Source organism: Crotalus tigris, unplaced genomic scaffold (genome assembly GCF_016545835.1).
Source record: "Crotalus tigris isolate CLP2741 ecotype Arizona unplaced genomic scaffold, ASM1654583v1 scf7180000017604.1628558, whole genome shotgun sequence".
Classification (NCBI taxonomy): domain Eukaryota; kingdom Metazoa; phylum Chordata; class Lepidosauria; order Squamata; family Viperidae; genus Crotalus; species Crotalus tigris.
This window is the reverse complement of record NW_024096507.1, coordinates 443523-587701: the sequence shown is the minus strand read 5'-3', so window position 1 is coordinate 587701 and position 144179 is coordinate 443523. Positions and strand designations below refer to the sequence as shown.

Genomic DNA, 144179 nt, shown 5'->3' with positions numbered 1-144179 from the left:
AAAAGATAGTGATGCTTTGACTGATTTGATTGAAGTGTTTCCATCTCAGAGGTGCTCATTACCCTGAGATGACACAACCAAGTTTTTTCCCTACAGAGAAACCAGAGAATCAAATGAAGCACAGCTGTTTTTATAGCAAAGGAAACTTTTTTTAGATTCTTAGAATTTTATTCCACAAAGCTGGTTCAATTAGATAAGAAGACACTGCTTGTAGATCCTTTTGCTAGGATGGATGACTTATTAACATTTCGAACTTTTTGTACTTGAGTTAAACTGGACAGAGTTCTGGGTTCAGTATAAAACACAGAACAAGCTCTGCCACTCTGTTCCATGCTAGGCTAGTTTGCCAGAGTGAGACTATTTTTCGAATAATCTTTGATGTAAAAAATAAACAGAAAAGGTAAATGCTATTGGCAAATGTAGCTAACAATGCCTGCAGCATGGGTGGCATCTTTTTTGTCTTGGCTAACCTCGGCAAACTTTTGCGCCTGTTCTGCCTGAAAGCTAAAACAGAACAGCTGGACAAATCATCATGTCCTCTTCCTTGTAAGATGGATTCAAGGCAGATAATGAACTGATTGTGTGCCATTTCTTTGCCTTTGTCTCATTTTCATAAGACAAAGCAAGACAAGGACTCCCCGCATCCATGCAAGAGTGCATCCATGTAAAGAGTGCAAGAATTTTGGACTCAATAATAAACAGATTGCCTTTTCTTCCTCACATCCTCTTAATCCACCAGTGCCCAAGTAGTAACAAATGAGGATTTATAGACAAATGACTACATTTACATGCTTTATTTATTTATTTATTTATTTAATACATTTATTTATTTAATACATTTATTTATTTTATGGGTCAGTCAAATTCATCACAACTCTGAGCACACTGCATTTATTCCAGTTTTTTAAAATTTCAAAACCATTCTGTATCTGATGATCAAACTATTGCTCTGATGAAATCCACAACCATTTTTTTAGTTGCAGGAAGCAATGTAAAGTTTACCAGGAGATGATATCACAACTGTGATCTGAGGATACCTACATCTGACGTTTGACTCTTTTGCTACTATCTCACAAATTTTCAAGATAGTCCATAGTCTATCCATAATCCATGGACCATAGTCATGAATTGACTTGCCAGTTCACCCTATTGGATGCTGCCTTGTTTTGTTTCCCTATCTAGATACTAAAAGTAGGATTCTTGTAACCTTTAACTGGGCAAAACCTTTTGAATCAACATACCTTAAATGGGCTAACTTACAAAATGCCTCCAAAATCCAGGACTATGATTCCATGGAATTGAAATCTGCAAATTTTATAAAACATTTTATGGCATAAACATTATCATAAAGCAGTTTATGACATAATACAAAAGTGTCATCAAATATCTCCTGTGCTGACGTGTGACTCTGCTATATGGCTCAATATGGACTATTTTCAAGGCAGATACAACTCTGAATGTATCCCATTTTTTTCAGTGAAGGCAGTATATTAGAAATCTGTCATTGTAGAAATAAGGAAATACCTCTAAAACAATGACTCAGCAGGGCACAAGTTGTCTAGTTGCCAATAAATCCATTTAGTTAAAATTAGAGGATCAGAGGATTAGAAAATGAGTAAATTATGCTATACAAAGAACTGTAAATCTATCTTAACCTTTTGTTTTAGAATAGAAAGCAAAAAACACTATTATTAATCTCAATATGATATAATGTATAATCAGCCTTTCCTGCTAATAGTTTATTAACCCAGAGTGTCATCTTTGTTTTATTCAGAGATGGCATCTGGATTCTAGAATGCTCTCTCCCAAAAATCAATAAAGAGCTTGTTGTTGATGTCCTTTTGGTGTCCTCTGAAAGCTTCACTACCCATCCAGGCTGGTTTTTGTTTAAATTAGAGTTCCACATTACCCAAGGGCAAGAGAAAATTATTATTTAGATGCTCTTCACAGGAGAAATACATGAACAATTATTTTCAGAGAGCTAGTGATATGTAGGGGTTAAGTCAGGGTTTACCAACCTTGGCAACTTTAAGACTTGTGGATTTCAACTCCCAGGATTCTCCAACCATTTTGGCTAGGGAATTCTGGAAATTGAAATGCACAGGTCTTAACCCAAGGTTTCCCAACCTTGATGACTTTAAGGTCTCAGATTGGCACTGGAAAGTTTTAGGTTCAAGTTCACTCTCATCCATGGAGGCACACTGAGTGATTATGACCCAGTCATTATTTATGAATTCAGTCCTACCTACCTCACAGAATGGTGGTTGGAAAAATGGAAAGAGGGAGCACTATGCTTGCCGTCTTCAAGTCCCAAAGGAAAAGTAGGATATAAATCTGACAAACAACCTGTTTCCTGATGTTTCCTTTTCACCCAGTCGCCAGACTTTTTAAAAATATTTTTTGTAGGTAAGTGAATTGTGTTATTGCATGGAGCCAGTTAGAAGCAGATGCTTGATTATTATTTGTAGTTGTTTTGTTTATCCTTACATTGAGTGATTTATCAGGAAGCGAAAGCAGAGCTGGAGGAGACTCTCATGATTAGCAAAATAAAAGAAGAATGAAGAAAACCTGAAATAATAATTGTAGTAGTAAAGTTGGAAGGGGCCTTGGAGGTCATCTAGTCCAACCCCCTGCTCAGGCAGGAAACCCTACACCATTTTGGACAAATGGCTGTCCAGTCTCTTCTTAAAAACTTCCAGTGTTGGAGCATTTACTGCTTCTGGAGGCAGGCTGTTCCACTGATTAATTGTTCTCACTGTCAGGAAGTTTCTCCTTAGTTCTAGGTTGCTTCTCTCCTTGATTAGTTTCCACCCGTTGCTTCTTGTCCTGCCTTCAGGTGCTTTGGAAAATAGCTTAATTCCCTCTTCTTTATGGCAGCCCCTGAGATATTGGAATACTGCTATCATGTCCCCCCTTGTCCTTCTCTTCGTTAAACTAGACATACCCAATTCTAGCAACCGTTCCTTATATGTTTTAGCCTCCAGTCCCCTAATCATCTTTGTTGCTCTTCTCTGTACTCTTTCTAGAGTCTCAACATCTTTTTTACATCGTGGTGACCAAAACTGGATGCAGTATTCCAAGTGTGGCCTTACCAAGGCATTGTAGAGTGGTATTAACTGAAATATAGCCAGGGCCACAAGGAATGCACATTACTATCTAACTACAGATGTTGAATCTGGATCAAATCATAATACTTAATAGTACTGTTTTGCAATCTGTTGATACTTGGTTTTTATAGTAGTGACATATTTTTAGCTATTTATTTAGCAACATTCAAAAGGTTGGTACAGGTTAATTAGCTCCTCTTGATTTCAGTTAGAAAAAAGAAAATTGCTAATTTGAGTCTGAACCCAGACTCGTTGTATTTTGTATTCTTTGATTTGTATTTATTTAATAGTATTACAATTAATAGCTTCAGCTTGCCAAATAGTAATATATTGTGTATTTAATATATAATATACTTCCCTTACTCAGTTATACATCTTTATGTTGCTATATGAGCCCTTGAAAATTAATTGTAGATTTAAATTTGCAATTAGTTGTCAACTTTTTAACTAAGCTGTTCTGATCAGTTCCCAATTATATATAGCTGTTGTTCATGTCCTGCACCACAGAGCCAAAAACACAAAATACACTCAATAAATATCTACTGGGGAAGTTCTACCAATTCGAAAATGCTAAATCGGTTTAGAATTATTGCATGAAATATTTTCAGTTTTAAATAAAACATGAAATCATGTATGAGAGATGTATGTATATCAGGACAGTGTATATTACCTTGATATGTGATCCATAATTAGAAAAAAAATGTTGAAAGAGGCACGATACCTGTCAATTATCAGCTAGTAGAAAATTCAACTAAAATACATAATTCATCAACATGCTGTCCTTTGTTGTTAAGTTGATTGATACCCCTCTAATATAACATGCTTTATTCAAAAGAAAGTGAATCTGGGTAAAATCTGATACACTGTATTGATTTTAAAATATGCACGAGATGTAAAATTTTAGCTATTAAAACACAGTAAAGTCCATATATCTGTTGCATAAAGCAAGAAATAACACTTCTAGTGTTAGATAGTCAATATAGTCACTAGATAAAGGTATTGCAGGTTAGTCAACTGTAACATTTTAATGGGGATATGACATTATTTTATTTTCAACTAGTGTACTAGTTTTTGTAATTTTTATCTTTATGCTATATAAACTACATTATACTAATTAGTAAGACAGCCAATGTGACTAATCTCAAACAGAAAAATAATTGAAGTTAAATATTAATTTAAAAAAAATAATTCAATGTAAATAAAAAAGGAAACCAGGAAGCTTTCAAATAAAAACTACACAAATAATATACCAGCAATGAAAGGCTCAAACTACCACTCTGCTTTTCCTTCCTCTCTTTGTTACTGGCTCTTTCCTTAATGTTCCTTTTGTTTTACTAAGTTTCTTTCCTGCAGCACAGAATGTCATCTTACAAAACGAGCAAACCTTTCAGATTCTGGGACTCTTCCTCGTGGCTGATTATCCAGTAGTCCTTGAGCCAGAAGAAAACTATGCTGGCATAAGAATACTACAGCCTCTAGCACAGTGGTTCTCAACCTTTCTAATGCCGCGACCCCATAATACAGTTCCCCATGTTGTGGTGACCCCCAACCACTTATACATCACCAGGTGCCAGGGGCGTGGACAAAGAAAAGGGGAAAAAATGGCAGACAGCCTTGTTTGGCGACCCCCATGAAATAGTCGTTCGACCCCAAATGGGGTCCCGACCCACAGGTTGAGAACTACTGCTCTAGCAAATCCCTATTACTTGCAGGCACAATACTGGCAAATGTCCTTCTTTATGGTATGCAGGCAGGGACAGAGGTTCGATTGTTCCATATTGATTGTTCCATACTGGTTTCCTTACCTTCCAACTCAACCTCACCACTGATGGAAAAGCATCCATCAGTCACTCTCCTTAATATGTGATGCACAGAATAGTGCTATCACTAGTTCTCCTTTTGCATCTTGGTTTACTGCTTTTCCAGAAGAGAGGGCTAAACCCAGGTTCAAAATCAGCCTAACAGCTGTGGAGATAGCTGTGCAGTGAAGTGGGAGAAAGAAAGGATTTTCTGCCTTGCATTACCATGTAGTCCTTCCAATACTATTATTGGTCAGTGTTTCCAACTAGGGGATTGATTCAGAGATTGGATGATCAGAGAGGCAGGGCCCAGTCTGAAAGATCTATTCTAGACACTACCTGCCATCTAAAGCAGGATGCTCTGGAAGATGGTGATAGGAACTGGAGTGAAGGAGCATGTCCAGGCAAGAATAGCCAACTAATGCTGGGCTTTTCAACCACCTAGGGCAGTGATGGTGAACCTTTTAGAGACTGAGTGCCCAAAACTTGGCCCTGCCCCCGCTCCGCCCTCCACTTTGCCTCCCGCCCCCCCACCCCCACCCCCCACCCGCAAGGCCCCCCACCTCCACAGCCTTCCAATCACCTAGGCAGCCCAGCAGCATCAGGGCAGCCACACCATCTGCCCATGCCCTGCAGCATCAACTGTGTGATGGGGCGCAACAGCGGAGTCTTGGCCCCACTGCCGGGCTATCATTCCTTGGCTGCACTGCTCCACATGGGCCACGGTCGAGGGCAACTCTGGGGGGAATGGTGGTGAGGAGGGGGCTGCGGGGGGATGCAGGGCTGGGGTGATGGCGCACGTGCCCACAGAGAGGGCTCTGAGTGCCACCTCTGGCACGCGTGCCATAGGTTTGCCACCACTGACCTAGGGGGCCACCTGATTGTATCACGTGGTTGGTAAAACATATCACATTGCTATGTGCAGAGGAAAACAGTTGTCACCAGTAGAATTTAAGGTTGACTTAGGAATTGGCTAGGGATAAGATGAAGGTATCATGAGGATCCTGCAAAATAAAAAGTGAAACTTGCTAAGATATATTTCTGTTGCAGTTAGATGCAAATGAGGAATGATTCTTAATTTGCTAGTCATCCAACTTCTCAGTGATTCATTTTGCTCCGCAATACCTCTCTGGTCAGATTTCTTTGTCAGCAATCTTCTTTTGATTAGTCAAGAGTAAGAAGCTTTACTGATCTATACTCATCCCTGTTGCAATGTTGGATTTTCTCTATAATGGATGTATACCCTTTTGCATTCTCAGAAGCTGATTCATTTGAGCATCAGTATCTTACCACAAAGAAGCATGGATAATTAAGTGCAGGCTAAGCAGGAAGTCTCCTATACAGTATGTAAAAACAGCAGTGTAGAAGGAACTACACTGGATTTGGCTTCCTGAAGTTTTGCTGTGCTGCCTCATCATGATTGGGAGATGTTCCTGGAAAGGATGAATCAAGAATACAGCGGATCTATCCACATCCAGTATGCTGAATGCATATTGAAGAAAGCTGGACTGGAAGAAGATGGGCATAATTTAAAAACTGGAGGGAGAAAGATATAGCTGAAAATAATTTGCAGGCTCTAGTAATGAAAGTGAAAAAATGGCACTAAGGTAAAATATAAAGATCAAACTCATGATAACAGGTAAAGCCACCAACCTTATAATTGAAATGAAAATACTGAAGTGATGGACAGGTTCTGCCTATTAGAATCAACTATCAATAATAAAGGAAACAATCATCAAGAAATATGTCACTTGGGAGAGGAGTCATGAAGACCTTGGAAAAGAGATTCAAATGCTGTGTATGTGTCTGTACCTACAAACAGCAATGACTTTTGCTATTACTGTCTATGGAAGTGAAAATTGGACTTTCAAGAAGCAGCACAGAAAAAGTATTGGCACTTTTGAAGTTTATTGCTGGAAAAGACTCCTGAGAATACCATAGATAGCCAACAAACCAACCCAGATTTCTCACTCAAGGCAGGAATGACCACACTCAAATTATCATAATTTGGACACATTATGTGACAACCTAGCTCTCTGGAGAAGTCTATAATGCTGGGAAAGGTGGAAGGAAAAAGAATGAGCAGCAAGGTACAGTAAGTGGTGTTAATTCAAATGGTGATGGATGCACAGCTGGAAGACCTAAAGGTTGGGGACAGATTGACAAGGAAAAAGACATTGTCTCTTAAGGGTTGACACTAACTTAATGGCACACAAACTAGTTTAATAAACATGCAAATGAATTGTATTGGCTTATGTGATAGTGGTCTTCAAATATGTGAAGGGCTATCATTTATAAGACAGAACAGGAGAAAGGACAAGAAACAATAGATTTAAAATATAAGAAAGCTGATTTTAGTTGAGCATCAGAAAAAAAAATCCTAACAGGAAGAGCGGTTCAACAGTAGAACATATAGTCTTGGAAGGTACTAAAGAGGGGCTGGATGGTTATCTATCATAGATGGTGTAATAATTGATTCCTGCACTTAACAGGGAGTTGTACCAGATGATCTCCAAAGCCCCTTTAAACCCTTACATCCTATAATCTTAGGATTTTATGAAATGAATTTCTGCTTGAACAAGGTAAAGCAGCCAAAATAATATGAATCAAGCTGAATAACAAAGATATGTGAATAATACAATATGTAATCATGTTGCATAAAAGCACTCATTCTCATCTCTCTTTAAACATTTCACAAATATTTTTGTACCCCATTTTTAAATTGCTTATGCTATTGCTTTTCTCCAACATATATATGGGTTTACCACTCTTTTGAAAAAGTGCTAGATTAATTTTTTTAGACAACAGTATAATCAGATTCTAGATTTACTTTCTTTGTCAGGATTTTAAGATAACTATTTTTAAGTCTGCATTATTTATTAATTACAGTTACATTTAGTTTACTTTGCTTTCAGTTCATCTGTCAAACTAAAAGGCAATCTGACTCACCAATGCATGCTTGTAACACAGATTAATCGCCTTAGAAATTAACTAAAATGACTTATTAGAAATGAAAGCAAACATTTTGCCTGTAACACAGCCTGAATGGTCTCCACCCTTTGTAGACAGTAATTGAATTGAACGTGGGGTATGATAGCAAAATTAAAGAAAACTGGCACAGCAAGTTTTAGGAGTCTTGCAAGGTGTGATAAAGGCTTCAAAAATGCCTGTAAGAAAAATAAGCAAAAAATAGAGGGAAAAAAACCCCTCTGTGTTTATAATATGTATAAAGTTGTTTTAGCAATATATTGACATAGCTACAAAAATATGGCTGTTACGTATAAGCTGGGTTGACAAGATCAGAAATGAGAAGGTGAGAAGCCGCCTGGGAAAGCCAAGGGAAATCATCAAAACAATTAAAAAATGAAAATTAGAATATTTCGGACATGTGATGCGACACCCAGAAAAATACGGCATACTCCATTTAATCCTCCAGGGAAAGATTGAAGGCAAACGAGGTTCAGGCAGAAGAAGAACATCGTGGCTTCAAAATCTAAGGGACTGGTTTGGACAAAACTCAGCAGCACTTTTTCATGCGGCTGCTGATAAAAAGAGGATCGCCAACATGATCGCCAATGTCCGATAATGGATATGGCACAAGAAGAAGCAGCAGCTACAAAAATAATTGGTGTATCTCTTCTAGGTAAGAAGGTAACATTGTCACTAGAAATGATGTCTGTATCACTTCAGATAAATGACAGCCTGGAGTTATAATGAAATAGTACAAAAGACACACTGGTTAGTCTTTCTTTAAAATAAATGTGCTATAAAATTACTGTATGTGCATAGCTTGGATTTAACAAGACACTGTAGATTGATTATATTACTACAATGTTATATTTCTCAATAATATTAGGGGCATTGGGTAAAATGCCCTCTAGTGGCCTCAACAACTTCCCCCACTAACCTCTCATTTCTCTTGATTTTTCTTTCTTCCTTGACACTTCATTTTGTGATTTCACTGCAAAGCTATGGACTTGTATACAGAAATTTTGCCCCAGAGGAATCACTACTAATTGCCTTCCCAGTATTGCATTTATACAGTTCAGAAAATTGTTTATAAAATCAAATTTGCTCAGAACATACTGGAGCAATAATTTCAAGTACTGGAGAATAAAGAGAACCAAAAATAAAGTGGGTAATTATACTCCTCCCTCCAGACTATTTTGGATAGAAAGAAAGAAGTAATAGTAAAATGAACAGGGTGAGCTTCGGTCTATCCTTGTCTATGATACATCAGAGATAAATAAAATACTATTGTATGAATTCATGAAGGCAAGTAATCTTAACCCATGGCATGAATTTAATTTGTTCCACCAAAAGTGGTTTATTCCCAATCTGTTACATTGAATGAAGAACAAACTGCAGTAAATCAATTTACTTAAAATAGAATTTCACTTTCTACAATGGAGAAGAGGGGAAAATGCATAAATTCTTAAGTTTGAGATAAACATGGTTTATATGTAAGATAAGCTTTATTGTCATTTTTATACTGTGGGCACAATGGCACACATAAAAAACGAAATTTAGTTGCCTGCTTTCAAAAGTGAAACATACATGACACACACCTAAACATACTATGAACAACATATGAATAGACCTACATCCCTACATATACGTAGCAAATAAATATTAAATATTGTCCATCTTGAATATATAACGGAAGGAGGAAGCTTGAGAGTTCGCAAGGTTAATGCTGTATGGAATGAAACTATGGCTGAATCTGGATGTTCTGCTTCGGATACCACGAAGCCTCCTCCCAGAAAGTAACAAGGAAAACAGATTGTGAAGAGGATGTGTAGTGTCCCAGATAATCTTACAGACCCTGCTCAAGCAGCGCTTCTGTGCTATGTCCTGGATGGGAGGGAGGGAACTGCCAATGATCTTTTCGGCCATTCTCACCAAATGCATTTTTCCAGAGTTGTGATATTAACCATGCATTCTTATTTTTTTTTAAAGTAAAGTGAAGCATAAAAAATATCTTATGGAAGAGAAAATCTTGGTTATCATTTCCCCAATAATGAATAGGATGCTATTCCAAAAATCAATAACAGAAACAGTGAAATTAAATATAAGGTATTAGAACTTTGAAGTTTAGTTGCAAACACACTACTTGGAATGTAGTTTCCAAATTCTGCATAGTTGCTGCAGAGCAATTCCTTTATTTATGTTACACTGCAGAACAGGCAGGAGAGTAAACTATAAAGTACACAGCAACCAGGTAGAAGCATCAGGATCCTTTTTTTTCTAGCTGTCCTAAGGCTCACGTCTGTCCAGTTTCTCTCAGAGCAACAGTGTAGAAAAAACAAAGTCCTGGGGTGGTAACAGGTATACAAAATACAAATTATAGATGAGTAAGAGGCATTCTCACTGAGCTGACTGCATTCATTCTCATCACAAACCAAACAAGTAATTATCTCTTGGATACACATATTGTGAAGATCATATGTACTGTACCTTTGTTTCCCAACCATTTTTTTTGCTTGTCTAAACCGAATGTGATATCAGTATAAATATATTGTATAATTAGTGTGGGAATGCATCAAAAGTGATGCATGGCTGATATTTATTAATGTTGGGAAATGGCACTAGTATACAGCTCAAGTCCTACAGGCAAGTTGCATAAGATTTAAACAGATTTAAAATGAATGTTTAACTAGGACAGAATTGCCACCAAGGAAAATTACAGTAATGTGATACACACTTTTTACAATTTTATTTCAAGTAAAACACAATCATAATTCTCTAAAGAAAAGAACTTTATCTGTTGATATCATCTTGACCATTTACCATGTTCTGATCATGCAAATACAACACTCACAAACAGTTGACAACTTTACTTTTGAAATAGAACCATTCAATATCACACAATCAGCAATATGCAACAAATAGTTATGGATGCCTGTTCCAAGCTTTTAGAGGTTCTTGCAGTTCTACAGTACTTAATAATGTGTAGTATATAAATCCAAATACAGCATATCTGCATGGATCTGTATTCATCTTGCATGGGAAATGACAGAAATCTGCTAGAATACTACTACTGCTGCTACTACTACTACTACTACTACTACTACTACTTACTACTACTATTACTACCACTACTACCACATTATAACATTTGTGTTAGCTTCTCCTATAAAAAAGCCAGAGGCTTCACCAGCAGCGATGCCATTGAAAAACCAGATTGCATATGTCTCTATTCTCACTCGAGCTGAAATGTCAGTTCCCTATAGAAGCTCTTACAGATAAAAAGCATTTTTCTTGTTGGCATTTTCCAATGTTCAGTGATGCTAGAATCTGAACATAGTAAGGAGTGTATGGAAAGCACCTTGGACTGTAATGACATAATTTCATTTGATTTACAGGTTTACTGTAAAAAGTTTAGAATCCAGAATGGAACTCTCCACATTTGCCATAGAATCTCTTTTCAATTCGAGGATAGATTCATTTGCCAGATAAGGAGCAAAAACATTTTCAGACTCTCTTTATTTTTTAAAATGCTGTCTTTTCAATTATTCTCTTTAGAGAGAAATAGGAAAATAATTTGGTTTAAATGATTAACATCTGAGGCTGAAAGAAGAAATAATAATGATGATGATGATGATGATGATGATGATGATGATGTTGGAAGGGACCTTGGAGGTCTTCTAGACCAACCCTCTGCTCAGGCAGGAAACTCTATACCATTTCAGACAAATGGTTGTCCATTCTCTTCTTAAAAACTTCCAGTGTTGGAGCATTCACAACTTCTAGAGACAGGTTGTTCCACTGACTAATTGTTCTGTCAGGAAATTTCCCTTTAGTTCTAGGTTGCTTCTCTCTTTGACTAGTTTCCATATGTTGTTTCTTGTCCTTCAGGCGCTTTGGAGAATAGCTTGACTCCCTCCTCTTTGTGGCAACCCCTGAGATATTAGACGACTACTATCACGTCACTCCTAGTCCTTTTCTTCATTAAATTAGACATACCCAATTCCAGCAACTGTTCATTATGTTTTAGCCTCCAGTCCCGATCATCTTTGTTGCTTTTCTCTGTACTCTTTCTAGAGTCTCAACATTTTTTTTACATCATGGTGACTAAAACTGGATTCAGTAGTCCAAGTGTGGCCTTACCAAGGTGTTATAAAGTGGTATTAACGTGATAATATGTTTTGCACATCCACACAGTACACTGCTTTTAGTGGAAAAAATATCAGCCCTGGGCTACCATTTTTCCTTTATTTCTCCTCTTCCTGAGCTTGCAAAAACAACTACCAGGTTATGCCACAATGATAAAGAGATGAAGCATCAAAGCAATTCAGACAATAAACACATCCTTTTGGAAAAAAAGATCAAAAACTGAGGCTGAACCAGCAGGAAGCTCCCTCACTCTACATATTGCTTTCAGGTAGAGTTTAAGGGAGGCATTTAGGCCACCAGATTTAATCCCTGGCTCATTACAGAAACCCAAATGAAGACATAGCTAAAAGATGTTTGTCCAGCCTCTGCTTGAACACATCCAGTGCAGAGGAACTCAAAACAAGACTCCATCCAGAACTTCCTTTTAATAGTTTCCAATTTCAATTGGAAAAAATGAAAGGGAGATTAATAGGTTGAAACCATTTGTGAATCTTGAATTTGAAGACCATGTGACTCATGCCACCAATAAGCTACATGATCATTTGTACATAGGTGGAAAAAGATTCCCATGCTCCTGATCAGCTGTACATAGGATGGGTGGAATCTGCCCAATAAATCTTAATGTTTGAAATGCTGCAGTAAAGTGTTTTTCCATACCCAGGAAAACCAAGGCTATCCTTAAAAGGGCTGGCAGAGCAGCTAAAACTAAAAATGGTAACTTTCCAGTAATGGAACTGAAGATCCTTAGAGCAGCATGGCACCTAGCCATATTAAAATACAGTATCTTGCAAATTTGGGTAGGAATGCCAATGCCTGCAGTGTAACTTGTTATTATTCAGCTGAGAAGCAGCAGTGCTGCAGCTGAACTTAGCAAAACCTATGAGTATGTTGGTCATGCAGGGAATAAGGCATGTAGTCAATCTGTCTTGTCTAGAATTTGATTATTTAGGGAGTCAACTGTTGGGCAAGCGAATCAATTCCTGAAGCTGTTGCATCATATTCTTCCTCAGGGTGTTCTGGAGTGTGGCAAATAGGAAAAAATTCTGTGACTCTTTGCTACTGACTCAAGTATTTCATAGGTTCTCTTAGAAAAAGCTGCTCGCCCTTGCCTTGGTGTACCTAAACATCCGCTATTTTTCGAAATGTGATTTCAATGGCATTGACTCTTCAACCTGTCATAATCTACTGACCACAAGGGGGCAGTGGGTGTAAATAGTTAAGAATTTACTGTGTCCTCTTTGTCACTCTGCTTGCTCTTTGTCTAAGGTATTGTTAATTTCATGTCACTTCCTTCTGCCTTTGTTCTCAAGCATGCATGCATGAAGTATAGGCACTGTGGCTCTTCTCCTGGGAGGCTTTACCTCTCTCAAGAAGGTATTTCCTTAAATAAATTCAATACTGTAGTTAGAAAATCTGCTTCACTAATTGGTGCTCAGATTCCACGTTTCAGGAGTTCTCATATGCAATTTCCAGCAACTGTACCATAAATTGACCATTAACCTTTTTGTAATGGAATAAAGGTAGATTAATTGAACATAAACTGATCTTGGTTGATTGGAGGGATGGAGTACAATATTAAGAGATAATTTGGATGGAAGTTACCTAGGCCACTTCAGATACATAAATTCAAGCAAATACCGCAAATTATCTGTGTACATTCATATGCACGCACATACATATACACAAATTGCCACCATTTCCAGAGAGACTGATTTAGAGAAAAAGTTGAAGGAAGAATCTTCAGGTCCGTTCAATTTAGCTTAATGACTCAGTGTCTAAAATCCAGAGCTCCAGGACAAAACATAGGTACGTACTTTGCTATTTTACTTGTTAACAAGGCAGTTCAGCTTTCTTAGAGGCAAAACAAACTTCCTAGATTTTCTAAGTGGGTAGTCTGTTGCAGAAGACATAATCATTTTATTATTATTAAAATAAATACTCTTAGGTTTCTATAAGTTTTTACTTTGATTGTATTAATCTATGATGTAATACTTCTAATCAGTGACCTGGAAATAGTTGTTTAATACTAATGCTTGCCATTAAATAATACAGTGGAATTGAGCACAACACTGTCCATCAGTAGCAAGAACTTTATGGCCTCCTTAGTGTTTCACATAAACTTTTGGATCCAAGCTGGAACTGCAGTCTCAGTTTTTCATTAAACCGAGCATTATACAGCAGGCTGTGCCATTCTGGTGAATAGGCAGAAAACAAGCATTTAAATTTGCTCTCATCACATTAGTATAATTCACAAATTAAGCAAAGAAAATGTATTTTACTTTCAGCTTATGCTTGCCTTTCTTCTTTTAAAGAAAACACTTTGTCATTATTCCCTTAATTTCCAATGTTAGGCTATCATTGCCTTTACCATTGTGGCCAAGTCACCTCATGAATGCACAAGGAAGGCAGTTTGAGGCATAAAGGCAGCTGGAGATTTTGCAGAAGTAAAAAGGAAATTTAAAGAAGAAAAACTAGTGGAGAAAATTGTAAAAACCAGCACAAAACCATGGTTTCAATAAACATGGAACAATTATTGGAAAGGACCAATGGGATCTTTGGAAACTATTGGAAAGGGCCAACCCTAATCCTAACCTAAACTTTGGGTTCTCACAAATTATTTAATTTTTTAAGAAATGTTATCAGAAAAGAGAGGAGGAAATAAATACAAGATAAAAAAACCCTAATTAATACCATATTTATAACCTGAAGGAATTTTAAATATTCCAAATATATTTAGTTTTAATATCTCCTTTACTACATGGATCATAGAAATAGTTTTTCATTAAAACTGGTTATATAATCACAAATGAGTTGTGAATTGCCAATCACAGCCAAAATGTATTGCCAAGTATAAATAATACGGTGGGGTCTATTAAACACTTTTTAAAATGCAGTTATTTATAAAAAGCCCCAAAGGGTAACAAACTGGAACAGGCATGATGTGATAAAACTAATCTACAGAGAGCTATTTAATTATAGGTTACATAATTAAATTATGTTAAAACTAAGAATAAAAATTGCTAGGAATAGAAGATACCGAGTATCAGGCCTATCTTGTAACATGAATCAACAAGACCAATTTAAAGAAGCATATTCAAAGCCAAGAGACAAACTTGTGTGATGTTATACAGCAGGTTTTTTTAAGCACAGTTGGAACCTTAGATTTCCAAATCAAGTTCTCAATCAATATAGGGGTTTAGAAGTAAATCATACAAGGCTTGGGCCGGGGAGAAAAATAGAGCAGAAGGCACCAAATATTTTACATCCTGATATGAATATTAGATTGCAGATGCAAGCATATCTAACTGAAGGCAAAAGAATACTTTTGGTAGTTGATGCATTAGAATTTCAATATAATCAATATACCTTATGTAAAAAGAATGAAAAAAGTGGAATCATGTTGAAAAATGTATAAAAGTGTGCAATATATTTTGTGGATGTTTGTATTGTTTTAATGCTTTTGTAAATTTTTAAATTGTTTTATAATTTTAGAATTGTAAGCCACCCAGTCATTTGGTTGAGTAGGGGGCTACACAAATTAAATAAATAATAAGCAGCCAAATCATGAATTCAAAAACTTAATATTAAAGTTAGGAAATTTACTTGTGGATATAAGGACAAGCAATTTTTCCTGCTGGGTAACATGTCTCAGTCAATACAATTGTATTTAATTGCAGCAATATCTTGTGACTTCAAAAAGACCCTACAAACATGGGAGAGTGCATCTTGTGGGCTTGTCCATTTTCTGCTAAATGCATGGTTCATAATCAGCTATATCAGTGGTGGCAAACCTTTTAGAGACTGAGTGCCCAAACTGCAACCCAAAACCCATTTATGCATCGCTGGGTACCAGGTGGGCGTGGCCACTGAGTGGGCACGGCCGAGTGTCGGCTTGTGCTCGCTTGCTGTCCGCTCCGACTTGTGCTCTCTCTTTTGCTGTCTGCAGCAAATGCTGCTTCCGCCGAAAGTTGCTTCTTTTATAGCCTCTTGCCTATTCCCAGACTGCGCATGCGCGGAAAGCTGCGCGTGTGCAGAGAGGAGGAGGGAACACCTCGGCCCAGCAATGGCTCACGTGCCACCAGAGACGGCTCCATGTGCCGCCTGTGGCATGCGTGCCATAGGTTTGCTGCCACGGAGCTAAACTATCATGGTATCCATTTACCATAGCCATCTACCAGAGCAATTACTTTATAAGTTTACCTGCCATGTTCTGGTAATTGCAGCAGGATAAAACTTCAAATAAGCCACCGGCCAAAAGATGTTATTATCCCCTGTGCTAAAATAATTTTTACCTTCTATACAAACGAATTACTTTGGTATACAAAATATTTTTTCCTAAATATTTTTGCAATATAGAAACAATACCTCATTACCTAGTAAAAAAGAACTAATGAGTAACAAAAATATTTTTTATTATCTTTGCTTTCAGGATGTGCTCTTCTGTGTGTCAAGAATTGTTTAAGATCCAATGGGTCTGTTGTCTTGAATTGAATAGAACTGCCATACACATGCAGTGCATCTTTTGTTAATAAAGGAAATCAATTTGTGTGCTTTTCTGTGTGCAAGTATGTGCATATAAATGTATTCTACAATCTTCCCATTTACTATTTTATTTTAGATTTACTTTACTTTAGATTTCCCTTTCTGTTCATTCTGTAACAGATTAAGTCAAACTCATTTTCTTCAAATTAACAGGAAATTACAAAGGACAAATTCCAGACAGATTATAATTTAAATGAATGCCAATGTCAAAGCCAAGAGATAAATTGATGGTAAAATGATGGAGTCCAGAGATTCATTACTTTGCTATTCTTTACTTTTACATGTCATATGCTATTAGTTTAGTTTGCAAGTTATTTTCCAGAATACAAGTCTGTTCTAAAAACATGACACAAGAAAACAAGTGATACATATTTCATCATTTTCTAAACTGAAGGATAAGGACCAGATGGATTACACCCCAAGGTTCTTAAGGAACTGGCAGATGTGATCTCAGAACCACTGAAATATATTTTTCAAAGATCCTGGAGCACTGGGGAACTACCAGAGGACTGGAAAAAAGTTTCCACAAAGAAGAGGGAGTCAAGCTATTTTCCAAAGCACCTGAAGGCAGGACAAGAAGAAACGGATGGAAACTAATCAAGGAGAGAAGCAACCTAGAACTAAGGAGGAACTTCCTGACAGAACAATTAACCAGTGGAACAACCTGCCTCCAGAAGCAGTGAATGCTCCAACACTGGAAGTTTTTAAGAAGAGACTGGACAGCCATTTGTCTGAAATGGTATAGGGTTTCCTGCCTGAGCAGGGGGTTGGACTAGATGACCTCCAAGGTCCCTTCCAACTTTATTATTATTATTATTAGGATCATCGCACAGTCAGCCAGATGTTCAGACTGGATTTGGCATTTTGTCTACCTATCGAGTCCTTACCCAGGACCTGGGATAGGCAGATGTGGATGTTTGATGGTATTACAGATATCGTCGCAGGATGGAAGCAGTTCCTAGTAAGGCCGCCTTTTGCAATTGACTAATAGCGAATTTGTCAATGCCAATGGTGTTCAAGTGGTGCTCCAGTTGTTTTGGGATTGCACCCAAGGAGCCTATTACTATTGGTACTACCCTTGCTTGCTTTTGCCACAGTCTTTCTCTTTCTATTTGTAGGTCTTTGTATTTTGTTATCTTCTCCAGTTCTTTCTCGTCTATTCTTCTGTCTCCAGGCACTGCCACGTCCACTATCCAGACTATCCAGAGTCAAGCTATTTTCCAAAGCGCCTGAAGGCAGGACAAGAAGCAGCAGATGGAAACTAATCAAGGAGAAAAGCAACCTAGAACTAAGGAGAAACTTCCTGACAGTTAGAACAATTAATCAGTGGAACAACCTGCCTCCAGAAGCGGTGAATGCTCCAACACTGGAAGTTTTTAAGAAGAGACTGGACAGCCATTTGTCCGAAATGGTGTAGGGTTTCCTGCCTGAGCAGGGGGTTGGACTAGATGACCTCCAAGGTCCCTTCCAACTTTACTATTATTATTATTATTATTATTATTATTATTATTATTATTATTATTATTATTATTATTATTATGGATCATCACACAGTCAGCCAGATGTTCAGACTGGATTTGGCATTTTGTCTACCTATCGAGTCCTTACCCAGGACCTGGGATAGGCAGATGTGGATGTTTGATGGTATTACAGATATCGTCGCAGGATGGAAGCAGTTCCTAATAAGGCCGCCTTTTGCAGTTGACTAATAGCGAATTTGTCAATGCCAATGGTGTTCAAGTGGTGCTCCAGTTGTTTTGGGATTGCACCCAAGGAGCCTATGACTATTGGTACTACCCTTGCTTGCTTTTGCCACAGTCTTTCTATTTCTATTTGTAGGTCTTTGTATTTTGTTATCTTCTCCAGTTCTTTCTCGTCTATTCTGCGGTCTCCAGGCACTGCCACGTCCACTATCCAGACTTTTTTGTCTTTCTTATCGACAATTGTTAAGTCTGGGGTGTTATGTTGCAGGTGCTTGTCTGTTTGAATTCTGAAGTCCCAGAGCAGTTTAATTTTATCATTTTCTATGACTTTCTCTATTTTATGATCCCACCAGTTTTTGCTTACAGGCAAATGATATTTTTTGCAGATCTTCCAATGCACCATTGTTGCTACTTTGTCATGCCGCTGCTTGTAATCAGTTTTGTGCAATCTTCTTGCAACAGCTTACCAAGTGGTCCACTGTTTCTTCAGCTTCTTTGCATAGGCGGCACTTACTGTCTGTTGCTGTCTTCTCAATTTTGACTTTGTATGCATTTGTCCTTAAGGCTTGGTCTTGTGCAGCCAGAATTAGTCCCTCGGTCTCTTTCTTCAATTTTCCTGCTCTTAGCCATTGCCAGGTTTTATTATTATCTGCTTTCCCAGCTATTTTTTTCATGTATTGGCCATGTAGTGCTTTGTCTTCCCATGCCTCTATTCTGTTCTTCATTTGGTCTTTCTTGTAGGCCAGTTTGGTCTCTCCAGTAGTTAGTAAGCCTTCCTGATATACTAATTTCAGGGCATCTTCATCATTGTTCTTCAGATATTCTTCCAAAGCCATTTTTTCTTCTTCAACCATCTGATGTACTTGTAGCATTCCACGCCCACCTATTTGCCTTGGTAGATAAAGTCTATCAATGTCACTGCGTGGATGAAGGGCATGATTCATTGTCATTATTTTTCTGGTCTGCCTATCCATTGCTTTTAGTTCTGCTTGAGTCCAGTCCACTATTCCAGCTGTGTACCTAATAACTGGGATTGCCCAGGTGTTGATTGCCTTTATGGTATTTCCTCCATTGAGTTTGGATTTTAAGATCTTCTTCACTCTCTTGATGTATTCACCTCTAATCTTTTTCTTGACTTCAGTGTGCTTGAGTCAGCTTGAAGGATACCCAAGTATTTGTAGTACTCTTCCTCATCCAGACTCTTAATGTTATTTTTGTGGGGCATCTTGATTCCTTCAATTCATCATCATTATTATTATTATTATTATTATTATTATTATTATTATTATTATTATTATTTATAGAATGTGCTTCTTTGTCTCAAGATATCTTCACATAGTGGAAACTTTATGAAAATCTTTTTAAACTTAACATAAAAACATTTATGCATGTGTACATTTACCAAGGAAGCTGCTTCTTGACTATTTCACCTTATGTACGTTCAGAGCATCGTTCAGGTGGTAGCATTTTTACTGTCCTTCTTATAAATATTTTTTCCTCAAATAAGAAAAACCCCAAAGATTAAAATCAACAAACCATCTGCTTCATCATAATTGCTTCTTACATATTTTCTTGTAGTAGTTATGTCATATAATAGTTGTGTTAAAGTCTAAGCATGTTTTTGATAATTTATTAGTACTTTTCATTTCATGTCAGTATATTAGAAACATGCAATTTGATTTGCAAGATGCAAATCAGTGCTACTGTTAAATTTCCTGATTTATCCTGCCACTGATATTAATATAATCTACTAAGATACCTGCAATAATTAATTTAAATTGCAGATTTCAATCCCTTATAAACTCTGACCTTTTCCCGGGAAAAACAGATCATTCCACTTAACTCCAATCTTCTCTGGAGGAGCCCGGTACGCCTTTCAACACCCATTTGTATGATTGGCAATTTGGGATATTAGAACTACAAATAACTTCCTTTAATGATTTTTGTAATCTCTGTATCAGGTGAAGTAGACTTTAATATTGTGCTACAAAACCTTTTAAAGTGGAGCTGGGATATGAATATTCCATATCCAATACAGTATTATATCTCATATCATTGTAATTTGTATAATTTGAGAGGTTCCATAAAATATACTTTCCAATTACATAAAACAAGGCAGGTGTAATGAGAAAAAATAAAAGTGCAAGAATCTTGAAGCTACTTTGTCAATTGACTAATGAAATGAAAAGCTAGTGAAAATCAGATTATAGAAGAGGAATTCGGGTATTTTTCTCATCTGGACCATGTAGAGCTAAATGAGACTCTTCAGTAAATATAGTATATATAGGATGAAGGATTATGTATCATTTTAAAAAATGCAAAAGGAAACTGCAATTTTAGCCCAAATTCAGGAGCTGCTTTTTCCCAAATAAGTTATAAAGGAAATATATGCCAGCTGCTCATTTCTAAAATAACCCTCATGAAAACATAGTGTTTCCCCCCCAAAAAAGTTCTTGTCATAAAGAACGATGCAATATATTTCACTTTTTTTATTCTTGATTATTAACTCCATCTTATGTTCTATGACAGACATGTCAAACACAAGGCCTGGGGGCCGGATGCGGCCCCCAAAGTGGTTTCATGTGGCCCGCAAAGCCATCCTGGAAACAGTGAGGGAACGGCCCCCTTTCCCTGGCCCTGGCTGGCAGGGAGCCAATGTACAATTTTTTGGTGGTCATCTATGTTGAAACGCATTCAGTCTTAGCTCCACAAGGCTGTCTGGAAACAGCGAGGAACCAGCCCCTGCTGTGTTGGTCCCGCCCCCTTGGTGCATGCTGGGGAGGTGTCACCCTTTGTGAGGAATGAAGAAATGCACCATCGCCTGGAAGTGGCCAGCAAATGGCCCTCGCCTACTTCACTTATCCATCTTGATGGGCTCTGGGGGAGGGGTTTCGGCAGGCAGTGGGGCGCTTTCCTCACAGCGCCGAGAGGCTGATCTGCGCAATGCGAATCCAAAAAGAAGCGCAAGGCCGCCCAGCTCCCAGCCTGTCCGGTTTCGGCAGGCAGTGGAACGCTCTCCTCACAGCACCAAGAGCTGAGCCAGGTGGTGCAAATCGGATGAGAAGTGCAATGCTGCCTAGCCCCCAGTCTGCCAGTTTCAGCAGGCAGCAAGGTGCAAAGCTGATGAGCTTCGCACTGCCCGGCTCAACCTCTCGGCGCTGTGAGGAGAGCGCCCCGTTGCCTGCCGAAATCAGGCAGGCTGGGGGCTGGGCGGCATTGCGCAGGTAATGTTTACTCTCACGCTGCTCATGGCATCCCCTCTCCCAACCAAGCCAGATATGTGAAATAGGTGAGGGCCATGTGCTGGCTACTTCCAGATGATTGTGCATTTCTTCATTCCTCACAAAAGGTGACACCTCTCCAGCTGCGTTTCTTGCCTGTTTTTCTTCCTCCTTCATCTCAAATATTTTCCCACCTCTCTGTACTTAGGAAGGAAAGAAGGAGAGGGAGGGTCTGAGAGAACTCCTGCCTTAGTCCTGCCTTGCTGCCCTTTCACCATCCCCTTGCCCCCTCTTCCTGGCCTATCCTGGGGTCTCCCATCCTATTGCTAAGGAAGCTTTGGATACAAAGCCAGGTCTACTCCCATGGAGAGGGAATGGGCCTCCCTCTGACTTTGCCCTCGTACCCATCATGAGCAACCTGGCTAAGAAGAGCAAGCACAGCAGCAGCAGCAGCCTTGAGCAGCCATAAATTTATATTCTCAAATATATATTTAATTTGGCTAAAATTCTCACCAACTGCATGACTACAGCAGGAAATTATTTAAACAAGTGAGTAATTTAAACTTGTTCTGATTTGAATCCATACTTGCATTCTATGGAGTTCTTCTCATACTGGATGAAGATGTTAAAATGGCAAGTTTTCCTTCTCTCTGCGTCCATCTCCAAAAAAAGCTGATGTGGATAGTGTCAGACCCACTATAACTGTATGAAAAGTGGTACCAGATAAAGAAAGCAAAATGTGATCTTAATGGATTAATCTCTAAGTTAACTTAGGTTTCAATTCAAAGAATTTCATGAAATGTAGACTTCAAACCCTCAGTCAAGACTAAAAGTACTTTTGAAATCACAATTTATTTTGATTGAAAAAGGATTTCGTTATTCCAGCTTGAATCTACTGAAAGGCAACTGTCAGCAACAGGATCCATTGCTTTCGTAAAGAAAAACTCTATTGCACAGAAGAGGCTGTCTGGATACCACTTAATGTTACCTATGAGAAGTATACATTAAGTTGAAATTGTTCACTAATCATTAACCAGAGCAGATGGTTAATACCAATATAGTTTTCTTTAAACACTAAATGCTTTAATTTCATCCAGTTTATTAGCATTGTGGAATTAAGCTTTTCATCATAGGTTGCCCATATTTATTTAAGTTGGCCCATATGTTAAACGAACTTATGCTACTTTCTTCACCTAAATTTATGTGGTATCTGTTTGTAGAAATAATGTTCCTTTGGCAATCTATAGCTACCTAAGAACTGCTTGATACATAGGTGTCACCTAAAATGTTTCCTTGTACCATACATATTCCCATACTAATATTGGAATGATAGGGTGTGCTTAGCATGAATCAAAGACTGTGGGGAGACGTAATAGCTCTGTTCAAATACTTGAAAGCTTGTCAGGTACGGTAGGAGAAAGGGCAGAATTGTTGAGAGTTCTTTCAGAAGACAGCATAAAATGGGTTTATATTACAAAGTAGATTTTGATTGCACATCAAAAAGTATTTCTGAATAGTAAGAATTATTTAGTAATGGAAGAAATTGGTGTTTGCTGTAGATGTTGGGTTGTTGTCTGCTGGAGATGCTGTAGCAGTGGATTCTACACTGGCAATAGGGTTAGATTAGATGATCTCCAAGATCTCTTCCAGTTCTTTTACTGAAGTATGTACAAACTTTGCTACCTCTAAAAGATTGGCAGGCAATAAACTAAAAGATTATTGTACCTAGTTTTGCAAACAGAAGTGCAGCCCTTACATTGAAGAATTATTTTTATCTACCAAATAATAGATGAAAATATGAACCCTCAAGTCATAAAAGCACAAATCTGTTACAACACATACATTTAAGTATGTCTTATTCACCCATCTCAGATCTAGATGGGAATCTATTTTATCTATTGATGATCATGCTCTATTTTATAAAAAACAGATTTGAGTGTTTAATAACTCCTTTGTCATACTTTTAAAAAAATATTTTCTAACAATTTAAATATGGAATATAATATTTAAATAATATGCTCTTTTTAACCCATGTAGTTTTTCTTTTCATATAAGCATGAGCTTAGAGTTTTGAATCAAATGTCTACTTTACTTTGTACAAGATAGGAAAATGAACAGTAAATAATGTGGGGTTCAAGATAGATTTAAAAAGATGGGAAGTAAACTAGATTTAGTTATCAATTCTAATATGTTTCTTTTCTAACAGGATTGTCTTTGACTCCTTTTTGTTTCACTAATCGTAATCACCAGCCAATCCTAATTAGGACTTAGTACACTTTTCTACAATTATTTGATAAATCATTCAGGGAAGGTCATCTAGGAGCAGAGAAATCTGGGAGGAAATACACTTCAATCTATTTTCCATGTATATGCCGTTTCAAACATAAAGAAAACTCCAAAGAAGAAAAAATCCATTGAGGCAGAGAAAAGTCGTGAGTGGATTGTAAACACTAAAGTGACTTTCATAGCTCTTCTGTTCTACTGTATGTCAAAAAGAGTTTTTAAAATTAAGGCAATATGCATTTATGAAGAAAAGGTAAATCATCCCAATATTTTCAGATCTATTCATACCAGCTTAATTTGGGTAATTATAAAATAAATGTCTAAGTTAGTCTTAGTAAGGAAACAACTTATTTTTCTACAAAAATGATTTACTTTTAATATTTTAATAACTTGTCCATCTACATATTGTGTATAAAAACAAGCTTTACTACTAAAATAAATCCTAAGTATCCTAAAAACGTTATTGTTGTTGTTGTTAATTGCTAGGTCATGTCCGACCCATCGCGACCCCATGGACAATGTTCCTCCAGGTCTTCCTGTCCTCTACCATCTTCTGGAGTCCATTTAAGTTCACACCTACTGCTTCAGTGACTCCATCCAGCCATCTCATTCTCTATCGTCCCCTTCTTCTATTGCCCTCAATCTTTCCCAGCATTAGGCCCTTCTCCAGTGAGTCCTTCCTTCTCATTAGGTGGCCAAAATACTTGAGTTTCAACTTCAGGATCTGGCCTTCTAAAGAGCAGTCGGGGTTGATCTCTTCTAGGACTGACCGGTTTGAACGCCTTGCAGTCCAAGGCACTCGCAGGAGTCTTCTCCAGCACCATAGTTCAAAGGCCTCAATTCTTTTGCGCTCAGCCTTTCTTATGGTCCAACTTTCACAGCCATACATTGCAAGTGGGAAAACCATGGCCTGGACTATACGCACTTTTGTTGGCAGGGTGATGTCTCTGCTTTTTAGTATGCTGTCTAGATTTGCCATAGCTTTCCTCCCCAGGAGCAAGCGTCTTTTAATTTCTTGGCTGCAGTCCCCATCTGAGGTGATCTTGGAGCCCAGAAAAATAAAATCTGTCACTACCTCCATTTCTTCCCCATCTATTTGCCAGGAATTGAGAGGGCCGGATGCCATGATTTTGGTTTTCTTAATGTTGAGTTTCAAGCCAACTTTTGCACTCTCCTTCTTCACCCGCATCAAGAGGCTCTTTAGTTCCTCTTCACTTTCTGCCATTAGCGTGGTATCATCTGCATATCTTAGGTTGTTGATATTTCTCCCGGCAATCTTAATTCCAACTTTTGTTTCATCTAGCCCTGCCTTTCTCATGATGTGCTCTATATATAAGTTAAAAAAACGTTATTACAGCTAACAAAAGAAAGAACTGGGTTTATACCAAAAGAAGCCATAATGAAGTTAACCACACTGAGACCAGAGTATGGAAGGTTATGATCATATTAGACAACATTCCTAAATGTGTTTGGAAATCTTGTAGCTTCAGAAAGATTTCCTTAAGCAGTTATAAAAAAAAATTGAATAATTGTTCTTAGTACAACTTTAATGTTAAAGATTGGACTTTTGCATTCTCTTCATCTGATGCAGTTTATTTTCTTGAATTCCACAATGTATTTTTAATATTGAGACAATACTAATTTTAATCAAAGGTATCTTAAATTTAAGAACAGGAAACTACTAAAACACATACTTTTCAGCAGATAAACACTTATATTTGCTTTGAAATAAATCATTAACCTTTTAAGTAATTCATCTTCAGGATATTCAAGTGAAGATAAACAAAGGGGTAAGATAATCTCACAGAAATACAACTAGCAGAGATAATCAGGCTGTCTCAGACAATTAGGTGGGAAAGACAGCATAATGTTGTTTGTAAAACAAAGAAGAATGTAGGTGAAAAGCATGCATCATTTATTTCTGACTATTTAAATCTCCACTTTATGTATAATTATTTTTAAAATTTGAGAAATTAAATACTAATAATTTTGTGACAACTTATTTATACTTAACCTTATACAAAATTACCATTTACTGAGCAACCTAATTTTAAATAACAATAACAACAATAACAATAATAATAAAAGTTGGAAGAGACCTTGGAGGTCATCTAATCCAACCCCCTGCTCAGGCAGGAAACCCTATACCATTTCAGACAAATGGCTGTCCAGTCTCTTCTTAAAAATGTCTAGTGTTGGAGCATTCACCGCTTCTGGAGGCAGGTTGTTCCACTGGTTAATTGTTCTAACTGTCAGAAAGTTTCTCCTTAGTTCTAGGTTGCTTTTCTCCTTGATTAGTTTCCATCCGTTGCTTCTTGTCCTGCCTTCAGGTGCCTTGGAAAATAGCTTGACTCCCTTTTCTTTGTGGTAGCCCCTGAGATATTGGAATAATGCTATCATGTCCCCCCTCATCCTTCTCTTCATTAAACTAGACATACCCAATTCCAGCAGCCTTTCCTTATATGCTTTAGCCTCCAGTCCCCTAATCATCTTTGTTACTCTTCTCTGTACTCTTTCTAGAGTCTCAACATCTTTTTTACATCATGGTGACCAAAACTGGATGCAGTATTCCAAGTGTGACCTTACCAAGGCATTGTAAAGTGGTATTAATACTTCATGTGATCTTGATTCTATCCCTCTGTTAATGCAGCCCAGCACTGTGTTGGCCTTTTTGGCAGCTGCAGCACACCGTTGGCTCATATTTAAGTGATTGTCCACTAGGACTCCGAGGTCCCTCTCACAGTTACTATTATTGAGCAAGGTACCCCCTATACTATACCTGTACATTTGGTTTTTCTTGCCTAAATGTAGAACCTTACTTTTTTCACCACTGAATTTCATTTTGTTAGATAGCGCCCAGTGTTCAAGTCTGTCCAGATCCTCCTGTATCCTAAGCCTGTCTTCTGGAGTGCTGGTTATTCCTGCCAGCTTGGTGTCATCTGCAAATTTGATGATTTCCCCATCTTTCCCCTCGTCCAAATTGTTGATGATGTTGAAGAGCACTGGGCCCAGATAATAGTTCTCTATAGCGTTAAATAGCATTTTGCTCAGATGAGTTCAGCCTCCATGATGCTTTTTGCCTATCCTCTTTTCAGTATCTTATTTGTCTATAATATGGAAAAATTATATTAACTATATAACTGCTGCTACTCTAATTTCTCCCTGAGAGCATATTACAGACATGTGTAAGACTTATTGTACATCTATAAGGAGCTGTGGGTACTTTCTAACGTTTTCTTTTCGTAAGTTAATTGTACTAAATCACCTTACCCAGCCCCAAAACAAATATTACACATTTGCTTCTGATTTTTAATCCAGATTTATTTCTAAGATTAGGAAATATTGGAAAGTTTACTTGGTTTTTCAAGCTCAAGCAAAAAATGAGTTAAGTTTTACCTTTCAGAGCTTGTTGTCTTATCTTTTTTTTATTGAAAAGTTTTGTAAAAGTTACAATATAAACCCCCAATCCAACCCAACCCAACCCCTTCCACCCTCCCCCACTTCCCAGAGCTGAATACAGGGTTACAATTCTAATAATCATAATCTAACTAACATTAACCAACTATAACAATAACCAAATCCATAATGCACTTTAACTCCCCTTTAACATAAATATAAACAAGTTAAAAGTAAACATAAACATAAAACATATTAAACATAATAAAAAGTAAACATAAAACATAAACATATTAAACATAATAAAAACATAAACAAATATAATATCCTAATTATTAAACTAATTATTAAAATAATATTACACTATAATAAACTATTAAAAATATTTTAAGATTTATTCATAAGCTAAGTGGAACTTTTCAGTCCCATATTTATACTGAATATAATCTATCCATCTTCTCCAAACTGAAATGTATCTTTCTTGTGAATGATCCTTCAAATAAGCAGAAATCTTAGCCATTTCTGCTAAATTTGACACTTTAAGCATCCATTGTTCTATAGTAGGCAGTTGTCTTGTCTTTTTTAAATGATTGACAAACTTAACTGTAGATTTTCAGTCTAATGGTATACTTGAAATACATATGCATGCATTGCATTAAAAATTCTTTTCTGCCTTCATGCTATCATGCCATTTGTCTGAAATGGTATAGAGTTTCCTGCCTGAGCAGGGGGTTGGACTAGATGACCTCCAAGGTCCCTTCCAACTTTATTATTATTATAAGCTTGAAGGAAGATAAAATATATTGGCAATGACCTGGAATACCTTATATCAGCCAACTTTACTGATATAATAAATATTCTGTCCAGTACTGTAAACATATATGCTGCTTTTTTCAGTGTACAAATGGATTTCTTGTATAATGCAAACCCAGTATCAATAGTATGTCTCTTTATTACATCTTTTTAGCAATGTATATACTAATAACTAAATGAAAAGCTAACAGGTTTATCAAAATACCTGCTGTTAGAATGCTTGTCTTAAAATAATTTGCCAGTGATAGACATGGATCATTATTCATCATATCTGAAAAAGACAAAAAAATAGGCATACAGTATTTCAGTTTAATTTTTTAAGCCTATATCATCTAAAAAGCTAACTGGAGAGAAAATGAGGAAATGGGAAGATAATATTGAATAAACAAACAGCCTTTATAAATGATTTCTGAGAAAAAAAACCTTGGTTATTTCTATTGCACTAATAAGAAATTCCAATGCAGTATGACTAGTAAGTTTATATTGGGCATCATTGCAACCTTATTGTATACTTGACAAACTACTAGTATGCAGAAATTATTTAAAACAGCATTTAAAACAACATTTTATACTGTACAGATAAGAATTCTTTAAAGGCCAAACAGATTTTCATACTTAGTTTTTATTTAACAAAATATATTAGCTATAGATCTCTTACACTCTCCCTGGTACAAGAACACTAAAAAGGCAGAAACTGAATAAGAAATATATTACTTCCTTTATTAATGTATTTATGATGAATACCTATTTTACTACTCCAATTCCTAGGCTGCCTACTCCACAATGATGCTGGGTGGCTGAAAACTTAAAAATGTAAAAGAAAACAACATATATAGGTACACCTCAAGTTACAACCACAATTGAGATCAGAATTTTGTTTGCTAAGTAAGGTGGTTGTTAAGGGAGTTACACCCAATTTTACAACCTTTTTTTGCCTTGGTTAAGGGAATCACTGCAGTTAAATAAATCATGTGGTGGTTAAGCAAATTGGCTTTGCTTGTCGGAAGCCAGCTGGGAAGGTCACAAATAACAATCACATGCCTCTAGGATGCTGCAACCATCATAAATACATGCTGGTTGCCAAGTCCAAATTTTGATCACATGATTATGGAGATGCTGTGATAGTGTAAGTTACTTTGAGTGCTGTTACAACTTTGAACAGTCACTATGACTGTGAGTCAAAGACTACTGTATCAAAGAAAAAGAATGCAGCTGACGAGAAAACTAAAAGGCAAAATGGATCAATGACCATCCTAGCCCAAAGCCTTGGAAAAATCTTCAGAAATTAAAAAAAAAAAATTAAATAAATAAAAAATAACAGCAGTACCTATCTATGATGTAGTTAGAGTAACTGTTGTCTATCAAACACTTAAAGATTAAGCCTTGACTGAAATTTATTTATAAGATCCATAAAGTACAACATCAAATATGAATACATCAACATCTGTCAATAATGACCTGGTATATTTTATATTAGTCAATCTCTATACAAAAGAAGAAAACACAGATCCAATTATTAGAATTAATTGTATACCAAATAGTGACTTTTTTATTTGGTCATTTCAAAGCAAGCTTTCCTCATTTTTCCTTCTTCTGAACTGATGATTTTATTGTATAGACCCAGAAGAAAATAAACCACCATACTCTTATCTTTTTCCACATCTGAACTTCTAAATATTTTTGCTTATTCTCAATCACTTTTTTTTTTAAAAAAATATCCTTTTCCTTCCTTGCATAACCTAACAAGTTAAAGTACTATCAAGAAAAGCCTGATTTTTAGAGCCATGAAGGTTTGATGGTCCTTGGCCACATTCTAGAAGTGATTTTGCCCTTTTCTTCCCTTCAGTATTCTATATCAGCCCAAAAGACATGAAATTTCCAATGCTCTATCTATCCAAACACTATCCAGGATCAATCAAGAGCAGCCAGATGCTGCCACTCACTGAGATTATAAAATTCTCTCACAGAAATTTACACCCTCTAATGAGCCACAGAAACTTGCATTATAACAAGTTCTGCTAGTCTTTGTGCACGACAAATTTCTTTGGGCTAACTCGCCTACCTCCTTTGGAAACGCCACGCCACAACCGAATCGGGTTTCGTGAAGTTTTCCTTCACATTTCAGGCCCAATTTCAGATACTTCTATGGCCCCATCCGTTCCCCTGAACCCTCCCCTTTTTTCGAGATGAGGCTTCTAACTGTTGGGGGAACAAGGCAAACACACAAGAACGTCGGAACCACCAGAAACCGCCACCTCTATAAAGCTCAAACCCCTCGAAATCCACAAAACGAAAAGCGAGTTCCTTCAACTAATAGCGTCCATGCCTGGGAGGAACGTCCTCATCATTCGAGTTTCCGTGCCCAAGAAATAAAAAGACTGGAAAGCGACTGGATAATGCCCGCAGTCTCCCTCAGCATGGCGGGCCATTCGCTTGACCTCCCCTTTCCGCTCAGGTGCAGCGCCGCAGACTAACGGATAGCAGCCGGACGCCGAGCCGCGCACTGGGGACAGCGCGGCTACCCTTATTTCCTTGGCACGCGGACAAGAGGTTTTCGCCTAGGGCGGGTTCCGCCTTCCCGGCCGCGACTTTCTCCCCGGCCGTGGGAAGAGGCGAATAGTACCCGACGGGGTAAGAGTAACGCGCTGGGCCCGCCCAACGCCGCCTTTCACATTCCTTTCCGTAAACGGTGCCACAAGAGGAAGCCACGGAGACCCGCCCCCTCCGCCCACCAAGGACAGCGCGCGGGAGGCGGCGTCCCCCTGGGAAGGTAGTCTTGGGCGAGGTCGCTGCGTAACGCTCGCGCGCCCCTGGCGTGTCTCCTTTTACCTCCCTATCAACTCGGTACGTGCTTTAGAGAGCCACGTTCGGAACCCCGCCCCCTCGCCCATTTGGGATCGGCCGAACACAGGCCTCCGGCTCCGAGCTCCACCCTACCATGTTTGAACACAGCCGCCGCCAGCCCGTCACGGCTGACGCGGCGAGCACACGGCCGCAGGGCGCGTTCTATTTATGTTTGTGGCCGCTAATTTTTGCATATGCCCGCCCCTTGCTCCTCCCCTCCTTTTGTGGCCCAGGCGGAAGGGTCCCTCCCCTTTTGCCCGTATATAGCTCTGGTAGGCGGGACCTGCGGCTCCGGCAGTCTCTCGCTGCCTTCCTGGTGCCGTTTATAGAGTAAAATCACTTCCGCTGTCTGCTTAGAAGCGGCGCGATCATGGCGGAGCGCGGACAGCTCCCTATCCCCGCCAAGCGCCTTTGCTGCAGACCTGGGTCTGGTGCTGGTTGCAGGCCGGGGCAGCGGGCGGGCGGTGGCGGCAGCGGCGGCGGCGTGGATGTCGGCCTCGGCGGCGGCGGGGCACTTTGCGTCGCGGGACCCTCGTCGGCCGCCGCTGCCGCTTCCTCCGCCGCCGTCGCTTTCCCCTCTGCCCTCGCCGCGGCTTATGCCGCGTTCGGAGTGCTTCCATTGGGCAAGACGCAGAGCCCGGAGTCCCTGCTGGACATCGCGGCGCGGCGGGTAGCGGAGAAGTGGCCCTTCCAACGGGTGGAGGAACGGTTCGAGCGCATCCCGGAGCCCGTGCAGCGCCGCATCGTGTACTGGTCCTTCCCCCGCAGCGAGAGAGAGATCTGCATGTATTCTTCCTTCAACACCGGCGCCGCCGCCGAGGATTCCTCCGCCAGCAGCGTTTCAGCTGCTTCCTCGGGCGGGGGAGCCGCCTCCGTGGCTTCCACGGGTACCGCCGGCGGTGGCGCCTCTCTCGCCAGCGCCGTCTCCAACAACAGCGGCGGAAGCGGGGGGACCAACAACGCCGCGCCCGGTGGCGGCGGCGGCGGGACAGATCCCGCTGCCGACGAGAACCGCCTGCCCTTCCGCAGGGGCATTGCTTTGCTCGACGGCGGCTGCGTCGACAACGTTCTGCAAGTTGGTGAGTCATTCGGGCTTCGGTGGGTGGAAGCGGCGGCGGGAGGGTGATGCCATCGTTTAGGTCTCCCCGATCCGCTTTGCTTCCCGTCCCACGGTCTTGGCTTCGGGTCACGGTGTCGTCGGAGTCCTCCCTCCCGCACGCATTCTTCAAGCTGACTCTCTTGCCTCATTCACCTGTACGCTCGGGCGCTCTCCTCTTGCTCCAGCCGCCCGAAACACCCCCCCCCCGAACCGTTTTCTCTCTTAAGTTTTCTTTATTCTCATTTCCTCCGTCAGTTCCCTAAGAATGCAGACTGCCCGGGCACCTTCCTTTTCCCCACACCCGCCCTCTCCCTCCCGGTAGCTTCTTTAAATCTCCTGTCTTGAGGCTCCTCCACCTAATTCCAATTTATCTCTTTGCACTCAGTCAAGCAACCGCCCTCATATTTCTTGGGATTACTTTATATATTTGTTAAAAAGACATTACTGATCCTAGAACATTTTAATCTTATACCAGTAGCTTATTTTTGCTGTCCCAGCACCTTCCAGAACCTCACATTTCCCATCTTTTATCCTATACAAAATCACCATTCACACAAAATACATAACAGTTACTTTTATTTTTCTCTTTATTCTCCTCATTTTCCTCTCCCAAATAAATATCCAGGAGTATGAATGGCAATGAATCAGCAAGAGAATCCTCTGGGAAGCTTCGCAGGGAGGGATGGAGGAAGGGAGAGGGAAGAGTATCTTTGGGATTTGCCAAGAGAGACTGTGAGCCTTTAAACAAAGACATTTCTAGGACAACAGCACTTGAGAAGGAAATAACATCTAGTCTTGGTTTGGCACAGAGTCCTAGAGTGCTTTTGTGTCCAGCCTGCATCTCCAGGTTTTTGTTATCGATGACAGTGAGGGTAGGTCATTGGGTCATAAAGCTGTCAGATTGCTGATGAAACAAGGAAGGTCTGTCTGCGATGCGAGATGCAGGGGCGGGGAAAATGGGCTGCCAAGGAGGAACTGTTGTGCAGGAAGGCAAAGCCTGCCTCAAGTGCTGCCAAATAGATTGAGGATGTAGTTGGTTTCTTTATTTCTCATTCTACCTTGCTGCAGAGCAGGGGAGACTCTGCTGATTTCTTCCTGAACTAATATTGTACTTTCTCCGCAGTGCTTGGGCTGTTCTTCCCATTCCTCTTTAATTCTTGCTTTCTTTTAGTCATGGAGCTTTGGAGGTGGATTTCCATCCTATTTCTGTCCTTCAAGGAGGTGAAGGTGGGGAATGGTTACTTCTTCCAGTTAAGGGGGTGCGAAGAGTCTGTAGGATGACTTCCCTTTCTCTTATGTTCAGATTGCAAGGTTTGCCTCTGCTTGAAGGACAAAATGGATAGATGGTTCCCTTTTTAAAACTTCCTGCTCAGGGCGAGGCGAGGCTCTCTGTCGTGCTCAGCCTTTTTTGTTGATTTTTCAAGAGTTATATTTTGGCAGTACATCTATGATGGCTTTTTGGAAATTCCCCCTTGAAGAAGCTAGCATTCTTCATTTTCATGTTTGTGTCCTTTTCAGAGAGATTTTTTTTTTCTCCATGAAAAGGAGAAGCCAAACAAAAGAGCTTCTTTCATTGCTTTTCACAGTCTGCAAAATAGCAAGGAGCTGACAATGGGGAAGGCAATCTGGAGATGTTAAAGCTGCACAACTCTATTTGTCCTCTGTGCAGATTTGCTCAGTTTCCTCTCTTGGAAATGTAAATGCAGTCTATGAGTTTTGTGGGTTTATTCTCCCCCACTTTCTAACCCTCCACTACGTAGATCTGTGTTTTCTTGGTATTTAAAAATGTGGCTATTTCAGTTAAAATTGCCATCTGTGTTACTATGGGATTTATAGCTGTATCCAAGCTAAAAGGTTAAGGCCAGCCTGAGTCAAAATGGAATTGTTGAATTGTGAGGCAGACCACATTCTCCACATATTGCCTTTCTGCTTTTACTGCAAATGGTTTAGCTTTGGGCGCTCCTCTAAGTTCTAATTAACATTCCTCCAGACTTCTGTATCTATCCCTCTAGCAGAAAGAAGTCAGAGGCACCTCTCCATTTGTGGTGCCACCACTAGAACAGAGCCTCTTCTGGTTTGGCTGGTCTTGCTGAGAGCTCCCCCCCCCCTTTCCCCCCCTTGACTCCACTTGTAAAGGATGAGAAATGACAGTAGTGTATGTAGTGAGGGTTTCTTGGCTGATTACATTTAAGCTTGGAATTCACTGTGAAAATAAAGCCAAGAGGTGATAAATAAAAGATGCAATCTTCTCTGAGAGACAGCCACCCAGCATGGGCTTAGCTTTGCTTGCTTTCAGCATTTAGAAGAGGCCTCATTAAGAAATTGTGAAAAGAGGAGGGGGAATCCTTGTGAAACATCAACAGGAGAAGAGAAGGGGTCTTGAATGATGTTGTCAAAAGACCAATGAAAGGCCATATGCATTAATACAGCTTGTGTCCACTGCTGCTTTTGGAACAGTTAAACATTTAGTAAATACTTCATGCTAAAAATGTACTTTCATTTCTTCCTTACATGATCTGTTTGGAAAACCTCCAGGTTACTAATGTATGGAAACTTTGCCTTTTACAGCATTATTTAAAATGTGACTTTATATGGGTGTGGTGAGAAAAAATATAACAAATCTGGAGGTTTCCCAAATCATGTATATGCATTACTGTATTTGCATGCTGTTCATTCCCAAGGGCTCTGAGAACTAACAGGAACAGCATACAGTAATAATTTCCTGCAGTAAATGCTGGGCTTAGTAGGATTGGTAAAAATAAACTTTTATATAAGACAAGCAGAGTAAATGAAAACGATTAGCAGACTCTTGTAAACGGTCCTTTTCCTTAAGATGCTGAATTCTATTATCATTTTAGATGTTATCTTTTAAATAGGTTTAAATATTCTTGTTTAGATTTATGGGAAGCTGCCTTTGAAGCTGCTTTAACACAGTCTGTTGATTAAGAAAATGTATAAAAAAATTCTGTCATGGTGTTCAAATGTATTGTGTACGGTGTATGACCAATCTACCCGGGTCAACTATTGGAATAGTCACCTGTTCAAATATTATGCTGCAGATTGGCATAATTTCTATGTAAACATTTTTAGTGCTGGTTAATATATCTTCAGTGTTAACAGTAGTGGCTAATATTTTGTGTTAGTCATTCAGTTTTGTTATCTGGAATTTAACAAAAACGCAGTATAGGAAGTTCAGATTGTTGCCTCTTCCAACTTAGTATTGTCAGCACAGCCTAGACTCTTTCTACAACCTGCCTGCAAATTCTAAGTATTAAACCTAGAACTTTTCTTATGCCAGGTAGGAACTCTGTCACTGAACTAAGGCCCTTTCCCTAATCAAAATAAATATTATTTGGAATTGTGTTAAATGAGAGTTTATATGACACCTCTGCTATGAAAAACATTAATATATAGTCCTATAGTCAATCTTATTGCTAAAAACCTACATCATAAATAAGCACATGGAACATGTTTTAAAATGTTTTAATAGGCTAGAATTATGCCTCATATGGAATATCCTATGCTTCCCATAGCTAGAATTTTTAAAATAAAAGATATATTTGTCAAACTGTGGTCAAGGTTATTTGCAGATTTGTTCTATTCAGAAAGAAGTCTAACTATTGCCATATATATATATACACATACATACATACATACATACATACATACACATACATACATACATACATACACGTACACGTTCTTAGTTCTTTAGTTCCTTGAATCTAGTGCATAGAGAGCATATTACCACTATTACTAAATACTTTTATTGTATAGCCATAGTTGCATATTATATATTTGCATAAAATCAATGTATGGGAATTATTTTTTTAACTATAGTGTTAATGTTTAGAATGAAAGAAATGGGAACATAATACATATGGTATGTTTATTGAAAATCTACATATTTTTATTATTTTTAATAAGAAAATAAATTGGCTTTGTCACTGGCTGGATTTGATCTGCAAAACAATTTAGCAACCACAGATTTTGCTATTTTTAAGAGAGCAAGATTTGCACTCTAATTTGCAAGGCTACTAAGAACAAACATTTTCTTATGTTTATAGTAGGTAAGTAATTGCATGACATTCTTTGTAATTGGAAGCCTTACAGTCACATTAAAAAAAAAGCTTAAAAAAAGATATAGTTCTTTTTGAAGCTGAATCCTTTGTCTACAGATACACTTTTTTCTTTGCTGGTATTTTCAGTAAATAAAAATAATTGAAAATTATTAATGAAGTAACCTGGACATAAAAGCCTTAGCTACATTGATGGAATTTGGAGCATCTAAACGTCCAATTTTGGATTTTAAAGTTTGGTAGTTTTAATAATGTACTATATATTTATTAGGAATTTTCTTTCAACTGTGTCTATAGTTTGGTTTGTTTAAACAGATAATTTAGTTTTCTAATTGCTCTTTCAGATATCAGCATCTGTCTTTGCTAGTTGGCATGATATATTTGAGATGAATAACTCATGCCAGCAGAGCTGTAGATTGATATGTGATAATTCCAGTTGTAGTTTCATTTGTACACATGTGTAATAATTGCTTCATAGCTGATGCTATGAAATTTAACGGAACTTTGTATATTTTGGAGAAAAAAAATTGTAACAAGGAAGTGTGGATAAAATTATAGCTTGAGCAAGTTCTATTGCAGATTTTCTCCTGCCTCTTCTCATTCATGAGGACTTCTTATTCTCCAAGAGGTTCTTTGCATAAGATTCCAATACCCCTAAAGTCAGGACTAATAAACAATTTGTTTTCTAAAATATTGGCATGGTTAATCTTCCTGTTATGACTTTAGGCCTGAGAAAGGTTGGAACAACCTGCCTCCAGAAGCGGTGAATGCGCCAACACTGGAGGTTTTTAAGAAGAGACTGGACAGCCATTTGTCTGAAATGGTAAATGATTTCCTGCCTGAGCAGGGGGTTGGACTAGATGACCTGCAAGGTCCCTTCCAACTTTTTATTATTATTATTATTATTATTATTATTATTATTATTATTATTAGTAGTAGTAGTAGTAGTAGTAGTAGTAGTAGTAGTTTCCAGTCAGAGTATATTTACATAATTATTGCATAGTTAACTTTGAAAATCAGTTTATAGTTAATTTTTTATGAGCCAATACTTCTGTCCATTAATACGTTTCTAAAGGTTACCTTTTTAAATGTAATCTATCTTTGAAACTTCTATATACAGAAATTTGAAGGTTGTTTTTTTTAGCAGTGTCTGTTTTCTATCCAGTTCCAGTTCATATAAAAAATATATAAAAATATGTGTTGGGATATTAGAAGTCAAATGGCTTTTGAAACGAAATTAGATTTACTTGATTATTACCTCATTTCTAGGGAAAATTTTAAATCTGCATACTTGATGACTCTGTGTTAAGTTTTGCACATTTTGGCACTAACTACGATGTGCATAACCCACACCCCTAAGCATGTGTGAAGTCAGTAGTAAAACAAAAATAGCTAAAACATTTGATATTGCACAACTTAAAATACTTCTAGAGGGTAAGCAGGTTAGAATTTCACCTAGTTAATCCAGTTTTGATGCCAAGAAAGCCTATCGGGTGTTCAGGCAGTACAACACCTGTACATTGTGTATACCTATAAGTACAAAAGTGGGTGTATTTATTTGATTTTTTTTTTCATCAAAGCCATCTGATAAATTGTACTTAGGCATTCCAAAGCCAGCTGAATTTTAGTACGATAGTACTAAATGCAGATGGAACATAAACAATCAGATTGTCTTCTCTAGTTGCTATATTTTAATATCTAGTTGCTATACTTTAATATCACGGTTTTTGAAACAAAAGACAATACAAAGACTGGCTGGAGGATATGGTTATGCCATTGTTCTGATTCACACAGCTGATAAGCTATAATGCAGCATATCTGATTTTATCTTAATCTCTTCTGTGAAAATAATCATTATAGTGTGTGAAGTATGATTTACATGTTTTTTCTGTAGAAAAAACTATAAGTTTTTAAAATCTTTGTCAGAATTTTATATCCCTATTGAAGTACTTTTCCAGTCTCATCTGTAAAACTTTGGTTTTTTTTAAAGATGAGCCCAATAGCACTTTATTGCTTTATAACAATCCATTTACTGTGTCTCCAATTCCTGCCTGTTAAGGTTCCTAACTAACTGCCTGTTAAGGTTCCTAACTCCCAACTCCTCCTGTTAAGGTCCCTAACTAAATCGAGCCTTTAAAAAAAAGCAAAACCCAAGAATTTTATGCTGAAACAGCTATAGTATAAATGAAGAACATGACTTTTTAAATCTGTAAATGGAAACTGAAACAATCTGCAACACTAAATCTGTAAAAGGAAACATATATATTTAAAAAAGACCTTGTTGCAAGTGTGTGGCAGTCTTTGAAATAGCTGAAAATTGTGTTTGGGCAGTGGCTGAAGACGTCTGACATTAATTGGAACAATCCTGTAGAACTTGTCAGTAAATTTAAATTCTCCCTTCAGGACTTAGCTGATGGGATATGCTGGAAGCTCATTTAAAAAATTAATGTGTTGGAAATCTAGGTGATTTACCTCTTGTCTTGTTTTAGCAGCTTGTCTGTTTTTATAAGTTCTTCTTTTATTGTTAATTAATGTCAGATCTATTGATGATAATAAAGAAATTCATGGAAGACTCAGCATAAAAGGAAGGTCAGGTTGAAGGGAGGAGAATCATTAGGCATAAATTCCAAGGGTTCTCTTATTCCATGAAGTCTGAAACTAGGAAATGTTTGGATTTTTAGGCATAAGGTCCTTGATAATTTTAATATAAGCTGGTAATTTTTGGCCCTATTTAAATAAGCCCTTTAAACCTGGCTCTATACCATACCCTGTATGAGAGTGGATGATTTATTTATTCGTTAAATTTATTTTTATTTGCAGCCTGTCTCACCTTGGGGCTACTCTAGGTGGCTTACAATAATAAAAAGGAAGAAAAGGAATGGAGTGTAAATAGAAGAGAAGTAAAAAAATAATGGAACAATAAAATTAACAAGGATAAAGGAACACAATGAGATTAATGCAACAGTATGATAACCAGAAAGATGGGTGGGTGGAGAGAAGAGAGCAAGGGGTAGGGGAGGTGGAGTTTGCCACCAGTCTAGCGGCCACCTCCAGTGCGGAAGTCCCCCATTTGATCTCCTGGCCAACTGGCAGAGCCAAGTCTTTAGTCTCTTGTGGAAAAAATAGGATGATGGCACCCTTGTGAGGTATTTTGATCTTATGAATGATCCTTGCCTTTTTTTCCCCTGGACTTTTGAGTGATGTGGTTTCTTTATTTTTAATCTTCTGTTTTAATTACTATATTTTGTAAGATGCCCAGAGCCATGACAAATTGGGGCAGCCTGTAAGTTATTTAAAGAAATAAATTCTGTAATAAATATATTATTAAAATCTTAAATATTTCAGTTACAGAGTGTGTTAATATACTTTCATGTGTGGGCAGTTAGACAGTGCTGGATTTGAGACCAGGGATTGGTGAGGTACCAGCTGGGTAGAGCACTCAGATTCTCCTACAGTAGGTCCAGATTGCTCACGGCTGCTGAGCAGGACCAGCTGTCTATGTTTCCACTGGTTGTTTCCTTTATAGCCATAGCCCCAAGGTAAGATCCAAGGTTAAAGTCCAGCAGATTGACCAAGATGGAGGAGGAGGAGGAGCCAAGGCAAAACCAATTATTGCAGACAAAACTGGTTGTCTAGATTAGATAACATTGTGCAATAATTGCTTTATTAAATTATGCATTTGTAGATATTAGGTTAAAGATTAGTACATCTAAATATTTTAGCTTCTGTACTCCACAGGAAATTCTTAAAACATAGTAAACTATATATGATCATAGTTACCATCTTGAAATGTTTAGAATACTTCTACATAATGGCTAAGTAACTGGAATATGATTTATTATTAGAACAGTTGAGCCCTGCATTATGTATTAAGCTGTAATATCTCTAAATCTTGCGGGATGTATTTCTGAGTAGAAAATCATTATATGGAATAATGTAATTTAGAAATTAGAGGGGTCCAACCAAGTTGTGTACTTTGAAGTCCCATTGATCTGAATGGAAAAGTGTTAAGCACATTCATAAATCTGGGAGCTAAATGCTTAGTTTTGTCTGGACAGTGTCTAAATTATTGTGAAATGAGAATATATGAATATGTTTAAATTTGCTGTATGACCATTCCTATCCTCACTGGTAATGTTATTTTGTAAAGTGAAATCATTTTTTAAAAAAATTAATATTTTACTTTTGCTAATTCAAGATGATTAGAGTAAGAAAATAAAACTTGAAAAAAATATAGTATGTTTTCAGGAATAATTTTTTTAAAATATCTTTACAAACTAGATGTTTGCATTTGGAGTCAAGCAACTTTTGAGTTTTCAACCTATCAAAGTAACCCTGTTTACTTTGTTTATATCCATTTATGAAACCTTGTGGCCCTATATAGCTCATGGTGTAAAGCTAGGTGTCTTCCATGAAGAAATAAACTATGAAAGTAATCGTGTTAATATCTAGCCAGGTAAAAAATAGAATAAACTTTAAATTCAAGTGTTATTAAATATAGTGTCTAATATTAAAATAGAATTTAATTGTATTTCAAATCCTAATAAGATCAAGTGATAATAAGAAATTCCTATGTGAACACAGGACACTTCATATAGGCAAGAGCAGTATTTCTCAACCTCACCGTTTATGATGTGTGGATTTCAACTCCCAGAATTCAAGCCATGCTGGCTGAGGAATTCTGGAAGCTGAAGTCCACACATCTTAAACCCACTGAGGTTGAGAAACACTGGGCTAGATTAAGTAGTGGCAGTTAAGCTAATGCTGAAGATCTTCTGGCATAGGAAGTTCCAGATACCTGACGGGCCTCTGGATTGAGCTTCAGCTTTCTAAATAATTATGCAAATAGTTTGTCTACTCAGGATGTTGGCTGGGAGGGAAAACTCTCTAATGCAAGTTCACTGATACATATTAACTTATCTAGATTCTCAGATATATTAAATATCAACTACATGTCTGATGGCTGTATTATATTTTGAATTCCCCTCTCCCACCACCCTACTTTTCTATCTCTTTAACTGTAGGAATTTTTGCTTGCTGCTGGGCTGCAGTTAATTTCAGGTCTGACTCATTTTATTGAACACTTTTAAATTGTTGCTCTTCTGCACTTGATAACAGTGCTGTTTCTTGAGCAAAATGTGTTTCCCACTTGAGTCAGCATGAAAAAGATTTTCTATTAGAGTAGTCAGCTGTTTACTTGAGAACAGCTGACAAAATTTCATAGTTTCAGACTCAAAGGGTAAAATGAGCTTGTCCTTTAGGCAGGTTTGGATAGATTCCAGGCTTTGAGAAACAACTTAAGTAGCCAAGAAGTAGAATTTTTTTTTCCCACTTTTCTCTCTTACATTTTGCCTCCTGAATGCAATGATTGGTAGAAGGTAATTTTGGTAATTTCCTGTATGATTAAAACTAAACCTTGTAAACAGCTATTTATTTCTAGATAATAATAGCAAAATTTTAGATATGAGTAATTAAATAGTAACAGTTCAGTTTAAATGTAAGGAAGTTTTACAGATTATTTTTCTTCTGTATATATGCTGATTCCATATATAAATATACTCATCCAGCTGAGGATATAAGACTATAATTCTAAGGTACAATTAATATGTCTTAGTTAATAATTTGAAGGGGAGATGGGGAAGATGATTTTTGACCTGATAACCACAAATATCTAAGACACACTGCCATATTAGTTTTTCTTCTGGTAAGGAAAAATTATACTTTTTCAAAATATAACCGCCTTCTCCCCTTCCCCCCCCCCCATGCCTCCCTCTTTAATAATGAATTGGATGTAATTTCTTTTGGGATGCTCCAGGTAACAAGGGAGCCAGTTTTCCTCTTTGTTTTTTCCATTTCTTTCTGCAGCCTTGAAGAATTACTTCTATTGTTCCCCTGAGCACATTTTTAAGGTGCGGGAGAAAATCAGCAAAAATCACCTCCTCTTATTTTAATCAGCAGAAATTGCTAATATAAGAAATCATTAGAATTTGAAAGCAATCCATTGTTTATATAACAGCTTCTGACCCTCCCCCTAAAAAAACCCCAGAGTATTGTGAAGGAAATGATAAGAAGAAATATAGGCCAGTTATTGTAGATCAGGAATGGACAGTTTGTAGTCCTCTACCTGATGAGAGTGATCAATAGTGTTCATCATTTTTAATGATCATAGACTGTGTTGCTGACATCATCTGTTAATTGATGTTGGTGAAGTAACATCAAGTAAAAAAAAACATGCTTAGGTTATTAAAAGCCTGATTCAGGTCCTCTTGATTGGCATGATCAAATACTGTTTGCAGTCTATTTTGTAGATTGTAGGTATATTAAATACGTATGTAAATTAATAAAAAGTAACCAAAATATTATTCCAGTTATAATTTTAAAATTGTTGAAAAGCTTTTAAGATTGTGTTTCATTTGGAAGATACATTTAATTTTCAAAGGTGGGATGAATAAGGTAACACCAGTATTGTTTTCTTTCCAATCTAGTATGTCCATTACCTCATAATTTTGACTTTTCTTAGCATGTATTATGTGTTTATCAATGGCCTTTATGAGCATTGAGCATTGAGAGTAGATACAATTGTATACATTTGTATGCACTTATGTAAGGCTAAGTGACTTTAGAAGTGTGTTTTGTTGATTGTGGTTCAAGCCAGAATGCATTGGATGTGCTGACTGATGCCTGAAGGGAGACATGTAAATCTTCCTTTTGCAGCATCTTCTGTGATCACTTTTCTATTGAACAAACAAGGAAGATACTGAGTAAGAAGAATAACCCCTGTGGGCCACTATTAAGTAAGTTATGGCTTTCTCAGTCAACTAAACAGATGATAAGTGATGTTATGTAGTGTGATTTGACAGTGGCAAATGACAAGAGAAATATAGCAATGGCTTGTCTCTCCACAAACATCACATCTTGTTGCCAATTGGTTACATATGAAGGAGGGAAACTTAGCTAGACATTTCCTTTTATGTGCTCTTTACAAGAGTAGAACATTTTGACATTTGATTCTTGATTTTTCCTTTAATGTTCATTAATAATAGGTCTTCATGGAAAAATTTCATTTTCATAAAGGGCTGAAGTCTCCAAACCAGTTATGGAAAAAATAAAGTTATGGGTTTTCTACTTTAGAAAATACAAATGTATAGTAATATCAATACTTCCAAATGGGTGCTTCACTTTTTCCTTCTGGATTATACCAGCCCAGTGTTATTTGGAATTGTTTTCTCTAAGGAAAATTCTGTAAATACGCTTAGTCTTCAGGAAATGATTTAAACATCACATGTTCTGTCTACATTATTAAGATCTGTCTAAAAGCCTGGGATAGCTGTAAGTTTTTTTATAGTCAGAAATTTTATTTTTTAATATAGTTTTATTAAAAATAGCTTTTTAAGTAATGTATAATTACATAAACTTTATCTGATATAATTAATATGGCATAATATTTAGACAATCCTTAACTTATCACATTTGTGGTCAATTTTCCATTGTTAAACAAGACAGTTAAGTGAATTGCATCAGATTTTACTATCTTTTTGCCACACTTCTTCAGCTAATCATAGCAGTTGTTAAGGAAATCACTCAGTTATTAACTGAATCTGGCCTCTCCTGTTGACTTTGATTGTTGGAAGCCAGGTGGGAAAGTTGCAAATAATGATCACATAACTCCAGGATTCTGCAACTATATATACATCATATACTAAATATATGCTGGTTGCCAATTGCCCAAATTTTAATCACATGACTGGTATCTGAAATGGTGTAATTGCAAAGACTGGTCATAAGTCACTTTTTTCAGTGCTGTTGTAACTTTGAATAGTTGCCAAATGAATGGTTGTAAATCAAGGACCACGTGGACCTTTAACAGTTTACTAGATCATGGCACAGAAGAAATACTATCTATATAAATTTTTGAGTGACTAGCTCCAAAGCAATAATGATTATTGTATTCATTTGTCAAGGTTAGCTAAGTCTTAGAAGTTGCAAAAATGTTCTTGATTAGCTGCCTTATGTTCCTGGAATAAAGTTCCTAATGAACATAAAAATAAGATTTTTATTATGTTTGATGTCATTATTTAAAAAACAAAGTCTGATCTTTGTATATGTAACTCATCTTCCAGTCGATGAGTCTAGTAGAATTAGCTATGTTTTGGTTTTAATATTAGATGCTAGTTTCTAAGTGAGATGCTTCCCAAACACACGTGATGAAATGATCTGGATTGAAAATTAGTTAAAATGTCTGGTGAGCAATTGCTCTCTAACTTCAGCTTTTCAAAACAGGTTTTCAAATGTCATGTATATGAATATAAATGTTTTAGCCATTTGAGATCCTAATCTTCTATAAAATAAGGTCTGTACTTGGTGAACTTTATGATCAGAGGTTCTCTTGTTCCAATCTTTCTTACATGAAGCTTAATTTTGATCCAGAAATATTATTTAGCAATTAAACCGTACAAAGGCTTAGACTTGGATTGAGCAATCTTAATACTTGGAAACTTACAAGTTGGCTACATTGCCCTGGATTGCTCAATTTCACACATACTTTTATTTTTAAGGAATCAAATTAAACAATCCCATCCTTAATAGTTTTTTTAAAATGAAATCCTTGTCCTTCATTAACTATTTTTTTAGAGATGAACTTTAATTTTTTGTAATTTAGCATAAGGCAGTGAATAAAGATATGAAATGTTTTTGCTCGAGTATAAAATAAAATGATGTTCCACAAAAGTATTTCAAAGTTTGGGTTAGGGCCAGAAATGTATTTCTACATAAACAGGTTATGTTATATAGAATGAATCCAGACTTTATCATAATGAGTGATAGTCTATGAGGTTAGTCAGAATTCAAAAGACATTCTTTGCACACAGAAGACCATTAATGAAACATTTGTCTTTGAATTGTTAGAATAGCTACAATTTTTGAGTGCTTATAGGACAGTTTTCTGCTTGCTTTTTCATGTGTTTGCATATGGAGTCAACTGAGAACAGCTGCAAGAGTTGTACAAAAGAGGTGGCTGCTTGAAGAGAGGTGATTCATTTATGCTCTTACATACTGCAAATGTTCTCTACTGTGTCTGACTCTGATGAGCTCCAATGAACCTGTTTTGATGATGTAACAGTCTCTTGTAACAGAACAGCAAACGGGGCCTTTTTCCTCCTTAGCATCCCCTACATTTTCATAATTTATTTCAAAAGATATCTGGGACATGAGAAAGGCTATAGATTTAAAGAAAGTAGGTGAGAGTCATATTCCTTGAGTAGAACTCTTCTCTCTCAGTCTTAGATTTTGCCCTTTAACAGCATTAGTTTTGACTAATTTAAGTTCCTTTGATTTCAGTAGGTTTGTTTCTAATTTAGTCTGAAAAATATCAGTCAGTGAATTGGATTGAATCCAGAGAAGGAGCTGATCTTACCATTCTTAAAACTCACTGTTGTTATCTACAGCTTGAAACAATATTTTAATAAGATAAACCCTAGCCTAATATTCTAGCTGATTTGCTGAGATCTAGCCAACTTTGAATTAAAATTATAGCATTACCACATAAAGCAAATGGGAGAGGCTGTTGCTAGTGTCTGCTTGGTACTAATACAATGTAAGATTAGAGTTAGTTCTCACAAATTCATTTCAAAACAGAATTAAGTATTAAGATGCTGGTAAGGATAGAAGGGTTGTGATATAAAAATGCATACTATACAAAACATATCACCAGCTTACCCTTTTACAGTACAAATTATGTAGTAATTGAGTAATGGAGATAAAGGGAAACTGGTTTTCTTTACATCTGTGAGTAGTCTTTTCACAGATACCTCTTCTCCAATGCATACATAGCCTGCCTTACGGTTTTCCATTTTTTAGAATTTAGCATAGGTAATGCCTAGATATCCATGACTTCTACATGGCCTAATTCTAAAATTCAAAAATCAATTGTAAGATTTATATTTTTAACTTTGTGGTTAGAGAAATGCAGGTGATTCATCATTAGAAGGTAGACATATTTCTTTGTCCCAATCTGACCTTCTGGGTTTAGGATCCTGGATTTCTTGGAAGGAAACTAGGTTCAGAAAAAGGTAAATCTACCTGGAAGGTCTGTCCAATTAGATAAATGCTTCTGCTTTTACTTGCAGGCATAAAACTACATGATAATTTTGAAACTGATAAATTGAAGGAGCCATTTGTTTGTTACTGAACACTTTTTGTAAGAAATCATGAGTACATAGGAATCTAAGATTTTATCTGTGTAAACATAATAACCTACAGCTGAAAAAAAACATGAAATGCTAGTCATATAATTATCTAATGGCTTCTTAGATATTACCAATTACTTTTTGATTAATTCAGGTAAAAGTCCCCTTGAAGTAATATTGCTTGGTATGCAAATGAGTTCTCTCTAATTCTCCACTAAATTAGCCTTACTCAGACTTGATGTTGGTAATGAATAGTGGAAGTATAATTCCAATAAATTTGGAGGGCACAGGCTGGGGTAAAGCAACCTTAAATATTTCCTCTATAATGCTTTGAAATATGATTATCAATAACCAAGCCAGTTAGCCAACTAAACAAATGAAATATATGATTCAGCAGTAAGAATCAATTCAACTTGCAAAAAAGAACTAAAATATAGGCTATTGGCTTCCTGAGTTCTCTTCATTTTCATGAGTTGACTAGGGCAAAACATCCTCCCAAATTGCTCTGGCTTGAAAATACTTAGGGATTAGATGGGGAATCCTCTTTTTTCTCCTGACACAAGTTTGTAGATCACGGGTGTCAAACTTGATTGTGTCATGTGACATATCGTGACATATTATGACAGTTTTTGCCTTTGCGGAGCCGGGTAGGCGTGGCCTGCTTATGACGCATCCGGTCCACAGGCTGCCAGTTTGACACCCTTGATGTAGATGAATTGGGAATTTACTGCTTCCTCCTCCAGTTAAATATAAAAGGATCAGCTAATTATAAATTGGAAACCACAAGTGAAAATCTAAGGGATGTGTTTATTGTGTGACTTTAAGCCTGCTCTGTATGTATATCTGTTAACATTCTGAAATGTAGGAATAATAGATGTATATTCTGGTATCTATAGAGAAAAACCCATTCAGATAAATGGCTCAGAGCATTTGGAAGCGTTAAACTTATTCATTTTTTGAGAAATATTGGGTTAATTCAGTTTCTTAAAAACCAATTTAAAGGTATTATAAGCTTTCTAGGAGCCATCCCAGATTATTTTATGAACTTGGGTAGTTTGCATAAAAATGGATTGTTTTCATATCCCAAAGACTAGAAGGGAAAATAAATCCTTAAGCTGTTTCTTTTACAGTTAACATTTTGTAAACAATTCAAACACTATTTGAAAATGAAGCAGCAAAGCATTTTGAAATCTAAGAGCAGTGAGACATGTAGTTCTTCTGGTAAGGAACATTGTTTAAAATGTGAATGCTTGTTCGGAAGTTTTAACCATGATGTGCTACTCCTGATATTTAGTTTATGTTATATATATTTTATAGGTTCCTCATCTCTTAAACATTATACTGCTTCAAAATTGCAACAAAGTATAAATACTAAAACAGATGTCCCTGTAATTATTACATCAATTTAATAAGTCTTTGAGATAAAAACCCATCTCCTTAAAAGGTTTGGTGAACAATAGTATCTTTAACTAGTGCCGAGAAGTAAAAAAAGAGGGCAGCCAAAAGGGGAGCAGGAACAAATTCCATCAATAAGCTGGCAAAAACAAAAATCAATAATGATTTTAACAGTGTGCTGTTAAAGTGTAAAACATTCAGCTGGCTGTTTTCTTCATATTGCCTATTATAAAAACATTGTTTTCACTTTTAATAAGCTAAGAGCAGTTTTATGTTCATGGCAGGCATATTAGGATAACAAAAGATGACTTATTCTTAATCATTAGCAAAAGCTGGAGTTGGGATTCTAGATCAGGAATGCTAGAGTAGATGGGCTGACATCTGAGGTTGAAGAGACTATTAGGGGATTGGGTGAAATGTAACTGCAGAGATGTTCCTATAGATGGGAGATACATCACAAGCCATGAGAATATTAATATTGCCTGTCACATAGGTGAAATATTACATGCAGTCAATACCTTGCTATTGTTGGTGAGAGTTATATGTTATAGAGGAGGTGTGTATGGATGATATCAAAACTATGTGTGGTTATAGCCCATCATATTGACCCTAAGCTTAAACTGCTACCATTATACAATATTCTGTTGTTCTGGTCAAGATGCCCCTCAAGAAGCTTCAGCTAAATTTCAGCTGGCCTCCCTGTCAACATTTGGTGAGACAACCTAATTTCTTTTTATATATCTGCAATCTAATCTTGCAGCAGCTAAAAAGAACATAATGGTATAAAAAACCATAATGGTTCTTGTGAAGGTATATAGACAGCAAAGCTGAAACATTCCATTGGCTCAGTTAAAAGACTGAGAATCAATAATACAATATTTTAATTTAATTTCCTTTTTGTTCCTTTCCCTTTTTTTTTCTTTTATGTTGGGTCTCTTGACCACAGACCTGAAAATTACAAAATACAAAGACTTGCAAATATAAGTAGAATGACTGTGGCAAAAGAAATCAAAGATAGTATAAATAGTAATAAGCACATAGGATGTAATTCCAGTCCATCTGGAGCACCCATTGAAGACTACTGGAATTAACAAACTCACCACCAGTCAATTGCAAAAGGCAGTTTTACTTGAACAGTTTATATCCAATGACAATACCTTTAAAACCATCCAACAAAAACATTTGCCTATCCCAGGTCCTTGGGAAGGACTCGATAGGTGGATAAAAATACCACATCCAGTCTGAAGATCTGGCTGACTGTGTAATCAACCATAATAATAACTTTTCAAGGCAAGAATAGTGTATAATGTCCCCCCCAAAAAATCAGACAAGCAAGATTATTCAAACAAGCAAGAATATTTGTATGACACTTTCAGGCATTCAGATCATTTCAAAAGCATTATCTTGCTATATTAAAACAACACGGCAAGGCTAAGCCTATATTATCTTCATGGCAGTTTAGATTCTAACTAATAATAGATCAGCTTAGATGCAAGAGCTTAGTAAAAGCTCTTTTTGAAGCTTCCTGTGATGCAGTTCTCCATAAGGAAATGCAGTATGAGGGCTAGAGAAGGGAGATGGCAGGATGACAATCAGATGAAAAAGAAAAGAGCTGAACATGTTGCATATTGTGCCTCCTTTACAGGTAGTCCTCAACTTACAAAAGTTCATTTAATGAACGTTCAAAGTTACAAAGGCACTGAAAAAAGTGACTTATGAACATTTTTCACAGTTACAATCTTTGCAGCATCCCATAATCATATGATCAAAATTCAGATGCTTGGCAACTGGTTCATATTTATGACTCTTGCTGTGTCCTGGGGTCATGTGATCAATTTTGTGACCTTGTGACAAGCAAAGTCAATGGGGAAGACAGATTCACTTAACCAAGTTACTGACTTATCAATTGCAGTTTTCACTTAACAACTCAAGCAAGAAAAGTCGTAAAATAGCAAAACTCACTTAACAAATGTCTCACTTAACAATAGAAATTTTGGGTTCAATTGTGTTTGTAAGTCAAGGATTCCCTGTATTGTTAAACAATTCAGAAAGTTTTGAGGGGGGGGAGTCCTTGGTGTTCTCTGAGCTTGTTTGTTTTCCTGCGACCAGCACTGATCATGTTACCAAGTTTGGGTAAAATAACTCAAGCTCAGAGAGCACCAAGGACCCCTCATTTCAACCCTGAGCTACAAATATTCTCCTTTATCAGGAAGTTTTCCTGGCCAGATTAATTTCAGATGTGTCTGGTAGTAATGAGCCATACCCTCCAGACTGGTGTTTGTGTGCACATACTCCAGGCTAGTGTTAACTCTTGGTGTTCTCTTGGATATGTCTCTGCAGTTTTTTTTGCTACGTTTTTGGAAGTGATTTGTTTGCCATTGTCTGCTTCCTAGACTAAGGGAGAGTGACAGGCCCAAAGTCACCCAGCCAGCTTTGTGCTTAAGGCAGGACCAGAGTTCATAGTCTATTTGGTTTCTAGCCAAATTTTAAATTAAAACTTTTCCTTGCTAGAATGTTCTTTTCTCCAAATATTCATTCCTCTTTGGTCAATCACTGTCTTTTATCCTGGCCTATCTTCTATGTTGCTAAGAAGATAAAATGATTTTAGAACAATCTCTGTTGCCTGATTTCCAAAGAAGAATTGATCTGGTCAATGACTAAAGCTCTTTACTTGTTTACAGTGCCAAGCTGGGGTCCTCAACATGGTGCCCAGGGCTTCTAATGTTCCCACAAAAGTCTTCTTGCCTGCCAAATTCCCGGTTCCACCTGATTCTATAAATTTTTTAAAGTGTTTATTTAGCTAACTAATAGAAATCTAGTAAAGGAAAAACAGAAAAACTACAGTAGCAGAATAACTGCAGGCAGAGCTTTAATTGACTGCCCAAAGATAAGCAGAATTATTATTAATTATTATTAATGTCTAAGACCAAACCAAATAAAGAAGAATTGTAGGTTTGTCTTTTTGTGGAAAGAGGCTAAAAGGTGGTGAGAGGGTGATATTTGGACAGCCTTTAGTAAGTGAATTTCAGGAATGAGCAAGCTCCCAGTAACTATTTTGTGGGAGTACCCACAAAATATTCTCAAGACTTTAAATGTGTTCAGCAGGCATTTTATTTTATTTCATTTTTTAAATTTTATTTTATTTTATTTTTTTAAAGCTGGAAACCCTTGCCATACTACATCAATTAAATTAGTGTTTTCAAACTTGGCAATTTTAAGATGTGTGGACTTCAATTCCAGAATTCCCCAAACAGCATGTGGAACATGGCTAGGGAATTCTGGGTGTTGAAATCCACACATTTTAAAGTTGCCAAGTTTGAAAACACTTGAATTAACTTTTCAACCTGGTTTTAGTGAATGTTTCTTAATCTTACAACGCAATTGCTAATTTGTCCCTAATGGTATCCTTGGCTTTGCAGTTACTTCCTCAAAAAGCTTTTTGTATGTAAGTTTTGGTAACCTTTGGGTGTTCTTTTTGTTTTTAAAGAAAAATCACCTAGAAGGTCTTTAACTTTGGAATCATGCATGCTCTGGAAGCTTCAAACTCTCCTCAGTTTTTAAATGAGAAAGTTAAGCCGGCTACTTAACGTGTGTGTGTGTGTGTGTGTGTGTGTGTGTGTGTGTGTGTGTGTGTGTGTGTGTCTCTCTCTCTCTCTCTCTCTCTCTCTCTCTCTTTTAACTCTAACCTTATCTGTCTTCACACCCTGTCAGTTGTTCTGTCTTAATGCCATTTGGGACATCAGGTAAAGAGAGGGTTAAAGGTGGCATGGGCTGAGGCATTATGCAAGCTGTTAAGCAAAAAGGAAGTGCATTACAAAATGCTGAGCTCAGTCGACTGGCCCACTGCCAAAGCTTGCTTTCTTCACTACAGCTGAGGGCTTTCTAAGCTTTCCACCAGTAGGTTTATCTGAACTGTTTAGGAATGCTGCCTGAGTCGCCAGCTGACGTCAGCACCAGCAGTTCAGCTCAGGGCCAGGCCAGGCTGACGGTGAAAAGGGGAGAGGCGTCGTGTAGGCTGGCTGGCTGGCTGCATGTTTGTGTGCGCGCACAAGCAGATGCTTATATATGAACATGCACTCTTGCTGGACATGGCTGGAGGAGGAGAACTGCAGTTAAAACAACGGGTTTTACTTTCTTTGTAGCTTTTCTACAGGAAACTCCATTGAAAGTTGCATTTTTACTCCTGCTTTAGAAAATGAACTCCCCAGATTTTTAAGTACTGTTCAGCAAGGGGATAAGGCAGTCTTCTTCTAAATGTATATCTTAGAAAATTAATGTCATCCATTACAATCAAAATATTTGTGTGCTGCCATAGCCTGGGCTCCTCTTGTTTTATAACTGGATTAGAAAAACCTGGTATAAAACTGGAGTCTTCAAAATCAGAGTTTGCTTTACTATTGAAACAAAGTTTGCTTTCCTTGCTGATTTCAGAAATGAATAGTTAATTGAGTCATTATGACTCAGATTGGTAGTCATGCTCTATTGCCCAGCATTCAGAAAGCCAGGGCAGTTGATGAAAAATAAAGCTTTATAAGCAAAGCCTTATTTATAAAGCCTTATTTTTAAATTATTTATAAATAGCTTTATGTCTATATAATAAAAACATGAATTGGAAATATTAGATATAAAAGGGATGGTTGGATTTGCAGCAAGTTCTTTTTTATAATATTTTATTGATTTTTTAATTTTACAATTAAACATTTAAAAAACAACGTGGTGACTGGGTAATCAATGATTCCAAAATATAGATAAATCTTTAACACAAATCGCAAGTTACAACATCAGATAACCTTAATATCTATTATCTCATATTGAATTAATACAATTCTTATTGTTATCAACTAAGTAAAACCATCGTTGTTATATTTATCAATATTTTTGAACTTATACATATCTTAATTGTGTTTACATTCAATTTTATATACATCAATATCCTGTTGTAGCTTTTCCCTCAGGCTTTAATTTCCCCTCAATATTCAACTTAACATTTGGTATGTTATAATTTCTAAGCTTTAGGTACAGTAACTAGAGTTTCCCTTATCTCAGCTTCTACATTTCCCCCCTTTTATAACAAAATCTAATATTTTAAATATACATCTTATTTATTTGCATATAATCTTATTCTACTTTCTAAAAATTCTCTTTTTTTTCACCATATGAAACCAAAAATCTATTAATCTTATTACACATCTTATCTATTCAGTTATAATATTACTTTATTTTCTAAAAAAATTATATTCGACCATCTTCAACTTTCTAATCAATAGTATAAAATCCCCCTAATAAATCAAAACCCTAGTTTCTTTCAGCCTTACTCTGGCCTTTTTCCTTTACCAACTAACCATCCATGTCAATACTTTTAATTCTGGTTTGCCATCGCGGCCCTGGCGCACACATGGAGGCGAGCTCCGTCTTCAGCGTCCAGTTTTATCCCACTGGGGGACTCTGGAAAGAGTCAAAAGTCGCCCTGTAGGGGCGATGAGCAAGGAGAGGACCCCCATTTGATCTGGGGCAGCTCTCCAAACCGGCAGGGGAAAGACTGGCCATAGCAATATGGCTCGTCATTAAGCTGCTGACAGCCGAAGTCAAAACTATAACCAAGCACCTTTAAAGGCAACACGGATAAAGCTGGATGAGATCTGACCTTCTCTTTAAGACTTTAAATATTTTTCCTGCAGAAGTTGTCCAAAGTGTTTCTCCCCCGTGAGGAGAGAGGGAAGGGAATTCTTACCCCACCCTCTAAAAACAGCGGTGATTGACTACTAGGGGAAAAAAAACAATTATACAATTCTAATTTAATTGGATGCACATACATTTGAAGTTTGGAAACTAAAAGTTTTCCTATTCTTACTGGAGATATTGGCTTTTATTTAAAAAGAAAAATAAACCTTGAAAAACTATTATTAAAACTCTGGACTTAAAAAGTTTTAAACGGCATTGGTGACATCTTGTGGCAAAATATACTATTACAATTTGTTATTGACTAAAAGAGATTTGACTGGAAGCCCAGAAATTAGAAAAAACCCTCTCGACCTTGACATACCACCTGTGAGGAACACAGCTATAAAGAAGAAACTACAAGGTGGTTTATCTGGCTTGCTTGAACTATGAAGATAAACCTTTATTGACTTTCAGAATTATATGTGAGAAATTGTTTTTCTTTACATGAGAAGACTTTGTTACTACACAAGATGATGGAATACTTTGGACTATAAATTCTTACCTGCCAAACAGTTTTCACTATAAGACTATCCGCAACACGTGAAATATATGTCACACATCTAGCTACAAAAACTATTCTTAACATTTGATTTTAAAATCCTTAATTTAATACATTATCAAGAGAATATGGATGAAGATCAGGAAAAAATCCTTTCTATGTTGAAATCAATACATGAAACCATTCTTTCAGCATGTAACAAAGTAAGAGGCAACATAAAGGAACAAAATGCCAGCTTAAATATACAGACCCAGATTTTGACTACAACCAAAGACCCAACAATGCAGAAAGCAATAGGAGAAATGGAACAACTAAATATTAAGACAGAGGACCCAACTGACCAACAAGAGAAATTAGAAAAGAGAGTGACAACATTGAAAATGGAGAAGTTTTTTTTTTTTTATATAAATCAGAAGAAACTTGAGGAAAAGGAAGAAGAACAGACTGAATGGAAGATAAACTTATTAGGACAACTGTGGGAAACTGGAATAATGGGAAGGCGATCAAAGAAATATAATGGGGCTAGTTCATCCCAAAAATGTAATTAAATGTTTTTTCTTAACTCAAATAATACACAATAATAGAGGAAGAACTGTTTGATGAATTAAAAGTATTGACATGCAGCAAGTTCTTCACGTTTAAAGGAATGCTGTGAGGCTGCCATCCTGTAAAATGTAACACGTGTATGAAGATGTTTCACATAGATTAATGAACATCTTTCATTTTAGGTGAGAGGAATGAAATGTTTTAGTTGTGTTGGTTTCCACTATGGTCACTATATATTTTTCATAAGGCGTGGTGGCTGAGAGGTTAAGATGTTGGTCTTGTTGACCAGAAGATTGGCAGTTTGAGACCTAAGTACCACATGACGGAGTAAATTTCTGTTATTTGCCCCAATTTCTGCTGACTGAAAAGTTCGAAAGCCTGTAAATGCAAGAAGATAATAGATATCACTTTGGTGGGATGGTAAAACTGTTCCATTCACTTTTGGTGTATAGTCATGGCAGCCACATTACCATGGAAGGGTCTTCAGCTGTGAATGGGAGATGAGCACCGCCCTCTAGAGTTGGATATGACTGGCAGGGGAAACTTTACCTTTTTACAACTATGCTTTAATTCTGTGGTTTTACATCATGGTCACCATGATCTCACAAAAACGTTTGAAAGCAATAGTGTTTTTTAATTGCAATTTTTTTGAAGGATTTCCATTCAAAAACAGTTGCAAAAGGGAAGATGAGAGAGTGACTCAAACTGGGAAGTTGTACTTTGCCCATTCTGAAATGGAATTGTAAGCATTTGTCTGCAAAATAGCAGTGGATTAACTAATTATACTAGTTCTCATTCCATTTTGCTTGCATTGTTTCATTGAAACCCCTTAGGATGGATGTCTGTTCCTCAATAATATTTATCCACTGGAATTTGATGTGCCCCTGTTTTTTTCTGGTTGGTCCAGGGTTGACACAATTGTAAAAGATGGATGATGTATTTGTTCATTTAGGAAACTGAATTAAAGCTTTGAATGACATGTCAGCATCAATAGAAATGGAGAGATTTGAACTGGGGTTTGTATATAGGCCTGCACTATACAATTTTTAATCAGTAATATGCATATCCATTCAATAATGATAATGTCATTTAGCAATGCTAAGCAACTTTGAATAAAGGCCTCATATGTAATACCTTTCTTAGCGCAGGCCTGGTTTATACATTTATACATTTATACATTTTCCCCTGGGAATTAGCTATATGGTATTCAAATTAAGAAATAGATGTATCTTGTATCTATTACAAAGCCTCATCCAGGGGATTCCTGTGTATTTTATGGTTAACTTTTCAGATTCCCTGCTTTTCCCAGCACATAGTCCAGATCATAAAATCTGTAATTTCTACAATCTGTTGAGAATTGTGGGGCATATGAAAAACATACAGAAATTTATTTGCAAATACCAGGGAGGAAACTTGCTTCAAAGAGTCCAAGCTCCAGGCTGTATTAGTTGTTGCAGGAATGCAGAATGTCTAAAAACATTCATGATAAACAATCAGAAATAAAATGCTATTTGCTCTCCAAGAGTAACACTGGAGTTCATTTGATCGGTGCAAAACCTATCCCCATTAATTTATATGTGTGTAATTAAATCTGTTTAATTCACAATGCTATATTTTGTCAAACAGACTATGCTAGGGAATGTACTTCAAGTTGCTTTTAATTGAACTTTTAAAATCAAACTCAGTGAAAAAAAATATGTTATCATTTTTTTCCCTAGTGAAAGTCATTGCAAAAAACCCCTTGGACAAATCTTAAAATTGGGAAACTTCTTAACTAATATTTCTGTCACAATATTTAAAATATTAAACTTAATTAGAAGCCAATTTGGAGCAGTCACCATACATTTTGACATGGTAAAATATGATTTTTTAAAGCTTTGTTTCTCTAAATACATTGGAAGCACTGAATGAGATATAGTTTTAGCTCCTCTCTTAAAACCTTTCTAACTATTCACCCATTTTTCTTTATAACTCATGTAATAGCTAATTATTCTAGGATATAATTTGGCAAGATAGCAAAGTACAAATTCCTCATTTTTTAAAGTTGTTTACATATGAAGGACAGTCACTTCTTGTAGTATCAGGTATCTTTTCCCAAAACATAAAGTCTTATTGTTGTAATGACTCAAACTCAATGATCTTTCAAACTGTTGAGGAAACAGGTGTCTTTTTTTTTCTTTGAGCACTGGAAAGCTCATTGCTTAAATACAAATTTGCACAGGAATTCTTCACAACAGAAAATCTCTGTTGAGCCCATTAAAATGTGGGGAAGAATTGGTAAGTTGTGTTTATTACTCTTAACAAATGTTCATATGTTCATAAATGGGAAACACAGCTGCATTTTAAAACACAAGCAGAACAGTTTGAGCCACATTTTGTAATGCTGCCTTTTTCCTGCTAAAATGTCAGTATTTTGTGCACATTGAACCCAAGGTGATCAGACTTCCTGAAATTAACACAAAATAGTTATTCAGCATAGTTTGTAATTTTTAACCTGTGAAGCCAGTAATTGAAGGAGCAGAATTTAAAGATGGGTTACACAGTACATTATAAACTTTTGCATCTCTATAGGTACCTATTGAAAGCAGTTGTGGCTATGTGGAAACTATATCTTCTCAGAATTTGTCTCATATTATATGTTAGCATTAGAAATTCTAAAGACATAAGTCTCGATTGGCAGAAGTAGTCTTAGGATAGAGAGCCAGTTTGATGTAGTGGTCAACGCACTAGGCTAGAAATGGGAGACTGGGTGGCCTTGGGCAAGTCACTCTCTCTCAGCCCTAAGAAGGAGGCAATGGCGAACCATTTCTGAAATCTTGCGAGAAACACTGTTCAGGGAATTGTAAAGGCAGTCTCTGAGAATCAGACACAATTGAATAGAAGGGAAAAATGCAAGTTTAAGATAGTAACATCAATATAAGAAGAAAATACAGCATTTTAAATACTATGATATTTAAATGTTCATATTTTCAGAACAGTAAGTGATTTAAGGGAAGAGATAGAATAACAGTGCTTTTTTAATGCAGGTCAAATAATTGGAATGGTACTCTGCAAGCTTTTAATGTGATTCATTATTACAATTTTTATTATGTTTTGTGATTAATTTCATTAAAAAGATAAGAGGCAAATTCTGGCAGAACCAGGTTTGTACATAGCCAGGATATAGTGTCAATTTCTGTGCATGTTGCAACTAATAAGGATAATAATTCTTTATGTATCACCACTTTTAAGTTCTTTTCCATATATATATATAACATTGAAAGCTAACTGAGTTCTTCCTAGGGGAATAACAGAAATGTTCTAATAATACTTAGGAAAAAAGTAGGTGTAGCTCAGTAGTTCCATTTCCCATGACACTGAGCCTGCTTTTTCACCAGCAGATAGGCAAGATAAGCCTTTACTGGGCTGATGTCTTTCAAAACTATATTAAATTTCCCATGGTTTCCAGACAATATTTACTGGAGGTGACTAAAATTGCAATTCAGCCACTCTAGAAAACACAAGATTTCAGAAAGCTAGACAAGATCAACTGACATGAGCTAGTATTGCTGTAGTATACTAAAATAACAGTAGTGAGAAATGTCAAGAATTAATGAGATATGGTTGAGAACCAGTTTATTCCAAATTAATATCCATTGTATAGAAATATAGTACTATATCCAAGAGCCCATTTTTTCCCTCTTTCATGGACATTATGAAATGTATGTTATATATACAGCATAGTATGTTACAAATACCATCTGGTGAATTATATGAAGATAGGTTGAATAGTGATTGAGTTTGATATAACTGAAACCAATAAGATATAGACCTTAAAGCTGTTTTGACAACTGAATAATAGAGAGTAATATCAAGGCTTTTCTTAGCGGTAGCTATTTCTACAATTCAGTATGCTGCATTCATCCCTGTTTCAGAATAAAGATTGCTTAAGAATGTGGGAAAGAGAGTAGATGAGCTATCCCATGATTTCCAGAATTGTTACATAGATCTTAAAATGTATCAGGGCAGAAAGCGTGAAATAAATTTATGTAAGTCTAACAGATCAGATTTAATTGGAGGAAAGGTCCCACAAGTGCCACTTTGGTATACTAACCAGCTATTATATATCCTTACCATTAGGTCTCTCTCCAGGCCTGCATAGAATTAATGGGAGCAGACACAGAGAGATTTCTCTGTGTGAGATGTACTCAGTGTTTAATCTAAGTACAGGCTGACTTAAGCAGGGTAGTTTTGTTAAGTCTTGATTTATTTGTTTTTGTTCATGAATTCCTTAACAATATTTTCCATTTCTAGAAATAGGAAACCTTATTGGATAAGTTCTAGAAGAGGAAAAATCAAATACTATCATTGTCATGCTGTTTCTGACAACCCATTGGTTGTGAGCATTATATCCTCTTGGAAAAGACTTAGGTCATGCTGTCTTCTGGTATGATTTGTACAGAGTTAAGAACATGCTGAAATTTGTAGAGCAAATTCTTCTCCAACTAATGATTTTGAGATTACCATTGGCAGATTACTACTGTTTTTTGATCTAACGTAATCTTGTATAGTAGTAAGTCATTCAAAATATCTTAGCTGGATGGATGATGTATGACTAAACCTTCAGAAAAGAGATGGCATTGGAAATTTTTGTCCCTAACACTGAGGCAGGAGAAGTGCTTTGCTTTAAAACATCTGAGAAGTTAAATGGTAATCCATGTAAATTTGGTAATACTAGAATAATAGAGTCTCACAGTAAGAAAGTAAAGTCCATCTTTGACCCAACAGATCAGCATGCCTTTCAGTTGATTTGAAATGAAACTACTATCATCTAGAAAAATTGGCATTGAATAAGCTATCTTTCCTCTTTCTCAGAGTTATTCCTAACAAGGACATGGAAGGTAAGCTTCAACTAATCTGTTCATGTTATATCAGATTACATTAGTGACCTTGCTTTCCTCACTAAAAAGATGAAGATGGATATACATACTGAAACAATTGTTTTTTCCCAGCACATTGAAATACTTCCTGATTCTGCAATCTCTAAGAATTTTGTGCAATGCAAATGCCTGCACAGCATGTTATTTGCCTGAACAAACAGTTCCATGCATATCACTAATTAAATCAGCATGGCACATAAGTTCTTTGTCTATATTAATATTCAATGCATATATTGTACTTGAACTTTTTTAGAAGAGGCATGGATCTTTATGTTGAAATAGTTACTAAAAGTATTGTGTACTAGTGGCAGGTATCAAGTAATTATGTTTATACCTGCATAGTGGGATTTCTTATTTTGTGTGGTTTCAAACTTAAATTCAAAATAGGATCACCAAAGCTTCTATTTTCTTAGGCTTGGATAAATTAAAGCAAATGAATGTGGAGAAAAAAGTCTGTATCTGGAAAAAGACAGAATATAATTGATGGATGAATGGATACATATATATTGGAGCATTTTCCTAGTTGTGTAAGGTCATTTAATAATTAAAAATGGAACTGGAGTACATAAAATCCAGGAGCCAATGTTCTGGTACCACAATTGGTAGCAATCTTTTCCTGCTATTTTCAATTTTTTTCAAAAATTGGCATGATACAATTAAAATAAACAATCCCCTCAAAAACCTATGAAAGCCCCATAAATATACATTGCTATTTTGCCCACTTAGAGCCCAGCCAAGCAAAAAAATTATTAATTTAGGATCCGCTTATTTTTAAAGAAAAAAACTCATCTAGAGAACATGGGTAAAATTGAGAGGCTATATTCCAACCTCATCAAACTCTAATTGTATAGATCTAATCAATGGAATAGCTTGCCTCCCAGAGTTGTGAGGGCTCCACCGGGGAGGTTTTCAAAAATATACTGGACAAACATTTGACCAGGATGGTATAAGGCAGGGGTGTCAAATTGGTGGCCTGTGGGCCAGATGCAGCATGCGCAGACCACATCTACCCTGACTCTGCAAAGTCAAAAAATGTCGTGATATGTCACAATACGTCATGTGATGCGATCAAATTTGACACCCTTGGTATAAGGTCTCCTGCCTTGAGCATGGGGTTGGACTAGAAGACCTCTGAAATCTCTTCCAGCCCTGTGATTCTATGTTGTAATTTAAAATAAACTCCCTTTCTCTTTAAGAGAGAAAAAGGGGGAAATGAAGAGAGTAGGATAAAAGATAACATAAAAAATTAACCAATTCCATTGTAGTATGAGTATGAATTTTGACTAGAATTTAAAGATTACTAGAGTACTTGATAATGAAGGCAAAGGGACTAATTCATCATCTAATTCAATGATGTTTGAGAAAAAAGAGCTGTCTTGCCTTTGGGCAGGAGTATATATTATGAAGTACTTTTTTAAAGTTTTTTTTTAAAATATCACAAATAGAAAAGAACTGGAATAGTATTGTTCAAGCAAATATCATTTGCAGACATTTTTGTAAGGCTTTATATCATGCCAAATTTATGGAAACCAAGATTGGTGGGCAGACATGATGCATTATGTTGTCCTGTGGGGATCCATTTGCTTGGTTATTCTGCTTTCTGTGTGACAATGTATTTCTTTGTGGATTTTAATCCTCAGGTATAGTAAGATCAGGACTTTTCTCTTCAGGTGGATTCCCATGGTATAAGTAAGCCATAATGGAGTTTGTTTCATTTTGGCTTATCACAAAGTAGGAAACCAGGTGCTGTGATTTGTTAAGGCAAGGATATGCCCTTGTGTGATAAGCTATGGTTCATTTCAGTATGTTTTATCAAATAAACTACATGTGTGGTTTCACCTAGATGCTAAGGCATGGTTTATAACCATAATGTTTGGGTATGTACAGTGTGTGAAACCCAAATGTGAAAGATTGCGAGGAAGGTGGGAAAGAAATGAAACTAGACATAAATCAAGCAATGTTGGCAGTGAATCTGATGAACAGCAGTGTAGCCTGGTTGGCAGAAAACCTGGGAAGAAGCATTTCAAACCTTTCAAACACTCCATCCTATTGTAGTTAATTCACTATGAAAAAGGTGGGAAATTCCTGTTATAGTTTCCAAGATTCCGTATTTATTCTGGATTAATGTTAAAGATACCTTCCAGAAATCTTGTTTCTTTAATCTTATCCAAATCTATGGAGCTTGACCAATGTGGCTAGGGAATTCTGGGAGTTGAAATTTACATATTTTAAACTTGGCACATTTGAAAAATGCTGGTTTAGGCCATCAAGTCCATTGAAAAATGCTGGTTTAGGCCATCAAGTCCATTCCCTTGCTTAATGTAAGAACAGGCTGGTTTGGTATTCCATATTTTAATTGCCCAAGGATATGTTGATTGCATATAGATTGCACATAATAAATCTGTTACCAATATTAAAAGAAAGGGCCAGAAAACTTTTTATTAATATTTCTGTGAAACTCCATAAGACTCCTCCTATATAATTAAACAGTAATTTTCTTTCCATCATGTTCAATGAGTTTTATATCATTCTAGCCTACTGGCTTAAATCTTGTTTCAAAAACGAAGTTTAATTAAGATATACTCAGCATGTGCTGACATAGACATAAAATCAATGCTTACTTAGCTTGGGGAAAGACTACTTGCTTTCCTTTTAGGTTGTGGATATGTTTTTTTCCTTTGTAAAGAAAATGCATTAGCAATTCAGAAAGCAGAACCAAATACCCATTTTTTAAATTCATGTCCTCCAAATGTTAATTTGATGCTTTGAGGCATAAATGACCTTTCTAGCCAGCTCAAACTTGTTAAACAAAGGAGCGATAGAAACAAGCTGCTGTTTATTCTTAAACAACAGCCTGTTTCTGTGAGAGAATTTCAAGGCAAGGATGCCATCCCCTGCCCCCTATGTCTCAACAACTTTAAAAGAAACTTTGGTATATGCTTTGCTTGGAGTTTAGGAAAAGAAGTTGGTCATCTGTGCATCATTGCTTAGACAGTGATAACTCCAGACCTACTGGGCAAATTGAGCCAGAGGGTCCAACTTAGAAATCTTGGAGATAACAATGCATTGATCCATGCCAAGTCAAGATGGCATTTTGTAGTGCAACTCCAAAAGATTTTTGAGGTAAATAAATGAACATTTTCAATAATGCCAAGATAAAATAAAACAAATTGTTCTCAAGATTTAGGTCACAATAACCTTCCAAATCTGATAGCTTCTAAAAGTGATAGAATTGCAACTCCCAAATACCTCTGGAAAGTAACAAGTTGAGGAAAAGTGGATTATATCAATACGTTATATAGTTTTTGACTTCTATGACCAGTTACTAAACTTTGTCAGAGAAATCCTCCCAGGAGGTAACATAGCTTTGAGAGGGTGAGGGGAAATAATCAATTGCCCCCTTCTTTTCCTTGTAAAAGCCATTGTACAGTCATTTTGGATAATTATATGGTGGGATAGTGTCTCTTACTCCTACTTACTTCACAGAATTGTTATGGAGAAATACTAGAAGAGGGAGTACATAAGCAGGTAACAGTTTTCCTGTGTCCTGTCAGAAATAGCTCTGGAAGAAGTGTGCTGTCCCAAGATAAATTAATTTTCTTCCTTTTTGTTAAAATTCTTAAAAAATAGGAATTGCTTCAAAAACAAACCATGTGATAGAACCTAATAATAAAATATTTGCACATCATCAAATAACATGTTTAAAGGTCATATATTTGAATTATTACTGTAGTGGACTGTAGTAAGAAATACACTATTATAAAGAATGGAAATAATGTTTATTAAATTTATAGTTGATACTTTCTGATCAATAAATCTAATTGCTGTCATATTGTATTTACTGGAAGGCAAACAGGTATGATTTTGGTTATAATTAAGATAATTTGGGCTGTGTTTGTGTGCATGTATATAAATATATGTGTGTGTATGTAAAATATTTGTGAGGATATAAACTAAGTAAACAGCAAGAATTTTGTTTTAAATATGTTTGGCTTTATGAAGATGCATGAATATTGTCTTTTTGAAGGAGACATGAGATCTTGGTAGCTGATCAGCATGAAGTCTGAGGGAGGTGGTCAGTTCAAAAATGTGAAAAATAAATAAGTAATGTTAAATTTGTGCATTAGTTTTTCCAGTGTGAAAGATCCAATTATTAACTGCTGCAACACCAGAAAAATTTCTATCTGTAAATATTTTAATGAATTTATAAGCTGATAAAGGAAAATGTATACCTAATCTGGTATGTTAACCAGACATTAAGGCAGACATGAAAACTAGTTTGGTTTAGTGGTTAAGGCATTGGGCTAGTAATTAGGAGACTGTAAACTCATTCCTGCCTTGGGCACAAAGCCAACTGTTTTACCTTGGGCTAGCCATTCTCTCAGTTCTAGCTAGGAAGGAGACAATGGCAAACCACTTTGAAAAACCTTGCCAAGAAAACTGCAGGAACTAGTCCAGGCAGTCTCCAGGAGTAAAAAACTGAAGGCACACACTTACACAAGTCAAACGTATGTTACACATTCACCTTACCATTTGCCTCCACCAACAGTAGTAGGAGTAACTGAAACAAAGAACTGATGGGAATGTTTCTTGATGTTGAACTTACTTCAGAAATGGTTTGTTCTGAGCCAGCAGAGGAAGATAGTGACAGTATTATGTGATGATATTAAAGGCACTTGCAATCCATATTCTGTTGTCTGCATGAGAGACTCATCTCTCCCTCCTTTTGCCTAATCACAGTCTTTAAAATACCATATGTTTTGTGTAGCTGAGTTCATTTCTTATCCAGGGAACAGTTCCAGGCATCAGCGATAGTCCATGAAACTGGATGAGGGAAAAATAGAAGTATAATTACTATCTATTTATTTCATTTCATGAAAATGTCCTTCTTTTGAGTGCTTTTATTTTTTTAACCAATATTATACTCATCTCTAGCCTGGTATCTCCTGATTATTTTGGATCTAACTCTTTTTTGAAGACTTGTTCAGTGATGGTGGGAATTGCATTTTGAAACATCTAGAGGGCATCAGGTTGTGCTTTGTTAATGTCTGATTATGCAGCTTTTGTCTATTAATTCTTACAGTGCAAGAGATTTCAGCTTCCTGTCCATGATGACATTGTGCAGCTAAGTGTTATACCACAACACACTATACAAACATAAATAAATATCTTAGGGTTTGGGATGCTTTAATATGGTTGATTGTAGCATAGGATGTTTCCATTCCATAATATAGAAAGGGATCACTAGTAAAGCTGAGAGAGTTATAATGGTGTGAGTACTAGATTAGATGTTTAAAATGTAAAATCCCATGACATTTTTATTCAGTTTTGGAATTCTGGAGGATGTTAACTAATATATGTGGTGACCTTTGCTTAGAAATTTCATCTAGAAATTTCTCCAGAGGTTGTAAATGCTCCAACACTGGAAGTTTTCAAGAAGAGTTTGGACAACCTTTTGTTTGAAATGGTATAGGGTTTCCTGCCTGAGCAAGGGGTTGGACTAGAACAGGGCTTTTCAACCAGTGGTATGGGTACCACCTGGGGTACATTGGCACCTGGCAGGTGGTACATGACCATCCTAGAAAAGTGGTAGCGGGGGAGAGGAATGAGCTAAACTGGTGGCAGCACCGCACAAGCCTGAGCGAGAGATGGCTGGAGCTGCAGGGCTGTCAGGGCTCAGTGGAAGCGCCAGGATCAGTGCCGCTTTCCAGCTGATCGGCACTTCTTTGGGGCTGTCAGGGCTCAGTGGAAGCGGTGGGAGCTCGGCGCTGATCCTGGTGCATCTGCTTAGCACCGAAGAAGCACCAATCAGCTGGAATGTTGCAGCATCTCCAGGGTCTTGTGATTTACATTCAGATGCTTGGCAACTGATTCATATTTATGATGGTCACAGTTTCTCAGGGTCATGTGAAGTGACCCAAACCTGGTGCAACCACCCAGCAGACAGGGGGAATAAAAACCAAACACTCCCCCACCCCACCCCCGCTGCCAATCCTCAACAGAAATGCTCACAACAATAAAAACCTTGGACAGGAGGAAGAGTGCCGGCAGGCAGGTGTCTTGCTCGGCTGTAGCTTGGGGGGCCCTTTTTTCAATGCCATTGTAACTTTGAACAGTCACTAAGTGAACTGTTGTAAGTCGAGGGCTACCTGTACTTTATCACTTTTTCTGTTTTTTTTTTGTCATGTTTTTGACACCTTGCTAGGTGACTGGTGGTACTTGAATGTTGCCATATCCTAAAAGTAGTACAATGGGTGAAAAGGTTGAAAAGCCGTGGACTAGAAGACTTCCAAGGGCCCTTCCAACTCTGTTATTCTGTTCTGTTCTCTTGTGTTCTGTTCTAAAGCTTTAAAATGATTTTTTGTGTAGCTTTTTTGGTTAGTTCAGTCAGTTATAATTGGTGATAATCTGGCTTTTTTTCTTAATTCCTGCCCAATAGCCCCCCAAAATTAACTCATTTGCTGTCTGTCTCTCTAGAGCAGTGGTTCTCAACCTGTGGGTCGGGACCCCATTTGGGGTCGAACAACCATTTCATGGGGGTCGCCAAACAAGGCTGTCTGCCATTTTTTCCTCCTTTTCTTTGGCCACGCCCTTGGCACCCGGTGATGTATAAGTGGTTGGGGGTCACTACAACACGGGGAACTGTATTATGGGGTCGCGGCATTAGAAAGGTTGAGAACCACTGCTCTAGAGTCTGTGTTTCTTATTCTGTTTACTTCCCACATTAGGCAGATGGGGATTCAATCAAGAAAAAGGAAGGGAAGGGAAGGAAAACCAGACCAGCTCCAGGTGAAAAAATTGGTCTTCAGTCAATGACTGAAAGAAAATCTAAGAGTAGATATTTTACAGATTGCAAGGGGGTGTGATAGAAGCTTCTCAAATGAATTAGTAATTTTCCAAGTCTGGCATTGGGAAAGGAATGTGTTTGTATAGTACATTTTTGAATTAGATACAAGTAATATTTTTAGGCACTGTTTGTAATGCTGTTTTTGTTCTGAGTGTTACTTTCTTATTATTTGAGATCATACTCATAGCAAGCCAGAAAGTTTTAATTTTGATCTATAGTGCTCATATATGCTGAACACCATCTTCAAACAAAACTGACAAGCAAGCCACTTTGGAGTGTGGGGAGCAGATTGCAAGGAGTAGTGGGAAAGGGAAAACACAGAAGGGATCATTTTGAATAATGCTAGGTATTCATAATATCTGAATAAACAAGCAATGAACAGTGTATTATCTGTGGTGGCTTTAAATATACATGTTAGTAAGGTAGCAGATGCTTTCATTCTAAAATTGACATGTAAAATGGCAGTCTTTCACAACAGGGTGCACCTTTATCTGTAACTCCCTCACACATAATGAATAGCTAATTTATGCTGCATGGTCCACAAGAGACTGAAGAGAGATGAAAAATGGGGGGCGGGGCATTTTGACTACCAGAGCCAGCAGGATGTGCTGAGATATACTCTTAATGGAAGCATATCCAAGAATGTTTGAGGGGTGGGGGACAGGAAGGTTGGAACTAGTTTATAAGCAGATTGTTTATCTGTTACATTGTATTAAATTTAAATTACTCCAAAGGACAAGCAGACATTTGTTCATGTTGCAATAAAAAATACTGCGTCTCTTCTTGCAAGGAAGGAATCTCTAGTGGAATTTACACTTTTCAGTCCTTTCATTCAGTGACTAGATTACAAAGCTACTGTCTAGTGCAGTATTTCTCAACCTTGACAATTTTAAGGCATGTGGACTTCAACTCCCAGAATTCCACAGCCAGCAATGCTGGCTGTGGAATTCTGGGAGTTGAAGTCCACATGCCTTAAAATTGTCAGGGTTGAGAAACACTGGTCTAGTGTCACTGCCATGACTAGTCAATGTCCATTTGTCAAAAAAACCCTCTACTTTTCAAGCAGAGTGTTATCTAGTGAGAGAAAATAGCTATTAGTTTTTTTATCTCCCCTCCTCCAACCTCTCCCACTGGGAGAGGCTGATTTATTTATCATGAGAAAACAAGTGGCATATTTGTAGTTTCAAATAAACATTTCCCTGAAAGCACCCCCTCCCCAGTTCTAAATGTAGTTTTACAGACATGTGTTTAAACTATGTAACCAAATGGTGACCCTGAACAGAACTAAACAAACAAAGGAAATGTTTGAGGCTCTTGATGGTTTCCACAATTCTTATCGGTAAAGACAGGCTTTGATTACTCCATAAACAGGAAAAGTGAATAAGGGTTTGTAGTAACTTAAATCCAAAACTCTGCTTTGGGTTTGTTGGGATCTGTAAGCTTTTGAGGCACATGAGCTCATTTACAGTAGCATCTTAATAAAACTTCTACTGATAATCACAAAATGGCTGTTGGAGAGAGGCATTGCCAGAGAGAAAATGTTTGGCACATACCTTTCACGCTTACTGGTAACATTTTTTCTTGGTCACTCTGACACACACAACCAGTGTAAGGTAGGGATTAAAGTGTTGCATGAAGTCCCTAAAGAGCTAAATTCAAATTCTTATGCATCCATGGAATTTATTGCATGATTTAGGATAGGTTACTTTTGCTGGTCCTAATCCACTTACAAGATTGTTGTAGAAATAAAATTAGTAGATTACTCCCAGTAGACTACTCTGAGGAAAAGTGGGATACAAATAAATCCTATATTGTACACATAATTGTTCCCTTCATTCACATGATGCAGATAACAATGAAAAGCAGCAGGTACCACGCTGGCATGTATCCTAGTTTTCATGGAGCTAGCAAATATTTAATTTTACAGCAAGACTGTACTGGAAGTAAAAAACATTGAATGCTCCTACATGTGAAATTCCTTATCTCCATCTCCATTGCCTAGATAAAGTACTATTTGAGAATAATATTTTTTTTAAGGAAATAGCATATGTGATCTAAAAATACTAAAAAAAAGATATATAGCACTTGATTATTCCAGATACACAAAGAAGTAAAAGGGATACATTTGAATGTGAATTTGAGGGGAAAAAGAAGATCTGAGTGCCTTTTATATGTCTGTTATATATATGAATCATTTATTGAGGTGGCTGATCATTTGTCTCCGATTTTGCCCGATATTGCTTCAGGGGTAAGGTAATATAAATTGTTCAGATTTGCTATCTAAGAAGACTGTTAGTATCTTGCTAAAACGGATCCCAGCTTAACAGGATATGCATGACGGGAATAATTGGAAAATCCTTGAAGAGGAAATCTTTCTCTCTTTTACAACTATTAATTAAAGGCCACTTTTAAAAGAAAACTTTTAAAACTATAGTCTGAAAGAGTGAACTGGGATTACATTCCAGGTTTTGGGTCCATGAGGCCAAAGACATAACAGGTGGAGCAAAATATGATTCTTAATTAGCTTTAATATATATTGTAGAGCCCTCCTGGATAGAGAGGCTCCATCCACCTTGGTCCTCTTTCTTGTATAAGGGTGGCAAATACTAGTTTACTTTATAGCTAATTAGTATTTTATGACAGGGAATGCCTATCACACAGTCATTTTATGAGTAGGAAAGTCTTTCATGGTAGTCATTTGGTGAGCGCATCCATAGTGTGCTTTAAAAAAATTATATATGATCTAGTCCAAAAACATTACTTGCTCTGTTTGAGATTGCTGGAAAACAATAAGCGTTTGCCTTGTTTTTTCAAAATATACACGTATTCAATTGGGGTAATAAGATTTGTGGCAAAACATACTTTGGAAGCAAAATGTTTCTGGTTCAGTCTCAGACATAGGAGGGGATACCCTAGAGCAGGGCTTTTCAACCTCAACAATTTTAAGATATGTAGACTTCATTTCCCAGAGTTCCCCAGTCAACATATATATGTCAAGGAGTCATCTGGGTCAGTCTGGATCTTGAAGTTGAGGTAAGATAGTGCACACTTCTTTGCTTCTCTTTTTGGAGTCATTTCCTGCTGTGGGTTTTGGTAAAACTTTGCTGCTGTCTCGACTGGAAATTTAAGTATTTGTTAGAGGAGATTACAGTAAACAATACATTTGTCCAAAGTAAAAAAGGGTAATTGTCAGAATTAAAAAATTCGCTGCATTATTTATGACAAAATTGGTTTCTCTTTCTGGTCCTCAGCATTTCTTTTCCCTGCAGGGGTGTCAAACTGCCGGCCCACGGGCCGGATTTGTCATGCCAAAACCACGCCCACCCCATTGCCAGCAATGGAAAAAAAGTCACAATATATCACGAAACGTCACGTGACGTCGCAAGTTTGACACCCATGCCTTAGGTAATTGTTGGAGCTTCTGGGAAGCCACTGTATTCTTGAGAACACCTTGAGATCTTCTGTGATTCCATTTATATGCTTTCATTCAAGCAGTGGAGTGTTACTATGGTGGAGATGAAAAATACTAGTTGTATTTAAATCACCTCAAACATAGTGACTAGTAGAGATGCCATGAATTTTCTGACAAATCTCCCCCACTATAAAAGGTGGAAGTAATCTTTACTGATTTTCCTTGCCTTCTCACTCACCCATTCTCTGACCCAAATCTAATCAAGCATAAAAGTTGATGAGGAGCTGAAAGAGTCAGAAATGTGTGTTTCTTTGTGCATTTCTTTATGTGTGTGCTTATGAATTGTAGTCGTTACACTCAACTGAGAAGAGCTGGTCATAGAATTTTTTTTTTCATGAATATTCCATGATTATCACACAAGTGATATTTTTTTTTCAGAGATGATATTTAAAAAATCTAAGCCACTGAATTCTGACATCATATCAAAATTCTGGTTTTTTAAAATAAATGATTACATATAATTGAAATTTTTTTAATTCATTATCAAAATGGTACATATTAAACAATTATACATGTTTACATATAGAAGATAGTTTTGCTTTTATTAAGTGTGACTATATTTGAGAAATAATTCTTTGTTGAAGCCTGTTGGAGGAATGGGTTGATTCTTACTGATTTTATAGAACTGTATTCATTACAAAAATGAGTCTATGTGTCATTATCATGCTAAGATATTTTATTTTTTTATTTTATTATTCTATTCTATTCTATTCTATTCTATTCTATTCTATTCTATTCTATTCTATTCGGTTTCCATTTTAATTTCTCTTGACTTGCACAATACTAATTTCCATTTGCAAACAAAGCACTCCCAAAATCACTTGTACTGATTTATTTGCAGTCTAATCTTTGATACTTGGCGCTATAACTGGATATATTAGAAATGCATTTTAATCCATAGCTGTGGTCTCAAAATAATCTACAAAGAAATTTTTAAAAAATGATTAAATATGCAGGAAAAATGATGCAAAGTATTTTATGCTCATAAACTGGTTCCTAATGATCTTTGTTGATCTTTTAAAAATGTTTTTTTTTTAAAAAAAACTCTTATCAGCCATAGTTTTCTTAGTATGTCATGTCATCATGGGTATTTATACGTCATACTGAGAAAGAGGTGGGCCAACATATTTGAGCGCTTTCTCCTCATACAAATAGTAACACATAAAAGCATTCTACAGGTAGTTCTCATTCAGTGACCACTTGAAATTATGATTGTGATGAATAAGAAGACTTACAACCATTCCTTGTAGTTGCAGCTGTTGCAGCATCCCTGTGATCATGTGATCATGAATCAGTCACTTGGCAAATGGCTTGCAATTACGAGAATCACAGTATCTCGTGGTCACATTATCATCATTTACAATCTTCACTGTTGGTTTCCAACAAGCAAAGTCAATGGGAAAGCCAGCACAAAGTTGCAAACAGTGATCATGGGATGTTGTGCTTAACAGCCACACAGGATTTTCCTGACAAGAGCAACTGGAACTACCATTGTAAGTTCCTGGTCAGCCTAGTCATGTGATGTTGGTCTTTAAAACCACATTGCTTAGTGACAGACTTCCCAGTCCCAATTACCATAGTTATCTGAAGACTGTCTATGTAAGAATTGGATGTCCATCATAGAACAATGGGCAAAAATAATACTATTCCAGCAAACTTATTCTCTGCATGAAACCAATTTCTTTCCTAACTAGAAACATTCAAAAGTGCTTGTTCTTGAAGCAGTTCCACAACAGTTGTTGTGATGAATCCACTGGGTGGTCAAGCTTTTAGTTTGAGAAACAGTAGCAAGATTAACAGAATAAGTGGATCTAAAAGCCTGTGAAAAGTGAATATGTGATAATAAAGAGTAAAAGTTTCATAGAGCAGAAGTACTAGAATGTTACATAGCAACCTTACTTTAAAAAGTTGTATATAGAAGTCTGTTTTATATATTCTAGATCTGTGTGCATCAAATGAATACGCTCAATGGGATTTGGAAATCAATATAGCTTCCTCCAGAGTATAGCCTTAATGCAGACTTTGTGATAGTACACTAACAGTTGAGAAGAAAAGCATAATTTCCTGAATAATTTCTATTCCTATTGTTTTGTCATTTGTCAAGTATGACCTACAGCATTGGGTTTAAAAATAAAGGCACTAAAATGTTACCAGATTACATTGATGGAAGGTTCCAGCTACTATTTGCAATAAGTAGAGATGGAAATTCAGTAATTTGGTGTATGAATGCCTGTTTCCTGTTTTTTTCTGTATCTATCATCTACCATAGTTACCACTTCATTCATGTGGAATTATTTATTTTTAGGTGTCTTTAGTGGCGGCTGCTGCTGAAGATCACAGTTGTTGTCTAAGATGGTGAATTCTATTTAAGTGCATTCTGCTTGTCAAACTTTGCTTGCTTAAAATAGCAAACACACATTTTGCTGGTTTTTTAAAAGTACTATTTTTTTCTGATGAATAGGTTTCCACCTGAGTGGTACTGTGACTGAACCTGCCATGCAGTCCGAGCCAGAAACTGTTTGCAATGTGGCTATCAGCTTTGATCGTTGCAAGATTACCTCAGTGACCTGTAGCTGTGGAAACAAAGACATATTTTACTGTGCCCATGTTGTGGCCCTTTCTTTATACCGGATCCGCAAGCCAGATCAGGTCAAACTGCATCTTCCCATTTCAGAGACTCTTTTTCAAATGAACAGAGACCAACTGCAAAAATTTGTACAGTATTTGATTACAGTGCATCATACTGAAGTTTTGCCAACTGCTCAGAAGCTTGCAGATGAAATCCTTTCTCAGAATTCAGAGATCAATCAAGTTCATGGTGAGTTAGTTTTTTTTCTCCAGTGCTTGCTCCAGAATTCTTTTTTTCTTCTAGGAAAGTACTTCAGTTTAATCCTATTGATACTGTATTTCCGTAAGCTTTTTGGACTTCCTTTCATGTTCTCTCTCCAAATATGTTTAGAACAAATGACACTTTTAGCCTGTTAGTTTAATTAGGCAATGTGCAGAAAGCTAACTGAAAACTAGGAAAGGCTGCCTGTTCTTGCAGAAAAGATTGTAGTTCCATTCATGTATTACAGTGTATGAACCACATTGAGCAGTGCTGTCCCTCTAAATATTATGCTGTGATGCTAAATAAAAGAGAGATATGAAATGAAATGGTCTGTTGAGTCCTTCAGAAATAGGTTATAGGCTTAGATTTGCATTATCAGAATTAGCATGTACAGATTGGATAAAGCTATCAGAAATAATTTGTATAAGGGTTGGTTTCTAATGTTCCAATGTGAGACATGCAAAAGGAGCAAGACTGTAATTGTGAAATGACGGTTGTTAGACTTAGTTTTGACCATCCATTTTGAATGTCCCTGGATATGACATGTTTCCATGGAGAACAACTGTGGTTGAGCCAGATTAAAAAAAGATTTAAATGATTATGATCTCATCTAACAAGAGAACCCCTAAAAACTGTTAGGAAAAGGTAATACCTATCATTAATAACTTGTAGGAAGAACAAAATAATTATTTTCTACTTACTTAGATGGTTGTTGTTTAAAGAAGCACGAGTTTCATTTATTTTGGGTGTTTTAATTCAGTGCCCAACTGAGTAACTCTCCCAGTAGATGATCAACATACTTCTGATTGAAATATGACAGAAAACTACTTGAATGACACTTAGGAAGGTGACATGAGAAATGGGCTATATATAATCAAGAATGTATAATTGAAAGTAGGAGAGTAATACAGCCCCCCCAAAGGGGAAATATGTTATGTGGTATAATTATTCCTTCCAAGGGAATTTGGAGAGGCAGCGTTGTTGAAAGAGACTCATCTGAACAATATGTCAGGATATATTTTTTGCAGCTCAATACTTACTGTTAAAATAAGCAAAAAAATTAAGCAAGCAAACGAACAATAGTTAGAAGAATTAACATTTGACTCTACATTATACCAGTAGATGTGTCCCAAGCTAATTCATGTATTCTGCAAGCTAAGTTAGACAATATAGTGGTGTCCAACTTTCTGGTGAATTGGTGTATATAAATTGCTCACTGCATGGAGTAACTGTAAGTGCATGGCCGTGCACTTTAAAAGCCATGAGATGAAAATGTTGCTTTGAATGTTTTGCCCAATCCTACAGTGTTGCTGTTCTCCAGTTATCATGGACTTTACCACTTTTCCAGGAGTTCTCAAGGACAATGCATAAAGGTTTGGACAGACCATCAGCAAATCCCTTTGGTAGCCCAGGATGCAGTTCATTTGGCCTGAAAATTTCAACTAATATGAAGTAAATAGATACCTCCTAGCCATGTTTCTGTCAAGCTTCAGTCCTGCTCATAAAAAGATTTGGCATCCATTTAATTTTTCAGATGTACTACATGAAAAATATAGGTGATCATTCCAATTTGGCTAATGTCTCTTCCTCCTTCCCCACTCATCCCTGTAATCTCTAGCAATTTTTTGAGGAGATGACAAGGTTTCTTTGCCAATATGAATATTTGGTTATAAATAGGAAGTTGGTGGTTTGTGACTAGTACTGACATGAGCCATGCTAATATACATCTTTGGAAATGCCTGCAGATTTTATCAGAGTTTAAATGTCCTCAGAATGCATACAGTTTTGAGTAAAGAGCAAATTCCAATTTCATATATTGTAAGTGGGACTAAATTAATATGGCACCCAAAAATGAATTATTTACGTTCACAGAATTATAAAATTGAAAGCTGCCATTTAAATTATCAAATCCAAACCCCAGCATCCAGATGGTATCTCTTTAGCCTTCAGTTAAAAACATCCAAGAAAGGGAAGCCCACCTACCCCCACTAACTGATTGTACTATTACTAGAACAATATTTTTTCTATAAGGTTTGTTGTTGAGAAGTCCAGTCTGACTCCTGGTTATTACTATTTTTTGTTTCAAGTTGCTTATGGATTCATTTCTTTATTGTCTGCTTTAGAATTTTCCTAGGTACAATCAAACTAATTTTTCTAATTTGCGAGGTTTTTTCCTTTCCTTTTTGGAAAATAATGGATAATATCCAGTCATCAGGCATTTCATCTCTTTTCCAGAATTTCTCAGAGATAATACATAAGGGATTGGGCAAATGATAATAGTTTTTTTCAGCAACCCAGGATGAAATTAATTTGGTAATGGAAATTTAAATTCACTCAGAGTAAAGAGATAATCCCTGACTAGATTTCTCCCAGTTTCAGAATTTAGTTCTGCCCAAAATTTCTTGGCAGTATTAACATGGTCTTTGTTGGGGGAGAACTGAACCAAAATAGTTGAATATATCTGTGTTTCTTTGTTACTAATATTTTATAATGTTTATTTGGCTGCTAGTATATTGATTTTTTTTCATTTGCCTTATATAAAGCCATGTATAAAGGCTTTTCTTTCCTCTCAGCAGCCTTTCCTGAGCTCAGCTCATTATGAATTCTACTTTCCTGACACATCTGTGCTGCTCTGGACTACCTGTCTGTATCTTCCTTTGTGATCTATTCTTATATCCATTTCCTATACTGTATGTACTATGCCCTTTCTTCCTTTCTGCCCTTCAGTTGTTTGTATATCTAACCTTCAAAGAGAGGTGTATGTGTATGTGTGTATGTTTTTATATATGAAGCTACATTGGCTTCTTTTGCTGTCACTTTTTTTTCATTATAACTTTTTGTTTATTTTTTAACTTTAATACCTCTTTCATTTATGGACCTGCACTCTTCTTGAGCTTCTCTTCCTATTGGCTTCAGGCACCATAGGATCTTATTCCCCAACTCAGAGCAGGTTTTGTTTGAATTTGAAGTCAAAGATCTGTATTTGCTCATGATCACTTTTCTTAAAATCAAGAGTTCTGGCTTTATATGATAACATTCAATCAACCCTGAAGTCTGTCTCCTCCTCTACTTATGACCTTGATGGGTAGATATAAGCAAATTGTGATGGGAAGCTTAGAATCTCATAACATTCTTGACAAACTATGACGGTACAGCATCTCAGACCTAGAAAGCTAGTCAGTTAGCATGTGAGGGATAACTAATATTTTTCATTATATATTAAGTATTCTTAGTTGTCTTAAGTTGGAGGTTAAGAGTATGTGCTCACTGTTTAGTTTTTAGGAAACATTTGTTCCCTTGTGGTTAAGATGGATAACTTGGAAAAACTGAGCAAGTCAGGGAAGTATGAAGATGACTTTTCAGTATTATTACCAACTCTTCAGCTGTTTTAAGATTTCCTGGAGATAAGCTGGCTGGCCTGGTTATCAACTGCAGGTGTGTTAACTAGTTTTTTGATGTCATCTAGCAAAAGTATTCTTTCACAGCCTCTTAGTTTTAATTATCCCATTTTCAAAACATATGTTATAATTCTAATCATTCGAAATTATTGTTTAAAATAATAGAAAATTCATTCTTTACTTAGAAGAAAAATCATGAAAGGTTCATCAGCTTGATGCTTCCTGTGATAAAAGCATGTATATGCTTTTGATGCCACCTATTTTTTATGGAATTTTCTATATTGAGCCGGTAACTCTTTCTCAGCAGTTGTTATTGTGGGAAAAATAGGAGGAGAAAGGAATGTTATGTCTGTTTGCCACCTTGAGTTATTTATAAAAATATTTAAACAGTTTTCCTACATTTTCTACATTTTACTACTTCCAAACATGTTAGATATAGTGAAATACTTATAGGTATTTTCTAGAATACTACAATTCCAGTTTAAGCATGAAAAACATATAGAAGAAAAAAATAACCCAAGTTGAATGGTCAATCTTGAATGTATTGCAGGTGGTCCCACCTTGGAATGACTTTTGTGAGACTGGATCACTTTGTGCAGTTGCTATTGTCTTGAGCTTTTTGCTAATGGAATTGTAAATATCAAAGTTCAGCACTACTTAATTGTAGATCTCTGTCAAAAAATAATTAAAAGTGCTGTTCTCAGATAGTCAGGTTTCCTTTTTATAAAGAGTAATACCCTTTTTAGGAAGGAATTCACACCACAGGCAAAATAAATTGTAGAAAGTGTTGTGTCCTGTATTTGTCTGCTTTAATTTTTATTAGATTTAAAAAAAATATTTTAGCCTGCTTATTTAACATTTTAAGTTTTGATTTAAAATGGTGTAAACCATCTTGAACGATATGCATTATTTGTTTACTTGCATATTGCTGTAATTCTGAAGAATTTCCAATGGTTAATCCCAAAAATAAAACATTGATGATTAAAAACAAATATAAAAACAGCAAAACAAAACATCTATGGTAAATAATACAAACCAACATAATAACAGTAAAGCACCTAGAACAGTGGTGGCGAACGAGGCGGCACTCAGAGCCCTCTCTGTGGGCACGCATGCTGTCGTCCTAGGCCTTCAGCTGGATTTTATAAAACCTTTTCGCTTTAGGCCTCCGCCTCCGTGTGCAAAAAAAAAAAAAAAAAAGGTTCAACCAATCAGTCAAGTTCAACTTTTCGCGGAAAAAAAAAAGATCTTGCAAAGTTGGAATTGACCGATAGAGCTTTTTAGTCCCACCCAGTCTGCTTTTACCACCGCAGCCATGCCCACCCAATGGGCCACACCCACCCAGCACCCGACGATGCACAAGTGGGTTTTGGGTTGCAGTTTGGGCACTCGCTCTCTAAAAGGTTCGCAATCACTGACCTAGAATAATAGCCATGGACAGGTCCACTTTGTTATTCTCTAATACTGGTGAACCACAAGCAGTTTTTCCTGAGAGATTTGTACTTGGTCACTCAGTTCTGGTTAGAAAAAGTAGTTAGAAAAAGAAACTGCATGGGAAACTGCCACATATGCAGTACTTTAAAATGCACTTGAAACATATTAGAAACCTGTCCATTTTATTAGCTGATTATTGACAAAAATATCCTGCTACATTTTATTATCAGATGCAGTTTCTCAGTGGTCTTCAAAGGTATGAATACAATATGTATATTTAATACATTGCAAGAATGTTGAGAGTGATAAGGATATGAGTTACTCTGCATTAGACTAGACATACCCATTTCCTGCAACTCTTTATCATGTTTTAGTTCCATCCCGCTAGTCTGTTTTGTTGCTCTTCTCTGCACTCTTTCTAGAATCTCAGCATCATTTTTATATTAAGCTGACCAAACTGACACAGTATTCCAAGTATGATATTACCAAAGCAGTATTCAATTTTAGCCTCTTTTATCCCATTCAAACCCCGATAGTGTTCAGATATTGAGTCAAGATTTCCCATTGTCTCCAACTTACCCAATTAAATGTCTCCTTTCTTCAAACTACAAGGTGATCTCTTCCAATAGTTCCATGTTTAAGAGAAAGATGGAAAAGATCAAACCCTATTAAGCCAACCTCCCCTTCTTCTCCCTATCTCCTGACTGGAATTACCTGGTAATGAAGGACCAGTGCTAATATAAAACAGTGGCTGCAGCCCTCATAATGTCTCCAGATGGAATGCTTGCTGTTGAGAAGTCTAACAGGATAGGAAGGATATATTACTTCCTCCCCATTGTGACATAGCTCACTGACCCAAGTAACCAGTACTACTTTGATTCTATGTCTGGACCTTATCCCAGGCTGAAAAGGCTCCAAAAATCTGCTTTCTTGATGGTACTGCAATTGACCCTCACCATCTTTTCAACAGTCTTCTCCAAAAATAGAAATTGAAGACTGCATGATAGTTATTCAGTGTAGCTGGATCCAGAAAATGCCTCTTGAAGGTATATTACAGTTGCCTTTAAATTGCGGAGGAGATGCCCTCCACTACATGGCATTGATTATTTTCCTGACCCAAGAAGTCACACCTCTTCTGCCTCAAAGAAGGGGCCTGGATAGAGAGTACCTTGCCTACCTTATTGGAATCTTCAAGAAGCCCCAGATAATTAAAGACACTGCCTTAGTCATTACTTTAAATCCCGCCTATGAAGAGTCAAGGCTTGGGAAAATCTGAGTGATTTTACTGGTAAGCTGCTATGCAAAAAGTTCTTTGTAGTTCTCCTATTCCTCCCAAAAAGTGAGTTAACCACCTTGAACAGTGCTTCTAGCCATAGGGAGGAAAGGAGATAGAAAGATAGAAGTTACTACACAAGGTCAGTTTATTTATTCATTTATATATTTAAAATATTTATGTGGCAACATGTAGGCAGCTGGTAAAATAATAAAACTTCAGACTATAAAACCATAAAACTAAAAAATAAATTTAAATAATCCCAAATCCTGGTGCCCCAATCATCTCCTAGGACACCTCAACAATTATTCATAGGCTCCTATGACTCTATTGCAGTGCTGGGTAAAGACAGATCTTTATGGCCTTCAAGAAAGCGAGTGGCCAGATCACTGGGGACAGGATGTCCCACAGAGTAGGGGTAGACTTGGGATTTATCAGACTTGGGAGACTTTTGATTTCAGAAGCTGAAAACTGAGCATGGAATTTGTGTGCAAAGCACACATTTTGCCAGTGACTAACAATACCTATCTCTAAGTCATAGAGGGCTATTGCTCAAGTTTTCTTTTAGCTACTGACACAATAATCTAAAGCTGTACACACCTAGGTTCCTTTAGAGTGCTAAATATGTACAGAATTCTACCATATCAATGCTTAAGGTCAGTATATATATATATATGTGTGTGTGTGTCTTTGGTTGGGTTTTCTCCCGTGTAAAATTGGAAGTGTCTTGGCGACGTTTTGACGAAGTCCCATTCATCATCTTCAGGCTGGTGTGTGTATATATATATATGTATGTATGTATGTATGTATGTATGTATGTATGTATATATATGTTTTCTGAGGTTTTTGCGGGGTTTGTATGTAGGTCTTTGGTTATTCGGGTTTTCTCCCGCGTAAAATTGGAAATGTCTTGGCGACGTTTCGACGAAGTCGTTCGTCATCTTCAGGCTGGTGTTTTCAGCTTCGTGCTCTTCGAAACACGAAGCTGAAAACACCAGCCTGAAGATGATGAACGGGACTTCGTCGAAATGTCGCCAAGACACTTCCAATTTTACGCGAGAGAAAACCCGAATAACCAAAGACAGACCGACCGACCGACCGACCGACCTACCTACCTACCTACCTACCTACCTACCTACCTACCTACCTACATACATATATATATATATATTAGGTACAATCATATGAATCATCAATAACTGTTATTTTAGGTGGGAACAACTGGATCCTCATGCATCAGTGAAAAGATTGTAAGTCATACCCTTTGTTTCTACTGTGTAGGTGCCCCAGATCCTACAGCAGGAGCGAGTATAGATGATGAAAACTGCTGGCATTTGGATGAAGAGCAAGTTCAGGAACAAGTTAAACTCTTTCTTTCCCAAGGTGGATACCATGGGTCAGGGAAACAGCTCAATTTGCTTTTTGCAAAGGTATGTAAGAAGGGATGTTTTTTTTTTCATTTTGACAGAATGCTTTTTTATTCTTCATTTTTATGTTGACTTCACAATATTTAGTCTCTTAGTAATGTTCCTGCTCCATTTCTTGGGCTGATACCATCTGGATTTCTTGGGCTACATTTTTCAGAATTCTCGGCCATTTGGAAGATTTTAAGGTACAGAAGGATTACTTTATTTTAGTAGTAAACTGTTTCTTTGGAAAAAATATAGCTCAACCTGACCAAAACCCAACCAAACAAATATCTTGAATTTTTAAATGTCATTGCTTTGATATTGATAATAGTATGCCCCTGCCCTCAATATAAAAGAACTTTCAAAATACAAAGAAAAGTGACTGGCATCTTTTTATAACTTAAGATCATGTGATAAATCTTACAATTGTTTAAAAATTTGGGAAATCTGTACTCCCATGGGAAGATGATTATTTAATGTAAGGAATGATAGAGCACGAAGCAAAACCAGGACATTGCTTTGCAAACACTTCTGTTGCTTTTGGGGCAGTGGCATGGAATCTGAGGTAAATTGACACCATTTGGTTGATCTGTTTTGCATGCTTTATTATCAGAATTATACACAAACTACATAAAGCAGGGGTCTCAAACTTGCAATGTCACACGACGTGTCATGACATATCACGACTTTTTTCCATTGCCAGCAATGGGGTAGGTGCAGTTTCGGCATAACACATCCAACCCATGGACCGGCAGATTGACACCCCTGGCATAAAGAGTTAGAAGGATAGAACAAACTGAAACTTGTGGTAGAAGATTAGAATGTTTGTAGTCAAGGGTTATACTGGTATAATGTTATGGTTCAAAGTGGAATATTGAAATGTATGAATTTAAAGCTAAAGCCAATTCACTGCAAAGTTGGAAAATATCAGAATAATGACTTATTCTGTGTTTGGTGTTTCCAAATCAGTGTGTGCCTTGAAAGTAAAACAGGCCACCTTTAGCATCAAACAAACATGAAGCAATCAACCTGCTAAGATTTCTAATAATTGTATTGATAAGATCATAACTGTGCTTTATAATTGAAGTACTATACCAATTAATGAAACAACTATAGGTTTTGTGCCTCTTTGACTTTTTATAATGCTGATGGTTCTTCTACCTTGTGTTTCTCCTTAAATCTGTTCTTTTATACTGAATGATCAGTAGACGTTTTGCTGTCTATAGCAATTTGGGTGGGAAAAAAGTAAATGTTTTAAGCATTTTTATTCAGAATGTGTGTGAATTTTATTTCCAAAGTGTTCATAAGATCCTTGAACTATAGAATAGACTCCTCTCATGCTGAAGGAGTGCATAGTGTACCATTGTGTTCTGTAAAGAATTATTTTTGCAACATAGTACATTTGAGCTACCATGAAAAGCTTTATTTTTCTCCAAAACTGTGGGATTTTCAAATTAGTTTATTACTCTTTTGTATTTATACTGAACCATGTAGGGATTTGCAAATATATAATAGCCATGCAACCTTACTGACAAGAGAAAAAAAATGGCATGCAAGAGCTGTTTATTTTGTTCCCTTTATTACAGATGTTTATAAGTGTAGCTTCTTTTTAGAATTAAATACTTTCAACTCCTCCTGTCCAGTGAATTAACTTTGTGTTTGGTGATGTGGTGCACACAGTGTACACTCATTTATCCCACTCCTGCCTTTGTCTACCATCATGTTAATTTTTAATTCTCTTCCTCCTTCTTCTCCTTCTCCTTAAATGCCAAGAACAACAGCTCTAAGCTAGAGGAACATCAGTTTGAAAGTATTTATTTTCTTTTTAGTGTTTTTATTAAAGTTTTAAATATTTTTAAATTTAAATTAATAATTTCTCCCTTTCCTACATTTCTGATACGAGATGAGACAAGACGAGATGAGATCATGAGATCAGTATTGCACTACTTCATAATAAAAAATTCTGTCTCTTCATTTTATAAATACTTTTTAAAACTGTGTACTTACAATACTTACTATTGGTATGAATTGGCAATATTGATTGTTCAGTAGTAATCCTGTGTTTTCACTGACCTCTCCCTTGCTTCCAGCAATATATTATTTCATTTGTTTTTTTTAATTGTAGTAAACTACATATTTTACATTGTAGGTGCGAGAGATGTTAAAGATGAGAGATTCAAATGGTGCTCGTATGCTGACACTGATAACAGAACAATTCATGGCTGACCCACGGCTGTCACTTTGGAGACAACAAGGAACTGCAATGACAGACAAATATAGGCAGCTGTGGGATGAACTAGGTAAATCCAAATAATTTTGCAGAAGTTTTTTAACAGATCCGAAGTGGAGGAAATATTAAGTGTTTTGAGTATCCTTAGTTCTTGTCAATAGAATTTGTATTTGTTGCCAGATTTTGGGAATATGGCAACCTGGAAACTTGTTTTCAGAGGCAAAATTAGTGCATTTTTGCTAAAGCCAAGGATGTACAGCCAAAAATAACTGCTCCATGAAATGTTTAATAGTAGAAGCTGGAATATAAACATTTCCTATGTAATAAGTAACCCATTGTATTAACAAGGGCTAGATCTGCAGTTATTAATAGTAAATGTTTACCTTCATAATTATGCACCTCTTTGATTCCAAAATGTCTTTGAAAGGGCATACTCCTTCACTAATCAGTTTTCCGTCAGTGTGGAAAATTGTATAATGTTAGTTCAAAACCCTTCACACGTATTTTTTTAATGAGATGGGTGGTCTGTGTATACCTCAGTGTAACACATATCTTTTTGGTGCTATACTTGAGTTTCTGCTCTGTAAAGATGGGGGGGGGAACCCTGATAATTGCCCAAACTAGGGTCATTTATCAAATTCATTGCAAGCTCACTATCCTAACCAAATGCTTTACCGTCCTTTGTTTATATGAGTGACTGAATGTGCATTTGGAACTTTTTGTATGAAGAATGAGGTATGTACTTGTTGATTTGAGCTGGTAGTAGCAGCTGAACTTTGTGTTAAAATTTGCTCTGGGTCAAATATAGTTTTCTGTTTGAAAATTAGAACACAAACTGAGAACAAGCTGTGTTTCATGCCTTTAAGTATGGTCTTATGAGTATCTCAATCAACTTTTAATTGAAACCAAAACTAAAACAAACACCATAGTTATAATTCATACTTAGTGTTATTTTGGTGTGTTGTGTATTTTGGAATAGGAGTACTATATTTCTATATGGCTCCAAATGAAATGAATATAACACTGAAAGTTGCAAAGGAGCAAATTACAAGCTGCAGCTAGTTCAGTTTATCTTTCTTATAGACAAGCAGTCAGTAAGGGAATCTTTGTAACAAATTCCATTAGCGTTTCCCTGGATGTACTATATTTAATAATGACCTTGTGTGTACTATATTTAATAATGACCAAGATCTGTTTCCTGGGGCTGGGGGCATATTTCGGCTCAGTATGTGTCAGTTTGACATTCTTAGAGGAATTGCTTAAGAATAGCTAGTTCAGGGAAACAATTACTTTGCGACATGTAAGTTCCATGTCCTTCAAATATTCCTAATAATCCATGCTGAGTGAGTAAACCTAAACATGGATTGTTGGATCAGAAAGGGACAAGTGTCTTTCTTACTGAATTTAACAAGGATCTGATGTATCATTGAGAACTCTTAAGTTAATGCTTTCAATGTTAACAAATACTGCTAGATTTCACAGCAGCCTCAACTCCCTGTCTTAATTAAACACTATATTATAGTAGTATTATCTCTTTGGTGTTAGTAACTAATTTTCAGTTGTTGACATCTGATCAAACAGAGCTGCTTGGAGCTGTTAATCCTTCTCTTTGCCCACTTACCCCATATTCAGCTTCCAATGTGTAACTGGGCAGAAGATGCCATTAGATTTTTTTGTTGGTTAATATTAGCAAGTAGCTATTTCTCTGAGGTAGAATCTATTCTGGGAAGTTACAAGTAGGAGCAGGTAAATTACAAATCTTTCACTTCTGATTTAAAACTGAACAGATGATATATTGATTCCAAGAATTTCTGGACAAAGCTGATTTTTTTTGGTCAGCTTTTCACCTGATTTCAGGTCAGGGCTAAAAATGAAATTACTGATATTGGGAGAAAAATAGAATTTGTTTCTCTGTTGGCTTATCCAGGCTCCTTGCTGTACCATTAAAATGTATATGTAAATATTAGCACCATTTCCAGTGTTGTTTCTCCACCCTTGCAGGGTAGTTTCAGGTTGTGTTAAAAAATTACTCTGCTCCAGAAGGTATGCCAATAGCTTTGATTTATTATCCAGTATAATTCTTATCTGCATGAAACCTCAGAGGAAACTTATGGAAAGGTTTCTATATTAGTGAATCTCTGAGATTGGAAAAAAAAACTGATTGAGAGTAAGTAACTCACAGCTCAGTCCACACAATAAATAAAATATGGAAGTTCAAGGCAAGAAAAACCAAATGCATAGATATAGTATAGGGGGTACCTTGCTCAATAGTAATAACTGTGAGAGGGATCTCGGAGTCCTAGTGGACAATCACTTAAATATGAGCCAGCAGTGTGCTGCAGCTGCCAAAAAGGCCAACACAGTGCTAGGCTGCATTAACAGAGGGATAGAAAGTGGTATTAACATTTCACGTGATCTTGATTCTATCCCTCTGTTAATGCAGCCTAGCACTGTGTTGGCCTTTTTGGCAGCTGCAGCACACTGCTGGCTCATATTTAAGTGATTGACCACTAGGACTCCGAGATCCCTCTCACAGAGGGGCCACACTTGGAATACTGCATCCAGTTTTGGTCACCGCGATGTAAAAAAGATGTTGAGATTCTAGAAAGAGTACAGAGAAGAGCAACAAAGATGATTAGGGGACTGGAGGCTAAAACATATAAGGAACGGTTGCAGGAATTGGGTATGTCTAGTTTAATGAAGAGAAGGACGAGGGGGGACATGATAGCAGTGTTCCAATATCTCAGGGGCTTCCACAAAGAAGAGGGTGTCAAGCTATTTTCCAAAGCACCTGAAGGCAGGACAAGAAGCAACAGATGGAAGCTAATCAAAGAGAGAAGCAACCTAGAATTAAGGAGAAACTTCCTGACAGTTAGAATAATTAACCAGTGGAACAACCTGTCTCCAGAAGCGGTGAATCCTCCAACACTGGAAGTTTTTAAGAAGAGACTGGACAGCCATTTGTCTGAAATGGTATAGGGTTTCCTGTCTGAGCAGGAGGTTGGACTAGATGACCTCCAAGGTCCCTTCCAACTTTATTATTATTATTATTATTTATTATTATTATTATTATTATTATTAATTATGCCCTGAATCTTCTATTCAATCCAGGACTTAAAATCCTCAAAATAATTGCTTTCTCATTACTTAATTTCTGTTTTCTGCTTTTCAAACAATTGCTTGTGTCAGATTCCATTCAAATACCTGAAAGAGAAGAGAGTGCCAAATAAAGTGACCAACATAGATTTGTTAATTTTGTATTGATCGGGTTTGAAAATATGTCAGATTAGATTTTCTCCCATTGAAAAGCTGTTACAACATTCCTTAATCTTTGGAAGCATCAGTATAGATATTCTGCTCATGGTTATTCAATGTGATTGTGATGTGTAGTTTTATGTTTCTGTAACATATTTTAGTTGTCTAATGGTAAGCAATGGAACTTCTCAAGGTGAGATTTTGACTTCATTTACTCCTTTTTGACAGGGCAAGTCATGAGTCTTGCATTAAAAGTTAATCCTCTAGTCTCCACGTTAGCTCTTTTAGCTGTCCCCAGTTCTTTGAACCTACCTATTTCAGAGTATCCCTAAGGAAGATTTTATATAACACCCTTTGGATGCCAGAATCTTCTCAATTTTCTCTTATAATCTTACTCCTCCAAAGTCAAAAATATTTGAAATTTATGTTTGTGCTTCATTACTTGAGCTTTATGAGTTTGGAAATGATTTTCAATCTGTATTTGCAAGAAAAAGGAAAACCTTTTGTTTTAAAATCATTAAAAAAATCATAAATGTTTTTTTTTCCCTCCTGCAAATGCAGAATGAAAGTCATTGGGCAATTTGAGTAAATATAAAAAGTGAAATAAAGCTCACTTTCATTTGCAGGTTTACACCTGTTTACAGGTTAGCCCTAAAGTCAACTAGCTACTAAGCTTTCTTAAGCAAGTTCTCAGGTGGCAGAAATTTCCCAAGATCAGACAGGTTTCACTGCCTTTCTTCCCTTGGGAATAGGCCACCGTTTATAAAAGGATGTTAGAGAAGTATTCTGCTTCTAGGAACAATATGTTTGCAGAAAGGCTAAAGTAACAAGATGTTAATTGAAGTTCAGCCAATGTTTGCAAGATTCCCACAGTCATAAGGGCTGTGAGAATACTTCTTTTGAAGGTAACATTCACTTAATATGTTAATAATGGGTTAAAAGGAATTTCCAGCTTTTCCTTTATCAGACTAAAGAGGTTAGCTGGCAGGATGGCCTGTAAAGATCAAGAGTTGCTATTTTGACAGGAGACATACATTTACATTTGAATCACCAAACAAGCCAGGGAGGGGGCATTAATTATTCCTAGAAGTGGCAGGACATGTTTATATAGCAAACATGTGATTTTGTCAGCTTGCTCTTATTAATAATCAGTTTAGTTTGTGGATGAGTTTGGGTCATGGAAATGCTTTTCTGTGAAAACCCCAGACACAGTATCTCAGTTTTTTTAATACACTGTCAAAGGGCATATGCATTGATAATTGAATTTGCTTTCATTTTTAGAGCAAGTAAAAGTTAAAACTAAAATTTAATGTGAATTAAACTGAATTAGATTCTAAATTCTTAAAAAAATTGATTCTTTTTGATGCTGTGTTATATTTGCTTTATGTGTGGTATGCGTACATACTGGGGGATCTTTTGCAGATGATGGATAAAGGATACTGATGTGCATCTCCCCCCCCCCGTCTCCTTAGGGAATACCATCGCAAATATCCTGGGAAGCGGGGGGGGGGCATCCAGAGGGCATGAGGGAACGGGACCATTAACCCTGTCTTGCTTGCCTTCCAGGGGGACCCCTGGTAGATTTAGATTTTATATACATATTCCACTTTAAAGTTGTGAAGAATTTACTAGGCATCTGGAAGATAAAACATGTTCTATACATGGGACCAAGATTATGATTTGCAAAGTACTCCGGAATGAATTTGAATACAGTATATTAGTTATGAGGAAGTAGGAAGTTTTTGTATTTTATCTACCGCTTGTAGACTGGATCTCTGACCCTTGTGCTGATGAACACCTTCAGGGCAGTAACAGGAAGCTGGATTAGAGTGGAAGTTAATGCATCCTTTAGGCAGGGACTGTTACTACCAGCTTAAAGAAGGCAGTGTTGTGCCTCTTCTTCAAGTAGCCATCACCTGATTAGATGTTTTGGATAACTACCAGCGTGACTCCAAGGTGGTGGAAAAGGTGATATCTCCCCAGTTATAGAAGATCCTAGATGAACAGATTATATGGATTCTTTTCAAGTGGCTTCAGGTCTAAGCATGGAACTGAGACTATTTTGCATATCAATAACAGTCTGAACAATTTATGCATAATTTATACCACTTAAAATATAAGTCAGTAATAATTCTAAAACTTTGCATTTTAGAGCTTGGATAAAGTTCTAATTAGGCAAACATGTTTAAAGAACTAGCTCTTTAAAACTCACTGTAATATATACAGTGAGGGCTAATATAATTCTGGTTCTGTATTAAGATGTTCCTGTTTCCTGTTCCTATTGTGTTGTTGGGTCTTATGAATAGGACAGTGAACAAGACTTTACAGGTACATACGTATAACATTTTTATTAAGGAAATGTTTTACAAATTTAGATAAATATGATAAAAATGTAAAATAAAAATGAAATAAAGAAAAAGGTGTTAAAAATAGAAAGAAAAAATCAAAACAAAATAAAACAGAAACCCTTAAAGAATCAGATTTCAATCTTTTTTTTACAGCAATTATAAACATACTTGAATCTATTTTCCTCCTTCTAAAGTATACAGCATAGTTCCCTTCTCTTCCTATCAACCTTTATTAATTGGTAAATCCCAAAATCACTAGTTCATTTTCAGCAAAAAGTCCATAAAGCCTTTTCAGTTCTGTTCCTTTGTTAGACTTTATAGGCTTATCTTAATGGTCAGTTAGCTGTGGATGCAGAGAGCTATTAAGTGAGTTTGCTGTATGTCACTTAGATTTACCAAATCAGTGTTGTATATTTCAGTTACTTGATCCAAAAGTATTGAATTATTTGGGCATTTCTGTCCCTCTATAAGTACTACATTGCTGTAGGCTTACTTCAGAATTAAATTCCAAGAGCTACTAGTTATAGAGAAAAGTTTTGTCAGCACATGGGATTTGCAAGTTAATTGGTGTTTTCTGTTTATTTCTGGCTGTGATATGGAATTGGAAGCCCTTTGGCACCTTGAAAGTTGCAGGCCCTGAGTACAATTGTCACGTATCACTATCAGGACTGACACAAATAGTATTCCCTATTCAAAAGCTGAATTACTGATCATTTTTAAATACAAGTATCACAGTTTTAAAGTAAGCCCCAATATAATTAAGCCCTTGAATATAATTTAGATGTCCCCTTAGCAAAAGCTAAGTGCAAAATTAATTGAAAAAAGTCTACATAAAAAACCTGAAATGCAAAACAGCCTAACTAAATATATCGACCTAAACCAAACTGTAATTGGCACAGTTACTGTTATCAAAGTAGGGTTGCTCTTGTGACAGCTTAATAAAGCTGAAACTATTAAATTAAATTTCTGAGGCTTTATCTCATAAGCGCAGTCAAGCAGAAGAATCTGTGAGACAAGTATCTATGTCTGGTAGAGTGATGGAGCCCAGCAACTTGTCAACGTATAGATTACGGGTCCAAATGTATGCATGGTTTCTCCACAGTTTCTGTTTTTCATTACCCCTTCCTATCTTCTGCCATCCTATAATGTCTCCTATGCTAGCTACTATCACATAGATCTTGTATTTCAAAATGCTCACGTCAACTCCCTCAACATACATATAAGCGAGAGAGCTTTTTAAAATTAAAAATGTGCATCCAGCGTCAATCAACTCTCTTAAGAATGAGTGGAAACCATTGACAACAAACGTCCTTGTGTATCTAAGACAGAAATGGATTGTTGACCAGCTTATTTAAAATTCCTCAGCTTTGTTTCCCATTATTGACATGAGATTTGTCCTTTTGTATTATCAAAATACTCCAGTTTTCCCAACTTTCCCAAGGAACTTTATTTTTTTCCTGCACAGAGAAAAAAGAGCTAATTAGATTGCCAGGTCTTTGCAATGATTGTTCATTGATTTCTCATTATAGAAGATAGGAGACACTGTTAATAATATATAGTAGTTAGTGCTTTAGTTTCCCAGTCAATGTGGAGTTCCTGCAGAATAGAATCATGTTTAAAGATGTAACTTGGCAACAGTTTATACAATGGCCCATTCAGGCTCACTGGGAAACCATGCCAGACCAAAGCCAAACCAAAGCAAAATGTTATACTGAACCAAATAGCATAAACTAAAATAATAAATTAAAAATACAGATTTATAACAAAAATCATGAAAGTTATCACACATTGAAGGGTCAAGCAGCAATAGTGGTGGAATACAATTTAACAATTTAACTATGAAGTTCTCAGCTAAGAGAAGACCATTCTCTTCTAAGCTACCACAACTATGAGTTAGTATAATATAGTTATGCAGTTCACCATGGCATATGAAAACAGCAGTGCAAAGCTCATATGAACTGATTGTACAACAGACAGGAAGGAATTTACTTTTGTACAAGGCTGTTGCTGGAGTTTCCTTCCACCAATGAGGAGAGCAAATCAATAAATTGAGCAAAGTTAAGGGCTTTTCTGGGAGTTAGATAAAGAATATTAAGTTGGCATGGGACACATGTATCCTTAAAACTCATGAATTGCTGTTGACTATCTCCTTATAATTCTTTAGACAGGTCCGCTTCACCTGTAATGCTAAATAGTTTGTTAATGTTATATACTAAAACATGAATTTATGTAGTCTTCTCTATGACCTCTATGACCTCATTCTCCAGTATAATCAAGTGGTGGAATTCAGCCAGTTCACATCAGTTCGGTAGAACCGGTAGCTATTTTTTGTTGCTCAGGCCCAGAATGGACATCCACACAGAGAACCAGTTGTTCACATATTTGAATCCCACCACTGAGTATAATCATATAAAATGCTTTTTATTTCACTTTTAGTTAATCACAAATATTTAGGTCAAGACTAAGATAAACTGTGGTTATATATTGTTTAAGACAGCCTGACCCACCTCAGTTTCCATGAGCTTTATTCAGTAGGATCAGTGGTTGTGGAATGATAGCAGTTATCTTCCACAAGATCAGAAAGACTTATTTATAATACTGAATTTTATAAATTTAATTGTTGCTTCTGTAAATATATTTAAGATTATATACACAAAGAGTGTATATGTGCATGTTTATACATATACACAGTTACTGGTTTGGAACCCTTATTTTAAAAACAATATAAAACAATGCTTCAGTTTCAAGCTTTGAATATTATTATCTTTTGTATCTACAGAACATATTTAAATGAAATATGGTAGTTATCAGTGATTTCTCACCATTAAAAACAACTTTAAGAGATTCCCCTCTTTAAACCCATTTAAAATATTTTGAAAAATGAATAGAACAATGTGTTTTGGGATTATGTATATTTATGTGTGAGTATGTGCTGACCATTTCTGAAAGGTCTGGGCTTTTAGCATTATATAGATTTGTTGTTCTGAGCCACACACACAAATCTAGAAATGCAGGGAAAGCTTGAAGCCAAAGGGCAGAGAGCTGCTGTTCATCAAAGAGTAATAATCTCATTTTTGCTGAACTGTGTTTATGGTAGGGATCCATAGTCAGTTTTGGTTCTTTGTTATAGTCATATCTAGAAATACATTTTGTCAAATGACAATATGCCACACAGACTGCACACTCTACTTCAAAATATATAAAGGTCTTAGATTGGTAGTAGGAAGGGGGAGGGGATTATAGAAGACAAAGCCAGGGCAAGATTCGAAACTGCCACCTTGTACAATCCTGAGTCTAATTAATAACTAGTCTGTTTTCTACATTGCCTTGAGGTTCAAAAAAGAAAAAGAAAATGTATGTTGAACCTCTAATGACAGTGGACTGTTCAGATTGTATTAGTGAAGATTATTCCTTTGGGAATTAGACCATAAACTCTTATCCAATATATCATAATTTCTTGACCCATTATTGTTCCCTTTATTTTTTGCCTTTTAAATATTTGCAGTTGCTTATTCTAGGCTTGTCTGAAACAGTTTCCCTAAGTATTTCCTATTGTTTGTTTGATTGTTTACAAAGCTGAAGTAATCAACCCGTGCACAAAGCATTATTCCCTGGTGTCTAGATTAAACCTCAAAGCCCCATTTCCTATAATGATATATTTGCAATCATTAAAATACTTGTAACTAAAGCAAAATCTGAGTATCCATGTTGCTTTTGACATTGTTATTGAGTTTTACAGAATGGTAGCATCTATTCCTTCTACACTAAGCAAACAAGCTAAGATACAGCATAATATGTAACCTGAAGACTTGCTTTCATTGTAGCCTTATTCTTTTTTCCCTCCCTTCCTAGCATTTTCCTGCAAATGCAGGATCTTTTTTTCCTGGATCAACCAAGTATTGATTGATTGTTGCAACAGAAATTGACCCACCAGTTTGTTGTCGGAGTCTGACATTGCATGTGGAAAAAGAGTGAGTGGCCCAAAGTCATCCAGCTGGCTTTCATGCCTAAAGCAGGACTACATCTCAGTCTTCTGGTTTTTAGCCAATGGCTTTACCACTAGACCAAACTGGATGTCATTGTAACCTTATTGTATTGTGAATAATTTGATGTGAGGCAGAATAAAATTGAAATGACATTGTATTGGCCTGAATAATGAAAAAAATGTCACTTGAGTCAACACACCATCAAATTTAGAGCATTTCTGGCTCACAATCAGTACAAGAAAGATACCTCAAGCCTAGAAAATAGAATTTTGAAGTTTTAATTCTTTATTTGCCTTCTTTGCATTTCAAATACACCCATATATCACCTAAGTACTAGTTTTCATGGCCTTATTAAGTCTCTTGACATAACTGTCTAAGTTGAAATGGAATGTTTTCTCATGAAAGAAAAAAATTCTTCACGGAAGTCTTTATACTTGTGTCCCTTTGTCATATCTTTCCTCTATCACCTTACACAGAATATAGTTTATGGAAACTACATCATTTTCCTTTGCCATAACTGTTGCAAGTAATCTGTTACATTAATCAGCCATCTAGTATGAAATGCACAGGGAGTGATTATACTATCATATATAGTGTCAAAACTAATATATCAAAGTTTGAATCAGTAACAGAATGAATTAGAACAAGATAAAACATTCAGTAGTCCAAGAACTTCAGTACTATGAGAAGTTGAATAATATGTATTGTAGGTGATTTGGATTTTACTGAGACTATGTTCATGAATAAAAGCTGGAGCCCTCAAACTTGGTAGTATACTGGGGGGGGGGATTATTTGATACCCTGCTGATTCTATATGTTGCCCACTGACAAAGAAATGATCAATCTATAATTTTAAAGGTAATTTTATTTTAACAGTGAGAGACAGAATAACAACAAAAAATCCAGAAAAATGCATTTCAAAAAAGTTATAAAATGATTTGCATTTTAATGAGTGAAATAAGTATTTGATCCCCTATCAATCAGCAAGATTTCAGGCTCCCAGGTATCTTTTATACAGGTACTGAGCTGAGATTAGGAACACTCTCTTAAAGAGAGTGCTCCTAATCACAGTTTGTTACCTGTATAAAAGACACCTGTCTACAGAAGCAATCAATCAATCAGATTCCAAACTCTCCACCATGGCCAAGACCAAAGGGCTGTTCAAGGATGTCAGGGACCAGATTGTAGAGCTAAACAAGGCTGCAATGGGCTACAAGACTATTTCCAAGCAGCTTGATGAGAAGGTGACAGCAGTTGGTGTGATTATTCGCAAATAGAAGAAACACAAAATAACTGTCAATCTCCCTCAGACTGGGGTCCATACAAAATCTCACCTTGTGGAGTTTCAATGGTCATGAGAATGGTGAGGAATCAGCCCAGAACTACACGGAAGGATCTTAATTCCATAGAAAATCTGTGGAGGGAGCTGAAGATTCGAGTTGTCAAATGTCAGCCTCAAAACCTTAATGACTTAAAGAGGATCTGCAAAGAGTAGTGGGACAAAATCCCTACTGAGATTTTCTATGGGATTAACATATGGAGACTGGCTAGGCCACTCCAGGACCTTAATGTGCTTATTCTTGAGCCACTCCTTTGTTGCCTTGGCTCTGTGTTTTGGGTCATTGCCATGCTGGAATACCCATTCACAACCCATTTTCAATGCCCTGGCTGAGGGAAGGAGGTTCTCACTCAAGATTTGACAGTCCATGGTCCCGTCCATGGTCCCTTTAATGCGGTGAAGTTGTCCTGACCCCTTAGCAGAAAAACACCCCCAAAGCATAATGTTTCCACCTCCATGTTTGATGGTGGGGATGGTGTTCTTGGGATCATAGGCAGCATTTCTCCTCCGCCAAACACGGCAAGGTGAGTTGATGTCAAAGAGCTTGATTTTGATCTCGTCTGACCACAACACTTTCACCCAGTTCTCCTCTGAATCATTCAGATGTTCACTGGCAAACTTCAGATGGGCCTGTACATGTGCTTTCTTGAGCAGGGGTACCTTGCGGACGCTGCAAGATTTCAGTCCTTCACGGTGTAGTATGTTACGAATTGTTTTCTTGGTGACTATGGTCCCAGCTACCTTGAGATCATAGACAAGATCTTTCTGTGTAGTTCTGGGCTGATTCCTCACCATTCGCATGATCATTGAAACTCCACAAGGTGAGATTTTGTATGGAGCCACAGACTGAGGGAGATTGACAGTTATTTTGTGTTTCTTCCATTTGCGAATAATCGCACCAACTACTGTTACCTTCTCACCAAGCTGCTTGGAAATATTCTTGTAGCCCATTGCAGCCTTGTGTAGCTCCACAATGTGGTCCCTGACATCCTTGAACAGCCCTTTGGTCTTGGCCATGGTGGAGTGTTTGGAATCTGATTGATTGATTGCTTCTGTAGACAGGTGTCTTTTATACAGGTAACAAGCTGTGATTAGGAGCACTCTCTTTAAGAGAGTGCTTCTGATCTTAGGTCAGTACCTGTATAAAAGATACTTGGGAGCCTGAAATCTTGCTGATTGATAGGGAATCAAATACTTATTTCACTCATTAAAATGCAAATCAATTTATAACTTTTTTGAAATGTGTTTTTCTGGATTTTTTGTTGTTATTCTGTCTCTCACTATTAAAATAAACCTACCTTTAAAATTATAGACTGATCATTTCTTTGTCAGTGGGCAACATACAAAATCTAATACTGATCTAATTAGATTGTTAGCCATTGGGGCCTTGGATTTACTTTTAGCACTAATGCATCTCTAATGGGCTGAATTTGTTTTGGTAACAATTGGAGTATTCATCTTTGAAGGAGGGATGGATTTATTAAATAAGATCTAAGTTTTTCATTATGATAGCAATATTTCCTTATTTTCAAAAATGTCATCTATATTTCACAACACCAAAAATACTTTTGTGTATGTGCATGTATGTGTGTGCTTTCAAGACATTCACAGTCTCTGGTTTCTAGTTTGGTGCCTTTAACCACTATACCAAATTAGCTGTTAGTATTACCATGATGGTATTAAAAAATCTAGACCAGTTTAAAGCTTGGATGTGTCATCAGGTGTCTACATGAACAAATATTCACCATCTTGATACTTTTCTAGTATCTACCTCTATAGCAGGCTGTGGTAAAATAACATTTTGAAAAAAATGCCATAACAAAAGTTGTAGTTTGAATGAATTATGCAGCCTAAGCATGTTTTGGACTTATGAAAAAGTTTGTGCTTTATAGAAAATTAAAAAATGCTGTTTTAAACTTAACTTCGCATTTCATTATTAATATTTCCCCCCATTAATATAGGATTTTAGGATGCATATTGACTGCATCATGCTCCATATTGTAGAATAATAATTTTCTATTACTTCTTGTCCCCAATGTGTAAAGACCCCCTTTAAGATTGTTGGATTACATGGAGGTGAGTTTATGGAATATTTGCTTTTTTGGGGATGATGTATCTGTTCCAGTAGCAGTTTTTTTTTTAAAAAAAAAGATTATATTAGATTAGATTTACAGTTTAGAGGTCATCTGACTAGGAACAGTATAACAGAAGAGACAACTCATGAGCAGCCCAATGATAAACTTGTAAACCACACTGTATCTGACAAGGGCTAAACCATCACCCTGCTCCAAAGCTGGAAGAACAGCAAATGTTTAATAGCTTCCGTAACATCACCAGACTGGGAGCTATCAGACCTCTTGGGGGATATTATTCCAGAGGGCAGGCTTATTATTATAAGCTCTAACTCCCAGCAGTGTACAACATAGCATAAACAGTATAAACAAGCACTATATTAAAAAATAGTAATAAAAAAATTCATTGGCACCTAGCCTAAATATCAAACAACCGGGAATAGCTAAACCTCAAAAGCCTTATTTATTTATTTTTAATTTAACTTAGTTTAATTTGATTAATAATTAAAAAAACACTTCAAACCAAACTCTAGGGTACCTCACAATATAATAAACCATAAAAACATATTACAGAACAAAACAAGATGGGATTCAGTCACTTTGTACAAAATCTTGGAAAAAAACCCATATCAAGTGAGGAGGTTCATACGTCTTAACCCATACACTAAGAGAATAGCCAAGTGTTCAGAAATGTAACATAGTGAGAGACTGATGGATTGATTGACTGACTGACTTTCTGGACTTATCTGGCCACCTATCTCATATAATGACTCTAGGAAGCTCAAAACAATCCATACAAATAATGATACAAAGAAAAGTATCCTTACCCTGAGGTGCAAGACCAAACAGCTCCTAGCTCAATCTCAATCTCATAGCAATTTTGGGGGAAAGAGCCCAGTCTTCATGGCTCTTCAGAAGGCTAAAAGGATAGGGATCCCTCGGATCTCAGGTGAGAAGCTTTTCCAAAGGGCTGGGATGGCCACCAAGAAGCAGACCTCTGAGATCCCATCAGGTTGTAACATTTAAAGAAGGGGACCTGGAGTGTATCTAAACTAATAGGATGTGCAGATACCCTCAGGGAGAGGCAGTTCCATAAACAGATATGGATTCAGGGGGATTTCATTCCAGAAAATTGGGTCTATGGAAAAATGTTGAATTTGTAAGGCTGACCAATTAAAAAAGCAACCCCCCCAAAAAATGTCGGAATAGGTGCCAATCACCCTCTAAGGGAGTTTGTCATGGAGAAATGTTATGCTTGATTTATCCTTCCTGTCACCTAGTCTATCCATCTGAAACGAGAATACAGGATGGACTAAGCTCCATGTGGAAGAAGGGGTCCTGGGAGTATCTAAGAGCCAAATCCTACCGGTATAGCCAAATCTTTGTTTATCTCATTTTTTTTCAATTAATGCTTTGTTTCATTTATTCTTTAATCTAAGTAAATCTTTTATTTTTTCCTCAGTAACTCTGTTGGTTATCTTTGGATGTGAGAAAAAGATGTAAATTAACTTAGATAATTCTCTTTTATGGCAAGCCAAGTATCTTAATGTGTATCTATGGAAATTCTCAATTATCCAAGTGATGGTTGTCTCAAAGGTGCTTTTTTCAAAAGGCAACTGGACTTTCTTGTTTTTTTTTCCCTTTGAAAATATTTTGCTTCTCATCTGAGAAGCTTCTTCAGTTCAGAACTGAAGAAACTTTTTGGGTGAGAAGTGAAATGTTTTCAGAGGAAATAGCCAAGAAATTCCAGTCGCCTTTTGGAAATAGCTCCTTTGGGATATCCTAATGTTTATGGGAAACAATTATTAATCATAAAACAGGAGCTGCATATATGCTTAATAGCTTATATGTGGTGGAGAAATGTATGCTAATATAATACAGGACTTTAATAATATTTGTTTAAGTAATAATATAAGAAGAAACTTCTATTTCTGATTACTGATTATATTCTGCTTATCTGAAGGGATAAAACACTAGTATCCAATAGGTTTTGTAATGTCTGTATTGAAATGAGATTTGATGAAGTAAAGCCACCTCTAATTCAGAGCAAGATAATAATTGTGAAACTAGAATTGACAATGCCTCACTAAGATGTGACAGTTTTAATATTCTTTCTCTTGTGTGAAATTAATACCAAATTGCAGTTGCAGCATGATGAGTCTTCTAATTATCTTCAGGGAAATATGGAATTTGCATATTGATTTATGATATGTGTTTATCTTTGTACCAGGAAAATCTCTTAGCAGGCTGAGTTGCAGCAATATTAAGAAAAAAAATCTAAACATACTGTATATATGTCTGTACCTTATATAACCAAGCTTGAACTCAACAATATATTTCTGTGCTCTTGAAATTTTTTTACAGAATTATATTAAAATTAAGGAGGAATTACCATTTAGCTTTGTCACTGAACTCTGGTTTGTTAAAAATGTCAAAATGCACAGAAATTGAACAGCCATCATTTATCGATGAAAGAATACATGGGTGAATTTACCAGTTGCCAGGAACAGGAAAAAAAAAACCTTTTTAATTGTCAATAGACCGAATCATCTTGAATTCACAAACGGTAGTATTTAATGTAAAAACTGATCTGGTCACAGCATGAGTGTGGTCACATTGCACATTTGGGCAGGATTGTTTTGGGAATGGTAGTGAATGGGAGAGCTTTCTTTGTTTTAATTATATGGCTACTTTAGAGTTTACACTGATTTATGGGATTCTCAACTCAAAATGGCAAGAGAGAGCTCCAGAAGCCAGATTTTAGAGCCACTCATTGCTTACCACTGCAGTACTGTGTTCATACAAAATGTTAAGCAAAAACTATGATTTCATGCAGTGCACAAAACCACTCTGTCTGAGTGCAGCTCTCTGAATGCATATTTCGGTAAATATGGTTCTCCCTCAACTGTGAAACAACAGCAGGTATTTTCTGTGTTAAACATCTACCAGCTTCTCTAGGAAGCAAATGCTGTACATTTTGCAAAATAAAGATATATAAGGAAGGCTAGTATGAGCTTTTGGCTTGCTTCATTTTGCTGCTCCTAAAAAATTAATACTTTCCAAATTGTTGAGAAATAAAATCATTTGAACTGCTTTTGAAGATTGGTACAATACGTTCGGCATAGATTGTGGCTTAGCTGCCAACTCCCATTTGCATTCTTTATCAGTCCTATTCAGTTGCATGTCTTTTCTGAAAGGTTGTCATTCATTTTTAACAGATTCTGAAGGTTTCTGTAAAAGTCTATGTAAAACTCTTCCTTGATGAACAAATGAAGTGTTGCTAACTAGTACTTGTAGACGTCTTTTCTTTGCTTGTCAAGAGTCTGCAACTGCCAATTTTAAGAGCAATATCTTTATATTTAAAAATGTTCCAACAGTGCCTGATTTATTCATGTCTCGATTAGCATGCAGTGTCAAAGATAGAGGTCCTGGATTGGTTCAGACTTAAATGTCAGCAGAAAATTAGATCTGTAAATTTAAATGAAGGATTTCTCATACATAATTGCAGCAATATTTATGAAGTATACTTCTGTCCTTGGTTAACAAAAGGCAAAAACTACTTGCAAAAAATCAGAAGTTGCTTATTCTCCCTCATGTTATGCAGAGAAGTATAGAACATCTGCACATTCAAATACTTTATTTGAAAATAAAGATCAATATACAATTTATATAAAATAAAGATCAATATAGAGTAATAGTGAGAATGAAACATTTTCAGAGATTTTAATCAGATTGGGAGCCTATTTTCAAGGTGATTCTTTTGGTTAATTTGTTTGGTTTTTGTTGAAGGCTGGCAAGAGTCACTTCTTTGTAAGATGGGGGGAGGAGTTATATAAATTAGATAAATAAGATAAAATTTCCTGCAAGCTCTCAAAGGTGCATTTTGCTTTGTTATTGCATCCATTTTAAAAACTTGTATGTATAGTTCTTTTCATTACTTTCAAGGTATCCAGCCCAACTGGATATTGTCTGTCTCTCTGTAGGTGCTCTTTGGATGTGCATAGTATTAAATCCCCATTGCAAGTTGGAACAAAAGGCCAGTTGGCTGAAACAGCTTAAGAAATGGAATAGTGTTGATGTGTGTCCCTGGGAAGATGGGAATCATGGAAATGACCTGCCAAGTCTAACCAATGCTCTGCCTCAGGGTCCAAATGGAATACAAGGTGAACTTTGGTTTGGTTTAATTGAAGATGCTGTGCCTTTACCATTTTGTTAAATCATAATAATATCTTAATGCTGGTATTCTGGATTTTTCAAGCCTTTGATAAAAAAGATTAACTAAAAGATGGTTTGTTTGGGAAGTGTACAGGTTTTGCTGGCTATATGTATGTATAGTCACTGACAACACCTCAAGCCATTTTCAGTAATGTGAATCATGTTATTTTCTTTTGGTCATTTCAAGGTCTGTATTTCAGCTAATAGAATGTTGGGTTGACATTTAGTTCTGAATTGCTTTTCATTGTGTAGATGTCCTTCCAATGTAAACACAATATGCTGTACTAAATAGGAACTATGCGTATTTAAGTTGCTGGTGTTGCAGCATCATGGAAATGTTTTAAATCAAACACTTTCCTCAAAACCAATAAATAAAATATTGGTATTTTTATATCATGATGTATATATTGATGCCTTATAAAATAGATGCAAGTAATTAATTTGAGGCTAATGCCTATAGTTCATTTTCTTATTCAAATGTTATACGAAGCAGCCCTGTTTCCCAACTTCTCCCAATACTAGCATTTGGGTTGAAGCATTCAGTCCATAATTCCTTTAATATATTTTTCTCAGATCACTCATACTATTTCATTTCATTTACTAACCTTTCCTGCTGTGTGACACCCCCAACGAAAATTACTTTAGGATGTCGACAGTACTGCTGCACTTTCTAACAGATTAAAATTATAATTGCAGAGAGTGCATCTTCCAGCTACTTAAAACCACATTGCAAATTCCTGGTTGTGTGGTTTAAAGGGGTGTAGTTAAATGCCAAGTTAGCATTTAAATGCCAAGTTGGCATTGTACAGTAAAAAGAAAACTCAGTACCTCAGCAGCTTTTGTATTAATTTAAATCCGTATATCCTTGGTATGAATCTTCAACCTCTCCTCTATCAAAGAAGTGATTATTCTTGTATATCTATAATTGTTCCTGTATGAAACTGAATATTAAATATACATTGTTTATGTGTGTGATTTGAAGCTATGTTGCAAACTAATCATTGGTGGACTAACTTGTATTAGAATCATAAAACTGGAATATTGTCTCCTGCTCAGTTTTAACTGAACTTGGTGAACTGAGTGTATAAAACAACTATTCCAAGCTTCATGATCCCCACATGTTGACTGGGAATTGTGAGAGTTAAGTCATTAGAGGAAACCAGTTTGAGGAAAGCAGATGTAGGATAACTTCGGTTCCATCCAAAATTATGGAATATATGTGAAAATGATGTTAATAAGAGAGAATGGAAAGTAGGGAATGAATGTGGAGGATTGGGGCCATATGAACATTTAAAAGTATATAATTCTTTGAACTCTTTGGGCTGGCAGATTCATCAAACAGGTCTCACCGAACGGTGTTCACACGAGCTATTGAGGCATGCGATCTCCATTGGCAGGACAGTCACTTACAGCACATTATTAACAGTGATCTGTATACCAACTACTGTTACCATGAAGAAGCTCAAAACTCACTCTTTGATTCTCATGGGTGGCCCCTCTGGCATGGTAAGTGGCTTAGCAGGAAATACATGTCCCTGGTTTCAATGCTTTCTTTTTTGTTGTTGTTGTTGAAGAAAAAAGACAGAAACATCTGGAGAGACCAACAGAGCTTCCTTTCAGATGGGCTGCTCGATTGGTTTTTTTCCCTGTAGATTCCTAAAATTATTTAATGGTCTTATTCCAGACCCAGATGGACTTAACAATGCCTTCCCTTTCCCTTTGTCAGAGCATGTGCCTACGGCTTGTGCACGAGTAGACGCACTCCGATCTCATGGCTACCCAAGAGAAGCACTGCGGCTGGCAATTGCTATTGTTAATACTCTAAGGAGGCAGCAGCAGAAGCAGCAGGAAATGTTCCGGTTCCAGAAGAAAGGTAAATGTGGGCAGGAGGAAAGGCCAAAGGACACAGCATGGTGAGAAAAAATCTGGAATGAGACTAAGAATAAGCAAGTGCTGGTTGAACATATAGCACTGCAGGTTTGCAGTGACTGTAGCGGGGGGGGGGGGGAGAGCCAGTTCATTGCCAAATGTCTGGTAGGAATAAAGCTGCTTCTCTGTATCTCTCAGTATAACAACAGTACAAAGAGCTCTTTCATTCTCTTCTCTTAATCTTAAATTTAAGGTGCAGAACGTTGTACAGAAAATATTCCTGAAACAAGCTAATTATAATCATCTATGTGTAAAATAGCAGAACCATCATCTGCACTCTTATTCAGGGCTTTTTAAATACTGATTTATTTAGGTGGGTAGTTAACATTATTCATTTAACAGTTTAAAAATATAATTATGGGAAGTGACTGTATCCATAAATCATACAGATTCTCGCAGGAGTTCCGAGAAAGTTGCCTCATGTAAGCTGAGCAAAAAAATTGAGCTTGTGAAACCACGGTCAGTTTACCCTCTTTGTTAGTACATTTCTCACTTGCTCATAAGTGAAATAATACACGAATGTCCGTGAATAAAAAGATAAGATCTCTGCCCTCTCACTGAAATTATGGATGTGTAACTATGAAGCTCATTCCCATGCTTCTATACTGATTGTAGTTCAGATGTAGATTCTTTCTCTTTTTTTTTGAGATAGCCTCAATCAACACTGGGTGAGGTCCTGCCTAGTAAGTCCAAGAGATAGGCTCTAACCAGTTTTGAATAACACTCTATCTACAAGATCAGAAATCTACCAAGTAAGGATTCTTGTTTATAGGGAAAATGGAAATAAAGCTGTCTTTTAAAATTGAAAAGGATGTGTATAATACTATTAATATGGTACAGAGAAAAAATAGGGAGATGTATATGATGTAGCCCTTCTACTACTTCCATCTGTACATTTTTACCTGTCTGCAGAAGATTAGGCCTGTAGGATTAGTTTCTGTAGGCCTGTTCACTTTTTGGATGACAGCCCCCCCCCCCCCAATAATGTGGACAGCATTGGGTGGAACTGCTTGGAGACAAAAGACAGAGTCCAATGCACCCAGCCTTGCTTGTGCATTTTGCCCCTTATAATCATGCATTAGGCTTCACCCACTTTCCCAGCCACAAATGAACCGTATAGGCAGATCATGAGAAATACAAGAATGCAAGAACTACAGAAAAATTATTAGAGAAAGTAGGAAGCTATGTCCAAAGAATTTCACCAACTATAGTTAGAGTTTGGGGCAGGATAACTTTTCTCCATTTGCCCTTTGTTTCTATAACCATCTGAGTTACTTTAATGTTGTTTTTCCCTTACTGAGAACAAAATACTCTAGTATTTTATTTAATAAAATTCTGGAAATCTGTTTGTGAGTTTATTCTTTTAAGAATTTGCTTGAAGGCATTAGTGATAGAACATCTGCTGCTCATTCAGACATTTGCTTGAATGTCTAGAAAGCTAACAGTGGGGAGAGTACTAACTGAGCACATAGTTACTCCAGCCTTCACTCATTCAGGTGAGAGGTCTTAATGATCTGTACTAATGTTGACTTGTAATAAGTTCATATGGCTGTGTGATCAAGAGCCCAGCTTTATTCCAGACCTAGCTCATGAAGAAAACTGAACACAAATTCATCTGCCTCTCAGACTTCCCACCTGAATACATGGAGGTATTCAAGTGGTGAGGCTGGAGCTGTGTTCATGGGCTTCATTCTCTCTGCAGATTGCTGTGAGCCTGAAGCAAAAATTGTATAGGCACTGCTTGAGCAGAGTAACTTATCTGTAGTATCCCATATTACTGTTCCATTTGCTGCTATTGCCTCCAGTTCTACTTCTCTTCCCTTTACGTAGTATTAAAATTTAGTTTAGTATTTTCTGGAATCTTGAGTAGATAGTCAACCTTTTGCAGATTGGTGGGGGCTCAGGAAGTGGTTGTTGTCATTTACTGGCAGTGAACTATCCATAATGTACCTCTTCTATTCCATATGACACAAATTCTCTTAGAGGTTACCCATTCAAATAGTTGGTTTCTTGGTTTCAGTTCTAAAGAATTCTTAATTAAAATAGTGAACATTTTTTAAATGGAGAAACTAAAATAAATATCTCTTCTGTGAATAGTATAAATATGCTTCCTGTTTATAAATTCTGTAGAAATAGCCCTAAAGATAGTTTGGATAGACTATTAACAACAACAGTAAAAATTTTAGACAGTTTTTGTTGTTGTTAAATAGTACAGTCAACATTTTTGATTCCTAGGAAATGAGCCATTGCTTGATCTTGATTATTTCCAACTGACCAGGATTCCTCTTCATTGCTGGAGTTTGAAAAAACTAAGCAGTGCTATAGTTAATCAAAATTTCAGCTACTGGCATTGCCACAGTTCATCTATTGTGAACCTCTGGTGGGCATTTTAGAGATCTGAATTCAGATTCTAGCTCATTTATGACCAGTTGTTCCTAGATTTACTTTACTGATTTGGAAAAGTCTGATAAGAAAAAGAAACATGTGTTTTCTGTATTTTAAAATGCTGTAAATAATATCAATACAATTATGATCATATAATCAATATGTGTGCTTGTTTTTTTATGTAGAACTTCTTCACAAAGGTGTTACCTCTATTACAAATCTAGAAGGTTGGGTTGGGCATCCATTGGATCCAATTGGCACTCTTTTCAGTAGCCTTATGGAAGCCTGCAGGGTGGATGATGAAAGCTTCCACGTGTTCTCAGATTTCACAGGTAAAAATCTGATCTTATACTAGCTGTGTATGTGGATTCAGCATTTTCAGACAAGTTGCTTTTTATTATTTATTTGCATTATAACCCCAGCAAATCTGTAGAATACCAATATAAGGAAAAATGTATCTAGCTAATCCTTTTTCAGTTTAAGATGTTGGACTGAATTTGAGACCTTTTCTGAATTTAGAGCATGTTGTCTTTATTACTTGACATTAAGAATATTAATAACATTACATTGCATGTTCAGCTGTTCATATTGTAAATAATTTAATTATAATTTATTTTCATTTTAAATTATTTAATATAATTTATTTATATTAAACATTTACACAACTGCCCATCTTATATTGAAATCTGGGTGGCTCCCATAATGATTTTACTACTTTCCTATGATTTAGTCAGTACTGTTATCATGCATATTGCAGATGAAGGATGGCAAAGAATAGAAAACAGAGATTTCCTTACTACCATATAGTGAGCTCATGACAGAAGTAAGGATTTCTTAATTCATTGTTCAGTCTTTTGCTGTTTTATATTTAAGCTTTGAGTAGACAGCATTTGACTCCTTTCAAATTGCTATTAATACATTTTACAAAAATGCTGTTTTGTATGTTTTGAAATTTTGTGTTCTAATTGGCTTATTGTAAGACAGGATTCTCATATCACACCTAAGCTATATTTATTTATCTATGGTTTATTGGATAAAACATAATTGACTTGGTTAATGTTACATTATATGACATAAGCCATGATTTACAAACTAAATTGCTATATTCATGGAAAATGCTGAAGCAAAAATAAATGTTTGGCTTAGCGTGATGTGCAAATGTAACTATCCTAGTTTTGCTACATTTATAGGAAGCTTATGAATGATAAAGAATAGGAATAAATAAGGCATATAGTTTCTGAGAAATCATTTTCAGTGGCTTTATTGTTTTTATTTTGTAACTTTTTGTTCCAGAGAACATGGGCCCATGCAAATCTCTGGAATATTATCACTTGCCTACCCACAAATTCTTAGAAGAAGGAGAATCTTACTTAACACTAGCAGTGGAAGTGGCATTGATAGGATTGGGTCAGCAGAGGATAATGCCTGATGGCTTGTATGCGCAAGAGAAGGTTTGTCGAAATGAGGAACAGCTAATTTCCAAGCTACATGAAATAGAATTGGATGACACTCTGGTGAAGATTTTCCAAAAGCAAGCAGTCTTCCTGTTAGAAGGTAGCTGATTACTGATGATAACTTTCTTTCTTAACAGCTTTTAACAAAAATAGGAGGCAGGTTCCTAAGTAGGTTCATTTCATAATCAACAAGCTCTTACAAATCTAATGACTGTTTAGAGAGCTTCTAACTATTCCCAATCTACGAATTTAAATATTGCACATATGAAGAGATGGTTATCCTTGACTCTACAGAATGGAAATTAAAATAGGTTTGTTTATTTTGTTGTAATTCTAGCTATTCTAAGTGAGCATGGAAAATTTCAATCTCACATGTGAGATTATGAAATTCTTGTAGTCATCACTATCACTTTCGGGTGAAACTTAAAACACATACAATTAAGCTTTCTCTAGTCATGGAGATTCTCAATCATCCAAGCCAGTGGTGGGATTCAGCCAGTTCACACCACTTTGGCAGAACTGGTAGCTAAATTTTTGTTGCCCAGGCCCAAAATGGACTTCCATACAGATAATTGGTTGTTCACATATCTGAATACCATCACTGATCCAAGTCATGGTTATCCTAAAGAGGCTTTTTCCAAAAGGCAATTGGATTTTCTTGAGTTTTTTTTTCTTTGAAAAGATTTTGCTTCTTATATAAGAAGTTTCTTTCTCTAGTCAAGCTTTTCTATGACCATCTTATGTGGAACTTCACTCAGAAGTATATGGAGATTTTTGTAACGATTGAAAGTAACTTTTATTAGTGGAGTTTTTCTGGAAGCAAATATTACCTAAATTAAGAAGGGTGGATAATACTTGAAATTTTGTGAGGGCAGAATTAAAATGCATTATCACTTCATGGATACAACAACAAATATAAAAATTCAAGTCAAGTAAATATAAGAGTGGGCATCTTTCTTACTTTTCCAAAGAAAAGCACTTTCTGTAGATAAGTACAAGAATCAAAAGTCAGCTATTGACTTTTCTTTGAGGAACCTGGAGCAGTAACAAGGATAGGGTTGTATCAATTTTTAGAGACCTCTGACCTAAACTTAGTATTGCCTAAATGTAGGGCAGAGCCCTGAGAATTGTATTTATTCTGTTTAGGCTTGTTGCTTGAGTATTTTTATACCTGATGAATATCAAAAACTACAGTTGTGCATTAAAATCATTAATAATATAATGAGTCTTATTGAATTAGAGCCAGTGTTTCTCAACCTTGACAATTTTAAGGCATGTGGACTTCAACTCCCAGAAGTCCACAGCCAGCATAACTGTAAGATTATGGTGGTATGTTTTTAATGCTTTCTAATCCAAGAGAACTGCTTGTTGCTCTTGTCTTAATCTAAATGCACACTCCAGCAAGAATTATGAGCCCAAAAAATTGTTAATATTCCTGCTTTGTCATGGGCAGCACAACTCCATCAGGACTGGTGGAATGAATCTTTATGGATCCAGAATGCCTCTTTTAACAGCAGCTTGGTCTTGCTGGGATTCAACTGTGCACAGATTTAAAATGCAGATGACCAAACTCATTCCACCGAAGAACCTACCCACTTCATAAGTTCCAGATAATCTTACAAGATAGTATCTCTCTTGTCATGTGCAATACTGTAGCCCTCAGTTATAATGCCAAAGGTTTAAATGATTAAAACTGTAACATCTGAAAACACTTTCCATTATTTCATTGGCTAAGAGTAGAAGCAGTTAAATATGTGCTGAAAGGAAACTCCTTGACATGATTCAAATGCAAAATGTTTGTTAATTTGTGTAAAGTAGTAGTTCTGGAGATATCATTGAAGAAAAAAATAAAAATGTGCTTTTCATTAAGGATCTTTGAAGCACAATCATTCGTATTTTTCTGCTATAGTTTTCCAGTATACTGTGGTCACAAGCTTCTTTTAGAAGGCTATTCAGGTTCGCCTAAGTCAGAAAAAATGTAATGGGATTAATAGGTAAAAAGTGATAAAAACTTGCATGACTGATGTATTCTACAAAATCCAATTCTAAAAGTGATTATCTCCCCTTTCCTTTTAAAATAAGATGTATAGAAAAGTAGCTTATACTGATTCATACTAGCACTTTGAGGAGCTCAACTGCACTTACTGACAATAGTTCCCCAGGATTTAAGATAGAGATTTGTTCCTAAAAAAATACTCAAAGATACCAGAGATGCTTTCCTGTATATAAAAGTTTGTATTTAATGGCAACCATGCTCTATCAGTATTGTAGTAGTAGATCACATACCTAGTGTCATATATGTTCAGTTCTGATAGTAGATCTTGAGAAGATCTTCATTATATATATGGACCCTACAGAGTCATGGAACAGCTACTTCCAAGCATATAGTTCCTTGAGTAGGCTGACTAGATATGCCACACCTAAAATGTTCTGTTCCTGTATTTGCACTTATTGTGAATTTGGGTGAGTGTTCTAAGGATACAGGCATTTCTTACAGTGACCTGCCTTAACATGCACGACACTCTAGGGAAAAATACACATTTTGGGTGACTATGCATATAGATTGGGAGATCTGCATTGGAATATTGCTCGCTTTCAAATATTTTCTTGAGCTGTAAATTATATTCTGCTAAAACATATTTTAAAATATGATTCAAAAATCTATACAAGCTTCAGTTCTTTGCTTCAATACAATATTTTCTACTTGGTATTCTTGCAGTTTTTTTAGAGGGCTCCTCGCCAGAGAGAGTTTTTACTTTACAGTGGATGTTTTCTTTTTTGGCAAAGATTAGTGCAAAAATTCTAGCATTTTGATAGTTTTTGATTTTATGTTCAATAAAATTATAGTGCTCATTATAAGATTTTCTGTTCTTTTGCCTCCCCTCTCCAATAGCTGGACCCTATAGTGGTCTAGGTGAAATTATCCATCGGGAGAGTGTTCCAATGCATACCTTTGCCAAGTATCTTTTCACCTCTCTCCTACCTCATGATGCTGAACTAGCATACAAAACTGCACTGAGAGCAATGCGGTACGTATCTTTAAACTCGTTTATAAAGGAAGCCCAATTCCAATTGACAGCATGGTTCTCCCTTCAAATCCCTAAAGTCACCGCAGAGGCCTCACTCCAAACATGTGGTCCTTCAGAGGTTAAAAACATGGTGGAGGGGTATAAGACCTTTTCTGTGGTGGCCTCTTCTTATCAGATAAGAACCTTGTCTTTTAGAAGAGTGGGCCATAACTTCAATTTTGGAAAGCCACTGCCAGAGTGATTTTTAATAGTACATAGTATACAATTGATTTGTATATGTATTGTAGTACAATCCTCCCTATGCTACATGTGCTGCTCTAGGGAATTTTGGGACTTGCAGTTCTAGCATGATTGGAGAGTGCACAAGTGAGAAGGACTGCTTGATCTATTGCCCCCTGGGATTTATGCAAGTTACAAACTCAACACCTTTAGAAACTATCAAATTGAGGAAATAAAAGTTTGTATTTGAAGTGTGCCATCCTGGAAGTCTGATCACAAGGTGTGATATCTGGGTGAATGAATAACATGCAAAAGTTGCAAGACTTTTATATTTGTCTAACACACACCCTTTCTGACCCAAGCCTTTCATTTTAATTCCCATCAGAAGATTCAATCATTTTAGAAGTAGCTCTGGGTTTGGTCCCTCTCTAAAAGATGCTTGAGATACTTCCTGCTGGAAATTATATCTGACTCTTGAGAGGGTTGCCTATGTATGTTGACTATAATGTTGTATGTTGACTATGTATGTTGACTATAAAGTTGACTATAATGTTGGGAACACAGAATTAAGGGGTTTTTTGTTTTTTTTTAAGAATATTCTCTCAAGCACTCTTTGTAAGTGAAAGTAGATCCTCAAACTGTACTCTGTTCTGCTAGGCTGTCTAATCTGAATTGTTTTTGTCCTGCCATAGTTTCTTTTCCCTTTCATTTTCAAGGCAATTGCTTCTGTGCTACTGTACAAGCCAGTCCAGTTCTTATGTCTGCCTCATTACCTGTCATCATAGGACAACCAGGATAGAAAATTGGAAATAAATGAGGTGTGTCATGCTGTTAACACAGCTGATTGACCCCCCTCCTTATTTCAGCACTTGGGAGTTCAGCTGCCCCCAAGGGAATCCTTAATCTCAGTTGAGCTTTACTCATGCAGGCAGCTGTGGGTACAACCAGTTCAGTATATCTAGTGTGAAAAAAATCTGTCCTCTTGGAAAGCAAGGGAGAACCGATACTCTGTAGGTGATTTCTAGGTGATTTCCAATATAACTGAGTGCTGAGTTGGGGAAGGTTGCCTTCTCTAATGCTTTATAATTTGTTTCAGAAAATCATCCACTGGAACCAAGGAAGTGCAAGATGTGTGCAAAAAAGCAAGATGGCACCTGTAACCATGGGATTAAAGCCCTGTCCCTGTTTATGGATATTGCATGTAAAACAGGGCTTTGACCCCATGGTTGTGGTTGCCTTCATGAATCCCCCCCCCCAACTTGTGCACATTCTTGGCTTCAGTGGATGATTTCTTGAAATAAATTAGAAAGCATTACCAGAGTCAACTTCTCACTGGAGTGAAGCAGTGATAGGTATAATACAGGTTTATATCACAGAGGAAGAATTTCATAATATATCCATTGAAAGCTTAGGTCTCCATTCATGTCTGTTAGAGCTGAAGTGCACTTCAGAATCAAAGGGAGAAATGTGATTCAGAGTTTCCATAGGCATGCACAGAGAACTTGTTGGAAATGCCTTAAACCAAATGCATATTTTCCAGGATAAAGTTGCAGCTGTGAAGAGCAGCCGTACAAGTTGTGGGGAGGAGGAGGGAAGTCACAGATGCTTTAAAGTGTCTCTAGCAGATGTTATGGGAGGTACAAAATAACATTACTTAGTTGGAATTCAAAGTTTTGCACAACATAAGGTTTATGTGTTGAAGAGAGAGTGCACACAAATATAAACCCATTTCCTCATTGCCATCATGTGATTACGCTAATCAAACTGTTACCCCCAAAAACATTTTACAAATCAAGCAAAAAAAATATTTCTTTATTTTTGTCATATTTTATAATTCTTCATGAAACAGTCTGTTTATACAAATTGGGAAGAAATCAATTCTGTGTAGGACACTGGAGAGCTTTCAGAATAGAAGAAAATATATATAGCTCGGAGTTGAACTGAGGAGTCCTTGGTGCTCTCTGAGCTTTGTTTACTTGCAGACATTTCATTACCCAACTATGTAATATCATCAGTGCTAAAGAGTGTGGGCCTTGCTCTTTGTTTATATACCTTTGCCCTGCCAATGTTGCTGAGGGTATAGTTTTCTCTTTGGTAGTTCCTTGATTAGGGTACTATTTTCTGCATGTTTGTCTGGTGTTAATCTCTGCTTACCTGATTGTTAACTGCTGAGGAGGATGTGGTCTGGACTTTTTGTTTCTTTTTTGTTTTTTTATTGTCTCTTTTGAATAATGTGCAAATATGGTTTATCTCTATGTTTGTATTGATGGCTGATTTGTCTAAATGCTAAGCTTCCAGAAATTGCCTAGAGTTTTTGGATTTAGCTTACTGTAGGATGCTCAGAGTATCCTGGATGAATCTGTGATTGAGCCTGTCTATGTGTTGTGAGATTAAGGAGTTTTATTATTAGATATGTTTGCCACCTTGAGTTATTTATGAAAACAAAAGTGGCATTAAAAACAATGAGCCTGTTGCCACCCTAACCCTAACTGCATTCACATGACCATGGAGGCAAGGTGATGATCATAAGTTCAATTTTAGGTCATAATAGAATTTTTAGAGGCTGTTATTAATTCAAATTGTCATGGGTTGTGAGTTGAAGACTATTTGTACAGTGTCTAACATAGATAGTCCTTGACTTACGACTGAACCCAGTTCTGAAGTTATGATGTCTCTTCCCCTCATGGTCACATGATCACATTTTGGGCCCTTGCATCAAGTTTGCATTTATGGCCATTTGCAGCGCCCCACAGTCAGTATCCAGAAAAAGAAGACATCCTACAGCAAGCAATGGGTATACATAATGACCACCACAAACATCATAGTATTGATTCTGGTCATGTGATGACACATTTTAGAACCATCATGATTTAACAGCCAAATTGCCAGACTCAATTACGGCCGTAAATCAAGAACTACTTGTACTGCTCTCTGCATTCTTCTAGAGTTTGTATATAGCTTTCAAAATATTTGAGGTAGCATAAATCTACCAAATTTAAGTTTTAGTTGCAACTGAAAAGAGACATAGAAATGTTATCCGATGACAGTGGTACAGACAGGCTGTGACAAGCATTTTAAAGCACTGAAATTGTCCTGTCCTCTAGAAGGCTTTTCATGACTGGCTGCATTTGTGCACAAATGCACAGCTGCTTGGCTTGATTGGCAGTCTCTGCAGGAAAGTTTATGCATGTACAAACAAAATTAAAGCAGTTGCTTTAATGCCTTGATGGGGGTACTACTCCACACTCATATAGTTAGTGAAGCCTACCCCATCCATTGGAATGTTTTGCACAGTCCTAGTATATAGAGTTGTCCAATTAATGGCTATAACCTTATGTCCAGTTTTTTCTTCTGCATTGACATGATTAGATAAAATTACCATTCGCCCAAAACTAAGAGGGGGGGGGAGAGACAAAAGAGCAGTTGGTTAGATTTTTATGCAGTGAAATCTTCTCTTGCCTTCCAGCTTATATGTAAGCTTCTTTTCAGATAAAATCAGATTTCAGTTTTTCTGATTGTCAGCTATCCTCCAAAGTGGTTGATGAAATTTTTCCTTCCAAAGGACACTTGCTTGGCTCCTACACTGGTATATTTTTAGTGCCACACTTATCTCTTCCAGACATTTTGAATTTGTAAGAGTTGAATTTTTAAGCACCGCACAGTGTTGAGATAGCTGCTTTTGCATATTCATGTTTTTTTTCCCTGTGCATAATTATTTTGTCTTTTATTGCTTGCTTCTCATTTTGTATATTTCCACCCAATAACAGATGTTCTGAAGATAGAATGCAAAGTGTTCTCTTTGCATGCATGTGCAGAGAGATATACTGTAGAAAGAGGCAGATCAAGAATATCATTTGCTTTGAAAACTTTTGCTACTGGGTGGATTAAGGTATATGCGGAGTATTGATTTTTGGAGAGGTCTATTTAGAGTATTAGCGCAGCCTTCCTCAACCTGGTAATGTCTGGATCGTTTGAAGTACACTTTCCTTTGATCTTCACCCAGCAAGTTTATGGAAAGTGCAGTTCAACATATAAGATTGGAAAAAGCTCCTACCGGTATTACAGAAGAGGTCTTGTTCTCTACTGCATCACAAAGAGCTTTTCCAAATTTGGAAGAGCTATCAGAACTGAGATTCCAACTCAGGGCTATACAAATCATATTTCAGTGTTTTAGTTGCCATGCTATACAGTATATATATGATTGGATATGATGAAATTCATAAAAGAGACTTCTGGATTGACTAGATGGGGAAAGATCTTCCAACGTTTCTCTGATAATTTCAGAATGGAGAGGCTTGCCTCCATCCAAGTGTTGTGGCTATTTTTCAAATCTGTTATCTGAATGACTGTAAAAGTTTCATTGTTAGTTGTAAAGATCAATACAAATGACAGTGATGTCCTCCCCAAACAAACACAAAAGGCTTATAAGTTCCTTTTCTTGTTGATTTTCAATGGGTTCTTCCAGACAGAGTTGTAGGGACAAGTTTAATGTGAATGGAATCCCCTGCTGATTAGCTGACTTTTTTGCTCAGTACTTGCTGATTGCCCTTTTCTGAGTTTCTTCCAGCTACAGTTATGAGGCTTGTTGTAAACGGGGTACAGTACTTCTGTTTTTAGGCATTGTGGGTCACTGCAGAAGCAGCACGATTGCATGGGGTTATGTTGACAGGACAGTGATTGGCAAGGATGCCAGGCATGTCCCAGCTTCTAACTCCCAGTGTCTCAGCCCTGTGTCAGGAAGTCAGGGCTAGTAGAAGAACTGCAGAAACAGAATAAAGCAGCTGGAATTTGCCACCCTGATGAATATCAAAAATGCCTGCAATTTTTAAAACTTATTTTAAAGAAGGAAGGAAACCCTGGGGGTGGGTTAAGCTTTTTTTAATCCCCTGCCAGAAAGGGTAAGCTCAGATAGGCTGGCAGGTCTCAGTGAGTATGGTAGTTTTTTCTTTTTTCTCTTTCTTTCTTTCTTTCTTTCTTTCTTTCTTTCTTTCTTTCTTTCTTTCTTTTTTTCTTCCTTCCTTCCTTCCTTCCTTTCTTCCATCCATCCATCCATCCATCCATCTTTTATCTAATTTATATACTGCTCATCTCACAGTTCACAAAGTAAACATGCCTGCTCTTGTGGTGTACTGGTGATATGAAATAGGAGGGGAAAAATCAGTCAAGCCTTTCTGAATGTTCATTGTGAAATCAGAGAACTTGAGCACTGGGGGGGTTGATTGTATGGAAGTGCCCTGTATCATCACTTTTGACCTTTCAAATGCTGAAGCTGCTCTGAATCATCATGGTACAAAGCTCATATGTAAAAAAACAAAATCAACCATCTTATTTTCATTCAAGTAGATTACAGTGTAGTCTCTTCTAATAATAGCCCTGTAGGAGGGATAGAAAAAACTTATCAGCAAAAAGCAACTATTTCTGTACAGCTGTAGTATCTCTTTAAACCACTGTTTGAATGTAGGCTTGTTCTCGTATTTATTTTTTTATCTTGAATGGAATTACTTTTGATAGATTTGCCTCTGCAAGTAAAATGAAGCAAGTGAATGGCTGCTTGCTCTCTTACAATAGTCTATATTTTGAGATTTTAAACCAGCATTTGTTTAATATGACAATATTGTTTGGCATCTCAACTCTTTTGACTAAATAGCTATTAACATTCCAGTGCAATTGTTGGGATTGATATCTCTAATAATAGCTATGGTGGAATGCAAAGGTTATTGAGATAACTTCTCTGCATACTATGAGGTGATTTTATATATACGTTGTCCACCCATGTCTCTTGAAATCCGGGTGCTGAGTGCATATTATTGCAGAGAAGCTGTACCATTTGCATGGAAAAGTCTGAGACGCTAATATATTGATTTATGATATATATATATATATCATAAAATATATATATTATAAATAAGTTATAGAAATAATATCAGCATACTATTGTAAACACACTCACATACAATAAGTGTGTCAATCTTTACAGGTTGCAATCTTATGCACATTTCATTGGGAATGAACCCCATTAGTGATACTTGCTTTTTAAAAAATAATGCAGAGAATCTGGTTGCAAATGTCATCGTAACTATAAAGAAAAATAGAAATGCAGAACTGGGTCAATATATCATTAATTATTAAGAGTATAATTCACATTCCAAATCTCTAATAATAATCTCATTTAGAATGGGATGTCAGGTTTACCTTTACATACCTTAAGCATGTGTGTGTGTTGATAATTATCAGCTTTTCTTAGTGTGCAATATGAAGAGGAAGCACAGGAGAAACAAAATAATTCAGAGAATTTACTGTATAAGGACTTTACCACAATGTTATGGTTACATTGATATAGCTTGCTCAGTATAGGATTCTTTCTCATGGCCACCCACCCTTGAGTTGGCAGAAAAAATTGGTCATATGAAATGTGATGTCCCTATTGGCGAATCTTTAGGTATAGGGCACCTTAAGCAGAGGTTAGAGAACCCCCCCAACTTTGTTCCCTCCCATCAAATATCATACACCAGTGGAAGAATGTTGACCTGTCAGTCTTCATATATATGCTGGGGAGGAGGCAAGGTTGGTCAGATGTCCAAAATGGTAGATATAGCATTGTTTCAAACTTGTGTTCTTTCAGATTGGGGCTTTTTTGGAATAGTGTCATAATGTCCAATTCACGTTCCAAAGAAGCCCCACTCTCAACTGATAACAAGGTTTCCTTAGGTCATGACTATTCCAAAGAATGACTGTTGATTCAGCCTGATCAACAGCTGGAAAAGTCAGGAGAGATGCACCATGAAGCAGAACAGAGAGAAAAACTCTTTTCTGTCTCCCACTTCTTTCTCTCTTCCCTTTCAACAGATTGTCATACTGAACTAGGGATTGGCTTGAAGTCCCAGAATTACGGGGGGGGGGGGGTGAGGAAAGCCTGGTTTTAAAGAAATGGACTGTCCTGCTGCTCAGAGTAGAATGATCATGGAAAGCTATACCCAGAAGCCAAAGATAATGCCTACACCAAGCTATCATGGCCAATAAATGCAAGGCTGATAATACCATCTTGGGGGGGAATGGTCATCTGATCATCCACAAGCAAACTGATCAGTGAGGTGTATTAAATGGTTTCCAGACCAAAACTTTTTTGGGGATGGGGAGAAAATGCTATTTAATTAGGACATTAATTAGGAAAATCTAATGATGGTGCTACCCTAGGTCAGAGGGCGATATGAAGGCAGTGTTATAAAGACTCAGTAGAAAAAAGAGGTTGCCAAGGCTTGTGTATACTCCACATATGAAGAAAGGCTTATAGTAGCATTGTCCTTGGTTAACAATGGTAAGTGAGACTGGAAATTCTGTCACTAAGTAAAGCAATCATAAAGTGTGATGCCATATGACTGCTGACTTACAACTGCAGTTCTAGGTGCAGTCATTAGGCAAATCCCATGCAGTTATTTGTAATGTCATGTGATCATCATTTATTTATTAAATTTACATGCTGCCCTCTCACTCTGAAAAATGACTTTCAGCGGTTTCCCCATTGACTTTTTTAGTTCAAAGCTGACAGTAAGCTCACAAATGGTGATCACATGACCATAATGCTGCAAAGGCCACAACTTTGAAAAGTAGTTGTAAGTCTCCTCATTCTGTACTATTGTAATTGTGAATGGTAACTGAATGAATGATCATTTAACCAATTCTGCAGTTTCCCTGGTTTGTCACTTGTTTACGTTCACATTTGCAGAAACTTGCTGTTCAAAATCATATTAAGGAAAATTACATGTATAGAAGATCAAGGTTTTTCTGTCTAAAGTGAATTAATTGATTAGTTGTAGAGGAAAAATAAATGTTGTACTTTGATGATCCATAATAATAATAATTTGCCTAAGAATAACCATTAGGCCAGGAGTCTTTAAACTTGGCCCTTATATGACTTGTGGACTTCAACTCTGGGAGTTGAAGTCTACAAGTCATAAAAGGGCCAAGTTTGAAGACCCCTGCATTAGGCGCTCACTTTTCCCTTCCTATATGTTGGGAGAAACCATGCTATTTTAACTGTGGTAAATTTTAAAGAAGGCTGAAATGGTCAAACTATGTGGCTTTTGGATATTGAGTTTCTGTAGAAGGAAAATTATACTTGTGATCAACTAGGCTGCAAATTTGCATGATCAGTAAGAGTATATATATTTTTTTACTTGCAGATTACTGGTATTGGAATCAACAGCTCCAACAGGAGATATGTCTCGTCCACATCACATAGCATCAGTTGTTCCAAACCGGTATCCCCGTTGGTTCACTCTGAGTCACATTGAATCTCAGCAGTGTGAGTTAGCATCAACTATGCTAACAGCAGCCAAAGGTACAATCCTGACAATAAAGCAATTTGAAATTTTAGTTTACTAAAATTTAATTTGTGTTTAGTTGACCAGTGTAACAAATTTAGTTGATAAGTGTAAAAAAAAAAAATTCAGTTTGTCAGTTTCCCTCTTCTTCTGTTGCATCCCCAGAGAGATTAGAAGGTTTCATATGAGTTTAGACACATTTTATGTTTTAACCATATAGGGCAGTATGTAAGTGATGTAATTGCCTTGTTTCCTTAAACCAAGATGAGTAGCTCCTGGCTTCAGTTTCCTCTTACCAGCTCACAGAGGTGAAAATGAGGGCCATAGTTGGTAGGAGTAAATTCGGGACAAGAGATACACTCAGCAAAAAGTTAGAAATTTCTGACAAGGGAAAGAAAGTTATGAGAGTTTACACAACGTCCAAGCCAGACCATATATATTTAAAACAAAAGGAACATAGTTTTTTGACAGATTGTTTGTTTTAGAAACGTATAAGGCTGCCAAACTCTACAACAATTCTGGGCAGCATACAGTAAAACAATCATAAAATGCAATTTTTTAAAAAACAATGACAACAACCAAATGCCAGGGGAAAAAACCCAACCATTAAAAGACAATTAAAGCTGAAGGAAGGCATGTTTAGAGGCATGTCAAAAGATCGATATGTTGAGGAAACCAATTGTTTCTTTTTTCTAGTAAAAAGCAGCACAGCTTATCAAAGCAAGATTGCCAGGTACTTGGTCAGTACAAAGGTAGTTAAGAATAGAAGCAGAACCATCTTGGATGAGATTACTTTTCCCTATAAAATTCAAATTTGCAGTTTGAATGTATTCTTAACTTCAGCCCTGAATTATTTTTGTACAGAGTTTTCAATGCACCAAATCTGTTCTATCCTAAAGGTGTTAGATCTTACTGTGGTAACACCTGCCTTAGTTACAATCCATTTTTGGAGTTTTGAAAGCACTCTAAATGGGACTGTCTGCCTTAGAATAGTAATTAAAAGTTCAGCTAGTTGAAACTAGTCAAACAATAATCAGTTGGATTATTGAACAAGATTGTATGTAGGGTTATACACCTCCATTTATTTCATAGCTATTAGCTTTTTTTTGGCCATCATTCATTGTTGTTTATAATTAATCACTTCACAACTTGGGTATGGGCTATTAAAAAAAAACAATTCTCTTATATGAGCCCCCCAAGTTTTAATCTAACCTGGACTCCCAACTATAAGAGTCACATGTCTATATATCATCTTGATAGGAACACATGGGGAGCCTTCTGGATAGCTGCTTCTATAATTGGAAATCCCCTGTAAGCATAGTTTAGGCTAACTGACACATGAATTTTAAAAAAGTATATTTAGTTAAGACCAACATCAGCAGATACACCAATTTAAAAGGCAAACACATGCCTGAATACAGTGTATTTTATTTGGCAGTTGGCTGTCTTACATTGTCCTTACCAAGGCTATGAAAATCATTCAAAGGATGCTTCAGAAAGCATGGGTTTTCAGTGATGGATCAATCATACTTACCTCCTTAAGAGCACCAGTATTCTACCAATTTATCCATTGAACAGAATGACTGACAATGTGTCCCTGGTAAACTAAGATTACTACTGTGAACACCTTCAGAAATCACTTTTAGGGTATGAAAAACGATATCCTTAAAACATGGAAATTGTATATTAGCTAACCAGAATGAAAAACTCTTCTCTCTGACTGAGTTGTTTTAGTATTTATCAGGCAACACTAGAACAATATTTTGCACAAATAAATGCAATCCACATTCTCTCACCACATTTCATATAAAAGTATATCCACCTTTCTTGAGCATACTGTTCCTTTCTCATTATTGTAAAACACAGCTTAACTGCCAAAAAAATGTGCTTGCTAATCTATGAAGTCCATGAAGAAAGGATGAAATTATTTTGTTGGAAATTGTTGCTTGATCAGGAAGCAACTATATTCACCTAATACACTATCACTTCTTTCAGTGTTTATAGAGATATTTCCTGCTGGCCTCTGCACTGAATTTTGCCAACTAACAAGGATATCACTCCTTCTCAGTCTGTTTAATAGGGTGGAAGAAGATTCCAGTCAAAAGGTTCAGATTAGGAAATTCCCAAATGCTACTTCCATGCAGGGTAGAATGTATATTTATTTATTTTTCACATTTCTGAAGGCCCCATCTCCCTTAAAGAGGGATATGTTTGAGTGCATAGATGATCAATCACAGATACATAGTTAAAAGCAAACAGACTACTTCTTTGCACTAATATCTCTGAGGCTGTGAAGCAATAATCAAATCTACCCACTTAGCACATTATTAATTTCTCCATTCCTTCCATATTTTAGTATTAATTTCTTTACATTAAAGTGTATACCCTCATAATTCTTCTCTGCAGATTCTATACAGGAAGTTTGATTAAGGAAGAAGTATACTAGTGCACTGACCTTATGAATGAAGTAAGGTTTTGATTTGTTAATTTCAGCTTAGCCTTACATTTTTCTTTTATTTGCTAATGATAGCAAACCTGTACGTAGTGCAGATACTGATCTACTATAGTACAGTTGGGTTTACTGTATCCTTTGTAAAATGGCTGAATATGTTTTCATTGAACCATACTTTAGCAAATATGTTAGGAAGCCTTTTTGTCATAATTATCTGTAACCCTTCCACCATATATCACAATATTTATACAGATATATATTTAGAAACTGCAAATATAAATATAGATCATTTAAGCTTTTATATCTATTCATAAAAATATTTTTAAAAGATCTATTAATTGCCTTTTTTATTCATACACATGCTTCCCTCATTACTAATTTCATTTCCCTTTTCTGGACTGGATCCACTGGCTGTATATAATGAATTATTTTATTTACCAGTGATACAGTATATATGCAGAATCCCTAAAATAAGTACATAAAATATACATTACAGTATCTGTCAGCTTTACTTGTTTTCATGCCATAAAAGTAGCATTCACAGTTATTTCATTTCATCTTGCTTTTGCTGTTCTTGCAGGTGATGTTCGAAGGCTTGAAACAGTGTTAGAATCTATTCAGAAAAATATTCACTCCTCATCACACATTTTCAAGCTTGCCCAAGACGCTTTTAAAATAGCAACACTTATGGACAGTTTGCCAGATATTACCCTTCTAAAAGTCTCTCTGGAGCTGGGTCTTCAGGTATTTTTTCCATAATGGCATTTTAATGCTGTAATTAGAGAAAAAAATATTTATCCATATTCAGATCTGGTCTGCTATTGCCTTCTTCTAATATGTGGGGTTTGTTTTTTTTTTTCAATTTCTCTACAACTTTGTGGTTTCCTGGTGCTGTCTAGTCCAAAGTCCAAAACTGCTTATCTTTTGAGGCCAGGCATAATTGGCTGATATTGCAGCAAGAATCATAGCTGTTTGGATTAATCTTTGACATATATTCATATATGTACATATGTACATATAAACACATGCACACAGATACACACGCACATATACTTTGGAACTGGAATTGTCTTAACCTGTGTGGGATCAATAAAATGCTGCTTCTGTGCAGTAGAATAAAATAAAATAGAGTTAAACCTAGAAATGAATGAGATTAGTTGGTCACCATCTCCCATTGGAGCAATGTTCCCAGATGCTACCTGGGAATTATGGGAGTTGAAGCCCACACATCTTAATGTTGCTGAGGCTGAGAAACACTGCATTGGAGGAATGGGACAGTTTCCACACAACTGTTGTGTTCAGAGTTTGAAGAAGTACAGGAGGAAAATGGCCATGGATGGAGTTTTGCTGATGAATGGGCTTTATTGGATGTCACCTTTTGGACATTCAAGTGACACTGTACAGGTAATTTCTCATGGTTTAGAAACTGTTCAAAGTTGCAGCACACTAAAAAAAGTGATGTATGACAGTTTTTCACACTTATCGTTGCAGCATCTTGTGGTCACATGATGAAAATTCACACACTTGGCAACTGGCATGTACTTATGATAGTTGCAGTGTCCCAGGGTCATTTGATTGTCTTTTGTGATCTTCTCACAAGCAAAGTCAATGGGGAAGCCAGATTCACTTAACAATAATGTTATTAAATTAACAACTGCAGGAATTTGCTTAACAACTGTGGCAAGAAAGGTCCTAAAAATGGGGCAAACCTCACTTAACAACTGTCTTGTTTAGCAATGGAAATGTTGGGCTCAATTGTGGTCATAAATTGAGGACTATCTGTTCTTTACAAAGAACATAGGTAGATAGCAATGGACATTAATAAAGTTATGTGTATTTTGTAATTTCAGTTCATAAATAAGAGAATGTTTTTAATGGGTTTACAGATAATATCAGAATGTAGAAAATACTCGGAAGCTATTCACCTAGCAGCCATAAAAATGGCATCTGGGAAGAAGAAGCAAATTAAAACAGAATGTGTGATATAACAAATATAAAATCGACTGCTGTAGGGTGTGTGCTACCTTTTCTGAGTCTTTCCTAGTCTGGATGATCTTTAATTGCTTTAGAAAAGTATGATTGTGTCAAAGAGAAATGAATGTGAAATTTTGTGGTATATCCCCATCTCATTCATTCTAGAAATGGAATTGTAATTACTTTGATTCCGTGTCAAGAAATAATTAGAAAATGAGTATGAGGTAATATTACACAACTCAAGTGAAAGAATATAGCACACAGAAGTACAAATATTAGGGGATTATTTCCTTCCCCTCATTTCTTTTGCAGTGCTGATGAATGACATAAGATACATTGATTACAGATATAATTTTTTGCAGCTGATCTGGATAAATATTTTTACATACTCACCACAATGTGTTTGGCTATTCAAAGTTAACATACCTTAAAGCAACACAAATGTCTCAAAGAAATATTTCTCTTTTTAAATAGGTGATGCGCATGACATTGTCAACATTAAATTGGCGGCGGCGGGAAATGGTGAGGTGGTTGGTGACATGTGCAACAGAAGTAGGTATGTGTTGTCACTGATCTCTGCAGAGTCCTGATTTAATTTGTGTGGTAAACAATATAATCAGTTCTGGTACACAAGAATTTGCATGGTATTTTCTCCCGATTGCCATATAGGTTTCCAGAGAAAATTGTAGCAGCAGTACATAAAACAACATGCTGGTTTGATATTTTGGCCTCTGTCCAGTAATGTCACATACATTGGGGGTACAAAATGGTAGCATTTTATACAGAAATGTAACCCTAGCCTTTTTTAATTATGTGAAGGAAATTTATTTTCTATTTAAGATAGCACAAATTGCTAAGAATGTAGTTCATGAGACTACAGTGGTACCTTGGTATTCAACTGTTTTGAAATTCATCAAATTTGTTACTCAACGCATTTTGACATGAAAATTTTGTCCTGGTGCTCATCGTTTGTTTGGTAATCAACACATAAGGTAGAACGTGTCAGTGTCAGCTGCCTTGACTCACTACGTTATTCCTTCTGGGAAAAAATAGTTTGATACTCATCTTTTTGGTACTTATCGCATCTCCCGGGACCAAATAAGGACGAGTACTGAGATACCACTGTCTAGAAGTTTATCCACAATGCATTTATAGTTATGAGGAAAACTTAATTGTTATAATTTGTTTGAAAACAACACCTAAAACATAATGTTTGGATTTGCTATAAGAACCAGGGTGTCAACACAGAGGAATTTATGATAGGTCTCTGATGTTCTAATGAAAAAGAAGTGTTCCCAAGAATAGGCAAGTTCTCAAAGTAAATTTAATTTGAGAAAGGATTTGCATTCTCCACAAATTCTGCTGAAGTTTTTAACAAGTCCAAACCCCTGAACATAGTATTAATGTATCCAAAACTTACAGTTGTTTTCTTGATATATTTAAAATTTGTTAATGGCCATAAAAGTTTAGACTCATCAGCTGCAAGTAATTTCTAAGAAACCCCAAATCAATCTAGATTTCATTTGGTCTGTAAATGAATTTTTCATTGTAACTGTAAACTTTCCCTAAAATGAATTGCTCTTATTGACTAATCTATGGCTGAAAAACAGTAGCTTGTTAGGATTTCAGTTTCTGCTTTCTAAGATTTATCTTTCCTAATCTTCATACCAAAGGAGGTATATCTGGTGGTTTAATAGTATCCTATTGATAAGCAAATTGCTTTTTTTGTTTGTGGTACATTTGTGTGTGTATGTGTCACTTCCATAAGGAAACTATGATGCAATGCAAAGATCACTTTTGAGACATACCTAAGCTTATAAATAAATGAGGATGTGTTTGTTTATGTAAATGAAGGAAAGCATTGAACGGAGCAAGAGAAAGGTGTACATGTATATGCAAGCGCATAGTACAACAGGACCCAGATGAGTAAAATGAGGACGTTTGGGTGTGGTTAGCTAAGCACACAGATGTGTGCAAATTATTTCAAGCAATAATGAGGCACTCAAGCTGCCTGTAAGCTTCAGTTTATAGACCCCATCAGTCATTGTTTGACCTCATAAGAACAACAAAAGGGCACTAAAGAAACCAGCTCATTTTGAACGGAATCTGGCTATGACTATAGGCGAAGGTATTTCAGTCAGGACACAAATTTCTATTTTCCTGCTGAGCTTATATTCAGTGCTATATAGACATCTTCTATCTTATTTGGGGGATGGAATGGTGTAAAAGGATGCCCGTTCCTTGGGAAATATGTTGGATGCTAGGACTTGTTTGTAGAAATGTGCAGTGCTAGATTGAGAGTTTATCATAGTCTTGAGGGTTTTTTTTTTTTAATCTGTAGCGATTCACATCTACATGAGGCCTTCAACTTCAAGTGGGGTATAGGCTAAAGTAGCAACAAGCAACGATCTGTGACAAATCAAGGAGACTGAGGCTGTAAATTGCTTTTTTTCTATTGAAGGCAATAAGGAAAGAGCTGCCATATCTGCTTAGAGAATTCAAACATTTTGAAACATCTTCAGGTTTGAACAGAGGGGGAAAGCTAGTCACTCTTGACATTGCTGGATTAATTAAATTATTTTTACAATTATTTGCCACCCTTCAAAATCAAGTTTTTTCAGGATAGCACATGGAAATTGCATGATAAAAATTTGGAAGAAAAACATTTCACAATCCATAGAAACAACCAAAGGCAATGTAATGAGGTAAAATAAATAATAGGCTGATATAAGCTACCTAGTATACCAGTGGTGAAGCACTTAAGAGCAATAGATGGATACTGATAAATTGATTAAAATGCCTGGCAGAAGAAAACATATCTTGCTTGCTATCGAGAACTCTATAAAATCTGCAGCAGGCACACTTATCAGGAAGAGTATTCCACAATAGGTGGTCTGAAGGAATGTAGACTTGGTCTCAGAAATGGGGAAGGATTTAGTGAGCTGTTAAGGGGAGAATTCCAGAGAAAAAGTCCTGAGAAAGAGAAAAAGGTAGGAAAGAAAGTTAAAATAATTCAACCTTGATTTTCTTTGGTACACACAAGGTTAGATATAAACTCTGTCAAGATTCTGTTATTCTATCCCACAAAATAGAGATTATTCTTGAAATTTCTGCCATGCCATATTATGATCTTGCCTATCTTGAAGGGCTGACAAGACTATCACTGAAAAGACTCATTACTGTGAAGCCATTTTCTGCACCTCAGTATTGGGGGAGGGGGAGCAGCCAGAGTAAGGCCTCCAAAAGTGAACTTAATAAATGTTTAGGAAGATATAGGTGGAGTAGTTGTTCAGATGTCTCAAAGGTACTTTTTCAAAAGGTAGCTGGACTATCTTTCCTTGAGGAAAAAGAAGGTATTTTGCTTCTCATCCAAGAAGCTTCATCAGTTGTGACTAGATGATGGGGGATGGAAGAATAAGTATTTCTATAGATCCCCCCCCCCATTCAGCCATAACTGATGAAGCTTCTTGGATGAGAAGTGAAACATCTTCTTCTTCCTCAAGGAAAATCAGTTCAGTTGCCTTTTCAAAAAGTACCTTTTTGAGACAACTGTGACCTGCATGAGTGAGAATTTCCATAGATCTATTTCTTCAGGTACTGTGGCTTTACATGTTAATGCTAATTGCCTGAATTCAGTGAAAATCATAAAAGTCCACTGATTATGTTGGTGGTAGTTGTCATTTGGCAGAATTTAGAGGGTCACAAGTTCCCTTATTTTATTGTTTTATTTTATGGATTTATGGGTGCTGCCAATTCAAATAAAGTGATTCAAGACAGCATACAACAAAAAACAAATAATAAACTATCACAATAGCCACCTAATATTAAAAGACCCAAACCCATCATGTTACATGGTAACTGAACAAAATAATTAAACAATTGGGGGGATTCCACTCAAACGGACCCAAATATTTGGGGAAAAGCAGGCCTTGATAGCTTTTTTAATAGCAAGCAGAGTTGGGCTCTGTCATATATTGGAAGGGAGGAAGTATGGGTATATTTAGAGCATAAGGGCAGCTACAAAAAAGCAATTTCTTAGGTCCCATAAGATGGCAGGGTTTAACCGAAGGAACCTGGAGCATATTTTCTATATGGGAGCAAATGGGACACACAATTTTTTTGCAAAAAGGCAATCCTGAAAATAATCCAGCCTATGACATGAGGGCTATGAAGATGATAACCAGTGCCTTGAATCTCACAAAGAAATACTGCCATAGAGTAGCAGTGACACAGGCTTAACACGATGTGGCCATAACTCCAGTCCACATGACTCAATTCTGGACCAACTGAAACCTGCAGCCCCATGCAGCCCCATGCAGTAGTCCAGTTTGGTAGTATTTAAAACAAGGTTAAATATGAGCATGGCCTCTTGGTCCAGAAATAAGCACAAATGGCACAGAAGAGGCTGTTCTACAACAGCTTCCTGGACATAGCTGCCATCTGCTTGTTGAGCAGGAACTGTGAATCCAGGAGGACTCCCAGGGTGCTCATAAGCTCTGAATGGGGCAGTGCTATCCTATCAAAACCAAAGATGTAAACACTCCATTTCCTGGACCTATAACCCTATTTTTCCCCATTTAGGCCCTCACAGCCTCTACCTGTGATACTCGGGGGGAGGGGGGAGGCCTATGAAGCAGTGACTGGGACTTGACAGCTCCCTGGAAGTGGCCTTGGAGGAAGAGAAGCACTGCAAAACTGCCCTTCATACACAGCACCCTCAGCCAGCGTAGAAGAATACTATGGTGGATGGTATCAAAAGCCATGAAGAGATACAGAATGCTCAATAGTGTTCCCCAGTCTGAATAACAACTGGAGTGGGCTGCATAATTCACTTCCTCCTGCGTCTCCTGAAGATATACTGCAAGAATACCTACAATCCTGCTTCTGTATTAATGCCTGTGAGGAATACACATAATAATGGGACAGAGTATGGGATGGGTGAAAGGGGGCCAGGGATATAGCAAGGGGAGGAAAAAAAAAAAACCTGCCAGAAGTTATCCACTTCAACTTTGAGATTGATTTATATCTTCCATTGATCAGCATGCAGAGATGTGCAAAACAGGCTGTTCAAATCATTTTAGAAATGTTTCACTCTTGAAACAGTCCCTTCTGAAGCTGAAAATTCCTGTTTCTAATTCATAGCTGTGTCAAGGAAACATTTGCAGAATGATCAAAACATTAATTTTGTTTTTCAACAGTATAAAATGAAAATTGCAAGAAAATTATGAAAGGAAATGAGTAATGATGAAAATTATTACACAGAAATAGGTGAAAGGGTTTTGGAGCAAGGCTCTTTTGAGTTCTGATTTTTAAAGTGCATGTTCCTTTTATGTTTTAGGCAGGTACCACTTTCTAGACAAATTGCAGGATAAACCCTTCAGACAAATAGGTAAAGGAGTTTTGTGCAATAGGAATCTTTACAGATTTTTTTTCAGCTGTGTCCTATCCATTAAGGCAACACAGAACAGCTAAACTCTCGGAGATTAGTAGAAGGTGGGAGAGATGGCAAGTTTATCAAGTACCATAGCATTTTGGAGAGAGCTGCCCAGTGCATAAAAGACAGTGCTATTGGCCTTGTGGTATGCAGGGTTTTGCTGTATCTGATGCCACAGATGCCAGAAGCAGTTGCTGGGCAAACCACTTCCTGTTATTAACAGGTAGTTCTGTTGGCCACTTGGTCCCATTGCTCTTTTCAAATTGGCTTTTTATAGAGAAAGGGAAAAAAATGTTTATTTTGCTGGTGCAGCATTTGTGTCTCTGTAGAACCCAAAAGTACCAAATCGCTCATAAAGTTTTCCATTCACGTTAACTCTGCTTTGCTTCAGACAGCCACGAATTTGATAGAAATATTCTATTTCAGCTTATTATTTGATTCTGAGCAGGCTCAGGGATGTTTAATGAAGCTAGTTGGGTTTGCCAGCATATTTCAAAAGGACCTTTGTGGAAAAAAACAGGATATTTCTATTTTAAAGAAGAAAGATAAGATTCTCTGATACTGAATTCAATCTTTGGTGCAGAGCACACTGTGTTTTCAAAGTGCAGGTACCTTTGGAAGTCTCTGTAAGTGGTTCTCCCAAGTATCTGGCTCTTTCTTCAGTCTTTTGTTTACGTCCATCTTTGTGACAAATATTTTTCTGTGTCTCATAGGTGTGTATGCACTGGACAGCATCATGCAAAGCTGGTTTACACTTTTCACTCCAACTGAAGCTACTAGTATTGTTGCTACCACAGTAATGTCCAACAGCACTATAGTCCGCTTGCATCTAGACTGCCATCAGCAGGAGAAACTGGCCAGCAGTGCTAGGACGCTTGCTCTACAGTGTGCCATGAAGGATCCTCAGAACTGTGCCCTCTCTGCACTGACCTTATGTGAAAAGGATCACATAGCTTTTGAGACTGCTTACCAAATTGTTCTTGACGCCGCTGCAACTGGCATGAGCTATACGCAGCTTTTCACTATAGCACGATACATGGAACATCGTGGTTACCCTGTGCGGGCCTATAAACTGGCCACGTTGGCCATGACACATCTCAACCTGAGTTACAATCAGGATACACACCCTGCCATTAATGATGTTTTATGGGCTTGTGCACTCAGTCACTCCCTTGGAAAAAATGAATTGGCGGCTATAATACCTCTGGTGGTCAAAAGTGTCAAATGTGCAACAGTACTGTCCGATATCTTGCGTAGATGTACTTTGACCACTCCTGGAATGGTGGGACTTCACGGAAGGAGGAACTCTGGTAAGCTCATGTCCTTGGACAAAGCCCCATTAAGGCAACTCCTAGATGCCACAATTGGAGCATATATTAACACAACACACTCTCGGCTCACGCACATCAGTCCACGGCATTACAGCGAGTTTATAGAATTCCTGAGTAAGGCCCGTGAGACTTTTTTGATGGCTCATGATGGACACATTCAGTTTACTCAGTTCATTGACAACCTAAAACAAATCTACAAAGGCAAAAAGAAACTGATGATGTTGGTTCGCGAACGCTTTGGTTGACAAAAAGAGAAAACGTGTGAATGGATGGGGAAGGGGGTGGGAGGGCAATACATTTTTACTTGAGCCTGCCTTTGTATCCTTTTTAACTTAAACAGAGCCACACCGGTATTATATGTGTATAGTTCTATACCAAGTTTGCAAAACTAAAATGTCACATTGTGAAAGTATGTGTGTTTTTTTCCCCCTTTCCTTTTCTGTTTTGTATGAAAGATTGAGAGGCTTAAAAGAGAAGTTTGGTTTACACTGAGTCTATGTTGTCAAGTGGCAAAAGTCCACCAAGCTCTCCCATTCTTTCTGTCTAATTCACAGCCTCAAATCCGAGAGAGAGAGAGAGAGAGAGAGAGAGAGAGAGAGAGAGAGAGAGAGAGAAAAGAAAAAAAATATTGCAATGGCTTTAAAAAAAAAAACCAAACAAAAACACCTCCATCCTGTGATAAGTACCTCGAATGGCTCCAGCTTTACCCTTTTGTAACTCATCCTGACATTTCAGCTTATTTAAATGAACCAACTCCAAAATAACTAATAGTTCGAAAGGCTGACCCACGTGGCTTTGCAGTGCTTATTCATCCAGAAGCATGGCACACACAACGCTTGCGCATGTGGAAACTTAGCGACTGTCAACATACATTCTCAGGGATTTATCTGAAAAAATAAAATAAAATTAAAGAATGAGAGCATTTATTGTACTGTATATATATATATTATAGTATATGTCGGAATATTGAAAAAAATATAACATTAACTAATTTATTTAAAAAAAATCTATAATGCGAAATACTTGAAGCTGCAGTAGCTTGGTTTTAAACAAAAAACAAGGAAACGTTAAAAAGACTCAAGTGCGCCTAGCTTCAGGGGTTGGCTCAGGTGACGAACTGAATATGCTGGGCATCTATGCAGAGCCACCTTTTGGATTGAATTCTTGGATGGAAATTAGGGGAAAATTATACGTATATATATATATATATTTATACAGATGCGTGTATGCATATGTATATGTATACACACTTGTGCACTTGTATCAGGCACTCTAGTAAAGAGGGGACAACACAGCCAGAGCAGCAAGCCTTAGCATTAAGAATACAGTATGCCAGATTTGGGGTTTGTGCCTCCTAGCCTAGAAAACTTAAATATCCCTTTTTTCATATCATGGGATGGCTATGGATAATAATGGACCACATTGTTACTACTTGTAAACTTAGCAGTGTGCATGCAAATTATATTGGATTACAGTCCCTGAAACGCCTGGCTATTTTGTTGAAATGATTTATTTAACCATTTCTCATAAATTATATTACAGAAGCAACAGTATAGTGAAAATGGCTGCAGCATCTAGCCAGTTGTTGCAAGGACCTAGTTATCCCATGTGATTTGTGTGCATTGCCCTTCCGTCATTAGTGGTAGCCGTGTAGTACATCCTTGTCTGTAGCTACCTGCAGTGTTTTCCAAATGATTGACATGATACATTACGCCTTTGCAGGAGCTATTAATAAGCTAATCTTATTCTGCATAGGTATTTGACTTCGTGCAGGACAGAAAGTTGGTATGACTGTTCTACTTTTCAGTTAGTTTTTTTAAAAAAAAACAATAAAACCAACAAAGTATTTTTATTTCCTCTAGAATTACTTCAGAAGAAAAGCAGCCTTCTATCTTGCCTTGTCTTAATGCTTTAAAATAACCAAACTGGAGATCTAACTACCAAACTGTTCATTATATTCTTATTACCATTTTGGTTACAGTATAGTGTCTTTTACTTTAGCTGATGGTTCTGTACCTTTGTGCATTTAATGCATTTTTTTTAATGTTTTGGTGCAAAAGTTGTCCCGTGTCTCTTGTTCTTTTCACTAGAGAACATGCTAGAGTATGTTTGTAGATTTTTTTTTTATTTAGAGGGAAAAATGTTCCATGCTCTCCATTTTATTTATTATACTAGGAAAAAAGGTTGTACTTCCTCACCCATGTAAACATCCTCATGAAGTTGAAAGTAATTAAAATTTGATACACTGATATCAATTTATTTATGTAACTAAATCACTGTTTTATAAACTTGTTAATGATCAACAATTCTTTTGTTTTGATTAAAATTAGTTTTTTGAAAGTTGATTTTAGACTCCTTTATGTGTCTGTTGCTTGTGAATAGATACTGAAAACATTTTTCTGAATAGACACTTTATTTTCCTAACTTAGTTAGAAGCTAGAATCACAAATTAGTAACATGCATTTTGACTTAGTATGTTGTATGAACTTAGTGTGGTTTATTTTGACTATGTCTTGGAAAGCCAGAAAAAAATGACTTGTGTAGATCATGGTTCCATAAACTGTTGATAAGTGTAATATGTAAGTGTAACATGTAGTACAGCCTTATCACCAATGAAATATTTCATAGTTATGTTAGGAAAGTTATCCTGAGTCCTCATCAAGTACTTGCATTGAGATGAAATACTAACCCATCATTAAACCAAAATGCAAAACAGACGAGAAATTGCTAAAGAACCCAGGTTTGATTTTGCACCATTTGTGGCAACCAAGTAAATAGTTATAGCCTGTCAATTCAGTACATATATGAAATGCATGTGCACACACACGCATGCACACACACACACACACCACAGGGTTGTAGGATAGAAACCAGATTTTACCTGAATCATGGTTTCTGTAGTCTGCTCAGGCATTACATCCATTCATTTAATAATAAAATCTGTATTGGACAAATACAAGATCCGTGATTAATTTATTTTGCAGACAGTACTTTACATGTACACCTTTTTATTCAAATACAAATTCATTTGGAATTATATAACTGACACAGACATATAGAGGTAAATATAAAAACAAGTGCAGTAGAACAATATTAACAGTATAGTCTAGTGCAGGGGTCTTCAGACTTGGCCCTTTTATGACTTGTGGACTTCAACTCCCAGAATTCCTCAGCCAGGAGTCAACACTGATACAAAGACACAAGAAAAGAAAATTATTAACAATGCAATCCAATGTACATCATCTTAATTCAAGAATAAGCATGTCAACGTAGCTTCAAAATTTTTGAACATTTTGATGCAGTTAAGCATTAAAATACAGCTTTATTGTGTGAAACATTGAGGATCAAAACGTCAGGTTTTCATCAATTGCTGTATCATTTTTAAAAAATCAATTAAATGATGTGGCTTTTTCTATGTACTATATCCTAGTGATCAGGAAAAGAAAAAATAGTTCTTTTTCATGGAGTGGAGCAAGAGACATCTATTATTCCAATTTAATTTTGTGAAATTTTGAGCACCCACAAATCTCACCCAGATTTCCCCACTTTAATTGATGAGATAAATATGCTTATAATTAAAATGACAAGAAAGATGCAGCAATGTAGTAAAAACTTCTGTTTACCTGCAAACCTCTGTACAGTATATGGAAACAAAATGTTTTTTATTAAAAAGAAAAATAATCACTTATTTTCTGCCAATTAACAACCAATAGTCTTGTAAATCTTTGGAGGAATTTACATTGCCAAATGTTTTGTGTTGACAGTACCTCAGCAGAAAATAGTTCAGCTTTGTTTGTTTTTTTAAAGGGTGGGTAGGTTTTTGATTCTCAAGCATTATTTATTAGCCCACAATATTATTCAATATAGTGAAGAAAAATAAATAAATTTGGACACTTAAAACCATGCTATTTATAAGTGCTGAAATGGAGCCAGTAGATTGAACACAAAGTTGATTTGGTGTCCTTGTAAGATTATACCTGATTGCAAAGGATAAAGGCAATATTAGTTCCCTCCAACTTTGAAAGTATAAATAAAAAGAATAATTCCGAGTAACCTGAAATATGGTACAGTCTTCTGGGTTAATTTGATTGTTTCTAATAAAAATGTCACCAGCCATGATTTGGACAAATCTAAAATAATATGTTGACAGCCAGTTTTGTGCAGTAGTTAAAGATGTGAGGTTAAGAGCTGTGAGACTGTGAGTCCTCTTTCACTTTAGGCAGGAAGCCAGCTGGGTGACCTTGGGCCAGTTTCTGTCGTTCAGCCTTAGGAAGAGGGTAATCACAAACCACTTCTGAAAAACTTTGCCAAGAAAACTGCAGGGACTTGTCCAGGCAGTCTCCAGGAGTCAAGACTGATTTCAAGGATGCCCATATTTTCAGACACACAAAATACTTGAAATAAATATTATAATGGTAGCAGGAAAATTAGATAAGTGGATGTGAAAAACAGATTAGGAGACAAATAGTAGCTTGGCAATCTTCTTTGTGTTTCATACTGATGTTGTCTCCCATACTTGATGAAAGGTACTTTTTACACTCTTTAGTAACAAGGGACACTGATCCATAATATATCTGAGTTCCTTGTTTACCATGAATTCTAAGCTGCAATTTCACTATTGGCTCTATCTTGTTTTCTTGGTTGCTAATCCAAAATGTAGCCATTTTGTCATCTGCTTTGAAGTGCTTTTTGTTGGGCAAAGTTTCAGACTTTTTGCCTTTGTCTGCATTTTATACACTTTATGTTACCAGCCCTCTCTTCCTTGAAAAAGTCCTTTGCGGACAATTTTTATAACTTCATACACCTAGAATGGAACTCTTCGATTTCCTTCTCATTCTCCTCTACAGCACTGTAACAGAACCTGAAATGTGATGTTTTCTCCAAACCTAGACCAAAGTGTTGTACTGCTTTTCTTATATATACTCTACTTCTAGTTGCAAGTTTTTGACCGATTCTCAGTTGTAGGTGAGGAACCCTAGAACAATATTGCAGAACAACATTATTGTGTTCCTACTGTTTTACTGGACTACACTGATGTGAATTTCACTCCATTTTACAAGAATTATAAAAAAAAACAAAGTATAAAAATGTCCGTGAAAACTATGTTTATCTAAAAATCAATATAAAACAACAGCTGAGAATGAATATTAAAACCACAATTTAACATCAGAAAAAGAAAAGAGCCTGAAATGATACAGACATACTGTATTGTATATTGCTTGTCGTTTTCTGGATCTCTTCTCCTATCTCATGCCAGTGAATTTTGGGAGGATTTAAAAGAAAAGACGAATATCCAATGGAAATAGAGTTGGCATCTATAATTTCTGAAAATAAATTGTTTTCCACATTGATGATGTTATTTAGTTCTGGTAATGAAACATCTTCAAGAAAACATTCAAGTTCAGAGAGCACCAAGGATCAGTCCTGAGCTACCAAATATTCTCCTTTATGGATATGCAAACACTAAATCCAACCCTTTCACTTATCTCTGTAGATATGTTCTGTAGAAACGCCATCATTAAATCAATAAAGCAACCATGGCTATAAATGCACTTCTTTATTTAGACTTTGAGAAAAATTCAAATTCCTGATGATAAAATAATCTAACTGTTCTTTATCTTCATCTGGGAGTTTTGGAACTACCAGAGGCCAATAATCTTTGTGAGCTCTCTACAACTGCATAGCTTTATGCAGCCATTGTAGGAGAAAAAACATTAGCGCATGGTAGCAACAAATCAGACATAGTCCATAGCAGCTCCTCCAATCATTGTTATTAAAATGCATAAGCTTTCGTGAAGTAAGCTCAGCTCACAAAAGCTTATAATAAAAATTGTTAGTTGGAAAAAGGCTTCCAGTTTAAAGCTGTGCAGTACTTTTCCAATAGTTCTTAGGGTTCTGCGCTTGGATTTTCTTTCCCAGTTAGCAATCCAGATGTGCATGCATTTACACAGCAACAGGCCTAAATGGCTTCTAAAGGAGCTGTACAAAAGAAGTACTTTGTACAAGCTCCCATGCATTGCAAAAGATCACTTTCACATTTTCCAACATTGATGGATAGTGGGACAAATGGATTACATTACAGAGAAGAGGTGAAGATAACTAAGAATCGTGAAGCAGTTCCTTTCATGAGCTAATAGGCCCACCGGAATATGTTATGGATTCTCTCTTCAATTATCTATTGGTTTATAAAGCACCGATTTATCAAAATTCTCCCAGATATTCCCTTTACTCCCATTCCAAAAAATGCTTACTTCTACACCTATTTTATCCTTTCTGGAATGATCGACATATTTCCAAATAAAACATTCAGCTGTAGTAGTTCTTCATTTTTATTTCCTAAGACAGTGATGGTGAACCTTTTAGAGACTGAGTGCCCAAAAACTGCCCTGCCTCCTCGCCCCATTGCTCTGCCCTACCTGCTCCACTCTTGCCCTGCCCCACCCCCACCTGCCAGGCCACCCACCATCTCTACAGCCCATCACAGATCGCTCAGGCGGCCCTGCAGTGCCATGGTGGCCATGCCCTCCACCCATGCCCCACATCATCTGTGTGCAAGGGGGCGTGAGGGTGGAGTCTTGTCTCTGCTGCCCAGCTGCCATGTGCTTGGCTGCACTGCTCCACACCCAGGGGTAACTCTCCTCCAGGGGGATTGCTGATGAGGGGGCCGCGGGGGGAGGCAGGGCTGGGGCGATGGCGCACGTGCCCACAGAGAAGGCTCTGAGTGCCGCTTCTGGCACACGTACCATAGGTTTGCCACCACTGTCCTAAGAAAACTTAGGTGCACAGGGGCATTATGGAAAATAATAATGTTAACCGCTGTTTTGCTTGGTCTGTTACCTCATGTAGTTCCTGATTTCCTTAATTAACATTACTTGTCACATGTCAGAAGAGGAAAGAAGTCAGCAAATGGCAAGCAAAATTTCTGCAGGTTCATGGGTGCTTCAAAGTGACACATTGGAAGTCCCTTAAAATCCAGATCCATAGAATTGAATTGGGGATCAAAATAGTTTAGATGCATGGATAAATTTTGCATGAAAATGGCAGAATTATGTTAGGAAATAGTACTGGGGATGGAGCATATACCATTCTGGGGTGGTATTTAATTGTTTTGTTAATCACAAACATGTTACCATCCCACTTGTTCCAGCTACAACCCCACGATATACATCTGAGTTTGGCTCCTTAATTATAGGACCACAGTGACAACCCAGTACAAAACATTAACACAAGAAATTTACAAGGTATCAAATATGAAAGTTTTTATTAACCAATCTTAGTGGTAGAGAAGTTTGCAGATGACATCAATGCTTCAAAGAAACCTGGAGCTGTGCATTTCATTCCAGAGCAAAGGCAAGGACTGGGTCCAGACTTTCAGTCTAAAACAGTGTTTTTCAAAATTGGCAACTTTAAAATGTGGACTTCAATTCTCAGATTTTCCCAGTGAGCATTCTGCAAGTTGAAGTCTACACATCTTAAAGTTGCCACTTTAAGCTAAATAAACTTAGAATTAAGAAAGGACATGTGAGAGGAAAGATCATTCTCTTTTACACTATGTTTAACCAGACCTGGTAGATCTCCTTTTACTACTTGAAATGGGGAAAGATTAAGAATCCAAGTTGTCTGCAAGAGCTTCCATTACTGTGGCTGCATACTGTATTCCTTTAGTCATGGTGTCACCCTATGGAAACTGGTTTTGCAAGCATTTAAAACAATGCAGAGTTTTGAAAGCCCATGCCAAACTTGTTTAAGCAGCAGCCAAATTGGGAAGCAGTGATCCCTCTGTTAGAAGTAAACTCTTTGTTATGTCCCGAGCCTTTGCAAACGGCTCGGGCGTTTGCAGGCAGTCCCGGGCAGGTGCAAAGCTGCCCGGGACCAGACAGGCTGTCGCCAGCGCCGTGCGCATGCGCGGGTGCTGGCGCGGGAAAAGTAACCCATTTACCCGGGAGTTGCCTATATAAGAGGCTGCGAGGCGTTTGGGCGAGGCTGAAGCCATCTTCCTGTAAGCTGAACGCTGAATAAATGAAACTGAGAACTCCAGCTGCTTCTCGTGTCTGTTTTCCCGCCACGGACTCAACACTGGCGACGAAGGTGGGATGCCTTGCACTACCTGGAAAGAAAGAAGTGTAAGCTTACCCAAGGAGTCCTGAGCGGCGAAAGAGGAACGGCGTCGACTCGGCAGCTGCCCGCCAATCCGGTGCGCATTCGGGGGTAGGCTGGCTGATAGACCCATCTCCTGAAGATCCGAAGATGGCGAAAATCGGAAGGCTTTCGGAATTCGACGTCTCACATCCAGAGCGGTGGGAGTCCTACGTATCCAGAATGGAGAACTACTTCAAGGCAAACCAAGTGAGGGAAGATAGCTTGAAGGCGGCCACCCTGCTTTGCGTTTGCGGCCAAGACGCCTTCGAAATCGCAGAAAACCTTGCAGCACCTGTCCCAGTAGAGTCTGTAAGCTACGCAGACCTGAAGAAGCTGCTGAAGGAGCACTTCCACCCCAGGGTGTCCGTTATCTCATGGCGCCACACCTTCGAACAAAGGGATCAACGGTCCGGTGAGTCAGCCAAGGAATACATCGCCGCGTTACGGAAGGCCGCCAAGCCCTGCGAGTTCAAGGACCTCGAGGAACGACTGAGGGACCGATTCGTGTGCGGGTTAAGGCATCGCGAGCTACAACAGAGACTTTTCGCAAAGGAAGAATTATCCTTCCAAGACGCCTTAAGGGAAGTCACCGCAGAAGAAGCAGCAGGCGGCGCCGTCAAAAACATGCGGCCGATCAGAAACAGTGCAGAGGGTGCGTCCGTGAACCAGGAAGACGTCCGACGAAACTCCGAGGAGGATCCGGACGAGGAAGTCGACCGTCTACACCCCGCGAGGGAAGAGAACCAGAAGGGAAGCTCTTCTTCCGCTCAAGGCATCGGCTGTGGAGGTCGCCACAGGAGAACGACTGCAAGTTCCGCTCCCTCTACCTGCCGGGCATGCGGTAAACAAGGGCACATTGCAGCTGTGTGCCTGGGCCGACGAAAGGCACAACCCCAAGAAGAACGCCTGAAGGGTACCAGATTCCCCAGCCAGAATAGGTAGGTTTTTGCGCTTCGCGAAGAAGCATCTGTAGGACAGGCACACACAAGCCCATGAAGAAAAAGCTGTCACTCAACGTGAAGCTACAAGGGGTTCCATTATCTATGGAACTAGACACAGGGTCTGCCCTTTCCATCATTTCATTGCATACATTTAGGAAGATTTGTTCCAGTAGTGGGACTAAGGCCAAGTTAAGGCCTTCTGATATTGTATTAACAGATTTTCAAAACTCAAGAGTGTGTGTTAAGGGGGAGGCCACCCTTAACGTGCAATACAAGAGTTTTGAAGGTCCACTAGACTTATTAGTAGTAGGGGGTGAACGAACGAGTCTCATAGGACTCGATTGGTTTGAGGCCCTGGGGATACACGTCACAGGACTCAACAGCTTACAAACACTCGACCTACAGGAAGTCTGCAAAGAATTTGCAGATGTTTTCAGCCCCCAGCTGGGCACATTCAAAGGACCACCTGTGTCCTTAAAGCTAGACCCCACTGTCACTCCCATTAGGATTAAAGCAAGAAGGGTCCCTTTTGCTTTAAAAAGTAAGATTGACACTGAACTAGACAAACTAATCCAACAGGGGAATCCTAGACCTGTTGATTCCAGCCCGTGGGAGACCCCCATTGTCACGCCTCTAAAGGCAAATGGGGACATTCGCATTTGTGCTGATTACAAATGCACACTCAATAAGGCATTGCAGCAACATGCCTATCCTGTTCCTGTGGTCAGTCACATCCTGGCCTCTCTCAAGGGGGGGCGTGTTTTTGCAAAGCTTGACCTAGCTCAAGCATATCAACAGCTGCCTGTTGATGATGATGCTGCCATAGCTCAGACCATTGTGACCCACAGGGGAGCCTTTAAAGTAAAAAGGCTACAGTTTGGAGTAAATGTCGCTCCTGGGATTTTCCAAAGCGTAATGGAAAACACACTACGAGGTATACCAGGGGTCTGCCCCTACTTTGACGATGTCTTGATTGCAGGAGACTCCACACACATTCTAGCTGAAAGGCTTAGGGCTGTCCTGTTAAGATTCAGGAAATCAGGCCTCAAGCTCAGAAAAGACAAATGCCAGATTGGGGTGCCTTCTACTGAATTTCTGGGATTCAAAATTGATGCTGCTGGGATTCATCCTGCTGAATCCAAACTAACTGCTATTTTAGATGCACCCAGGCCAAAGTCTAAGGCCGAACTTCAGGCCTTTCTAGGCCTCCTGAATTTCTACAATTCTTTTCTTCCACATAAAGCTAGTGTAGCTGAGCCTCTTCACAGGCTACTAGACAAACAGGCTGTGTGGCTGTGGTCACAAGCGCATGAGGCTTGCTTTAAAGAAGTCAAGGCCTTGCTCACTTCTAACAGTGTTCTTGCACATTTCAACGAGTCTCTCCCTGTGTGCATCGCTTGTGATGCGTCCCCCTACGGGGTTGGAGCTGTCCTGAGTCACCTCAGGTCTGATGGAACTCAGGTTCCTATTGCATACTACTCCAGAACACTGTCTTCTGCCAAGCGCAACTACGCTCAGATAGACAGGGAGGCTCTGGCTGTTGTTGCTGGAATTAAAAAATTCCACGATTTTCTATATGGCAGGCATTTCACGGTCTTCACTGACCATAAGCCTCTGCTGGGACTGTTTACCACATGTAAGCAGACTCCCCACATCATTTCCCCTAGAATGCTTAGGTGGTCTATTTTCTTGTCTGCATATGATTTTTCATTACTCCACAAGCCTGGGAAAGAAATGGGCCATGCTGATGGCCTCAGTAGTTGCCTCTGCCAGTAGTAGAAGCTGACCCCGCGCCAGCTGTCAACATTCTATCAATCCAAGCCTTGCCCGAGCTCCCTCTTAGTGCCAGGGATGTTACCGCTGAAACAGGTACAGATCACACACTTTCACATGTCCGCTCCTGGGTCCTGTCCGGGTGGCCTGAGCACTGCCCTAGTCCTGAGTTTCAGAGTTTCTGGTCCAAAAGAAACGAACTGTCCCTTTCTCAGGGTTGTCTGCTTTGGGGAAACAGAGTTGTCATTCCCACCTCAATGAGGACTAGGGTCTTAGAATCCCTCCACGAGGGTCATCCTGGCATTGTTCGTATGAAGGCTCTTGCACGCAGCCACTTGTGGTGGCCTGCTTTAGATAAAGATATTGAGGCTAAGGTACACGCATGCCACCTGTGCCAACGATCTCGCCCAGAGATGCCCCAAGCTCCTGTGCATAGATGGGAGGAAACACAGTCCCCATGGTCTAGGGTGCACATTGACTACGCTGGGCCCTTTCAGGGCCAGTTCTTCTTGGTCCTTGTTGACAGCCATTCAAAATGGCTTGAGGTTGTGCCTGTCTCATCACCACCACTGCAAAGACTATTCAGGTACTGAGGGGGATTTTTGCTGCACACGGGCTGCCAGATGTCATTGTGTCCGACAACGGCCCTCAATTCACCTCCTCCGAATTCCAAGCTTTCTTACAGGCAAACCTGATTCGTCATGCCACGTCTGCGCCTTTTCACCCGTCCACCAACGGTATGGCTGAACGCATGGTGCGCATCGCAAAGGACGCCTTGAAGAGACTCACCTACGGGGACTGGCATCACAGGTTGGCTGACTTTCTCCTTTCTTATCGCACCACACCGTCCACTTCTACAGGGAGAAGTCCAGCTGAACTTCGTTGGGGGCGCCAACTTACTACTAGACTTGACCGGTTGCATCCGGACAGACTGCCTTCATCTACCTCACATCCTAGGGCACCTAGACAACTACTTGTGGGTGCCCCGGTTTGGGCTCGCAATTACGGGCCTGGTCATACATGGGTCCCCGCTTCTGTGTCCAGGATCACAGGTCCTCTCTCCTACGAGGTTGCCCTGGACAACGGTCGTGTCCTGCGTCGGCACATCGACCAACTTCGCTCTAGGCGAGACTTTTCTGCTGAGACTCCTGGGTCTTTTCCAGGGGGGGAGGGGGACCCTTTGGAGCAAAGGGAAGGGCAAGAGCTACTGCCCATCTCCACTGAGGGAGCCACAAACGGCTCGTCCCAAGGTTCTGCAATTGCTCCGAAAAGAAAGTCATGGAGCTTACCCACACAACAGGCACTCACGCCTACTCCAGCCAGGGAGTCACCCCGGGGGCATACTCACTTTCCACACACATCACACAGCACTCCAGCAACGGAGGATACCCGGGGGCATCCCAACAAATCATTCCCCGCAAGAGAACTGGCACACAATTCCCAAGGTTGGCCTGACCTTACCCCAAATCCTACAGGGGGTCAAACATACACAGAGTTAGTCGAGGAACCAAGTCCCGACTACAACAACCCTAGCACAAATCAGGGAACACCTGAGTTTTGGGAAAGTACAGAAACCCACACGAGCCCGAACACAGAATGGGGTTCAGGGAATGGACAGCCTCCTGACAGGTCTTGGACTGACCTAGGAGGTTCTACAGAGACGCCCAGCAGCGGCTATCACTTCAAGGGGCCTGAGGGTCTACAGCTAGGTAGGTCAACCAGGTCACAAAGTAACAGAAGCCCTGGCCTGACGAGCCCGGTGGGCAAGCAAGCAGGCCAGGCATCGGGGCACAGTCCTTGGAAGACACCAGGGCACAATAGAGAGAACAGGCTCACGCCTCCCTCCAGTCAGGGGACTTATGCCAGTAACCCAGAGCTAAGAAGGTCACAGAGAGCAAAGAAATCTCCTAAGTATCTAGAAGATTACATAACATTGCTGGCAAGGCAAAAGCCAGTAATCAGTGGGAGCACTGGGGAGCAAAATGTCATATAAAATAAATGTTGTATGTTGGTAGTAGTTTTAGCCCGGGGGAAAGGGGTGTTATGTCCCGAGCCTTTGCAAACGGCTCGGGCGTTTGCAGGCAGTCCCGGGCAGGTGCAAAGCTGCCCGGGACCAGACAGGCTGTCGCCAGCGCCGTGCGCATGCGCGGGTGCTGGCGCGGGAAAAGTAACCCATTTACCCGGGAGTTGCCTATATAAGAGGCTGCGAGGCGTTTGGGCGAGGCCGAAGCCATCTTCCTGTAAGCTGAACGCTGAATAAATGAAACTGAGAACTCCAGCTGCTTCTTGTGTCTGTTTTCCCGCCACGGACTCAACACTCTTCATCCTGGTTCATCCAAGCCGGGAATAAATAAGCAAACATGGCGACTGCTTTGGGAAGAAGGTTACAGTTTATTGCAGAAAGATGGTTCTTCAGGAAAGATCAGAGGAGAGAAGGGGTGAGCACATGGTGTTGTAGGGTTTTATATCCCCTCTAGCCTTTTGTTTGGAATAGTTTCCTGTTCCTGTGGCATGAACTTTGAGGCTATTTCCTGTGTCACGTATTCTGACCTGAGTTTTAGGTGTGCCTCTATGGTATACTTGATGGTAATGAGTTAGTCTTATTATATCCCAAAAGTCATCTCCTGCTTCCCTGGGGCTGGGCTAATGACTCTTAAGAGTTTCTTTGTCTTGAGTTCCCTGGCTCCAACCTTCCTAATGGTCTTATATCTGCATTTCTATGAGGTTAGCTCTTGCTTGGGGCAAAGAAATTTGGGGCCAGGTTTGGTTTCTGCTTTTCAAAAAATCCTTTTGGTGAAAAATATATTTTCCTTTTTAATATTTCCTTCTGGGGGGGGCTAACTTCCCTCACCTCCTTCAAATGTCTGTTGCTTTTGTTTTGAAGGGGAAAACGGTTCTTGCCCCATTGGCTGCTTTCAGTATGCAACTAGGACTGCATTTCTGGTCCTGCATTTAAGAAAGACGGGGGGGGGGGGGAAGGGGTGGGGGAGGAGAAATAGGTAATAATAGTTTTTTTTTCAGCTGATACGAGTAGGCTAGATATCAGTGATGCCGCTGTCCTACTACGACATCCTTTAAAATGATGTACAGTATTTTATAGACATGGGATACCTGGGTATGTATTAAAAATATAAATTAACATAATAACAGAGTTGGAAGCAACCTTGGAGGTCTTCTGGTTCAACCCCCTACTCATTTCAGACAAATGATTGTCTAATCTCTTCTTTAAAATCCCCAGTGCTGGAGCACTCACAACTTCTTCATCTTTTTCTACAATCCATACTTCTTCCTGATGAAAAGGAAGATCCTTTAGATCATTAATAGCAGAAGGTGGTATTAATGATCTAAAGGAATTCAAATGAAAACTGCATGAGTGAAAGCTGTTTTTAATCAGGGTTGGCAATCTGCTTTATTAATATGAAATGGGAATGGATGAAGAAAACCAGCTATGGGTAATAGCACATGGCTGTTCCAAGAGATTCCCATAAACTCATAAAAAAGGTAAGAGATACAAGCGTCTCTTGTATCACTGCCCAACACTGCCCAAATTCATCCTATGAGTACTTTTTTTTTCATTTTCCCAATTGCACAATTTAACCTGCTATTGGGAATTCATAACATGAAGGAACACCTAAAAGGAAAATATTGAAGGGGTAAATGTTCTACTCATGCATTTTGGATTTATGAACTGTCCACCTAGATCACTTTTTCTCCAATTTGATGCCTTCAATCTGGAGGCTACCATATTTAAGGCAGCCACTGTAGATTAGAAGAGCAATAAGTTATAAATGGATTGTTTTTAAAAAGAAATTCAGTCTGCCAGCAGTTGGAAGGTATGGGCTGGAAAAAAGAAGATTACTCTGCTTCTGCAGTTATGAAACTTTGGCATGCAATTTTTATAGTTCAGTTCTCAATGTTTTTGGGATGAGGGGGACTAAAAGTAAGAGCTCAACAATGCAAACCATAACATAAACTTTTAAAGTGTTGGCATGGGTTGTCTTACTAATTCAGACAGTTATTAACACTCCATTATCCAGATTTGTCAATAAAGCATTGAAGTATGTAGTTTTGCTATTCAGGGAAAGGAAGGTTTGTAAACTCTAGCTTCTGGCATGGGCAAACTTATAGGTTGGTCTGCCTCTCAAGAAATTGTCTCCCCATGGATTTTGTTGACAAGTATCCAAATTGCACAAAGTCACAGAACTCTGCAAAGAAGTTCACAAAAAAGGACATCTTGTTTCATATATGAAGGGTGAAGTTCCACAGCACATTTATTTACTTGTTTACTAGGTTTATATGCCAGTGTTTAATTCTGAGCAGCTTACAGACTTCCATAGTAGCTGTAAAATTAAAAATAAACAGAACAGTAGATACAGAATAAAATAACAATGTAATAAATAGCATAGCATGTGCCAAAAGTAACCATAATACCATTCTCATTGGGAGAGGTTATCATGAATCCCCCACAAAAAGCCTCCTGGAACTGCCAGGTTCGTCTGCTATTGGGGGAACATTATTATTCTAGAAAAGGGGGGCAGCAATAGAAAAAGTCCAGCCCCGGGCCTCCTGGTAATGACATTCCCTACAGCAGGACCTTCCCATTTTCTATTATTCAACCTGTCCTGTGGATTGCTCCATATGAGTCTATACCAGGATGTCTGGTTAATACAAACATAAATACATGCTATGTTATTATGCTATACCCTTATGATGTACAATCCTCTTTCCCCAAATAATTACAGACAGAAGATACACAGAAGACAATGCCTGTTAGGAACATCTTCTTCAACTAGGTTCCCCTGGAACAGAAAAATGAATCCTATCTAAAATTTAGCAATATCATGATAAAATCCCAAACTATGCAAGATCAAAAAGATATTCTGCAAGGATAGCAAAAAAAAAAAAAAAAAAAAAACAAAACAAAAAAAAAACAAATCCCACCCATATACAATGGCAAAATAACAGCAGATGTCAGCAAAGGGGCTACAAGCAGTATGTGTCTAAGGATGTTAGATACATGACACCAGACCAATGGTCTGCACGTTTATTGCACATCACCAGGCTGAGTCATGGATCAAGTGCAGCAAAGGAGAATTAAAACTGTTGCAAGTAGTGAAATTTGGGACAGGGATATGCATGGATGAAATAGGATGTGGGAAAACTGATACACAAATAGGACAAAAATTGGGGAAGTGAAACCTAGGCTTCTAAAGCTGAATGATAGGGCCTAAATAAAAAATTAACAGGCCTCCTGGAAATCTCCAAATGTGTCACTCTGAAGATATAAGAGTCCCATAAACTGCTTCAAGTAATAATAGAAGAAACTACCAGAACAAAAGAGTGAGCTAAATTTAATAGTGCACATAGGCATGTACAATATGTTCTTATAACCCTGGTTTTTTTGTGGATGGAACATGAATAAAA

The 144179-nt window shown here is 37.3% G+C and overlaps 1 protein-coding gene across 3 annotated transcripts; it reads left to right on the top strand.

Annotated features, from left to right (window-relative positions):
* Nucleotides 1–31163: 31163 nt before the first annotated feature.
* Nucleotides 31164–130245, top strand: ZSWIM6 (zinc finger SWIM-type containing 6). 3 transcript variants are annotated; one of them, XM_039319909.1, is made up of 14 exons: nucleotides 31164–31903; nucleotides 72047–72403; nucleotides 79802–79950; nucleotides 82079–82229; nucleotides 99143–99322; nucleotides 100704–100880; nucleotides 101101–101247; nucleotides 103874–104020; nucleotides 104982–105242; nucleotides 108036–108171; nucleotides 116571–116728; nucleotides 119744–119907; nucleotides 121612–121693; nucleotides 127285–130245. In XM_039319909.1, exons 1-14 carry the CDS (start codon nucleotides 31195–31197, stop codon nucleotides 128145–128147), a joined length of 3681 nt encoding a protein of 1226 aa, XP_039175843.1. In that variant the 5' UTR covers nucleotides 31164–31194; the 3' UTR covers nucleotides 128148–130245. The 3 variants fall into 3 exon arrangements, with proteins under 3 accessions (XP_039175843.1, XP_039175856.1, XP_039175848.1); XM_039319922.1 differs by lacking the exon at nucleotides 31164–31903 and adding an exon at nucleotides 42722–42796; XM_039319914.1 differs by lacking the exon at nucleotides 31164–31903 and adding an exon at nucleotides 71922–71940.
* The last annotated feature ends 13934 nt before the right edge of the window (nucleotides 130246–144179 follow it).

What these genes read in the sequence shown, in the direction of transcription:
- ZSWIM6 (XM_039319909.1), top strand. Translation starts at nt 31,195, where the DNA reads ATGGCGGAGCGCGGACAGCTCCCTATCCCCGCCAAGCGCCTTTGCTGC. An exon ending in GGGTCCAAATGGAATACAAG is followed by an intron (nt 99,323 to 100,703) that starts GTGAACTTTGGT and finishes TTGGGCTGGCAG; the next exon opens with ATTCATCAAACAGGTCTCAC. An exon ending in TATGCTAACAGCAGCCAAAG is followed by an intron (nt 116,729 to 119,743) that starts GTACAATCCTGA and finishes CTGTTCTTGCAG; the next exon opens with GTGATGTTCGAAGGCTTGAA.